We start from the raw sequence: 144,179 nt of genomic DNA, 5'->3' as shown, positions 1-144,179 counted from the left end.
CTGGTTCAAGATTAATGGCAATGTGGTATGCCAGAGCTAGTAGCCTCAATACCGATGGAGAAATATAGCCAAGGGTATTGCTAGTGCATCATCTTATTTTTATGGGAGTCCTGTCAAAAAATGAACATAGAATTTCAAGTCTAAAATGATGAGTGGGAGAGCTCAGAGAATCCTGTGACCCTTGTAAATCAATCAACTCAGGGAATGAGTGTATTGGCCAAGATGCCTACATGAAAAAATGACCATACCAGCATATAACATTGGAATATACCTTTCAACTCTTTTACTCAAGATTTCTGGACAAATCCAAAAATATTGGGGGAGGGGGTGAACAAATATTCCAAATAAGGGACATTTTTAGATTTTACTCTATTTCACTTAAAAATAATAGAACAATAGGTTTTGTATCAACATGCATTTTCTGAGCCATAGGTTTGAAATGTCTAACCTTATTGACTGACAGACTGTATTCCTGAGTGATCTACCAGCAAATCAAAAATTGTATGTGGACAGGACAATATATAAGGGGAAACTGGAGATGTTCTGTAAAATCAGGAACAGTTGAGTGGTATGTCCTGGAGTACCATGATACCTCTAATGGTGATAAGTTTTCCATTAAGCAGAAGCATAGCTAGGGTGGGGCAAGAGGGGCAATCATCCCAGATGAAAAGTGTTGGGGATGGTGTGATCGGCCATCCATCATCCTGTTTTTTTTTTTTTTTGCTTTTCGGGGGAGTGTGGATATGTGGATGTAACTGTAAAAATCCCATGGCTACAATGCAGCTACCAGGTTATTACAGTGAATTTTTTTTTTTTTTTTGCTTTTCAATGGAAGCATTAGCTAGGGGGCATAGGGGCATGGATGTAACTGTAAAATCTGATTACTAGAAAATAGTGACTGGGTTATTACAGGGGAAAGGCCTTTTGTTTTTTTGGCTCTTCATTTTTCAGCATGGTGGGGGTGCTGGTTTGTGGTATCAGCCCAGGGTGCTGATTGAGCTAACTACTCCTCTGCAGTAAGGACCACAGCTGATAGTTAAGGAAAAGTAAGAATAAGAATAAACAGTGAGTAAGTCAACAAATAACTGATAATTAGGAACGAAGAATTCTGCTGGAAACAACAGTGATGCTGACAAATCCAGGCTCTGTTTTAGGGTTTTGTGAAGTAATACCACCTTGGGATGTAAGATTCACACTTAGTAAAGGGAGAAGAGATAAAAATTTAGGCTGGAGCTTTGAATTTGGTACGGATACAGGGTTTATGATAATTGTTTGACTCATGTATATGTTGAGAGCAAAAATGTTGAAACCTGAATGTCGTTGACAGAAACGACAATGTATACAGTCAAAGGGGAAGCCTGCAGTGTGCGATCACAGTGCAGTTAGAGAATTGTCCTTTTCCCTGCTGCAGTACCATCTCATATCTAGTATGTATGTATGTATATATATATATATATATATATATATATATATATATATATATATATATATATATATATATATATAATTTTCAGGGGAGTGGGGGGCACAACCCCACATCACATGAGGAGTGTAGGGGGTAAGCCCCCTTTTCCTGCTTTTTGATTAAACATTCTGAATGTTGGTGCTATGACATATGACATTCAGAATGTTCAATCAAATTGCATGAATCCACTGATATGACGTAATATAATTAAGATAATCTGATACATATAAATAATAATTTATCTATTTATTTTGTATAATTTATTTTAGTTTATTTGTTCACTGAACACCTATGAAAAAACCTCAAAAGGAATGAATTAAACATGTTTCACAAGTTTTACAGTGTTTATGGGACAATTAGTATAGTTATTGCTAATTATATATTTAAGATATATGATGTATATTATATTTACTTATAAAGTAGCTAGTGCTTGCTGCTATAGAAGCTTTACCCCCAGCCCCCACACCACTTTAGTCATGTGTGCTAACCCTCACCAGAACCAGGCCATGGTCAAACAGAGCTCTAGGCAGAGTAAAGGAGTGGGGTCCCTCTCTCAGCCATATTAATACCCCATTAGCTGGCTGCCTGTCCCCAGTTGCTATAAAACATTGAATAAACATGTCAGTGTGCATATTATTTTTTCTTTGCATTTACAATGATCGCAGAGATTTGGATTTAATTTAAAACTTTTTATTTTAAAATTTTCATTTTTAGCCATTTGCTAGACAAAAGAAAAAAGAAAAAAACTGCCACACTGAAAATAGACTTACCAACAATAACAATAAAACTTCTTTTCATTTGAAACTCACATTTATTGAAAATGAATCTGGCAAGCCATTATACAAGAGTCATGTTGGGATTCATTGTCGGACAGGATATTCTGAAGTACTAATTTGCTGCTGGATGTAGGGATTCAAAGACAATGTGCAATACATTTTCTAATACCTTGAGATAGCCCAATGAACATAAGTGTCCCTTTTCAGAGACAGATCAGGAGTACTGCCTGATATAGTTACTTGGGCAGAGTCACACAGTAGACAAATGCATCCTGAGGGAATCAGGCACTGCAGTACAGAAGCAGCTCATTAACAGATGTTAACAAATGCAAGAGAAAGCCTGCTGTAGCCTAACACAGTGCATTTTACATATACATGCTTGCAAAAAGCAAGATAATTTAAAAGTGCATTCAGGGTTAAAATATTACTTGTTCACTTTATGTTAACCAGTTTATTTACGACCAAATGATAAGCGCAGTGTCAACCATCAGAAAACCAAGAAAATCAAAGGGCATTTAAACATGCCTCCAACATTCAAACCTTTCCTAGCTCCATCTGCCAGTTTATCACTCACTCCTTTTGACATGATCACAGCTGGTTAACTACATAAAGCCATCTGGTTTCCCATTCTGCAATGAGCCAATCTCCTTCTTGGCTCTCAGCTTTACAAGCTCCTCAGGGAGAAGTCCATCCGTGGGCCGCTAGGCTGGTAAGGCAAATTCCAACATACACTCTAGAATTCTTGCTCACTCCAGCGTGTTCTGCAAGTTCCATAACTAGACCCCATTGAACTTATCACTCTTTCTCCATTCTTGACCCCAAATTGTATGAATGGCCTCCCTACCCATTTCAAAGATATTTCTATGAACTCCTCCTTTCACCTGCAACTCAAGCATTATCCTAAAACCCAAGTTGAATGCAAGTGTTCACCTTCAGGAGACATTGCCTAATGTAGCCAGACTTCTCATACATCATGACACCTCAGTCTCCTTCTGTCCTATATATATTGCCCTAGATTAAGTCTGCAAACTCTAGCTTTTATAGGCTTCATATGTACTGATTGTCTATAGTTGACTTATGTGTGCTTTAATCCCCTTCTCCTCTACACCTTATTGTACTTAACTGTATTCCCCCTTCTGCATAATTAATATTGAACATAGTTGTACATTGTTTTTCATCATTGTCTCCTTTTCATTGTAATAAACACTGTTCATATTTAGCTATTTTGTTTTACTAGTTGTGTAATTCAGTTTTTGCATATCTATGCCGAGATTGAAATTCACGCACTGGAATCATTGCTGTCTTCCAGTTACTAAATCAAATAAGTAAGTAAGCAAGTAAATAAATAAATAAATACATACATAAATAAAAATAAAGAAAGAAAGACCATCCCCAGGATTCACGAAGCCTCCGTGTAAGAGTTATAACTCTTACACGGAGGCTGCAGTTAAACTGAGTGATGTCAGCATGCTCTGCATATTCATGAGAGCATGCTGAATCACACCTAAGTCGAACACGGCCGTGTAAGACAGTAGGGGGCGTGTCCGTAGGCTGAGCCCTGCAAGCGGACACGCCCCCAGAAGTTTAAAAGTGCCCAAAGTACACACCCACAACAGAGTCCACGGAAATGTGAATAAACACAACACAACACATGCCCCTACAGACTATTAAACATAAAAAGAAATATAAATGTACATGTCATATTTTTTAAATTGTAAAGATGTTTAACCGTGAGTGCTTCGTTTGCTGGGCGTGCCGTAGCGCAGCTACAGTTAGCAGTCAGTGGGAAAGCATATAAGAACTACATATGCAAAATAAGCCAAGAAGCAATAGCGAAGTGGTAGAGATGCCGGCTGCAGAGCAGGCATTCATGGTTCGAGCCCCCACAACACAAATTTTTTTTTTCCCAAAATAAGCAGGAAACAAGTCCCTGACACATATATGTACACATAAAACCAGAATATATGTAAAATGCAATGTAATAGCCTATTTATATTGAATAAATGTGAGCTAAGAAATGAATATAAACTGCCAGATATGCCCATAGCTGAGCTACAGTTCAACAGAGTGAGGTTATGTGCCCGTAGATAAGCATAGGTTTAACTGGTGCAAAATGAGTGCCTGTAGCCGAGCAGTGGTTTACCACGCTAAATATATGTGCCCCTAATTGCGCTAAGTGGCATATGCGTGCCAATAGCCAAATGAGTGTTAAACCGGCGTACCCCGTTTGCTTGGAGCTGCGCACCGCAAGCGAGCTAACCGATGGGCAACGGTGAGCAAGCCGTATCCAAAATGCCTTTACACAGACACAGCCCTCAACATGTCTAGACAGTCATGAAAAATAAAAAGCAGTGGCCAGGTTCGAACCCAGGATACTATACACCATAGTCAAGGTACAGAACCACTAAGCCATGACAGCAGTTCCTAGAAATGCAATATTAGCTCATATATAGGAATGAATACAAACTACAGCATGACAATGCAGGTTTACTGAAGTTGATACAATTCCAAACTGGCTAATCACAGATATGTGCGGGAAAATCGGACTATATAAGCCCCATAGGCGGAATACACAGCATAAGCGATTGTAGAACAGACCTGCAGTTAGAATGTCAGGTGTAGGTGAGGGTAGTCGCTTCGAGCGCAGAGGTGGGGTGTTGAGGAGTCCAGGTACATGGCCTGGCTCCTAGTCCACAACCATGAGGCCCAACTCATGCAGGGCCAGGTCCTTTGGGGGCGTGCAAGGCTGAGGCGTGGGACCAGTTGGCTCATGAACTCACCAGTGCCACAGGAATTCCTAGGACAGGTGAGCAGGTCCGTCACCACCATGCGGACCTGAAGAGTCGTAAGCAGGACCAACTGAACCGTTGGATCCAGGAGGCCCGGCAATCACCCAACGCCCCACCACTGAGTAAGTATAAATTAATTATGTTTGTAGAAAGTTAAACTACCTGAAATCATGGAGATGTGTATTCCAATATTACTTCATTTATATTACAGCTGCAGGTGTCCGTTCTGCGAACCGCAGAGCCTATGCTGATAGGCTGGTGCGGTTGCGCCACCAGGCAGGTCAGTAATCCACTACTAGTAACTGTAAAGATATATAAATGTATGACAGTCAGCATAAGAGTGCAGTGTAGCCAGGAAGGAATTAAATCTGCAACTCACAGAGTGTGAAAGTGTATGCAAGTATTGCCTGATTACAACAGTTCCCAGCCTGTAAGTTGAAACTAATCATGAGACTGTCCAACACATATTTTGAAATAAAACTGCCCTGCCTGTAAGAAAATAGTACACAACCTGCAGCAGGTAAAGTATAACTGCAGAAGAGGATGAAATCACATGTGTGAAATATATTCCTGTGGAAATACTGAAACATGACAGAAGTGAGAGTGCTGGAAAGAACTGTAATAATTTCTGTTAAAACATGTCAATAAAGCCTAGAAGTACCAGTCTGAATAGTAACATGAAAGCAAGTGAGAGAATGTGAGAAAGTGTCAGGAATACAGCACTACAGTAGTAATAACCCCTGAATAAACTATACTGCAGTCAGGACATAATTAAATGCATGTGAGACCCAGAACCAAACAGAAACATCTGTTCAAAGTGTTGCTGCATGTGGAATGTGTACACCAAAATTTGGATATGTTACTCCCAGTCTGAAATATGCAGATAGGATGACTGTCTGATATACCAAACATCCACACCTGTCTACAGTTATAGAAAGCACAGTTAACAGGATGATGTATCTGCACAAACTTCGATATGAATTGTGTATGAACAGCAATAAAATGTAGAGTTATGTTGCAGTAACAGTCCCATCTGCAAGGTTAAGTAGTTAACATATAGGACACTGTAGTTAGAACAGTAGTGTGTATATAACTGTAGCTATTAGAAATGTACAGCATATGTGGTTGTATTCGAAGGTGTTAATAATATGTCTGATTTACCCCACCCTCTAACCATCTATAATCCATTCCACAGGAAAATGGTATGTGCAATCACAATTACCACCCCTGGACATCTGTCCTGTTGGGTCATATATATTTGCATGTCTGTTGATGCATCCGCCCCATTCATACATCCACACCTGATGGCCTGTTGCCATCAATCAACCCTGCATGTTGTTGGACTGTGTATTACTGTTCAAATTATGCATGTGCTATGCACGCTGTTCAATGGTGTGAATAACTGGGTGTGTGGTTAATGGGAATACTAATGCATGCTGGTACAACTAACTGTGAATGGTATTTATATGTCACTAACCCAAACTGTCATGACATAATGCAAAACATAGAACGACAGGGAAGGCGGGTTCCGGCGGACCCACCTCTCCCCAGTCCGGACCCTCCTCCGGTGGCCCTGTGCCACCTGCGGGTGGAAGCGCTGCAGGGGATGGGGCTCTCTCCCCCTCTGCAAGTGTGGCCGGAGGAGATCCAACACTCACCCTCCATAGCGTCCGGACTGTGGTGCGTAGGGAGATTCGGGACTCTGTCCTTGAGCTCCTACACCAGCTTGAGGCACGGGTGGCGCAACTAACGGGCTTGCCCGTTGCCCCGCCTACACAGCCCCCAGCACAGCCCCGTCCTGGGCAGTGAAGGAACAGTGGCAACTGCCTATGGGTGGGGATATCAGTTCCACTGTTGCCATCTGTGGGCTCATGGGCTCTGGACATCCCAACCTCCGTCCCCGTCAATTGTGTAACCCCCACACGTGTCATACACGCCCCTGTATGCGTCTTGTTTGTCTTGTCTGTTAACCTACCCAACCTACCTCCCCAGCTGTACCGACTACCTTCACCTGACATACCACTCTCACCTGAAAAAAAGAAAAAAAAGGGCACTCTGTACCCACAAAAAATTACGCCCATACATAGCTGCCCATTCCGCACACATGTCTACTGGACATGGAACCCATCAATTCAATTGGCTGTACAACAGGTATTATTGTTGTCCTGACACCTCTCTCAGGGGTGGAAGGTTTCAAATGTCACACCAAATTACATACATATGCACAGCTGTTGCTGCTGAAGAAATGGGCAGCGATGGGCCTTACCTACATCCCTCCTGCACATCCCAAGCTTGTTTCCCTACTGTCTTACCCTCTTTGTGACCCCTTTTCACCACTTTCCTGTCTCCCGTTTTCTTTTCTTTCAAAGAAAATAAGCGGTGTGTGTAAGAGTAAGCACGTTTAGCGGTTGTAACCGGTGCGCTTGTGTGCGTGGAGCTAACGCCAGTGCGCATCGTGAGCTCCGCAAACCAGCGCTAACCGGTTACAACTGCTTAAAAGTGCCTTAGTCACTTTGATTGACAGGTCCCGTGCTCAGTTCAAAAGAAAAATAAAATCCCACTCTGAGTCCCGAACCCAGGACCTTGGCAACTATAGTCTACATGACTTACCACTAAGCCATGACTCTGATATCGAAACACTGTGCTAAAGTAAATATATCATTTAACAGTAGGAATGAATGTAAAGGGAATATAGATGTGGAGTACACAAAGCATGACATTTAGAATCACAAACAAAACTGGTGGACTTCCATAATAGTAGTGTGTGAACAGAAACAGCCATGCTAGTTGGAAGCTAGTAGGTAATAATGTCACCATAGCACCTTGCAAGACACACACATACTCATAGCAGGATAAGCACTGCCCATACCCCACAACCTCCTACAGGAACACATCCGGACCAAGTAATAAAATATGTGGAGCAAAGGCCCAATACCAGGGACACATTACAAACAAAGTTACAACAAATGCAGACAGTTCAGAAAGTAACAGGGTCTACACCTTGGGGATGTCTGGAAGGGTATGCAGTCTGGAACATGAATGTTTGTCACCATATTCTGACATGAGCCCAGACTGACATGCCAGATAAAGGTGTGCATGGGATAATGACCAAATTATGAGTCAGAAATGTGGACGGCCTGGAACTATCTGTACACATGACGGGTCCAACACCACCATATTTGAATAGTTAAGAACCTAGACATAGCAACAGTGAATGTCTTACAGGGATGCCCCACAGTCCCCATGTGACATGTACAAACAGTAGGCAGCAAGGTGTAACACATGCACTGGTACCAATGGAGTCTGGAAAGTATTCACCACTCGCATGGCAGACAAAGTGTAGCAATACCTATGCTCATGCTAACCCACAGTCACAACTGCAGCATACTAGACATATTAATGGGTGCACCCCACTGATATGTACCATTCCATGAGGCACATAACTGATGAACCTGAAAGCCTCTGGGGCCTGCTCAGCAGCATACCCACATATGCTAATAGATGTCAAGGCCCACACCATGGCCAGACCACACTGCATGCTGTAACACCCTAGCAGATATAGCAAGCATTCCAGGGTGTGAATGTACATGGGAAATAGGAAAGCTACAGCAGCACACTACAGTCAAGACATCTAGCAGGCACACCAGTACTGACAGTAAAGGGCAACTATTGAAGACGTAGCAACAGAGTGCAAGCAAAGGTGAAAGGAAAGCACACACACACATGCACACATCAACAATAGTAGTAGTTGTTAGTGTACATACACAGTCAGGACAGGAAACTGGAGAAATGAATGGAGGAATGTTAACCCACAACCCACCGAGTAAAATTAGAGATACCAAACTTTACACTCACAGAATGTTGTCCACAGCATAACAGCATGGTCCCTGCCATTAACATCTGAAAGGGCTACGCCTATTTCACACACCCTTTTATAGCACAGTTCTGAAATCACAGTGAGAACTGCAATCAGTACACAACAGGCTGTATGCAATTAGCAAATGCTGGCTAACAATTGGTGCAGAGGCCATCACATGGGCATATGCAGATACCTACAAAAGTATGCTGTATCCCATGTCCACGCATGCAATAATTACATTGCACCCGGAGAGAGAGAGAGACAGAGAGACAGAGGGAGAGAGAGAGAGAGAGAGAGAGGAGAACCACACCCAGAACTAGACTGCAACTAAGCAGACAGACAGGAATCCCCAGCAACAGCTACCTGGAAGCTGCAACTGTGAAGTGGAGCAGCAGGACAGAGAGCCAGACAGTAGCAGACGCAGCTGTGACAAACACAGGTACTGTAAAGTAATACTATCAAGGTGTACATACTGTGAACCCTCCATATGTGTTATTGGGCTGTATCCATATGTATATGAAGATGTGTAATGGGCAGGAGATATACAGCACCTATCAGTGAAGGCTGTACATACAGTTGTATGTGTGAGCATCTATGTGCACATATATATGTCGTTTGATCGTAGGTTGTACTGCCATGTACTAATTAGATTACACAGCTATGTATGTTTAGCAGTATGTTAGTGTGTGTATACAGTAAGGTAGACATATATGCTGACATACCTGTCCAACATATGGCTATGTAGTTATGTCAACATATGTATGTGTATATATCTTATATGTATATATATACATATGATATGCATATATGTATACATACATAGAGAGAGAGAGATGTAGGACTACATAGACAGATGCCGATAGAATATTGTAGCGACATATCTATGTAATGCACACATGCAGAGATAGATATATGTAGATACATATACATAGACAGACTGATCTGACCACCTACAGGTATGATTGTATATGATGACCTGCAACACAGCCTGCCCCCCCCTGTCGCCCACACCCCCTCTGCGCCCCCCCACATCTACAGCAGAATATGTACATCAATATATATATATGTGCAAATGTATACAGACATATGTACATATATATATAAATAGACATATAGACATATCTTAATACATATATATATATGTATAGAGAGAGAGAGAGAGATGTATACAGAGCTGGAGTGAGGCACATGTGTACAGATGTATTGCAACAGGTGCCTGGTGACAAAGGCACGGAGTGAACACCAGTGTCACATCCGGAGTATCATACCACAGTCCAGATCACCTACACAGGTAACCACCATATAAATGAGTGTCCGCCCACCACTGCATGTGTCAGGGGTGGTCAGGGTCAGACATGTGTACAATAGTGGCCCCAATGATAGTCACAGTGGCACACTATCCCTGGAATAGCTGCACATGGTATGTGTCCGCACACATGGTCAGTCAGGCATGGACATGTAGGTCGGTGTACCCCCCACAGCACGTAATGGATGCCATGGTATGGACCTCACACGACAGCAACAGATATGGAGAAGGACACAGTGACATGTACAACATGGTGACAATGCACCCAAACACAGTACCATTGCACAGTGACTGTCAACACCACAGAGTACACATATGCTGCCCACGTACAGGTTACCACCCCCAGGTGCACATATGGAGGTCACACCCATGACAGATGACCAACAGACATTGTACCACCGCCCACCATCCACAACCTACCTGTCTGCTGTGTGTCATCTGTGCCACTGCAATAGTGTGCACATGTGTAGGTACGGGTTCAAACTCACAGACAGGACACACCCTGCAACAAACCACACAGTGTTAAGATGCAAGACTCCCCATGTGTACATGTCACACATACCCCTGCTGCATGTTACTCAGATAGGTAATATGCCATATGTGTCACCCTGTGTAACTGTGTGACGGCAGCAGGTACCATCACACCACATGTGTCACAATGGTCAGGTTAGCAGAACAGTACGCTGCTGTAGACACGGGGGCATTAGCATATTGTATAGTATTGTATTACAATGTCATGTATTGTGTTGTATTGTATTGGTATGGTGAGGTGCCTCCTTCATGGAGTGGAACCACTGGTGCTGTGCGCCAGTGTACAGGTACATACCCTGTAGTCAAGGTAGTGTAACATAGCACCTCTATATGTGTTTTTAGCGCCTGTCAGAGGTTATGTAGCATGCAACTGGGGATACCAGCAGGTCCTGTCCATGTCGTGTATTCTGCTGACCTGCGGGTGTCTCTCACCTGGACATCTGTGATGACCTTGAGGTTAGGGTCAGCAGGGATAACCATGCCTTAATACAGGGGGAGGGCGGGGTGACACCTGCACTGACCCTGTCCGCCACAATGTCGTCTAGCTGTGGTGTCAGTGAAATATGTGTAGTGTACTACCCATGGGCATAGAGGATGGCTCCTGACCAGGTCGCTAACATAGGTCAGGTAGGCCTCCTGGTCATCTGCAGTATCACGCTTGACGTCCCACTCAACATTGCCCATGTAGTCAGTGTGATGGGAAATAGATCCTTACCAGTGCTGCTCAGACATACCCTCCCTTCAGAGACTGATGCTCTGTCTTGCAGTAGCTTACATCAACTGTAATACAATCAGTATATGGCTGGGGTCCGCCGGACAGGATGCTGTCCCTTTGTGGACAGTGTCCTGGCCATATATGGGAATGCATGAGCCATGCGGTCTTGGAGATGTCTGTAGAAAGCAATTGTGTAGGGGTCAGCATTGTGGGTTGTCTCTGCCACTGGCCCAGTGGGCTGTAAGGATACCATATCACTGTTACAAAGTGTAACGTCTGTATCTGTAATGTTGTGCACTGTAGCCATCTGTGCTGGTGGTGGAGGTGGGATATGTATATCCAGGGCAAGCAGGGTGTGGTCAGCCCACAGTAGTCGCCGATGTACGCCATACAGTACCTAGACACAAACCCCCAGAGTGAGGAGGGGCATCTCACCTGAATTGGTGTTCTGACTGCTGGTGTTCAGTAGTATGTATGCGTAGCCTGGCAGGTACTGTACAACAGTTGCTGGCCGAGCACTGATACCTGGCCATCTACATGTGTATCCACCAATAGACAGACAGATGCTACATATGTGGGATATGTGGTATCATGACAGTCAAGTAGCATGTGTAGTATGTGTGCCAAGGTCTGCCAACATAGATTGCTGATACCATGTTATCTTTTTTCCCAGGTACATGGCCCACCCAAGACATCCAACCTACTCCGTGGCTGAGGATGAGGAGATACACCAGAGCCTGGTGCGGGACTATGCAACACTCTTTTCCGGCACCAGCCATAATCAGCAGGTGAGGGCTGCACTGTGGCAGGACCTTGTCCGTCGGGTAAATGATATAGGCATGCATAATAGGACATATGAGCAGGTGCGACATCACTGCAGTGATTTGATTAGACATGTCCGTCAGCGTGCGTCAGATATCCACAGGCAACAGGTCGCCACAGGTGGTGGGGTGGCTACACATCCCCCACTCACCAGACTGGAGGGACTGCTCCTGAGTGTAGTGGCTCAGTCCACCTGCAACAACAACAGCAGCAGACATGCGTCATGATGGAGGCTGGAGCCGCAGCAGCAGGACAGTGAGCGTGCAGGTAATATGTCATATGTGTAGTTGACTGTTGTGTACACTGGTAGTTAATGCATGTGTGTGGTGTGTCCTTTGTTCGTAGCTGCCACCATAGTATATAATGTGCAAGCGTGATATCCACAATATTAGCTGCAGACCTTTGAAAGGCGACTGTTGTACTCCTGACCTATATCATACTCAGTAACATTGGCACAGTTGTGCCCACTAACATTAGTTTCCTCATGTCTGCAGGACCCTCCGGTATCACTGCATTGCAGCCTATCCATGCTGGTGAGTGTCTATTTACATTACCTGTAAAGTTGTTGATAGTAATAGTACCTTTTGGCACACTTAGTGGTGCCCCTTGTATGCATGTAGGTGTGTCTGTGTCTGTGTGTCAATATCATGCATACTGAGTACTGTTCAATTGTGTGAAACTGTGTGCATGTGTGCATGTGTGCATGTGTGCATGTGTGCACCTGTGCATGTGTGCATGTGTGCATGTGTGCATGTGTGCACCTGTGCACCTGTGCACCTGTGCATGTGTGCATGTGTGCATGTGTGCACCTGTGCATGTGTGCATGTGTGCATGTGTGCATGTGTGCACCTGTGCATGTGTGCATGTGTGCATGTGTGCATGTGTGCACCTGTGCATGTGTGCATGTGTGCACCTGTCCATGTGTGCATCGCTGGTAGTGTGTAGACATTGTAAACTGTGTTTCCTGTTTCCTTCCCACAGGTTCTGTTGCTGCTCTGGTGTTATCTAGCAGGGAACCTGAGTCAGGTGCCGTGGGTACTGCTACTGATGACATTGGTGTAATGGCACAGGATGGTATGCCAGGGTCCGCCATTGGTCAGCCAATTGACAGTACACAGCTGTCGACCCCATCCATGCGCACAGTTATCCTGCCAATACACCCCTTGTCACCACTGTCCCTAGGTGATGGACAGCATACAGTGGGCATTGACCAGGGTAATGTGGTATCTGCGGCACATGCTTCCCCACACAGCAGCCATGGGCATGGCCCAGAGATGGTACCACACAGACAGATGTCCAGGGGTTCTCGTGGGAGAATCCATGGGCGTACTGCCCCTGGCAGACGTGCCCACAGAGGTCTTACAACCTCAGCTATGTTTCGGACTGTCATGCAGGCACAGTCACGTATGGAACGGCACACCAGACAGGGTCTGAGGGAGCTGGCAGCATGTCGCACAGCCATGACCGACGGTATGCGTGAAATTGCGGCCGCCATCCGTGATTTCACTGACGTCGTAGACAGACGTTGTGGGGACATATTACACCGGCTCCACAACTACATGTCCATGAGCCAGGGTGATGGTGGGCGGTTGCGTCGTCGACGTGGCTGTATGCCAGCAACAGCAGCAGCTGGCAGTCGGCGTGGACGACAACAGGGCGCTGCCCCGTAGTGCCAGCAGCAGCCCCAGCAATGCTGGGTCTGTGCTGTCATCAGACCGCCCCAGGAGACCACGTGCGTGGCTCTGGCCAGGCCCGACAGGGCTCTGTGTCCAGTCAACGAACACCTGCTTCTGATGACAGTACCCAGTCTGGGTTGGTACCGGATACGGTCCGTAGCACCCCTGCAAGGCACAGGTATCGTGTCCGTGGCCAGAGACACTGATCTGTATGACCTGGCAGGTACAGTCTGTGGCTGTCCACAAACACCAGTATATGGCAGCCATGAGGTGGAACTGTGTGCATCCATACACACATGCAAAATAACAACACCTAGGGCTACCGCATACATGCACACACTGCATCAACACTGCCCCACCTTCTACTGCTGTCCCTCACCAACACACATACACATACATGTCAATTGGTGGTATGGGTGGCTTACCCAGGCATACCAAGTTCACACCCTGTGCATATGATGAAACTGTGCCACCTCCTGCATTCTGTAACAACTGTGCAGGTACAGGTTAACATGTTGCTGATGCACAGGGTGACCACATAGATGTGTAGTAATAGTATCATGTTGTTAACAGTACTGTACTGTGTGCTGAATTAATTGTGGGTATATCACAGCATGCCTGAAGCAGTATTTGTGTGATTGTCATGTCCTGTTGTCTACACCCATGGTAAGTACCATAGTGTATCATCTGCACATGTTGGCATACTGGTGGTAATGATGTCAACGGCAGGCGACATACATAGGTAGCACAGGGATGGGTAATGAATGTAGTAATCCACAATGATGGACATGTGAATTGCAAATGGCATGTTGCCCACACTAGACTCTGCAATGCAGATGTGTGGGGACGTTGATATGTGTGCAGAACTACACAACTGGTACAGGACACACAGGAGCACACTAGCACTGCATGCACACACCACATACCATGCTAGACAGCACCAACACATAACTGACTGTCACAGGGGGGAGAGTCCCCATATATGTCAGGGATACTGTGGTGGCAGGCCAGGGTGCATACATCATACTAGGTATGGCACCACTGACTGAAGGCTCGGTGTCTGTTAATTGGCATGTGTATTACTGCAGGTATGGCCACATGGGTTTCAATCCAGTTATTGTACATCCTGACAGTACATGCATGTTCTGTACACTTGTGTGCACTGCGACTGGACCCTAGACATCTGACCAGTGTATTTCCATGTACATGTGCATAGCGCCTGCATATTTGCAGTGTTACCTTATGGAACTGGTGCAGCTTGTATGTTGTACAATGGACTACATGTAGCCCTGTTCACTGTATCTGTTTTGCATGCATGTTTGCTTGCAATTACCCTTGCATACCGATCACACCTGCAATGCATGGTTATAGAGCTTCTGTGGACCCTAGTGCCATCTGCATAGCCTACTATATGTATGGCCATGTCCCACTTGACAGGTTGCCACTGTTTGACCTGTTCACATGTACATTGCCTGTGACACAGTGCATATGACCTGCCTGGCATGTGTCCACGTGAGCAGTCATATATGCTACTGCTAAGTAGTCACAGGCACTACACCTTCACACATTCATCTCCTGTTGAACTACCTGCTTTGCCAGGGACAGCCTGCACCTGTCACCCCTGGCCTATCAGGTATTGGCAAATCCTCTTGCTACCCCCATAGTGCCTATGTTAGGCAGGGCCCACATGACAAACCCACCTTCATAGGTACCACAAGGGATAAGACACTAAGAGCAATGCTACCCAATGCCAGATGTCTACACCTCCAGATGCATGCACCCGAAACACTCCTTGGCATGAGGGACATCGATATCTGTGCAGTAACAGATGCCTGGTTCAGGGCTACTGAGCGCACACTAGCACTACTGGGTGTAACCGGTTGATTCCATTGCTACAGTCACCAAGGCCATTGCCGAGGGACGGTGGTTCACACAGCCTACCTGGACCTTGCAAAGCATTTGCAACAATACCCCACTTGGGCATTCTAGGAAGCTCACCAGCTGAAATATATGCCCCTATGTCACTAGATGGAGTGCACAGTGGCTCAAGAACAGACCCACATGGTTAGCATTGCTGGAGCCATGCCAGACCCCATAACAGTTACAGGTTGTGTCCCAGAAGGCTCAGTCCTGGGACCCTCTTGTTTGGTACATATTTATTTGAGGTACAGGCCAACACGGATGAACTGTGGCTGTCCAATTATGCAGGTAACTGCAAACTGGACACCATAATCGCCTCCCCAGCTGACACAAGCATCTTCCAAATGGGCATCATAGCAACAGACAACTTGAGCCAGAGCCATGGCCGTCGGCTGAACGGTGTGTAGAAGGGGAATGTGCATCCTGTAGTCTGTTCACCTAGTTGCCAAAAGGGACATTGTCCTCACACACACTAACCCCCCTCAGCCAAAAATACACACTTGCCAATTGCAGGATACAAACCCCTATCTGACTGTTATGACCGTGAGGCGGGGCATTAGCAGAGCACGCTATTCGCATTACTGGGAGGTTTCTTTTCCCCTGCTGTACTTATAGGGTGCTGACATCATCAGTGTTTAGAAAGGGGGATGGGCATCCTGTAGTCTGTTCACCTAGTTTCCAAAAGGAACATTTCTCTCACACACTAACCCCCCTCACACATACACACACACTTGCCATTCACAGGATTCAAACCCCTACCTACCTATGTTATGACACTTGAGACGGACGCATTAGCAGAGCGTGCTATTCGCATTACTTGGAGGTTTCCTTTCCCCTGCTGTACTTATAGGGTGCTGATATCATCAGTGTCATTTCCCTCACACACTAACCCCCCTTACACATACACACACACTTGCCATTCACAGGATTTAAACCCCTACCTACCTATATTATGACACTTGAGACGGACGCATTAGCAGAGCGCGCTATTTGCATTACTGGGAGGTTTCCTTTCCCCTGCTGTACTTATAGGGTGCTGACATCATCAGTGTTTAGAAAGGGGGATGGGCATCCTGTAGTCTGTTCACCTAGTTTCCAAAAGGGACATTTCCCTCACACATACACACACACTTGCCATTCACAGGATTCAAACCCCTACCTACCTATATTATGACACTTGAGACGGACGCATTAGCAGAGCACGCTATTCGCATTACTGGGAGGTTTTCTTTCCCCTGCTGTACTTATAGGGTGCTGACATCATCAGTGTTTAGAAAGGGGGATGGGCATCCTGTAGTCTGTTCACCTAGTTTCCAAAAGGGGCATTTCCCTCACACACTAACCCCCCTCACACACTTGCCATTCACAGGATTCAAACCCATACCTACCTATGTTATGACACTTGAGACAGACGCATTAGCAGAGCACGCTATTCGCATTACTGGGAGGTTTCCTTTCCCCTGCTGTACTTATAGGGTGCTGACATCATCAGTGTTTAGAAAGGGGGATGGGCATCCTGTAGTCTGTTCACCTAGTTTCCAAAAGGGACATTTCCCTCACACACTAACCCCCCTCACACATACACACACACTTTCCATTCACAGGATTCAAACCCCTACCTACCTATGTTATGACACTTGAGACGGACGCATTAGCGGAGCGCGCTATTCGCATTACTGGGAGGTTTCCTTTCTCCTGCTGTACTTATAGGGTGCTGACATCATCAGTGTTTAGAAAGGGAATGTGCATCCTGTAGTGTCTTTTCCTATTTACCAAAAGGGGCATTTCCCTCCCACAGACTTACACACACACCAACCTCACACACACACACTGAGCACTTGCAGGACTTGAAACCCCTACCTATCTATGTACTGACACTTAAGACAGACGCATTAGCAGAGCGTGCTATTCAGATTACTGGGAAGTTTCATTTCTCCTGTTGTACATATGGGTGCTGACATCATCTGTGTTTGGGAAGGGGAATGTGCATCCTGTGGGGAGGCAAACACCAAGCACACTCTGGCTAAGCTGTCATTCCCTAGGGCAGACAGCCTAGTGTTGACCTCTACACCATTATGTTTAATTGCCAAATGCACATTATCTGTTGCTGATGGACTGTATGCATATCTTTATTGCCATAGCATTCCCTGTTGGTATGAACAACTACTGCATCTGTGGAAACTGTTTGCGTATGGGAGGGATCCACTATATCACGTATGTCTCTGTAGTGATTTAACTGTGTGCACTGGGCAGACTGCTGTAATGTGGTTGGTTCCTGGCATAACACATAACAATACCAGATATGTGTGTCCAACTGCTAAACCAAGATTTGGACTGAGTGTGTGAGCATGCCCAGTTCAGCCTTCCCATGGCATGTTGTCAAAGTGTGTGAGCATGCCCAGTGTGATTATTCCATATGTTGGACTCTGCAGCCCACCACATTTGTGGATGTGTGTGGACTTCACAAACTAAGTGTGTGAGCATGCCCAGTTCAGCCTTCCCATGGCATGTTGTCAAAGTGTGTGAGCATGCCCAGTGTGATTATTCCATATGTTGGACTCTGCAGGCCACCACATTTGTGGATGTGTGAATTTCACAAACTATCACCCGTTTATGGTTGTGGGTTGTGTGTCATGTTGTGTAGTTACTGTACAACTGCTTTGTGTGTGAACACAACAGGACTATACTGTGCCTGCAGTGTTTGCATGGGATACTTTTCATACAGTTGTCAACATCCTTTCACACTGACCTAACACTGTAGTACTGTATAGTGTACTGGTAGTACTTTGACTGTGGTGGACAGTAACCTGGGCTCTACTGCTATCACTGCTTTACATTTCGATAGTGGGCACAACAGCCTGGTTGGGGCCAATTGTGTACATCTGGCCATGTTGCATTCTGTTCAGATATGAACTACTTACACCAGGCTTGTCCAACATTGTTAGTGTATTACACAACATAGGTGTACAATTGCAAACACTAGCGATGTGCCCTAGTCCATGTCTAATGCAAGTTGGAGTGTGTTTGTCCATCCACACACATTGTAAGAGGTTTCGCCATGACATATGTCATGGTTAGTATACTGTGCATCTGTCTACCTGTGACATGGCAGTGATACCCAGGATAAAGCTACCATCTCCGTCCACCCATCAGGATTCCTATTGAGGGGGATTGATAAGTGACTCTATGGGTAGCCTGTGCTGAGGGTTCACTCATGGGTGGGAGTGGCTTCTGTGTTATGGATCACACAGTACAGCTTGTCCTATGTAAGTCAGTGCTGGGGTTCAGGTCTGTCATGTGCATAGCTCACTGCCATTCAGATTGTACTATGTGCAGCATGTTTATTGATGCCAGCAACACAGGCAACACATGGCATCTGTGTAGGCTGTTTGATACTCCTGATGAGGTACTGTTGGGGACTTTACAGTTGATGGGGTGTCAGCTGAGGTACATCCCACAGGGGCTATTGTAGTCGATTGTACCACTGATGCAGGAGGACTGCAGAGCCACAATGACCTCCCCTTATGTAGATCTGACAGCCGTCATGATTAGGTGGGTATATGGTATGTTTCTGTAACCACTACAGCACATGTTTGTCCAATGCAGGATATCTATCACCCTGTGTCCCCAGGTCTCTCATTACATGTTAACTACATAATGGGTTAACACCTATGTGGTGATTGGTGGGCACTTACTGTATATCCATGGGGGTTGACTATACACGTTTCTGCACTTAGCTTGCTGACATAGCTATGGCACCAGTTGTCTGTTTCTATGTGGCCCTTTTGTGGGATGCATGTGTCAGCTGGTGGATCATATGTGGTGAGCGGTTTGTAGTCCTCTGCAGACATGTTAGGACACAGTCCTTCCATGTTTGCCTGTACCTATGGGACATATATACCAGATGAGGGAGATACCAGGACAAAGCCTTGTGGGATGCCAGTTATATCTGGTTTGTAGTCTGACATGGCTGAAGCATGTCTGACCATGTCTGTTCTGTCCTTGGTCTGGTTTGCAACCCCTCTACTGACATGTGGGTTTATATTTACGCTGGTGAGCCTATCTATACTGACATGTAGGGTATTGTATAGAAGCCTTTGCAAGGTCCAGATACACTGTGTGGAGCACATTGCCCTCATCAATGACCTTAATGACTGTTTCAATTGGGTCAAACATGGTTAGGGGCAGGATCTGCACTTGAGAAGGCCACATTGGGTTGGGTCCGGTGTCAGTAGGTCCCCAACATCCTTATGTCTGTGGTACATGCTGATCCTTTCCATAGCTGTGCGATCTGGGCTTCTCAGGATTCTGGGGTAGTACTGTTCAGTATCCATTCAGGCAACACCTTTGTTGAGAAGGACCACTGTTGTTGTACACTGCTCTTTGGGTACATATTCTGTGGTGCGGCTGACATTGAGCAGTAGTGTGGTTTGGCATTCCATTCATCTTAGACTCCATGTTGCACTACGCCCTGGTCACCATCTCATACCATTGCTGCTGTGTGTTTTGCTTTGGAGATGTTGTCTGTTACCTCAGCATCTGCTATGTCAGGGGGCCAGCAGTCTGCTGGGATAGATATTCTGCATTCGTGGGGGTGGGGGGGTTTGCACTGCACCTGTCGGGATGTATGTTGGCAATATGTGTGTGTGTTTGTGGTATTTGTGTGATTCCGGGCATATCTGTGAATTCCGAACATGGCTCCTACCATCAGTTGTGTAAGCCTTGGGATTATCCTTCGTGTCCTGTACAATTTGTATCTACATAGGTTCATAGGTTCATACTAGGCTATCCACCCTGGGCATTTGTTAGCCTAGCCAGAGTGTGTGTGGCTTTTGAGACCCCTTGCTATGTGGATATTATGGCCATTTATGATTGGCTTTGCTGTGCCTCTGTCTGGGCATGACACAGTGAAGCCCCCCACTGTAACTCTACAATCATCCATCCACTTGGCAGGATTCCTGTTGAACAGTGTCAGTGAAGGGCTCTGCCTAACATGGAGTGGGTTTCTGGTTCAGGGTGTGGGAGCCTCTGGATTATGTATCTGTCCCACCGCACATCATATTTCATTATATGTTGAGGTTGACATCACTCACTCTCGCAGCTCAATGGATATGTGTTGTCGGGGTGGAGCATGTCCATTACTCCTGTGTTGGGCATGGCCTCCTACAACAGGCATGCAATGCCTCTGTGTGGCAGTCTGTGACTGGAGTCAGCTGGGGTGTCTACAGCCAGGCAGCATATGACATATATGTGTGACACTTTATCCTCTTGGTGAGGTACCTTTGCGGTCTTTTAACTGCTGCAGGTGTCTGGTAAGGTAGATCCCATATGAGGCATTGTACTGGATTATGGGTGTGATTGGGATAATGTATAGGGGCACAGTCACCTCTGTTGCCATAGATGTGACTCCTTTCCTGTTACAGTGTCACATGTAGACAGTCTTCCTAGCCACATTGGCATTGTGGGTGTCACATAACAGGTTACTGTTCACTTGTGTCCCTAGGTCCCTGGTTACTCCTTCCATACATAATGGTTTACCACCTATGTGGTATTCCGTGGTACCTTGTTTGGTATTTGGTGGGACATTCATACTGTCCAGTGTCTTCATGACGGTTGGGGGGGCGTTATTGTGTGTGGAGTGCAGTCTGTAGCATGCTACAGACTGCACAGCAGTCTTGCCTACATTTAGTTGCACATGGGTGAACTCCACTGCCTTGTGCATTGTCAGTTACCTGGACGTATGGGTGTCTGTGCTGCCTATGGATACTCACCTCCTTTTATGTAGTGTTCCAGGTTTTGGGGCCATGACACATGGTACGTGGTATAACCTGGTAGTGCTGGTGTGCTGTCGGAGCCTTGCAGCAGGTTTCTGTCACTGCACAGACATCGATGTTCTCTATTCTTGGGATGGCCTCAGGAGCATGCATATTGGGGTGTACACATCTGGCATTGGTCAGCATTTCCCTTATGTTTCTTCCCACTTATGTTTTCTCGGGTGGTGGGTCAGTCTTTTCAGCCTTGCCTACTACAGGCTGTATGGAGGTGGCAAAGGCCTTATCCACTATTCAGACGCCCAGAGGTAACAGGTGCAGGCCATCCCAAGGGCAGCTGCATGGCTTGTCATGCATGACATCCCAAGCAGACAGACATTGGATCCCCTTGGAATGACACCAGTAAGTGTGCTACTTGCTATGACTGATCATTCCGTGTTTGTACTGTGGCATTATTCCTGGTAAGGGTAGGTTGCTGAAAACGGTGGGTGTCATACCGGCCTGGACTACATAATCGGATAGCTCATCTGTGTCTCTTTACATGTAGTCTAGGGCAGTACATCTCAGGTCATTCACACCACCATGGACTATGACTGCATCATATTTCTATTTGCTTTGGCGTGACCTACATATTTCTGTTATGTGGCATATTGTGGCGGCCTACAGGCAGCTTACTGTACCCTTTCCCTTGTTCAGTCTGCTGTGCAGGACAGCAGTGTGTCTGACTATGGAGTCACCTAGTACAACTGTATCGAGCATGTTGTTTCTCCTTCTGGCCTGTGTCTGTTTGGCACACCAGCTTTGTGTGCTATGTGTTGCATGTGCTATGTATGGGGCCTGTTTCATTGGGTGTCTGCTTTAGTGGCCTCTGTTGGTGTGCTGTGTGTGTGATGTCTGCCTCCGGGAATGTATTTCTGTGTTTATGTGTTTGGTTTGCAGTTGTGATAGGTCTATGTGGGTATGTGTTTGTGGTGTGTATGGTTACCTTCTCCTACTGACTTGTTTTGGGTGTACTGAGTTGGGGGAGCTCTGCCTCCGGTTTGGATGGATGGTTGCATCTCTCACATATATTTGTATTCCTTGGGTGGAGTTGGTGGTTGTCTGTGTACTTGGGGCAGGTGTAACATTGCCTCAGGATTCACAGATTCCACTTGTTGTGCCTGGCCTTACTGGATTGCATGTGTGGACATATTATATTGCCATACTACTGATCAGTAATTACGTCATTGTTCATGCTTGCTCTATCATGTAGTAGCTTCCTCATTCTCTTGCATGTTTTGGTTATGGCTGGTGTCCACCATGCCAGATTTAGGCACTGTATCTTGATTTAATTTGGGACTGCATAATCCAAGCATTCCTGGCAGTGTTCATGGAATGGCTGTCTTACAGGTTCTGAGGCGTGGCCCATATTTTGCACCTGCACGGGACCTTTCATGGATTCCACATCAGTTTGGAGGTGTGCAAATAATGCTTAGCACATGTTTTCCACTGTTATTTTCCAGACAGGGACTGTGGTCAGGATTTGTATATCCAGTGTGATTACTTTATGGTCTGGTTTTACCAGTGAGCAATGCACTTCTCATCTTGACATCCATTACCCATGTTGCTAATTATCACATCCAGTATGCTTGCCCCTCTTGTGGGGGTGGTACATTGTTCCTGGGCCTTTTGGTTTGTGGATTCGATGGACGTTTGTCCTACACTGTTGCAGCTGGTATAGTGCTCCCAGTCTATGTGTCTGGGTATTTGCAGTTGCCGATATAATGTGGTTTGGAGGACTTGATATATTCATGTGTTCCAGCATGGGCTGGATGCAGTTCCTGGTGTTGGGCCAGTACTCTGTAGCAGGCTATACACTGGGGGGCAGTTTTAGCCACTGTTACTTGAGCATGGCTAGTCCATGCTGCTTTTGTGGTGGTACCAACATGGGGTGTTGTTATCCTTGACAATCCTTGATGGTCACCCTCCTTTTGTAGCTTGTTCCGAGTTTTGAGGATGTACAGCACAGTATGAGGTGTAACCTGGTAGTGTTACGGTGCTGTTGTGAGCCTTGACTCAGATTTATGTTACAGCACAGTTATCAACATTCTCCATACTGGGTGGGCTTAGACTGCATGCATCTTGCTGTTTGAACTTATCCCTTATCTTATCCTTATCCCTTCTGGTACCTATGGGGATAGGTTTGTGTTTTGAGACCTACCTATTCAGGGCACACTGTGCGTGACACCAGCCTTTGCCAGTATCCATACGGCCTGCACTGATAGGTGCACGCCAGTCCTAGCAGGTGGTGCATCATGTCATGCTCAGCATGTCATCCCAGACTGGCACACAGTGGGTCCCCTTTGCCTAACTGCATTACTTCAGCAATTGTTGCACTTCATCATCTCGTTGTCTTGTTGTGGCATGCTGCTTGTTGAGGGTAGGATGTTGGTCAGGGTCCTCAGGATTGCATATGGTACTTGGTGTTACATTACTTAACACATAGCATTCATGCCTCAGGTGGTGCTGCAGGGCTGCCTCTGTCGGATGCACATATTACACTTCCCTGTACATGTTTGTGAGCAGGTTGTGTCACGTTAGGCATCCCTGTTACTATATGAGTGAGTCGGAGGGGTATCATTCCCAAGGTTCCTACTGAGCCAATGTATGTGCTATGCGTTGCCTCTTTGCCAAGGCCAGGGCATACTGGGCACGCCTCCTTCTGCCTACTGGGGCAGGCTCAGGTTGTTCCTCCTCCGAGTCACGCTCTGCCTGTGGTGGCCTTGGCGATGGTGGGGGGCTGTTTGGCCCAGCCCTATGCTGGTCCTGCTGCAGCTGTTTTCGCAAGATCATATTATGTAGCATAGCACATACCATGACAATTTGGGTACATGTAGTTGGTGTGTACTGCAAGGCTCCACCAGATGTGTCCAGACACCGGAACCGTGACTTGAGCAGCCCAAACACACGCTCTATTACATTACGTGTTTGTGCGTGTGCCTCATTATGGCGTTCCTGTTCAGGTGTGTGTGCGTTTCTGATGGGTGTCATCAGCCACGGTTCCAGTGCATATCCTGCATCCCCCACTAGGTGTCCATGCAGGATGTCCCCATTGGCAAATGTCTGGTACAGCTGCGTCAAATGCCAGATGTGGGAATTGTGGTAACTCCCAGGACAGCCAGAACACACATTCATTATTATGACCTGGGCATCACACACGACCTGGCAGTTGATGGAGGGGAAGCCCTTGCGGTTTATGTAGGCCCTACCCCGCTCTCCTGCTGGTGCTTTGATGCGTATGTGCGTGCAGTCTATAGCACCCAGTACCTCAGGGTATTCCGCTATTTGCTGGAAGAGACGCATGTTGCTGGCCAATACCTCACGGGCATTGGGGAAGTATACATGATCACTGACATGTGCTGACATGGCATCCAGGAACTGGTGCAGTACCCTGGAAGCTGATGCCTGTGATATCCCCATCATATCGCCAGTTGGTCTCTGGAAGGTACCTGTTGCTAGTATTCTTAGGCCAACACATACCTTGGTTTCCACTGGGATGGGTTCCCCTCTGTTGGTTCTGTGTGTGAGGCGTGGCCTGCACAGCTCCACTATTTGCTGCAGGAGGTCTCTGTCCACTCTATAGCGCTCTACTATCTCCAGCTCATGTAACCCATGGTAGGTGACCCTGGGCCTGTACACTCTTCTCCGTCTCCTCACTGCGGGTTGTCTGGCACCATCTGCATTGTCACCACCCTCAGCAAGTCGCCTATGTCTCATTATGACACCTATGGCAGCCCCTAACATTTCTGCTCTGAGTTCAGCTTTTTCAGTTTTCACTTCTGTTAACTTAACTCCTGTCTTGCAGTGTCTCTTGGAAGAAACATTCTGCACTGCTGTTTGCAGAGTTTTAAGTGCTGGGCTGGCCTAGTATTCTGCCTGTGTAATTGCCTGCATCTAATTGTTTTCACCTGCTAGCTCCAGCAGTATTCCCTGCTAACTTCCTAGTACATCTGTTGCTTCCTTTTTCCTCTCTGTTTCCTCCGGGTGGAGCCGTGTGCAAACCAGCAGAAACACGCTCACAGTGGCTTGCAGCGCACACATACTTACACAGTTCAGAGTCTGCTTATTTGGTTTTAAACGCGTGCACACCGCAAGCGGTGTTAAACATCTCCCAACACGCTCCTACATGCTTAGTCTGCCTTACACGCGCACACTGCCTTGCACGCACACGCCTTACACGCCAGCACACTGTCTTACTCGGCAATGGCGCGCATGTCGCATACATCGTCCAGCAAGAAACTGTGGTGTAGGCAACAGTGTACACCTTCCATTTCTTGACTTTCTCATGTTTACTTAGAGGCACACCTCCTTCCTTGATATCTGTCTGACATCTGTCATGTAACTCTACCTTCCAATGACTTCCATCCCTTTCTGCCATTCCCCCCTGTGATGTCACCTATATCCTACTCTGTTCCTCCCCCTTCTGTAACTCTTACACTACTCAGACTGTGCTCATTTGCTATGTGACAGTGGAATTCAGTATCCTTACCCTCATTTGCATCAGATTGCCTACTAATGCTTAGTTACATCTCTTAGACTAGGCTTCCCCCCTTGGCAACCACTACACGGTGGCCATGTTGGTTTTCTATGCTGGTCCCTCCATTGACATTCCATGTATTGCATAAAACCTACATTTGTAGGTTTAAAACCTTCGTTTTCATGTTTTATGCAGCGCAGCCCGTTTGCATGGGGCTGCGCTGGGTTTATCGGCAATTGCGAAAAAAAATTATAATTTTAATATTTTGCATGGGGTTGCATTGCCAATGGCCACATATTTGGCCATTGGCATGCTGCCTATAACATATGCACCCTTTATTTGGAGCTGACATGGCTCCATTGCGTGTTGCAGAAAGCGTGCTCAGTTGTCAACTGAGTACATTTCTGCAACTAACACGGCTCTTACACGGGCTGTTCTTGGCTTCCTGGATCGCTAATCAGCCTCATTTGCATGCTATTCGGCTGCAAGTGGGCTGATTAGCTTAGCCACGCCCACTCCGTGTAAGAGCCGTGTTAGACTGACTCTTACACGGACTTTGGGCTGTTCCTGGATCGCGAAGGCTACATGGAGTCTTGCACTACTCTAAGACTCCGTGTAAGCCTTCGTGAATCCGGCCCCATGTCTCATATAATGATTTGCCTGTTTACTACAATCAATTCCTTCCATTATGCAATGACTACTCTGGGCTGCAGAACCAATCATACAAAATACAAACTACTGTGCACAAAATCTGTAGACTTGTACTTCTTGCAGAACCACAGACTCATCACTGCCAACTACTTGATTTCTTTAATTGGCTACCTGCTAACAAAAGAACAACCTAACTTCTGAGCTCACAGATCTGAAAATTATTAAATATGGGATATTGCTCCCTTCATTTCAAAACCACAGATCATACAGCTGAATTACACATTGAGCCATAATCACAAAGAACTCTTAACCTTTATTAAACCTCACTTCAAAACTACCGCAAGATAAACATTTTCCAAGTTGATCCCAGCAACTTAGAATTAACTCCCTATGGAAGTGAGACAAAAAAGACTCCTGAAGCCTTCAAAAGTAAACTAAAATAGCATCTCTTTTAAAGGCTCTAAATGCTTTTGCTTTTGTGATGATGACTAGTCTTTGAAGCCTGCACAGAAGTCATATTTTCATATGTAGAGCTATTGCTGATTTCATAGCTGATTAATTTGTTAAATGATTTTGTTGGCAATGTAAACAGGCTTAGCTAACATATTGCCAGTATTCTATAAGCATGCTTTGTCTTATGTACTCCTGTCATGTCTTGTAATGCACTATTGTGCCTGGGTCATGGCTGAAAATGGTCAACCAGTCCCCTTACCCATTTATCAAACTGTAATAAAATAAATCAGTGAAAAGCTATGGATATTGCAGTACAGTTTAGTGTACTGAGCTTGTAATGTGGTGTGGGGGGGGGGTGAAGAAATCTAAATGGTAGTTGGAAACTCAAATAATAAGTTGGCTGGGAAAAAGTGGAAATTTAAATAGAAGAGACCAGAGAAAAAGTTGTGCACCCTGTTTGAACTGGTTTCCATTTTGCTTTTGTTTTGAGGGTTTGCCAATGATGTTTCCTTTTTGAGGAGAGGGTCATGAACCTACAAATCATTTTCTTAGAAGTTACTGTCTATATTCCAGCTTGGAAAGGAGAATGTTCTTTTCAATATCATTTCTTTGTAAAATAGGAAGTGTTAACTTTATTTAGCCAAGAAAAAGAAGCTGTTGAGTTTTTATTTTAGTCATGTCTATATATGATGGAAATTTAAATGTAGGCCACATTAGATCCCTTAATATTTGATGCAAATGATCTATTGTGGTGCCGGTTACTGAGGGCAATTTAGTAGTTTGGGAGTACTATAGACAAATTCCTTTGGATAATAAAGATCATGACCTTAGATTTTTCATGGGCATTTGGAAGTAGATTCCTTTTTGTACCTAATTCAAATGAAGGCTGAAGGCATTTTCTGCTTCATTCCTGAATTTAATGTTTGAATGACTGGACCTACAGATCACCATATTATTTCTTTGGAAGGTATGGATGATTAGAGAAGCAATCTAATAAATATAGACTGAGAAAAGTAAATGTAATAGGACAGAACCCTGGAAGATCTCTTTAGATATAGTGGGTAAAATTTTGGAAGCTTTATAAACCATGAAACTTCTATTGTATAAATAGGTATTGAGTAAACCAAGGACTTTAAGAATGATTTCTGCTACCTGTGAGGTGAATCAAGTAGATAACTGAAGTCAGTCAAGACAAAGGCTTTTACTTCATCAGTGAAAATTTACCTAGAGAGGAATCCGATCTCCATAATAAGGAGATTGTTTTCTCTTTGAATGTACAGAGCAGTCATACCACTTATTTCAGGCCCAAGAGTATTTGGGTGTCCTGATAAAAATGGCTATTTCTGTGCATATTTGGCTAATTGTGCATATACTACTTTTTCAATAGTTTGCCAGGGGTGTAAAGGATGGATACAGATGTGAGATCACTGAAGAAGTTAATTTGGGAATTTCCATTAGTGGAGTAATAACACAGAGAAACATATGTATGTGAAACATGAGGTTTTTGCAGAAGCAGAAGTTACAGATGTGGTGAAGCGGGTGAGTTAGGTGTTCTTGCCACACTTTAATAAACCAATCTTTTATATTCACGGAGAAAAAGTAAAAGGAAGACATATGAAGTGGAGGTTCGATAGAAATGGAGAAGGAAGTATTGGAAATTTGAGGTGAACAGTGAATGAATTGAAGAAATCATGAGGAGGAATGGGTCTAGATGTGCTAATAGTTATATTCTAGTCTTTTTACTGTTCAAAGCTCAACCATTTATTTGATAAAACTGCTTCCCAAATTGTTTTAGACATCTGCACAGGAAAGTTTGTTGAGATTAAAGATGGATGGTGTTATATTTCTTAATGGTGTTTTAGTTTAATTTCTTAAGTTTAAGACTCCTCTCTGGTTTCTAGTTTGGGTGTTTACCTGTATTGCTGTTAGGCTGTGTCACTGATTCTGATTAGAACTTAACTCCTTTTTACCCAGGGGTTAGGCAGCTATGACATTGTACAGTTTAGGAAGGGGAGTAAAATGCTTTTATAGATTTGGTAATTTGTTTACAAGAGTTATGGGAGCTGCAAATTATTCTGTTATGTCCAAGATTGGGGACCAATAAGTTTTTACTAGTTCTGATTTGAGAGAGGCTGTAATTTTGGTCAAAATGAAATTACTTTTGTGGGTATTATGGTAAATGCTATGGGAGATGATCACTCAGGGTGGAGGGAAGGATTTCAAAAGAGGATATATTGCTTGGTGAGTTATTTAAGGGCAAGACAATTGTGCATACTTGCTTAAAACTGGTTCCCTTGGGACTGCTAAGAATGTGATTAATGTTTTGATGTGTGAGAAAACCACTTATGTTATATTGTAATGCACCTAAGAAAATAGTGTTAAATTCTCCTAACATAATTATACTTTCATTTGTTTGAGAAGCTTGAATAGCTTGCAGTTCAGATTTATAAATTTGTCGGGAAGCTTTGGTGGTGTAAAGACGGCTATGGCAAGGTAAAGTGGGGAGTAAAATGAAAGAGGATATTGACTATAAGCCATTTAAGGTTATGATCACTGGGGAGTAAACATAAGCTTTAAGTTATATCTGCAAATAATTTCTCTAGAATGGTATGGTATCCCCACCAGTTTGTTTGTTTGGAAGGGCATTCAAAGTAAAATTGTAGCTAAGGAAGTGATGTTGAGACTTACCTAAGACACTTGCCATTGCTATAAAGTATCTCATGGCCTTTTTCATTTTGAAGTGTTGTATTATTTATGCAATAAGCTAGAGCTAAGGGCTGCTTATCAAATACTGCAATGTTGCACTTTTTGACTCTAAGCTTAAGCCCATTTTTAATACACCAGCTACTGACAAATGTAAGTTCATGCTGGAGTGCATGTACGCCAGAAGGAGACTTAATGACAACTCCCAAATTATAATCATCCACAAATTTTGTTAACATAAATCCTCATTTGATAAGTGGAGATCTGAGAATTAGATGCAGAATAGTAGAGATCCAAGCATAAACCCTTGTCGAACTCCACTGGTCACCTTCATGCTCTCAGAGGATATATCCCCCCCTTACTGTGTGAACCCTGTCTCTAAGCCATTTATCTATCCACTTAACCTTATACGGTTCAGTTTGGTGTGTCTTCACCTTGATTATTATATTTTCATATGGTATTGAATGCCTTTGGTGAGGTCAAAGTACACTGTGTGGACAGCAAATCCACAGTCTACAGTCAGAGTAGCTCTGAAAGAAGTTTGCAAGATTCATCAGATAAGATCTATCTTTCACAAAGCCAAACATCTGAGGTCAAGTCTGATAAGAGTTTTGATATCAGAGTTAATTAGGTAAGTTGTGGTATGTCCCATGGTTTTGTATATAATAGTTGTTAGGCTGATGGGTCTGTAATTTCCAGGGTCTGTGGTTGGGCCACACTTGTGGAGTGGTATCACAACTGTGTGTCACTCCCATTGGACAAAGCCAGTTGTTAGGCACTGGTTGAAGAGGTTAAGGAGATGGTTCACTAATGCTCAGTTAGTGATATTAATTAGATGATAAGGTATGTTGTCAGACCTGTCAGGCCCCATGGATGGGGTAATCTTCATTTTGGAGATTACCTTCATTAAATAGTGTTTCATGGTGGTTGGCATTTTAATTTAATCTGAGATAAGTTGGTTAGGAATTGATATCTCTAGGGTGAAGTTGCCACTGGTTATTAGCTAGTATGTTGACAATACCTACCGGATTGGAGTAGTTAGTACCATTGTGAATAAGCTTGGAGCAATGCTGGATGTTATTTCTTATTCTTCTGATGCAAATGAAGAAGGATTTGTAGCTGTCTTTGACTTCTTTAGGTAGTCTGAGTTCATGATAAACATTTTCTTATGAACTTTTTAAGTTTCTTATCTAGCTATTTGATGTTCTTAATTTGGGGTCGTTTGTTCAACTATATAGGTTTAGGAGTGTCTTCCTTTTATTAAATAATTCATTAATGCTTGCAGACCACCACACTGGTTTCCATTTAGATTTTCCCATTTGCTCAGATCTAGTTGGGACTGCCAAGTTAATACATTAGTCCAGGTGTGAGTAGAACTTTTCCGTATAATTTTTTGCACTATCAACATTATGGGCAATACTGCTATACTCGAATTTAGAGTCTTCATCACTGAACTGTATGAGATTAGTACATTTGAAGTCTTTGAATTCAGTGATATTTGTTTCTTATAGTTTGTAGATTCTGATGGAGAAGGTTATTCATTTGTGGTTTGATCTGACCAGTGACTGGGACAACTTGGGAATGAGACATACAGATGCTAAGTTTGGTAAGACAATGACAATTATATTTTGTTCTCTAGTGGGTTCTTTTAAGAATCCATTACAGGGAGTTTTTGTTAATAAACTCTTAAGAATTTTGGGCATATCCTGTGTTCATGGTGTAGGTGCCTTAGGTAATCATTGAACTGTTACAATCGCCTGAGAAAACAACATTAATACTTATTGGGAGTTCATCCAGGATATTTAGGAGTGTTTTTTCTGAAGACATGAAGGGGGTTCTGTAGCATGCTATAAATTGATAGCCAATCTTATTTAGCATGTGTTAAATCTTTATAAGCACTACTTGTTTGTCTCTAGGTATTTATGTCATGGTACTATGGATACACTACCACAGTTTCCATCAGGCCTAAAGGAATGATAAGCACAAAATTCAGGCATTGAGGGAGTGTTGCCTGGGCACTCAAACCAGATTTTAGTAACAACACGTACACAAATGTGATCCAAATACAGGAGGGCCTTGAGGGCTATCAGTTTGTTGTTTAGACTTCTAACATTACATAGAGCCACCCTGATATGGCCCAGTGGTTGACTTGTTTTGTAATGGATGTACCTTTTTGAGTGAGAAAGTGAGAGGAAGATCCAGGAAAATTTAGGTAAAGGATATGGTGAATTTATATGCATATCACTAACCAGGTAGGATAATGCAGATTAGTAGAGCATGCATTTTGCAATGGGAAGGTAATTTGGTTGACTAGACACATTAATGTCATAAAACAGTGCTTTGTCCTTAACTGTTTTTACATATTTCTTCAGCTGTGTCACATAACTGTAGGAAATGACTGTGTAGTTCGGCTATGTTGCCTTCTTTCTGTTATTTTATTTTGTTAGCTATTGTTTACCTCTAGGCTTAGGCTGAAATTAATCCATTGAAATCCATGCTCTACCCTGGCAAGGTTTCACTTTATAATCTTGAAATACTGAAATATCAAATTTCAGTATTTCGAGACCATAAAGTCAAATCTTCTAAATACCGAAAACTTCATAACTGCAAATCCGGAAATGTCGAAGTCGCGGTTATGGTGTTCCTGTACGTGATGTGCTTTGTACTGTTTGCCTGATGTACTGTTTGGTGTGTGGATTTGGCTGGAGATTGAGGTAAGTGAATATTTTTTTAAGGGTTTTGAGTAGGTATTGGAGTGTATGTGAGTGTGTTTGGAAGTTTTAGGTGTGAGTTAGGGTAGGTAGGTGAAAGTATGAGTGTTTAGGTGTTGAAAGTGGTAGTGTTTGTATGTATGTGATGTGTGTGTATGAGAGGACTGTAGAGTGTGTAGTGGTGAGTTTACTGTCTTTTTCTGTTGCTGCAACCTTGGAGTTAGTATATATAAGTAGCGGGGGGTAGGTTTGGTTATTTGTGTTTTTGTGTTTGTGTGTGTTTTGTTTGTTTGTTGTAGTGTTGGAAGGATGGTGTATGTGTTGTGTGGAGTATGGTGTGTTTATGTTCGCGATTTTGAATTTTGCGCTTTTGGGGTTTTGGTATTTAGAAAATTCGGCTTTATAGTTTTGAGATACTGAAGTTCGATATTTCAGTATTATAGGTTCATAGGTAGATCCTAGGCTATCGGCCCTGGGGCCTATATAATCTTAGCCAAAAAGGTTCCCTGGCTTTCGCCACCCAAGAAAATTATTTTCTTGGGCCCCTGTCAAGCAGTGTCGCAGAAGTGATCCCCGGGGTGAATTTTTTATTTCCCATCCAGTCATCAAGATTTTTCTTAAAGAGGGCCAATGAAGAGCTTTGCTTGACATGAATGGGTAGTTTGTTCCGGAGTATGGGAAGTCTCTGGGACAGGAATCTATCCATCTAGCATGTTCTGTTTATTGTGGTGACAAGGTATTTCAAGATTATAAAGTGAAACTCCTGGCAAACACATTCAGGGAAATAAATAAATTAACAGATAAACAAGCAAATAAATAAATATATTTCCAAAAGCATTCTAAAAGCAATCAGTGAGTTCTTCTTCTTAGTGACCAGCTGCAAGGTAATTATATCAGCACAGTGTTGACAGAGTAGGTACATGAGTAGATATTGCTGAAGGAAATAGTACTGTTTGTATCCATCTACATTCTCTTGCATCTCTAGTCAGGCCTTTTTGGAGATTATGAAATGCTTGTAAATATTTAATTAGGGAAGAAGTATATAGGCTTTATATTGTTTACAAAGAAATTGGCTTGGAGGGTGATATAAAGAGGTGGAGAGAACAAGACTTGAAGTGTAGTTATTATTGATCCCAAATTGGAGAAAGCTGTGAGGGGAAACTATAAAATACAATTGCTTTATTAGAAGTTGGCTGATGGAAAACCTCATCTGGTGCATACTGCTAACCTGCTACTACACAGTTAAGCTCTTAAAGTATCTGTCACCATGAGATGAACAGGCTGTTTGCCATTAGACATTGCTGACCCTGTCAAGTTGCAGTTTGACGTTTATGTATGTAAAGGAATATCCTGTTTTTAGGTCTTTCCATGAACATCTTTTCTCATGGTAATCTGTGATAAAGCAAAATTTGTATCTGTATGAAGCTACTTTATCTAACAACAAAATTAGTCTTATTGTTTATATGATGTCCCTTGTTTGGGAAAATAATTATAGCTTTTTTAAAGGGGAATATTTCCAGCAAATGAGGAGAGCTGACATAGGATCAGCTTGTGCACTAGTGTTTGCAAATTTGGTTTTGCTAGCATGGGGAAAATCTATATGTATTTAATAGTAAGTTTTCCAAATAATATATGTTTATATTTAAGATTTTTGGGTGATGTTTTTGTATTATGGGATGGACACTCATGAGATATTCCTGGCTTTATTGAGTATCTGAAAAATTCTACTAATCTTCTGAGTTTTATCTATTCTTGTGATTCAGAGAAGATTAATTATTTGGATACTATAATTTCTCATACGACATCAGGATTTATATTCAATATATACAAAAAAACAACTTTTTTGCAATTCACATTTGCATTTCAGTAGTTGTCATCCAACGTAGTTATGTGTGGGGAGAGTTGTGGAAACTTAATAGGTTCATAGGTTCATAGGATGATACTAGGCTATTGGCCTGGTGGCCCTTTTAAGCCTAACCAAGAATTTCACCCATGTTCCCACAAAGTCAACACCTGTTTCCCCTATCCAGAAGGACAAAGTTGGGTTCCCAGGGGGTATATTTTCTGTTTCCCACCCAGTCGTCCAGGTTCCTCTTAAAAGGGACTAGTGAGGTACTCTGCTTAACATGGAGAGAGAGTCTATTCCACAGATGGGGGAGTCTTTGGGACACAAATCTATCCCGCCGACAAGTTCTGTTAATGTCACAGACCAAGTTGAGGCCTTGCGTGCAGGTTGCACAAGTGGAGTTTAACTTATGGATACTGTATGCAGCGACTCCATCAAGGCTGGGTCTGAGATGGGCTTATATGCCAGACACAGGTCACCTCTGAGCAGTCTGTATGAGAATGAGAAGAGGGACAGGGATTTTAGCCTATCTGTATAGGACAAGTGTTTGAGACCCTGGATTTTCCTGGTCAGGAACCTCTGTGGTCTCTCCAGCTGCTCCATGTGCTTGGCAAGGTACATGCCAAAGGGGGCATTGTACTCAATAATGGGTCTGATAAGGGAGGAGTACAGGGGTGTTATGATCTCCTTGTTCCTGGATGAAATGCCCTTACTTATGAGGTGGGCTATATATATATTTAGGCTAATGAGTCAGGATGTTAAGCCTCTGCTTCCACATTGTAAGGATGCCTGCAGGCTAAATTCCTCCAACCATGATTGTGCAATCATGAAAAATAGTTAATATTTATTTTCTGTGTAATCATGAAAAATAGTTAATGTTTATTTTCTGTCTCATTATTATAACTGCAACAATACATAGAGCAAATATGTAAGATCACCATTATTTGTTCAGTGTATATGTTTCAATATGAAACAAAAGGCTGTTTCATCTGTGCATCCCCTGTGATTGATATGCATGTTTGAGCAGCATAGGTTCATAGGTAGGTACTAGGCTATCGGCCCAAGGGCCTAAGTAAGCCTAGCCATCAAGATTCCCTGCCTTACGAGGAAAGCCACAGAAATGATCCCCGGGGTGTATTTTCTATTTCCCATCCACTCATCAAGATTTTTCTTGAAGAGTGCTAACGAGGAACTTTGCTTTGTATGCATGCTTTCTTTGTATTTGTACATTTGTTTCAGACATTACTGCATCCCAGACAAGAGACACTTGATAGCCTCTCTAAATAACTCATCACATTAATTCCCTATCTGTCAGGCTGCATGTGATGATGATTGCTGGTTCAGGCCTTTTTCTCAGTTCTATATTTTAACAGCTTTGATGAATTCATATGTTTTTTTTTGGTCTAGTAAGTATATTACATTTAACTGTATCATAGGTTCATAGGTTCATAGGTACTAGGCTAATGGCCCTAGGACCTATATAAGCCTAGCCAAAGAGGTACTGTGGTTTTCGCCACCCAAGAATTTTTTTCCTGTGCCCCTGACGAGCAGAGCCAAAGAAGTGATCACCAGGGTAAATTTCCTATTTCCCATCCAATCATCAAGATTTTTCTTGAAGAGTGCTAATGAGGAGCTTTGTTTGATATAGATAGGTAGTTTGTTCCAGAGTATGGGAAGTCTCTAAGACAGGAATCTATCCTTCCAGCATGTTCTGTTTACTGTCGTAACAAGGTTTAGATCCCTAGAGCATGTAGCTCAGAGGGATTGGGATTTCTTTAAGTGGTGCATGTCCAACAGCTCTGGGTTTGACATAGCTTTGGATGTTAGGCAGAGAATGCCTCCGAGTAGGCGATATGCAATGGAGTAAAGCTGGAGTTTTTTGAGACGGTTTGCGTAGGGCATCTGTTTGAGGCTGGTAATCCTCTTTGTGAGGTATTTCTGCGGCCTTTCCAGTTGTTATAGATGTCTTGTGAGGTACATACCAATAGGGGCATTGTACTCTATAATGGATCTAATGAGTGACAAGTAGAGGGGAACAATGACTTTTTTTTTCCTGGATGAGAAACCTCTTGTGATGAGGTGTACCATGTAAAAGGATTTCCTGACTACTGTGGCGATGTGATTACAAAGGAGAGACTACTGTCCACCTGTGTCCCAAGGTCTCTTATCATAATTTCAGTGTTAAGTAGACTACTGCCTATGTGGTAGTTCATGGGTACAGAGTTTTTACCAAAGGAGATGACAATGCATTTTTTGGCACTGAGCTTAAGGCCATGGCTTTGACACCAGTCATCTGTCTCAGTGAGGCCCTTTTGTAGGATGTCCACATCATTAGGAGTTTCAATTATGGCTCCTAGATTGCAGTCATCTGCAACTTCATTAGCCAAAGACCTTCTGTGTTAGCCTGTACTTCAGAGAAGTAGATACCAAACAGGAGAGGACCCAGGAATGAATCCTGTGGTACTCCACTTGTCACTGGTCTGAAGTCGGATTTGCAGTCTGCTACTTTTACAGTGTGGGTTCTGTCAGTGAGCCAGTTGGCAACCCATCTTGTGATATAGGGATTTATACCTAGTTTAGTGAGTTTATCTATAATTCTTGAGTGGGGGATGGTGTCAAAAGCCTTGGCGAGATCTAGATAGGCTGTGTGAACCACCTTACCCTTGTCTACGGCTTTGGTGACTACTTCAAAGAAGTCTATCTGGTTTAGGAGACATGATCTGGCTTTTACAAACCCAGACTGGGTGGGGTCCAGAGTTTGGAGATTACCAATGTCTTTGTTTATAAGTTCCATGATGATACGTTCCATGGCCTTGCAGATCAGGCTCATCAGGCTAATGGAGCGGTAGTTCCCGGGGTCTGTGGTGGCTCCTCCTTTGTGGCCTGTGATAACCATCACAGTGCACCATTCAGTGGGCACAAAACCTGAGGTGAGACTATGACTGAATGTGGTACTTAGGTGGGGTGCCAGTTCATTCTGTAGTTCATGTAGAACACAGCCTGGGATACTGTCAAGTCCCATGGATGCTGTGTTCTTGGCTTTGGAGAGTGTGTTTTTTACTGTGCAGCCATGATTACAGGAACTTTGCATTCTTTCGGTATAGAGATGGACCCTTTAGTGGGTGAGGGGGGTGTAAAGTTAGCACTGAACCTATCTGCCAGGATGTTGGCAATATCAGTTGGTTCTGTATATGTAGTGCCATTGTGCTGCAACTCAGAGCAGATCTGAGTGTTGCCATTGAGATTCTTGACATAGCTATAGAATGCTTTGTGGTTGTCTTTAGAATCAGTGGTAATTTTGTTTTTGTAACTAGCTTTGGAAAATTTTATGAGGGATCTCAGCTTCTTACTGAGTCTGACCAGGGAGTTCCTCCAATAATTATGGGATTTTATTCTTTTTTGCAACAGTTTCTTTCTTCTGTTGTAGAGTTTGTTTATGGTAGGGGACCACCAGATTGGCTTCCTTTTTTGGAGGATAGCATCTTGGTTCTGTTAGGGATAGCATGATCCATGCACTCGTGTAAGTGCTTATAAAGTGCATTTGTGTAGGATTCAACAGTCGTATCTCTATTGTCTGTCTGCATGGGTGTCGTGACGTTTGCCACTTTTTTTACGGTTGTTTCCCTAATGGGGGTCGGGGCGGGATGTGGATGTCTAGGGTGATTAGCTTGTGGCTGGAACTGACCAATGAGGAACTGACCTCTGGTGATGAACACCGGTCGCCCATGTTGGTAATTACCAGGTCTAGGATATTGCTGCCCCTGGTGGAGGTGTGGATAAGTTGATCCAAGGCATTGGAATTTATGAATTTCAGAAAATGTTGAGCAAAAGAATTGGTACATGAGTAGTTTTCCCAGTTAATGGTGGGGTAGTTGAAATCATCCACTATTAGGGTGTTGGGTTGTACCCTAATATTTTCCAATGTATCAAGAAATGCAGAGTGGGAACCCTGGGGGATGGTGGGGGGTCTGTAGCAAGCTACAATTTGGATTGCGGTCTTGCCCAGAGTTAGTTGCACTCAGATAATCTCATTTTCAACATAGTAAGCACTACAGTTGTATGTTGTATTTGTTCACCCCACCCCCTTGTTGCTATCCTCTATCTTACATACAGTTGCTTTTTTAATATTTTGTTTCTGTCCATTTATTTTGCTTTTATTTACAGAAGTACAATGACCTGCACTCATCCCATCTGCACAGACTTTTTGCTTCCAAATGTGTCAGTAGAAATGCCACCACTACCAAAAGCACTTGGCACATTTGGGTCCCAGCCTGCCCCACAGTTGCCTCCATACCTCCTGCCTTACATGCAACACCTGCTCCAGGCAGACCTGCACTGGATACTGGCATAATTGTACCCACTGGTAGCAGTGCAAGTGGAGATGACACCTTTGCCATTCATTGGCAACTGGTACACATTTTGAGGTATATTCTAGACAGGAGGTTGGATGCCTAATTTGGCCAAATGGAGAACTTTCTCTTTTGACTCAGTCTACCACTGGCTCCACCATTTGACCCAAGACCCAGTGGTGATTCTCCTCATGGTGGTCAATAATATCCAACTGGATCTCAGCTGGCAGAGACTGCAGATTTGTATACACATCCTATCTCCCATCCAGGTGATCCCCTATCTTTTGTGACCATGCCCACCCTGTTGGTTACCCAAACCTCCCCTCACCATCATCTTCCGTTTTTTTTTTTTCTAATATCTCCTTCACCATTGTGTCTTCCCACTATCAGTGTGTTATCACACACTGTGTCAGTCATATCTGTCTTTCCTTGCTACATAAACCTCTTAACTTCCTCTTACTACCCTTACTTCCTATAAGTATAAAATGGGCACCTGTCCTATAAAAAAAAGGGTTCCCACGTTTCTCACCTCCAGTTTCTTATACGCTGATCTTCTGTTCTGCCCTCTGCTTGTTTCCCATTGTCATTTCTTTCTTATTCTCTTATCTTCAACATTTAGTCTGGTCAGAAAATAGATAAATATACCATATGTATGCCCGTTTAGGTCTTCCAAATCAATATGTTTTGTGATCATTCTGTGTGTAATGGGTCGCAATGAGTAACGTTGATGTCCAAGTAAAACCGACAAGGAATGGTGCTGCTTATTCTTTAGCAAGGACAAAGTCCAGTCATTGGCCTTGGTTGCCAGCAGTCGTACAGGTGAGCTGAGTGTCATTTTGTGCCTGTGTACAAATATGATATTGGGTAAAGCTCACAACTTTAGGCTGTTTGCTTTCATGGCTCAGCGCATAAATGAACTGATTTGTAGAATGCAAATGAAGAGGGTTGAATATTCGATACCCCTCACAGCTGAATGTTTTTTTGTGGGGGTGGGGTTTATGCTTCTGTTTAACAAATATGTAACAATCTCCTGTTATGTGCATCACCTACACCTTCTGTCTGAGTGATTCTGTAGCTCAGTTTGCAAATTAGCTGATCTGCAGAGTGCAAATAAAGGAGGCTAAAGGTTCAATATCCATCAGGGTTTTTCTCTGACCTTTACTTTTCAAGTCTGCAGATGTTTAAAAATCACCTGCAATGTGCTTCACTGAAACTATAGCTTACCTTGTAAATGAAGTTCTTCGGAGAATGTAAATGAAGACAGCTGAGGGTTCAAACATCCCCAGACCTGTATGGGGGATTTTTTAATGACATTTACATTGTAGTACTGGTGCAGTGATCAGACTCTGTTGATATCCTAACTGGTTTGGATTGATAAATCATATGACTTTTTTGTACCCCTCCTATACTGTCTGTTTTTTACATTTCTTAATGCTACTTGAGATTACTTGTGTGCATGTTTCATGATCCCTTCTCCATTGTCCTCTGCACCCCTGATTGTGTCACTAACTCCCACTGCTGTCTTACCTGCATTGTATGTCTGTTTCTGTGACCCTACTACCTCTTTTACCCTCCTACCATAAGCATACTTCCCTTACTACCTTCTATAAGAATCTTTCCTGAATCTGTATCTGTATCTATATCTGTATCTATGCCTATATGTATACCCATATCTATATATAGATAGAGATATATCTTTGGGTTAAACCATTAGAACAGCACTTATGTATTATGATCAACTGACTGCATGAGTGCATGAGTTTGTGATGACTACCCTCAAGGCTTATTCTCACTGAATGAGTAGCATGTCTACTTGTACTTCACTGTGGCTACAACTTGGTCCAATACAATTCTCCCATAAGTCCATAAGGTGTCAGTGATGAGGAGCAGCTCATTGTATACACTTTTATGGCATTGCTAATGAGCCTAAGGGTCATTGCTCACGTATGTTAAATTGTATTAACTTGGCCATGATCGCAGATGCAACATTCCTGATTCCCTTGGGCAGCGTCTAGTTCATATGTTCTCCTTTTGGTTGTACAACTTTTGATTATTAAGTTTCACCACTGTTTATGCTAATGTTAATTGTAATAATTGTTCTAACAGTTTTATATTACCATTTGCACATAACTAAAATACAAGTGATTCATTCATGTTTTATTTCATTACAGAAATTATTTTATAATTTATATTGCCCGTAATAGTGTTTCAGCTAAAATGCTCACGTCTGCATTTTAACATGGTTCTATTATGGCCTTATTTGCCTTTGCTTGGATGTTTTTTCAGTGATATGTGCACAAATCACAAATGTAAATCACATCAATAAAAAGAACAGTACAGTGGTGACAACAATAAATGCTCCACTCAGTTTAGAAAACATTCTCCATAATCTGTGGAGCACATTATATGATGTAGAATTTGATCAGCAGGATGCATTTTCTGTATTCCTTGGAAGCTGTATAAGATCACTTTTGCAGCTGTCAGTTTATTTTCATTTCTGCAGCACAAGAAGAATTAATCTCTTCTTTGTAAAGGGCATGTAGGAAAAGAATTATAGCACTTCTGGTTTCTTTTAATAGAGTGGTGACAGGAACTTCAAAAGATGGTATTCCATTAGATCAAGTTGTAGAACATTTAAATCATGGCTCTGAGATGGTGCTTCAGGACCCCGTTATCTTTTTTATTCATAGATGGCTATTGTAAACAACAGCACCGATACTAAAATGTAAAAATGAACACAACAGTGTCAATGAGTTATACATCTAACAGGAAGAAGCATTAAATTAATTTCAAGCATAACTAAAAGTAGAACACAGTTACCTCTAATCAGTAACAAACTGATCTGCTGATGATGGGTTAATGTGACTAGTTAATATACACTTTTCAACTCTCTTAGCCACAGATACAATAATGTTACTGCATCTGTCTCTCTCTCTCTCTCTCTCTCTCCCTCAATGTCTTTCTTTCACTTCTTTTTTTTTGCTTAGAGTGAGTGTTATTAAATAAAAAAGGCAATCAAGATAAAGAACAAATATTTTAAATAATGCATGCATTTTTATTTATTTACTTGGAATTTGTTTACAGAACAGAACATTGATCACAAGTGACAAATTTTAGCCGTAGACTGGGAATACTAAGAAAATCAGAATTACACTTCGTGAGAGACAGTCAGGGTATAATGAAAATATTCATTTATAAAATGCCATTTTCAGCTAAGCTAACAAAAACGTAAAGATTATTTACAGTTGTAATACACTATTTACATTGGTTACAATAAATCAACTCAACCCTCGTGTAGAAGGGGAGATGATTGTGTGATAATTACAGCTGTGTGTTTTCTATGAGGGAATGATAGGATAAGTTAAGTGGAGTGAAAAATGCTAGAATTTGTGAGTAGTTGGAAGGATGATTTATACTAAGCAAAATATTGTGTGAAGTGTAGATTGGTGCAATGGAACTTCCATGTGATGGACAGTAAGAATGTCTCTGTAAGAAAAGATAGAGTGATGTAGCTGAAATTAGGTAATATGGCTAGATGAGAGGCAATGACACTTGGCCGATGAAAGGAGGCGAGCATTTAGATGGGTTGTAAATTTTGAAAAGATGAGGTGTCTTTTGTTTCTCAAGGAATATTTTTTCAGAGTTTTGGACCTATTATAGAGAAGCAATGATTTATACAACGGAGTTTAGTTTTGGGAGTTGCAGTGTGTGGACAGAGCAGTTATGTTTTCTGTGGCTGTAAGAGGAAGGTTGACTAATTAGTTTAGCTACCAGATGAGAGAAGGTCTTGTTGACTAGCCATTTGAATTGGTGGGATCCTAGGAGAAAATCAACCATTTGTTGAACAGGGAGTAGTTTTTCTTTTTTTCAGTGTTTTAAATTAGTGTTTATTTTTAGGAGATTGGGTAATATATCTGAAAATGTTATTGGTTATTGTTACAGTGTTTGAGGAGTTTGTTTTTGATACCGTGGCTATGACATGCTGGCTGTATTCAGGTTGGGAGAGTAGAATACCTTTACCTATGACCATTCTGAAGGTCTTAAGATAGAAAGAGATTTTATTGGCCCAAATGAGAGACCAGTAACCCTTTTCCTTGTTTTGTTGAGGTGGAGGCAGATGTTAAGTGAAGTGTTAAGCCAAATTCCGATGGGGTATTGTGGTCATACATATGCAGATAATTTTTTTTCATTTCTGTTTGGTGCCACAAATCATAGTTTTGATTTTGTTGGAGCTGAAAAGAAAGTTTTTGTTGGAGACTCAGTGGATTAGGATTAGGAAATCTGCTTGTACCTGTCATTGGAGGTTGGCTACTAAGTTGTTTTTGTGAAATATTACCATGTCATCTGTATAGAGAAGGAGGGGAGGGGGATGAGGCAGGTCAGGGGGTAGATTATTTATAAAGATGGAAAATGATGGCAGAGCAAGAAGTGAACCTTACAGTACTCCATTATGAAAGCTGACTGATATGAAAATCGAGATATGAATTTCAACTGAGAAGTGATGATTGCTGAGGCACTTTTGAAATTTGATTTTGGGACTTAGGCCTATTTGTAGTAGGTGATGGAGGAGGATGTTTTACTCAACTAGGTCAAAGGCTTTTGTAAGTTTCATAACAGTAGTGCCAGTAAGCTAGTCTCTGTCTAAAGCTAGTTGTATTTCATTGGTCAGATCCAGAAGGCTGTGAGTATCCTATGACCAGAACATAACCTGTGTTGTTTATGGAAGAGGAGGTTGTAGGTAATGATATACTGGTGAGATGAACACAGATAAATTCTTTAAGGAGTTTGTGTAGAAAGTATAGAGATTGGTCTGTACTGGGAAGTTTTGATGGGGTTAGATTGCTTTGGGATTAGGCTGATAATGGATATTTCTATATGTTTGTCATGATATTTTGTGTTTGACAGATATTGAAGATGTGTTGTAGGGGGTTGTGAGGAAGTTCTTCTGGTAATATAGGATCCAGGGATAGAGGCTCTCTGAACCTGGTGGGTTGTCACTTTTTATTTATTGCAGAAGAGGTTCTAAGTCTCTAGTTTTGACTTGTTTAAAGTTATTAATTTCTCTGATGTGAAGCAAATGATTACCAGCATGTGAAATGTATCCTATATGTTTTGCATCTGACAAATAACATAACTCTTGATTTGATCAAAAAATGTTGAGCCTCCTCCAGCCCTGTAGCAAAAAGGGGCAAAGTCCTGACAGCCCTACAGATGATCAGTGTTCTATTACTGGCACAAATGCTAGAGGATCTGGGAGATGTGAGGGAACAGCCAGTGTTGACTTGACCATCCTGGGGGAAGAAAGTTAGAAAAAAGTGTGCTGCTTGGTTGGGAGTTTGCAAGTGTAACTCCAGAAGACATCTATAGTGGAGCTCACACGGCTGCCTCCTGGTGATGGGTGTAGGTTGCAGAGTACTAAAAATGATGTCCACTGTTGCCTGATTGAGGTTATGCAAGTAAAACCGTGGAACCATGGCTCTTCATGTTTGCAGCCCTAAGACCATGACAGACATGATAAATATAGTCTACTTCTAATTACCAAAAATTAGCCGAATCTCACTAGATCGAGACGACAACACCGAACTTTCACTTAAATGAACATTCACATCACTGGAATTTTAAACAAGAAAATGAGGCACTTGGCCAACATTCAACAACAAAACACATGGAAGTATGTCAAACCCATGCAGATAGGAAGCTTTGCACCCCACACCCCCAATGTGGAGGGCTGCACTCCCCACCCCCCCTAACTATATATACCAACTCTGAGATCACACTGTAGCAGGGATAAAGGCAAACTTCCCCATGTTAGCCAACTGGCTCCTTTCCCTATTTAAAATTCTGGTGATATGAACATTTGTTTAACTGAACGTTAGGTGCTGTTGTCTCGATCTAGTGAGATTCACATAAGTGGTATTTTGGTAATTAGAAATAGACCCAATAAATCACACCACACCATCACAGGCATAAGATATCTTTGAGCATGTGTTCAGATGATGAAGGCCCATTTCCTTAGTACAAACACATTTAGTGGTGTGCTGTACTATAATGCAAGCTATCTTTGATCTGCACCATGCTACCTAACATGCCACTATGTAAACAATGAAAGGCTGGGGACACCATCAGACTACTAGACAGAAGAGGCCAGCAGTGGAGGAGGCACCTGATGAGGAACCTGCAGCTGATCCAGCTCACAGCTTTCAGTAGGTGCACTGGGCACTGTGCAATACATGGCAGCACTAAGCAACAGCACAATTATGATTTGAGATCAGGACCATTAGAGACAGAGAAGATAAAACTGATGCATTCCATAATAATACACTATAATAAAGTGATAGCATTGATTGGCCATACTGTCAGTCCGCCATACTGTACACATACACATTTAGTGGGCATAGCATGCATATGGTTAAAGCATTTGGGCATCCAGGTTGGGTGGCAATGCTAACAAGGGTGGAAGAGATAAGGGTAGCAGTTCCAGTAGCCAGGCACAAAGCTAGCAGGACATGTAAGTCAAGGATCAAATGCACTAGGGATGGGGTGGAGCGTCTAGGAGTTGAATAGTGACTGGGTGTTCTGGGTGGCTGTGCATTACTAGGATGGAAGGCCCTCCTATCAAATAGCAGGCATAGGATCATGTATTGAAACCTTGCTGGGAACCACATGTGGAGAGGTAGTAGCCTGTTGATATTCATGACCACGTGGATGGCCACATTGCAGTTTATGCATCAACTAAGGGAGTGGATTATGTGGAACTGAGGGATAAAGAACAGCTATTCTTGTAGGGTTCATCTATATTGCAGATGGAAGTCTGTTAGTCCTGGCTGTGGGATTGCCAGTGTTTAGTGTTTTAGAAAGCTATGGACACTGGGGACAGAGATCTAGTCCCTAGAAAATGTGTGACAGCTGTATAGACATAGCCTCTGATTGTGCATCACATATCTTGTGGCTGACATGACCACAGAGGTCATTAACCAGTATTCTCATGGATGCACAAGAGGTTGTCAACTGGATCACTATTTCTCTCAGCAAGTATGTCTGTTCCATGTCCCTATTTGCCATGTCACTGCACTGGCACTACAGGTTATCATGAAGCCCCTCATGCATGCTGTGCAGCAAGTTGTCTTTGACATGCTGTGACTGACACCTGACTATGACTGGATTACTGACTTGCACATTCCTTAATTAATGTCAAGGGGTGACACCCAGGTCAGAGAATATCCGGAAGTCATGCTGGTAATAGTCACCGACAACCCTCTCCCCTGTGCTATGTGTTTGCACTTCAGAAGAAGCACTTCTGTCTGCTACCAAGTGTGTGGGTGTTGTATGTGTACTTTGTGTTGGGCTTACATGTACAGACCAGCTTTTACTAAACACAGGGGGATGATGAGAGTGCATCCAGCCACATCACCATCATGTCATCAGTGGTGAATTAGAGGGTGGCATCCATGATTAGCATTGCTGACAGTGTTATCGAATCATAGGACATTGTGCCATCATCTTTAGCCAGTGAAGACTTGCAGATATCAGGCAAGTTCTGTCCTATTGTACTAGATCCTTCAATAATGGAACTTATGAATGCAGACAGAAAACATACTTCTAGCTATTGTAGAAAATAGGTGGAAATCTCACCATCATGTGGTATACAAGACACACACACACACACACACACACACACACACACACACACACACACACACACACACACACACACACACACACGCACACACACACACACACACACACACACACACACACACACACATGCACACACACATGCACACACACACACACACACACACACACATGCACACACACGCCACACACACACACACTCACACACACACACACACACACACACACACACACACACACACACACACACACACACACACACACTACCACATGCCAATTGTATACATATCCTGAGGGCACACACACACTTTCTGGTACAGGTTGTCACTGTTGCAGCCCTGATATAGCTGGACGACAGGTACATGGACATTGTCATATAGGTACAACAATAACATCAGAGAGACAGTGCCCTATGGTACTAGCACATGTGGCTACTAATCTGGTGTGTCCTCTTGTGTAGTCACTGCCAGCCCAGCTCCCACATCCAGTCCATTTCCAGGTATAAGGATTCTGTCACTTTCCTCAGACATACCAGGAATTCCTCCATTTCATCTCCATTGGAGTCCTCAGTGTCGGTGCTATCCAGTGAGATCATTGCCACTAGATGGGGCTTGCTGTGCAAATATCCAATGGCATCATGCTACTACGAATGAGTGGCCATACACTTGGTTAAAGTCAAACATTAAAGATGAAGATATTCTTTTGCCATGGTATAATATAATCAGGACTGATGGAATAAAGAAAAAGGGTGGTAGTGCTGCTGTTATCTATTACAACTCCCTAGAGGTTACACACTACCCTCATACATTCCCATACTTTAACAGTGCTTAGCTCCTCACCACATTCTTCAAACTTAATAAATGCAAAAGCCCATGCATAATTGCACTCTAATACCTGAGCTGCACGGAATGTAATATTGAAGCAAATGTTTAATGACACTAACAGCATTCAAGCACCTCATGTATTGAAGCAACCTAGCACTTTTTCACCCACTTTAAATCCTACACTGTTGTTGTTTGTTAAATCATGTGAACATGGAATTGAACAGTATCTACAGAATACACATAGATCTATGTATTTTAACTTAGACCAACCACATAGAAAAGCACTGCAAGAGCTAAAGAATAATACCAACATAGTTATAAAATCTGCTGATAAGGGAGGTGCTGTTGCACTTAGCAAGGAGTTTTATAACACACAAATAGATCTGCTGCTAGCTGACAGACTGACTTTTCTTCAGCTGTCACCACTAATGGTGAATTCTTATATACAAAAATTGCACAAATCTTTATTTAACATTGAAAAAAAATTGTTTGATAGACCATGAGCTGCTGACATTTTTATATATACAACATCCTACTATCCCAGTCTTTAAAGCCTTACCAAAAATTCATAAGGATCTCAAAACACTCCCAATGAGACCCATAGTATCGGGTAGGGGTTGGGTAACAGAAAATATTTCTATCTGGTTGGAATGTACTCTCAGACTAATGTTACAAACCTTCCCTAGAATTCTGAAAGATACTGCTACATTTCTGGAATAATTGGGTGTTTACTTACAAGAGAACAAAGACATTTCCTACATGTTTGTTACCCTAGATGTAAAGAATATTTTCACTGTCATAGAAAATCAGTATGGCATTACTGCCATAGAAAAAAATACTGAACAAAAAGGTGAATATACATATAGATGAAAATATACGGTTATGTTCCTTATTAAGGCTAGTATTAGAAAACAATGTTTTTTCTTTGTCAAACAAAATATTATTGCCAGAGACAAGGTATAGCTATGGGTACACATATGCTAACCTAGTCCTGGCATACCGGGAAGATATGGTGGTAGCTGAGGCAGCACATGATTGGAAAGGCAAACTTTTGTTTTACAATAGATTTGTGGACGATGTTTTCTTTTTGTTGGGGGGCACCACATTAAAATAAATATCCTTTAAGTATTTAGAGTCCACTACCAGCTTCTTCAGATTCTCATTGATTATTCCAGTTCAGTTATTGAATTCCTGGATGTTAGTATTACTAAGAAAGAAAATGGGGAGGTAGAGACCCCACTATACAGGAAACCTTGTTGGACCAACAGCATGCTTAGATATGATAGCATGCACCCTAGACATGTATTCCAATGGATCTAGGACGTATGCAAGAATGTGCAAAGTCCCGAATCCATAATCACCGAACATATATTAACGAAAGCGCTTTCACCAAAAAAGCGCTTTTGTTAATATATGTTAAAAAAAAAGAAAGAAATGTACATTTATGTCCCCTGCACCCTCCCACTTTAATATTCTCACTCCGAGACCGCACTACAGTGAGGAAAAGGGAATGTTCCCTTATCCACACCATAGTGCGGTCCCGCAAACAGGCATACTTACGCCAAAGTGCTTTGTCTGTGAAAAGCACTTTCGCGCAAGTATGCAAAACCAAAATTAGTTTTGGTGATTTTGTCTTCAGAGATCTGTACGGATCCCATTTCAACACATGGTCAAGGGGCAAGTCTGTAGAATATCCAGACTTTGACATCATCATCATCTTCTTTCGGCTGTTCACATTAGGGGACGCCACACTGGATCATCTGTTTCCATTTCTTTCTGTCCTCTGCATATTGCTCTGTCACACCAACCACTTGCATGTTCTCTCTCACCACATCCATAAACCTTATCTTAGGCCTTCCTCTTTTCCTGTTACCTGGTAGATTCATCTTTAGCATCTTTTTCCCAATATTCTCAGCATCCCTCCTCAGCACATGTCCAAACCAACATAATCTTGCCTCTCTGGCTTTGCCTCCAAACCTTCCAACCTGGGCTGACCCTCTAATATACTTATTCATAATCCTGTCCACCCTCGTCACACCAGTGCAAATCTTAACATCTTTAACTCTGCCACATCCAGCTCAAACTCCTGCCTTTTTGTCAATGCCACTGTCTCCAACCCATATAACATAGCTGGTCTCATTACCCTCTTGTAGACCTTCCCTTTCACTCTTACTGGTACTCGTCTGTCACAAATCACTCCTGACACTCTTCTGTATCCACTCCATCCTGCCTGTACTCACTTCTTCACCTCTCTTCCACACTCACCATTACTCTGAACTACTGATCCCAAGTATTTAAACTCATCCACCTTCGCCACCTCTACTCCTTGCATCCTCACCATTCCTCTATCCTCCCTTTCATTCAGACACATATATTCTGTCTTAGTCCTGCTGGCCTTCATTCCTCTTCTCTCTAGAGCATATCTCCATCTCTCCAGGGTCTCCTCCACCTGTTCCCTACTCTCACTACAGATCACAATGTCATCTGCAAACATCATAGTCCACGGGGACTCCTGTCTAATCTCGTCTGTCAACCTGTCCATCACCACTGCAAATAAGAAAGGGCTCAGAGCTGATCCTTGATGTAATCCCACCTCCACCTTAAATGCATCCATCACTCCCACTGCAGACCTCACCACTGTCACACTACCCTTGTACATATCCTGTACCACTCTTACATACTTCTCTGACACTCCCGACTTTTTCATACAATACTACAACTCCTCTCAAGGCACCCTGTCATATGCTTTATCTAAGTCTACAAAAACACAATGCAACTCCTTCTGACCTTCTCTGTATTCTCCATCAACACTCTCAGAGCAAACATCTCATCTGTAGTGCTCCAGACTTTGTACAAACGAAAATTCCTTTATACAGGAATTGGACTCTTTGAAGAATAATTTTCAAGCATGAAGTTATAGCAGAAATCTACTGAAAAAGGAAATGGACAACAGCAGTCTCTATAGAGTGCAATACCATGATTACAGAGAGGTAAAAAATGGCATAATAAAGTAGATGCACAGGTTCAAAAAGCTAATGAAGGTTTGAAAATAAGTTTAACATACAGTAATGATATAGATGGTATATGTAATATAATTAGAGACAACTGGAGAATTCTTTTAACAGATGAGAATATAACTAGAGTTGCAGGGACACAACCTAGATTTATTTTTAAAAGAAATAAAAACTTGAAAGATATTGTATGTCAAGAACCTATGTATTTTAAAAATCCAGGCTTCAAGAAGAAGGGAATCTTTGCATGCCTACATTGTAAAGCCTGTAAGCACATTTTACAAGGAAACTGTTTTATACACCCCAGGACCATCAAGAAGTACTTTTTGAATATGACTACAATACGCAAAATGTTGTCTATATTGCAAACTGTCAACAGTGTACTGCATATTATGTAGGAAAAACAAATTGCAGACTAAAAGATAGATTTTTTAAGCATCTATCAGACATAAGGTTAAGAAAATAACATAATGCACTGTACAACCATATAGAATTACATAGTGATCATGTATTTGCCTTTATGATTATATGTGTTGTAAATAGAAGTCAAAGAATGGGTGACTTGTATAATGAAACTGAATACAAAGAGATGCAATGGGTTCTTAGACTAGGAGCTGACAAAGCCCCAGGATTAAATGATGTTGTCCCTTTAAAACCAGCTCTAGAAAAAAAGAGGGTAAACTATTGATTTTCATTGGCTGTGCTGTACTATATTAGATACTATGTTTTTACTAGAGTTTTATCACCTGATGAAGGGATTTACCCAAAATCGCTTATGATACTGATTTTATTGTTTTAATAAAGTGAAGTTGCTTCATACACAACGTGGTAGTACTTGCCTTACTTTTGGATTTACTATTTGGATTTTTTGGCAGTACTTTTAGTGGAAGAGTCCATTACTTTTGTTTTTTTACAATGCTTAGCTCCTCACCACATTCCTCAAACTTAATAAATGCAAAAGTCCATGCATAATTGATCTCTGCATCCTTTCTGGGAAAAATACAACCACAGCTGAAAAGATATCTTATCTTTGGCATCGACTGCCATCCCCCATGAAACTGTTATTTAAGGTAATCTAAATACTGATTGACAACCTTTCAATGCTGCATTCCCAGAATGCACTACAATGTTCTATGGCTTTATTCAACTCATTAACACTGTAAGATATCATGCTAAGCAAATCATCCAAAGAACTCATGCACCACAAGTAGTAGTATAACTCAATCGTAGTCCATGTTGGAGTAAATGACTTGAGACAAACCCCAATGGACTACATGAAGAGAGACGCTATGGAGCTCTTGTACCATGTGAACAAGGCTGATGTGACCCTAGCACTGAGCAGCATTCTACCTTCACCATTAATGATGCCACTATATGAACAGAAGATTGACTTTAATAATTGGCTTAGCTTCTGGTGTCCTTCAAAGGGGTACAATATTTGTCATCATGGGAGGATAAAGTCAAAAGGCCATATTACTTTGCCAAGGATGGTCTGCTCATGCCTCCTCTAGGCTTTTGAATATTGGCTAAAACATTGTCCTTCCCCATAGTGCCTTGTTTAGGCAATGCCAAATTGACAAAACTTCCAATTTAGTAAAATCAACTCAAGAGAATCTAAAGGTGTTACTGCCCAATGCAAGGAGAAACTCCACTGCCTCCAAGCTTTCCTCACTTTGGAAAGTTCAGACATCTTTACAGTTACCAAGACATGGTTTAAAGCTGTGGAGAGCACCCTGGCAGTGGAGAGATACAATGCCTTCCACACATTTAGACCAGCTACAGGATTAAAGGTGGAGAACGATCTACCCCCCCCCCACCGTGTAGTTAGGTCAGTCCTTAGCGCTGTCTCCCTTGAAATAAAAATCAATGGTGTGGCCCCTGCTACCACTATATGAACAGAAGATGATTGAGTTCTAAGGCAAGCTACCTATTATTAAACAATTTCCTGAGAAAATTTCAAACGCCTCCAAACCTGAAGAAAACAGCTGCTTCTGCAAAATTGTACACAGCTTTAAACCATGTCTTGGTAACTGTAAAGATGCCTGAATTTTCCAAAGTGAGGAAAGCTTGGAGGCAGTGGAGTTTCTCCTTGCATTGGGAAGTAACAGCTTTAGACATTTAGATTCTCTTGGTAGATTCCAAAGATAAACAGATTGTACAAGAGGAAAAAAAGTTATAGCTAAAATTAGGAAGTGCGATACCCAGCATGATAAAAAAAACTCTAGCATCAGGCTAAACAAGCAATGGAGAGGTCAAATTAAGCCTACCAAAGTAAATGCTGCAGAAAAATAGCCTCCCAGGCTAAGAACAACCACAAAACTTTCTTTAGCTATGTCCAAAATCTCAAAGGACGTGCACAGCAGTGTACAGAACTGATTGATAATGGAGCCACTTACACAGAGCCAAAAGATATAGCAAATCTGCTGGTCAACAAATTCAGGTCTGATTTTAGCCCCCCCAACTAATGCCATCAAACATAACCCCTCATTTATCACTCTGGAGCAGGTCCTAAATGTGCTCTCTATGGTTAAGAACACCAAATCAGTGGGACTGCAATGGTCAGCCCTTTACATAAGGATGGTCCATCAATGGACCCTGGGATGTTCAGATCCATATGTCCGACTAGTATTATATACAAAGCCAGGGAAAGAATTATCATGGATATGATTAATAATGATATAAGAATTCTGAAGAAAACAGCTGCATCTGCAACTCAGTTTGGTTTTATCAGGGCCAGATTGTGCCTGTTCAGCCTGGTGGACTTCTTTGAAAGGGACAATATAAATCAAGTAATGGAATTACGCATTAAATCCTGTGTTATGCACTGGTTAACCAGATGGCTCTCAGACTGCACCCAAAAAGTTAGGATAGGGGAGGCCATCTCTACAAAGAGCCTGGTCACTAGCCGAGTCCTTCAGGGCTCTATGCTGGGCCTGTTTATTTTTGGCATTTACCTACTGGAAGTCAACACCAATGTCAAAGGTCTCTGGCTTACCCAGTTTACAGAAGTCTGCAAACTAGGAGCAGTCATAGAATCCCCCTCCCCCAAAAAAACACTAAGATTTTACAGGAAGGACAAACAGGCAAATGACCAAAGATATGGCTTAAAACTCATTGCCAATAAGTGAATAATAGCACCATTTGGGAAGTCAGCCACCCTATGAAACTGCTTCATTGATAGCACACCGCTTTGAGTGGACCCAGTAGTCAGGGATTTAAGGACTTAGGACTTATGTGGATAGTATCCTGGTTTTTGCCAATATGTGTTTTAAAGAAGTAAGAAAATAAGTCTGCATTACTCAACTTACAAGCAAAGACATGGCATCTAGGCCCAAGGAGGTCATTGTTCCTCTGTATGTGGCCCTTATCAGACTCATCATTGAGTATAACACCCCCTTCAGTATGTACCTGACCAGGTACATGCAGAAACTGCAATGCCCACAGAGGTCCCTCAGATAAAGAATACAGGTTGTAAACAACATGTCCTCTACAGATCACCTTAAAAACTTATCTCTATACTCATTTTCCTACTGACTGGTGAGATGCAATCAGTGCCTAACATACATGGCATCTTTAGATCCTACTTTGATGGACCTTTTGCACATACACCAATTACTAGACCAGCATGATAAAATGTGTGAAATATGTAAGTATCTACAGAAGCTGACAGGTCTCATTTTGTTCTCCTTCCTTGTGTGCCACTCCTAGTTCTCTGTTTGTCATCCTATCCTTCCCAACACCTGTTATCCAACCTTTGTCAGTCCATGTCAATCACCTGTTGCCCACCCGTATATGTTATTACTTCCCCTGTCACTCTTTGTCTTATATATTTGTCTGCCCTGCCACCTCCACTACACTTTCCTTCCTTCAGGACTACCATGACCCTCTACCCTTCTTAAAAAAATGGGTACCGGCTGCCCCAAAAAAGTTCACCCTTTTTCCCACCTATACCTATCTAGTCTTCATATTAGCCTTCTATGTGTTTCTCTGCTTGCTTTTTCCCATTTCTGCCTTGCATGTCCCCGATTCCTCCCCAATTATATAAAGAAATTCCTTGGCACCATACTCTGGTGCCCTGCTATGGGCTGCAGACAGTGTGAGTGTTACAGCTACAAGATGCTTTGTTGCATGTGTTAACAAACGTAGCATCAGGCACATGATATTCAAGCCACTTTTCCTTTGTGTCATGTAAACTGCATAGTTATCTGTGCAGCAGCACCGTTACTAATGCTAGAGTGACTCTGATTCTCTTCCTTCCAGCTCTGCCCACCGTGTAATGGTGCAGTGGCTACCCTCGTGTATTGTTAATAAGTACTGAGTGGTAGCATCCTGTATAATAGGTATTATTTATTACTTCTCAGTAATATTTTTCTCCTCTGGTATTAATATTTGCTTATTGTTTCTATTGTCTGCTGGACTCTATAATTTCTGTGATTACTCTGTGTTTCATTAGTTCAGTTGTGTTTGTTTTGTGAATTTCTTCACCCAGGTTATGCCTGCAAATGCTCTGTTGTGATCAGTGCGCTATCCTGGTGAACTCAATAAAATAAAAAAAATAAATAAACTACAGTAAAATGTTATGAATCTGGCTGATGTCTCTTTTATTATTTTAATGGCTGTCTCATTTGTCTGATTATAACATTTGCTAAAATATTTGTAGATAAAAAGACTGCATTGTACACTTGTCCACATCCTACCTTGTTTTGTTACTTAATGATTCCAGGGTGATGATTTCAACTTGAAGGAAACTTGTGTTTTTAGAGTACTTTCTGTTACTGGATGGGAGCTAAGTTCTTGAACTGGGATATACTCCATCTTTATGTTCTAATGTCATGCAACCCAACAATTGTTTTACACCAGATGCACCTTGCAAATGGTAATTTTTAACTTAATAAAATCTCTTTATAGATAAAGATATGTTTATGTTTTCTTTAATCTTTTTGATTTAAGCTACTTACTCTGCATAATGGTTGGAAGTTGGCAAAGGATTGTAATTGTTGCTGGAATATGTATTTTGCATACAAAATATAAAAGTTAGATAATCGAATAATCTGTTTCAACACGAGTTCCGTTTAGAACAGGGATGTCCAACCTTTTGGCTTGCTGGGGCCGCATTGAGTGAACAGAAATGGTCTTGGGGCCGCATATAAAATATATCATATAGTTAACTCTTTTGTTGCTCTGGAAGACCACAGTCGACCTCCTGGCTGTACTGTAAGTGCATTTGAACAATGAATAAATGTAATAAATGCCTAATATTTGCCTTAAAATTCTAATTCTCATTCTAATTCTAATTCTCTAATCTAATAGTTAGCTCTAACATCTTAGTTAATATATATATATATATATATATATATATATATATATATATATATATATATATATATTTTTTTTTACAAATAAACAGATATTCACTACAGCACTAGCATTTCTCACTGGGAAAACCATTCCAGCAGTCCAGCTATGTAAAATGTCAACATCAGCAGTCCTGCAATACTATAATCCACAAAAATAACCCAACAAATTTTCAATAAAGTAAAGAATTCACATTACTGACTTAATAAAACAATTCTAAATAAGCTACAAGAGGGTCTCACCCAAACAAATAACTTGTGCCAGAAATATGGCCTCAAGCTAAATGCCAAAAAAATGCATCATCATCCCCTTCGAGGAGAGTGATGTCCCCACAAATTATCACATTAATAACAATGTTGTAAGCACGCAATAAGTTGTATGGTACTTGGGCACCCAGGTTGATAGAAACCTGACTTTTGACCACCACGTTGTCTCCATTGTAAAGAAAGCTTTTTACATGGCCCACTTCATTAGTAAGGGTATCTCATCCAGGGACAAGGAGGTCATAACATCCCTGTATTCTTCCTTTACAAGAGACATTATTGAGTGCAATGCCCCTTTTGGCATGTGCCTCAGCAAAACACCCTGCCAAAAGAAAGACTGCAACCATTTCTGACAAAAAAGGTCAAAGGACTAAGTTCACTTAGTTATCCAAACAGACTAAAAAGCTTCTTACTTTCCTCTGTCTCTCACTGGCCCCTATAAAATTCATCATTGGCTTGCTTTCCAGGCTAAGAAAGATCCTGCCTTAATAGACGTCCTCTACCTCAGAAATTCTGGTTATACTTAAAACGCTCACTACAAAGACCACAGCCTTCACTGCAACATAAACAAGCCACTTTTTATGGACAGGTTCTTGACACAAAAACCTTCAACTTCTGTAAAAAGCTCCTCTCATTATCAAACAATATAGTTCAGCAACACGATGGCTGGATGGATAGCCATAAATCTAATCCTTGGGTAAGTAGCATAGCCTTCATCAAACCAGATGGAAAATCCACATACTAACCTTTCCCATCTGGATGGCTAAGATCTAATATTGGTTACTCAAGTTTAGTTGCCCAAGAAGAGGGGCATGCTTAACTAAGAATTCCATTTGCAAAATTATATTCAGTATACATATTAAATCTCTCTCTCTCTTAAACACACACACACACACACACACACACACACACACACACACACACACAAGCCCCTACTTGTAAAATAGGCAACCTCAGTAATCACATGACACCAACTCACTGAATGAAATTGTCTGGAAGTCAAAATATCTGAAAAAAAAATCATAATAGAGATGGATTCATCCATGTAATTTCCAACCACCAGAAGGACCATCAATAAATCAACAACTGCTCGGCAAAAAGTAACTCAATAAGAAAACCATAAACTATAATGCTAGATACTGGTGTAACCATATAACTTGTGTCAATCCCCAGGTTAATCCATACCAAAAGATTGTTTCAGAGCTTCAGCTATGTACAAACAGCTTTCTCCTAAAAACTTAACTGATTGATATTTGCCTTGCTGTAATTATAACTGTAAAAAAAATGGTTTTAAGTTTATTCTGTACTTCAATGATTCTCACTGTTACGAGATGTAATCTCTGCCATATTGTATGAGTACTACATCCATAATTTGCTGTCTCTCTCTCATGTATCGTATTATATTGTTTTGTGTTATTTTTGGAGCTTTTCTCCCCGGGCCTCTGCTGAAAATGGACCTGTGTCCAGTCGGACTTTCCCGGTAAACAAATGTAAAATGAAATAAAATAAATAAAAATAAACTTCCCTCCAATCTAAAGCCATTTGACATTCAGACATTTTAATTTGTGCAGAAGTTACTCACAGACTGACAGTTTACTGAGCTGTAATGCTGACCTTCGCTTTTGAAAAAAAAAAACAAATTCCCAGACTTTGTCAATAGCTCAAAGTGTAGAGAGGATTATTTATTTATTATATATTTATTTATTTTTGGAAAACATCTTTAAAACTTTTAAATTGATTACACACCCAGAAACACAGAAAAGTTATTGTGATTATGTAAACCACAGACTGCTTCAAGAAATCAAAGTCACATTAGCACTCTGTGCTTATGTCTGAACAGATGAATCATACATGTCAATTCCAAAAGAAGTAAAGTAGCTTAATAAGAAGGTTATTTGCAATGTTACATGGCAGTTTATATTGTAAATAAGCAGAGATATTAAAAAGGCTCTGTTTTTCATAATTATGCCGAAAAGTCTTCCAAGGTAAATACAACTTCTGATTTAGTATGGAACCATACCTCTCAACCTTAGAGCAAGAAATCTGGACAAAGCGAAAAATAAAAGTGGGATACAGGCCCAAAAATAGTTATGCATCACAGACACCATTGAAACAACTGTAGCTGCAAACATTATACATCACTTATAATCTTTCTATCCCATCATTGCCAGTTAAACATTATATGGCTCATTCAGTCCTGCCTTCTTTTGCATCAAAGAAAACCATGCTTTGAAATGACAAATGCATTAAAAATAATAAATAAAACACATTCCATCAACATCCTGCAACTTCCTATCTGCAAGCAACCACAGAGCTTTCAATGAATCTAGGGCTGCTTGTTTCCCCAGAATGACAGCTCTCCCTAATTAAGTCTAATGGTATACAATCTACCAGTATCTGGACTACCTGAAATAAATTAAGTTATGGCCTGTAAAGTGAAAGTACACTTTGTTTAATTAAACTATAGTTCTAAGCCTACTTACTATATTTTTTCAGTAACATCCCAGTATATCCATTTCCAGGTCACTTTACAAGACATTGGCAGTGGTAGACTTGGCATCCTTCAGTACCCCACAGGCCCACGCTAACACATTGTCCATTAAATGTAAATATCCATCCACTGTAAATGGCAAGAAGCTATGGGCAGGATTCATGAAGGCTTGCACGGAGTGTAAAAGACGTGCAACACTCCATGCAAGCCTCGCGATCCAGGAACAGCCCAAAACTCCGTGTAAGAGACCAGCTAAAACGTCTCTTACACGGACTGGGCGTGGATATGCTAAATACCTCACTTGCAGCTGAAAGGTGTGCAAATGAGGTATATTAGCGATTCACGAAGCAGAAACCAGCCCGTGTAAGAGACGTTTTAGCTGCAGAAATGTACTCAGTTGACAACTGAGTAAGTTTCTGCAAAAATCACAACGGAGCCATGTTAGCTCCAAATAAAGGGTGCATATGTGTCAGGCAGCATGCCAATGGCCACATATTTGGCCATTGGCAAGGTAACTCGATGCAAATATTAAAAAAATATATTTTTTTTTTTGGCGAGCGCCGATGGTTAAACGCAGCGCTGCCCCGCGCAAACAAGCTGCGCTATATAAAACATAAAAATGAAGGTTATAAACCCACAAATGTGGGTTTTATGCAATACATGGAATGACAATGCAGGGACCAGTAGACCAAAAACAACATGGCCACCATGTAGTGGTTGCTAAGGGGGGAAGCTGAGTCTAAGACATGTAACTAAGCATTAGTAGGCAATCTCATGTAAATGAGGGTTAGGATACTGAATCCCACAGTTACATAGCAAATGAGCACAGTCTGAGTAGTGTAAGAGATACATAAGGGGGAGGAATAGAGTAGGAGATAGGTGACATCACAGGGGGGAATGGTAGAAAGAAATGCAGTTCATTGGAGGTCAGTGTAACATTACAGACACAGATCAGGGAAAGAGGAGTTCCACAAGATAAGCATGGGAAAGTCAAGAAATGGAAGGTGTACACTGTTACTTACACCAAAGTTTTTTTGCTGGGCGTGCATGCGCACGTGTGCGCGCCATGAAGCGCGAGTAGGGCAGTGTGCGCACGTGTAAGGCAGACTGAGCATGTGGGAGCCTGTTGGCAGACTTGTAAGACTGTTTGCGCTGGTGTGCGCGCGTTTTAACTCGAATAGGCAGATCCTGAACCATGTAAGCATGTGTGCGCGCGTGTAAGCCACTGTGGGCACGTTTCTGCTGGTATGCACGCTGCTCCCCCCTGAGGAAACAGAAAGGAAAAAGGAAGCAACAGAATTAGTAGGAAGCTAGCAGGGAATACTGCTGGAGCTACCAGGTGAAAACAATTAGAAGCAGGAAATTACACAGGCAGAATAGTAGCCCAGCCCAGCACTTAAAACTCTGCAAACAGCAGTGCAGGATGTTTCTCTCAAGAGACACTGCAAGACAGGAGTAAGCTCTTAGAAGTGAAAACTGAAAAAGCTGAACTCAGAGCAGAAATGTTAGTGGCTGCCATAGCTGTCATAATGAGACATAGGCGACTTGCTGAGGGTGGTGACAATGCAGATGGTGCCAGACAACCCACAGTGAGGAGACGGAGAAGAGTGTACAGGCCCAGGTTCACCTACCACGGGTTACATGAGCTGGAGATAGTAGAGCACTATAGAGTGGACAGAGAGCTCCTGCAGCAAATAGTTGAGCTGTGCAGGCCAAGCTTCACACACAGAACCAACAGAGGGGAACCCATCCCAGTGGAAACCAAGGTATGTGTTGGCCTAAGAATGCTAGCAACAGGTACCTTCCAGAGATCAACTGGTGATATGATGGGGATATCACAGGCATCAGCCTCCAGGGTACTGCACCAGTTCCTGGATGCCATGTCAGCACATGTCGGTGATCATGTATATTTCCCCAATGCCCGTGAGGTATTGGCCAGCAATATGCGTCTCTTCCAGCAAATAGCGGAATACCCTGAGATAGTGGGTGCAATAGACTGGACGCACATACGCATCAAAGCACCAGCTGGTGAGCGGGGTAGGGCCTACATTAATCGCAAGGGCTTCCCCTCCATCAACTGCCAGGTCGTGTGTGATGCCCAGGGCATAATAATGAATGTGTGTGCTGGCTGCCCTGGGAGCTACCATGATTCCCACATCTGGCATTTGACGCAGCTGTACCAGCCATTTGCCAATGGGGACATCCCACACGGACACCTAGTGGGGGATGCAGGTTATGCACTGGAGCCGTGGCTGATGACACCCATCAGAAATGCACACACACCTGAACAGGAATGCCATAATGAGGCACATGCACAAACACGTAATGTAATAGAGCGTGTGTTTGGGCTGCTCAAGTCACGGTTCCAGTGTCTGGACACATCTGGAGGAGCCTTGCAGTACTCACCAACTACATGTACCCAAATTGTCATGGTATGTGCTATGCTACATAATATGATCTTGTGAAAACAGCTGCAGCAGGACCAGCATAGGGCTGGGCCAAACAGCTCCCCACCATTGCCAAGGCCATCACAGGCAGAGCGTGACTCGGAGGAGGAACAACCTGAGCCTGCCCCAGTAGGCAGAAGGAGGCATGCCCAGTATGCCCTGGCCTTGGCAAAGAGGCAATGCATAGCACATACACTGGCTCAGTAGGAACCCTGGGAATGATACCCCCTCTGACTCACTCAAATAATAACAGGGATGCCTAAAATGACATGACCTGCTCACAAACGTACAGGGAGTGTAATATGTGCATCCGACAGAGGCAGCCCTGCAGCACCACCTGAGGCATGAATGCCATGTGTTAAGTAATGTAACACCATGTACTATATGCACACCTGAGGACCCTGACTAACATCCACCCTCACCAAGCATGAAGCCACAAAATGAAGATGGGATGATCAATTGCAATAATTGGCTGAAGTAATGCAGTTAGTCAAAGGGGAGCCAATGTGTTTCAGCCTGGGAAGACATGCTGAGCATGACATGATGCACCACCTGCTAGGGGTGGCGTGCACCTATCAGTCCAGGCCCCATGGATACTGGGAAAGGCTGTCAGTACCCACAGCATGCCCTGAATAGGTAAGTCTCAAAACACAAACCCACCTTCATAGGTACCACAAGGGATAGGAACCTAGATGTAATGCTACCCAATGCCAGAAGTCTAAACAGCAAGATGCATGCAGTGTAAACGCACACAGTATGGAGAATGTTGATATCAGTCCTGTAATAGAAAACTGGGTCAAGGCTCACATCAGCACCCTAACACTACCAGGTTACACCTCATACTGTGCTGTACAGCCGCAAAACATGGAACAAGCTACAAAAGGAGGGTGACTAGCAATAAATGTCAAGGATAACCACACCCCCATGTTGGTACCACAACAAGAAGCAGCATGGATTAGCCATGGTCAAATACCAATGGCTAAAACCGCCTCTCAGTATATAGCCTGCTGCAGACTACTGTCCTAATACCAGGAACTGCACCTGGCCTATGTTGGAATACATGAATATATCAAGCCCCCCAAACCACATTATATTGCTTGACTGAAAATACCCAGACATACACTGGGAGCATTATACTAGCACCAACACAGTAGGAGAAAAGTTCCCAGAATCCATAAACCAAAATGCCCAGGAACAACGTACCACTCCCACAAGAGGGTAAGCATACTGGATGTGATAATCAGCAACATGTGTACTGGATGGCAAGATGAGAAGTGTATCCCTCACTGGTAAGACCAGACCATAGAGTAATCACACTGGATATACACATCCTGACCACAGTCCCTGGCCAGAAAACAACAGTGAAAAACATGTGTAAAGCATAGGTTGCACCCCTCCAAACTGATGTGGAATCCACGAAAGGCCCTGTGCAAGTGCAGAATATGGGACACACCGCAGAACATGTTATACAGGCATTCCATGAACATAGCCAGGAATGCTTGGATTATGCAATCACAAATAACAACAAGACACAATGCCATACACGCAGGCATCTGGCATGCTGGACTCCAGCCATTACCAAACCATGCAAGAGAATGAGGAAGCTACTACATGATAGAGCAAACATAAAAAGGGAAGTAATCACTGATCAGTAGTATGGCAATAAAATATGTCCACACATACAATCCACTAAGGCCAGCCACAACAAGTAGAATCTGTGAATCCAGAGGCAATGTGACACCTGCCCCAAGTACACAGACAACCCACAACTCCCCCCAATAAATACAAATATATGTGAGAGATGCAACCATTTATCCAAACCGGAGGCTGAGCTCCCCCAACTCAGTACTGTCAAAACTAGTCAGGAGGAGAAGGTAACCACATACACCACAAACCCAGTCCCACATTGACCTATCACAACTGTAAACCAAACACATAAACACAGAAAAACATTCCCGGAGGCCCTAATTACAAACACACCACACCAACAGAGGCCTCCAAAGCAGATCCCAAGCAACCACAACCTCCAAACATAGCACATGCAACACATAGTACACAAAGCTGGTGTGCCAAACAGTTACAGGCCAGAAGGAGAAACAACATGCCTGATACAGTTGTAATAGGTGTCTGTATAGGCAGACACACTGCTGTCCCACTCACCAGACTGAACAAGGGAAAGGGTACAGTAAGCTGCCTGTAGGCTGCCACAATATGCCACATAACACAAGCATGCAGGTCACCCCAAAGCAAGCAGAAATATGATGCACTCATTGTCCATGCTGGTGTGAATGACCTGAGATGTACCTCCCTGGACTACATGAAAAGAGACATGGATGAGCTCTCTGGGTATGTACTCCAGGCCGGTATGACACTGGCCGTTTGCAGCATCCAACCCTCACCAAGAATGATGCCACAGTGCAAACACAGAATGATCAGCTTTAACAGGTGGCACAGTTACAGCTGTCAGTCCAAGAGGGTCTAATGTCTGTCTGCTTGAGATGTCATGCATGGCAAGCCATGCTGCTGTTCCAGGGATGGCTTGCACCTGTTACCCCTGGGCATCTGGATACTGGATAAGGCCTTTGCCACCTCCATAGAGCCATACATAGGCAAGGCCAAAAAGACTAACCCACCATCCTAGAAAACATAAGTGGTAAGAAACATAAGGGTAATGCTGACCAATGCCAGATGTGTAAACTGCAATATGCATGCACCTGAGGCACTTCCCAGTATGGAGAACATCGATGTCTGTGCAGTGACAGAAGCCTGCTGCAAGCCTACTGATAGCACACCAGCACTACCAGGTTATACCACATATCATGCGTTATGGCCCCAACACCTGGACCAAAACATCCAAGGAGGGGGAGTATCTATATGCAGCACAGACATCCATATGGCCAGGTAACTGACAATGCACGAAGCAGCGGAGACCACCCATGTGCACCTAAGTGTAGTCAAAACTGCTGTACAGTCTGTAGCATGCGACAGACCACACTCTTACACACAGGAACCCCACCCAGACATCCTGAAGACACTGGACAGTATGAATGTCCCACCAAATACCAGACAAGGTACTCACAGACTACCACATAGGTGGTAAACCATTATGTATGCAAGGAGTAATCAGGGACCTAGGGACACAAGTCGACAGTAACCTGTCATGTGACACTCACAATGCCAATGTGGCTAGGAAGACTGTCTATATTGGACACCGTATCATGAAATGATTCACATCTACATCAACAGAGGTCACTGTGCCCCTGTACTGTTCCCTTATCAGACCCATAATCTAGTACAATGACTCATATGGGATGTACCATACCTGACACCTGCAGCGGTTAGGAAAACCTCAAAGGTACCCCACCAAGAGGATAAAGGGTGTTAAATATATGTCATATGCTGCCTGGCTGTAGACACCCCAGCTGAATGCAGTCACAGACTGCCTACACAGAGGCATTGTATGTCTGTTGTACAAGGCCATGTCAAACACAGGAGTAATGGACATGCTCCACCACAGGAAATCAAAGCCATTGGAGCTGTGAGAGTGACAGATGTCAGCCTCAACACATAATAAAATAGGATGTGCTGGAGGGACAGATACATAACCCAGAGGCTCCCCACACCCAGAAACAGGATCCCAATCCATGTTAGGCAGAGCCCCTCACTGACACCCCTCAACAGGAATATTGCCAAGTGGATGGATGATCGTACATGTACACTGGGGGTCTTCACTGTGTCACGTCCAGACACAGGCACAGTAAAGAAAATCATAAATGGCCATAATAGTCACATAGCAAGGGGTGGTGAAAGACACACACACTCTTGCTAGGCTTACTAATGCCCTAGGGTGGATAGCCTAGTATGAACCTATGAACCTATGAAGATACAAATTGTACAGGACACTAAGGATAATCACAAGGCTTACTTAACTGATGGTAGGAACCATGTTGGGAATTCACAGATATGCTCCGAATCACACAGATATTACAAACAACATACCAAACACACACACATATTGCCAACATACAACCTGACAGGTTCAGTGCAACCAACCCCCCCCCCCCAGAATGCAAAATATCTATCCCAGCTGACTGCTGGTCCCCTGACATTGCAGATGCTGAGGTAACAGCCATCATCTGCAAAGCAAAACACACAGCAGCAAAGGTATGTGATGGTGTCCTGGGCTGAGGCCAACATGGACTCCAAGAATAATGGAATGCCAAATCACACTACTGCCCAATGTCAGCCTTACCACAGGATATGTACCCAAAGAGCAGTGTACAACAACAGTGGTCCTTCACAACAAAGGTGTTGCCTGAATGGATACTGCAAACTACCATCCCAGGATCCTGACAAGCTTGGTCTGCACAGCTATGGAAAGGATCAGTGTGTACCGCAGACATAAAGCTATCGTGGACCTACTGACACTGGACCCTACCCAGTGTGGCTGTCATAACTGCAGATCCTGCCCCTAAACATGTTTGACCCATTTGAAACAGTCATTAAGGTCATTGATGAGGGCAATGTGGTCCACACAGCGTAGCTAGACCGTGCATATGCTTCCAGACAATACCCTACTAGTTCAGTATGGATATGTTCACCAGCTTAAATATAAACCCCTATGTTAGTTGAGGGGTTGCAAACCAGACCAAGGACAGAACTGACATGGTCAGACATGCTGCATCCATGTCAGACTACAAAGCAGATATAAGTGGCATCCCACAAGGCTTGGTCCTGGGACCTCCCCCGTTCCGTATATATGTCCCATAGGTACAGGCCAACATGGAAGGACTGTGACTGAACATGTATGCAGAGGAGTACAAACTGCCCACCATATCCGACCCCCAGCTGGCACAAGCAACCCACAAAAGGGCCACATAGAAACAGACAACTGGAGCCATAGCCATGTCAACAAGCTAATTGCAGAACTGTGTATAGACAACCACCATGGATATACAGTAAGTGCCCACAAATTACCACACAGGTGTTAACCCATTACGTACCTAACATGTAATGAGAGACCTGGGGACACAAGGTGATAGATATCCTGCATTGGACAAACATGTGGCTGTAGTGTTCGCAGAAACATACCATATACCCACCCAATCATGAAGGTTGTCAGATGTAGATAAGGGGAGGTCACTGTGGCTCTGCAGTCATCCTTCATCAGCGTCACAATTGACTACAATAGCCCCTGTGGAATATACCTCAGCAGACACCTCCATCAAATGTAAAGTCCACAACAGTACCATACCAGGAGTAGCAAAGAGCATGAACAGATGCCATGTGTTGTCTGAGTAAACAAACTGCAGCTCCACACACTGCCATACTGCCCACCCAGAGGCAAGCTGTGCCTGATGTATGAAGCCATGTACAAGCTGGAATCAATGAACATGCTGCACCTTGTACAATCTGAATGGCAGTGACCTATGCACATGAGAGACCTGAACCCCAGCACTGACATACATAGGACAAGCTGTACAGAATGATCCATAACACAGAAGCTACCCCCACTCTTGAGTAATCTCCCAGTACAGGTTAGCCAGAGAGTCACCTATCGACACCCCTCAAGAGGAATCCTGATGAGTGGATGGGAGATGGTAGGTTAACCCTGGGTATCACTGTTATGTCAGAGGTAGACGGAGGCACAGTATACTAACCATGACATATGTCATGGCAATCTTCAGTTACAATATGTGTTGAAGGACAAACACACTCTGTGACTAGCATCAGAAATGGCCTAGGGAACATCGCTAGTGTTTGCCAATGTCCACCTATGTTGTGGAATACACTACCAATGTTGGACAAGCCTGGTGTAGGTAGTCCATATCTGAACATAATGCAACATGGTCATATGCGCACAACTGGCTCCCACACAGTCTGTTGTGCTCACTATGAAGATGTCAAGCAGTGATAGGACTAAAGCCCAGGATACTGTCCACCACAGTGAAAGTACTGAACCAGTACACTATACGGTACTACAGTGTTAGGTCATTATGAAAGGATGTTGACAACTGTATGCAAAGTATCCCATGCAATCCCTGCAGGCGCAGTATAATCCCTGTTGTGGCAGACACGAAGCAGTTGGCCAGTTAGTACACAACATGACACCCAACACACAACCATAAATGTGAGATATTGTTGAAGTTCACACACACCCAAATATGTGGTGGACTTCAGAGTTCAACATATGGAAAGCTCACACTGGGCATGCTCGCACACTTTGATAAATGAGGCATATGTCAGACAACATGCCATGGGAAGGCTGAACTGGGCATGCTCACACACTTAGGCCATATCTCCGTTTAGCAGTTGGCCACACATATCTGGTATTTGTATGTGTCATTCCAGGAACCAACCACAACACAGCAATCTGCCCAGTGCACACAGTAAATGACTACAGAGACATAAGTGATATAGCAGATCGCCCTCATATTCAAACATCTTTCACAGATACACAAGTTGTTCATAGGAAGAGAGAATGCTATGGCAATAAAGACCTGCAAACAGTTGAACAGCACAACAAATATTGTGCATCTGACAATTGAACATATGGGTGTAGAGGTCAATACTAGGCTTGTTGCCCTAGGGAATGACAGCTTAGCCAGAGTGTGCTTGGCATCTGCATCCCCAGTACAGTAGGCTACTGTGCCACTGTAAAGTAGGTCACATATGGCAACGTGTGAGGCTAGTGAGCTGTGCCTCTGTCAAGCAGGGGCACAGTGGAGATCCCAGGGTTTGAATGTGCTAAGCCACAGCCATGTTGTTGGTGTGTGCTGGAAGAGGGTTGCTGAGGACCTCTAACAGTAAGTGGGCGTCAATAACAGACTGAGGGGCGCCCTATCTGTATTTTCTGGACAATTCCACTGTCAACACTGTGTTGTGATGATTTTGTGGGAATGAAGTGTCATGCCGGTGCTGTTCACAGATGTCCTCCCTCTGTGGGCTACAGCTCTGCAATGTATTAGCTCACTCTGTCTGTTGGACGGCTCATATATGGCTGGTGTACACCTGACAGGTGTCTTGTTGTGGAGCAGTCATGGGTATATGTGGGATAGCATGATCAATGCAAACCTTACACATGCTCATAGAATGCAATTGTCAAGGATTATGCAGAGTGGCCAGTATAGTCCCCCAGCATGGGTCCTTTGAAGTCGTCCACCCCAGTCTTCACAAGTGTAGAGTCTGCTTGTGGTAAATACAGTTTGTTTGCAGTGACAACCTTGCCTGGGGGTGGGGATGGGATATGGATGTCCAGGGAAAGGTGGGTATGGTCAGATATCAACAATGGTGGGCTACCTCTGGTGTGGAACAGTGAGTACCCATGTTGCAGATGGACAGGTGCAATATGTATTCCCCCATGTGGCTGTGGTGAGTGGTTCTGCCATAGCACATGGACCCACAAATTGTAGTGGCTGTAGGGTAAAGTGTTAGAGGCCTGAGTAGTTCCCACACACAATATGCCTGTACCTGATGTTAACAACTGGAATGGTGTATGTGAACACCTGCATATCCCGGCACTGTTCCCAGGGAAGCAAAGTGTGTGCCCTGGATGTGGGAGTGGTGTTCTGGACTGGTTGTGTTGTGTGTTACAGGTCCTGTGGTCATGAAGCATGGTATAGAACATAACCTGCCAGTGCGATGTGCATATATGACCCTGACGTAGGTGGCTGCAAATGCATATATATGCTATCCCCCACTTGACAGGTAGTACTAGATGTACATACCTCTGTAGAAATAAAGATGTCAGCACCCTATAAATACTGCAGGTGCAGACCAGATGCCCAGTAATTCGGTTAGCGTGCTCTGCTAATGCGTCTCCCTCAAGTGTCATAATATAGGTAGGTAGGAGTTTGAACCATGCAAATGCTCAGTGTGTGTGTGTGTGTGTGTGTGTGTGTGTGTGTGTGTGTGTGTGTGGGTGGGTGAGCGGGGTTGATGTGTGTGCAAGTCTGTGTGAGGAAGATGTCCCTTTTGGCAACTGTGAAAGCACTCTACAGGATGCACATTCCCCTATGTAAGCACGGATGATGTCAGCACCCTATAAGTAAAGCAGGAGAAAAGAACCCTTCCAGTAATGCGAATAGCGCGCTTCGCTAATGCATCTGTCATGAGTGTCATAACATAATTAGGTAGGGGGTTTGAATCCTGCAACTGCCCAGTGTGTGTGGAGGGGAGTTAGTGTGTGTGTAAGGGACATGTCCCTTTTGGCAACTGTGAAAACACTCTACAGGATGCACATTCCCCTGTCTAAGCACTGATGATGTCAGCACCCTATAAGTACAGCAGGAGAAGGGAACCCTCCCAGTAATACAAATAGTGCGCTCCGCTAATTTGTCTGTCACGAGTGTCATAACATAATTAGGTAGGGGTTTGAATCCTGCAACTGCCCAGTGTGTGTGGAGGGGGGTTAGTGTGTGTGCAAGTCTGTGTGAGGGACATGTCCCTTTTGGCAACTGTGAAAACACTCTACAGGATGCACATTCCCCTATCTAAGCACGGATGATGTCAGCACCCTATAAGTACAGCAGGAGAAAAGAACCCTCCCAGTAATGCGAATAGCGCGCTTCGCTAATGCGTCTGTCATGAGTGTCATAACATAATTAGGTAGAGGCTTGAATCCTGCAACTGTCCAGTGTGTGTGCAAGTCTGAGTGAAGAAAATGTCCCTTTTGGCAACTGTGAAAGCACTCTACAGGATGCACATTCCCCTATCTAAGCACTGATGATGTCAGCACCCTATAAGTACAGCAGGAGAAGAAAACCTTTCCAGTAATGCGAATAGCGCGCTTTGCTAATGCGTCTATCATGCGTGTCATAACATAGTTAGGTAGGGGTTTGAATCCTACAACTGCCCAGTGTGTGTGGAGGGGTGTCAGTGTGTGTGCAAGTTTGTGTGAGAGCGATGTCCTTTTTGGCAACTGTGAAAGCACTCTACAGGATGCACATTCCCCTATCTAAGCACTGATGATGTCAGCACCCTATAAGTACAGCAGGAGAAAAGAACCCTCCCAGTAATGCAAATAGCACGCTCTGCTAATGCGTCTGTCATGCGTGTCATAGCATAGTTAAGTAGGGGTTTGAATCCTGCAACTGCCCAGTGAATGAGGTGGGGGTTAGTGTGTGTGCAAGTCTGTGTGAGGGAGGTTTCCCTTTTGGCAACTGTGAAAGCACTCTACAGGATGCACATTCCCCTATCTAAGCACGGATGATGTCAGCACCCTATAAGTACAGCAGGAGAAGGCAAACCTCCCAGTAATTCGAATAGTGCACTCTGCTAATGCGTCTCTCTTAAGTGTCGTAACATAACTAGGTAGGAGTTTGAAACCTGCAAATGGCAAGCATGTGTGTTTGGATGTGGGGAGTTTGTGTGTGTGCAATTCTATATGTAAAACATGTGCTTTTTGGTAATCAGGAGATCACACTATATGATGCACATTACCCTTTCCAAACACTGATGATGTCAGCACCCTATAAGTACAGCCGGAGAAGAGGAACCTCCTAGTAATCTGAAGAGTGTGCTTCACTAATGCGTCTCTCTCACGTGTCGTGACATAGTTAGGTAGGAGTATGAATCCTGCAAGTGTGTGTGTGTGTGGGGGTAGTAGGATGTGTGTAATTGCAAGTGTGAGAGAACAGATCATTTTGGCAAATACTACAATACACCAGATGCTGCATATTCCCCCAGTAAACACAGGGGATGTCACTACACTATCAATACAGCCAAACAGGGCTACTTGGCCAGTAATGCCAATAGTGCGCTCCGCTACTGGGTCTATTTCCATTGTCAAAGCACAGATAGGTATGTTTTGGAAACCCACAACTGCCACGTGTGGTTGTGTCACACAATATGACCTTGTGTGGGTCTTTGTGCATAACAATGCATGCCATTGCCTAAACCAACAATGGCAATGCACACATGATGTATGTGTGTGACACATACACATAAATACCTGTGACCTGCAGTAGTTACCATGTCTGACATGTGCCTTGAGTGGATAAATGGTATTCGCAATGCATAACAATATGACTGTGTCTTACTGTGCAGGGGCCGCATGCGGTATGTGTCTATACAGTGTGGATTGTATATGGTAAAATACCTACAGCAGGGGATACACATCTGGTCTGGGCCATATATTCTACATGTAGTCGATGAACAGGTGCTGCATGTTCCCACCTGTTGTGGGAGTGGTAACATGTTATTCCACTGCAATTCAGTGACCACATGCTGGGAACCTTTCAGCTAGTGTGTTGTAGCTACAGTAATGCTCACGCACAATGTTTGGCTGGATGCAGTCCAGCCATATAAAGACATTTCTTGAGACTGTCATATTGCCAGTGTTGTTATGGAGGATAGGTGGGTTTCCTGTGTATGGGAGGGTTGTGTGTGCCAGGCTATGAACCAGAAGGCAGTCCAACACACTGTTAGCTGCTCATGAATAGGCCCTGATGCTTTGTGCTATGCCAACAAGCTGGAGTTGTGTGTATCTGTGGTGCCTTGGGATACCACCCCCCTGTCCATGTGTGTTACATGTGTAGGGGACGACAGGCATGGTATGAGGTATAACCTGGCAGTGATGGGTTGCACCTGTGAGCCGTGAATCAGGACACTGGTACTGCATAGACATTGCAGTTCACAGTGCTGAGGACAGTGTCCAGTGCATGCATCTTGCGGTGTACACTGCTGGTGTTGTGTAGCATCACTGTTAGTGTCCTATCCTGTGTGATACCTGTGGAGGTGGCTATGTAATCCGTGTCCTGCAGCAAAAGGCACTATGTGTGTATCAAGGGGCTTCGCCAATATACAATGGCCCATGGGTGTCACGTGCAAGCTGCCCCTTGCAAATCATTGTGGCTTCCCTAGCATGTAAGCACACGTTGACAGCCAGTGGATACCCTATGAATGACATTGGAGATTGAGCAGAATGTAGACATAGAACACCCTTCCTACATATAGTGGTAGCATACCTGGTGAGGGTATGATGGCAACCAAGATCAGGCTCATACTGGCCCATGCCACATGCTGAGAGATCCCTTCTATGTTCCCTATCATGTAGTCCAGGGAGGTATGTCTCAGGTCATCCATAGTGGCATGGTCAATGACTGAGTCATATGTGTCCATGCCTCTGACTGACCTGTATGCATGCGTTTTGTGGTGGACTATAGTGCCCCACAGACATATCACTGTGACCTTCACCATGTACAGCCTGTTGAGCGGGACCCCACTGCAGCGGCCAAGAGAGGTACCTGACACATCTGTAGCAGGTGTGTTGTGTAGCCCTACAGGCTGTGAGTGTGTGGCACACGGGATGTGTGTGCCATGTGTGGCATGTGCTCTGTTCCGACATAACGTATCCCTGTGTGCCAGCTGCGGAGGTGTGTGATGCTCAGGCAGGATGCTATTCTGAGTCTCCAAGTATGCCCCAGTGTGTTCAGATTGCTGTCAGTGTGGGTCTATGTCAGACTGGTATTGTAGTCACTGTAGTATGTCATGCCACCTGACAGGGTATGGCATTACTGGGTTCAGAGTGCTCAGTCCCCAGATTGGCTATGTGGTGGCATCCCACACATGTGTTGTAGGTTCCTGGCCAGGGGTGAGGGTTGACTGCATACATGTGACAGCTGTGACATTGCCACATGACTCACATAAACCACAACTGGACCATAGAGGTGATTCACAGGTTACCTTTGCACATGCTACCATAGTAGTGTGATTGCCATGGTGATTACCAACACATAGAGCCAATGGGGAACAACATACTGAAGGTGTGTATGTGTGGGTGTACTGCTACTGATTTCATAGCACTGGCATATATGACTGCACACGTGGGTAAATGCCAGGTAAGTCATGTGCAATGTGTCACCGGCAACGTACATGCGAACAGGACAGACAGTGACGTTCTGTCATGTGTAAACTTGACATACGTATAGTACGCTATGCAGATGTCACTAGGAGTACACAGAAGCACTGTAACTCTGCATTGCAGGTGGAAGCAGTGTTCCAGGGAACCCCAAGCGAACATGCATGCAAACAAAGCTACAGTAAGCAGGGCTGGAAGTAGTCCATTGTACAACAAAGAAGGGGTAACACTAACAGTAGGTAACAGTGCAAATATGTAGGCACTATCAACATGTACCCAGGAATGCACAGCTCAGATGTCCATGGTAGAACTGATATTATGTCATAGTTGATTGTGATTTGGATTACATTAGTACTGCACACATATCAACATGCGCAAACATCCACATTGCATAGTTGTTGCGGGCAACTTGCCACCATTACTGTACATGTCCATCGTTGCATATCACTACTTGCATTAGCTTCCCCCCCTGTGTTACCCATGTATGTGGCTATCTGTTGACATCCTTACCACCGGTATGCAATAATGTGAAGCTGTTACACTTTGGTACGTACTATGGGTGTAGATAACAATTCAGGGCAGTCATACGGTTACTGCATCAGGCATGCTGGGATATACACACAGTCATATCAGCACACTGTACTGTTACCAACATGATACTACTAATACACTTCTATGTAGTCACCCCTGTGCATCAGCAACGTGTTTACCTGTTCCTGCACTGATGTTGGAGATTGCAGGAGGTGGCACATTTTCATCATATGCACAGGGTGTGAATTAGGTATGCCTGAGTCTGCCATTGATACCACCAATTGACATGTGTGTGTATGTGTGTTGGTGAGGGACAGCAGTACAAGGTGGGGCACTGTTGGTGCAGTGTGTGCATGTATGTGGTAGCCCTAGGTGTTAACATTTCGCATGTGTGTATGCACGCACACAGTTCCACCTTATGGCTGCCATAAACAGGAGTTTGTGGACAGCTACAGACTGCACCTGGCAGGACATACAGATCAGTGTCTGTGGGCATGGACACGGTACCTGTGCCTGGCAGGGGTGCTACGAACCATATCCGGTATTAAGCCAGACTGGGTACTGTCAACAGAAGCAGGAGTGTGTTGACTGGACACAGGTCCCTGTTAGGACTGCCCAGAGCCACGTGCACGTGGTCTCCTGGGGCGTTCCGATGACAGCACAGACCCAGCATTGCTGGGGCTGCTACTGGCACTATGGGGGCATCCGCAGGCCTGTTGTCATCCGCGTTGACTGCCAGCTGCTGCTGTTGCTGGCATACGGCCACGTCGACGCCGCAACTGCCCACCATTGCCCTGGCTCATGGACATGTGGTTGTGGAACTGCTGTAATATGTCCCCACAACGTCTGTCTATGACATCGGTGAAATTACGGATAGCATCCGCGATGCCACGCATACTGTCAGTCATGGCTGTGCGACATGCTCTCAGCTCCCTCAGACCCTGTCTGGTGTACCTTTCCAAATGCGACTGTGCTTGCATGACAGCTCGAAACATAGCTGAGGTTGACAGACCTCTTTGGGCACGTCTGCAAGAGGCAGTATGCCCATGAATGCTCCCATGAGAACCCATGGGCAACTGTCTGTGTGGTACCATCGCAGGGCCCTGCCCATGGCTGCTGTGTGGGGAAGCATGTGCCACAGATACCACATTACCCTGGTCAATGCCCACTGTATCCTGTCCATCACATAGGGACAATGGTGACATAGGATGTACTGGCAGGATGACTGTGCACAATGATGGGGTTGACAGCTGTGTACTGTCAATTGGCTGACCAATGACGGACCCTGACATGCCTTCCTGTGCCATTAAACAGATATCATCATTATCAGTACCTGTGGCACCAGATTCAGGTTCCCTGCTGCAGGACACCAGAGCAGCACCAGAACCTGTGGGAGGAAGAAAGTAAACACAGTTTACAATGTCTACACAATGTTACCAGTAATGCACTTATGCACATATGCACACATGTACACGTGGACACATGCACACATGCACACATGGACACAGGCACACATGCACACATGCACACATGCGCACGTGCACACATGCACACTTGCACACGTGGACACAGGCACACATGCACACATGGACACAGGCACACATGCACACATGCACACATGCACATGTGGACACGTGTACACATGCACACATGCACATATGGACACATGCACACATGCACACATGCACACGTGGACACAGGCACACATGCACACATGCACACATGCACACATGCACACATGGACACAGGCACACATGCACACATGCACACCCTGCAGTATACACACAGAGCACTACTGAGTTACACTAGTATTACTAGCACTATCAGGACTATTATAGGTATTGTTAAAACACACTCACCAGCATGGATGGGCTGCCTTGCTGTAACACTGGAGGGACCTGCAGAAATGAGGAGATTAATGTCAGTGGGCACAACTGTGCCATTGATACTGCAATATGATACAGTGCAGTAGTACACCAGTTGCCTTTCACACGTCAGCTGCTGATATTGGCAATATCACACCTGCACAATTACATACTATATTGACAGCTACATACCACAGCCACACCTTACACATGCATAAACTAACAGTGTACAGAACAGTCAAGTGTACATATGGCATATTACCTGCACGCTCCATGTCGTGCTGCTGTGTGGATCCAGCCTCCATCATGATGCAGGTGTATTGCTGTTGATGTTCCGGGGCTGGATCCACAACACTTAGGAGTAGCCCCTCCAGTCTGGTGAGGGGGGATGTGTGGCCACCCCACCTCCTGTGGCAACCTGTTGCCTGTGGATATCCGACACATGCTGATGGACATTTCTGATTAAATCACTGCAGTGATGTCGTACCTGCTCATATGTCCTATTATGCGTGCCAATGTCATTTACCCTACGGACAAGGTCTTGACACAGTGCAGCCCTCTCCTGCTGATTCTGGCTGGTGCGGGAAAACAGTATGTCATAATCCCGCACCAGGCTCTGGTGTATCTCCTCATCTTCTGCTGCAGAGTAGGTAGGATTACGCTGACGCGCCATGTCCCTGGAAGAGAACACAAACAGGATATCAGCAGGCTATGTCAGCAATATATGGCACACATACTATACATGAAACTCAACTATAGTGATATACTACTACTCCCATATGTAGCATGCGTGTGTCTCTTGGTGGATACACAAGTTCATGGCCAGATATCAGTGCTCAGCCAACACCTGTGCAACAATACCTGCCACATTCCATACAACATAGTAGCATGCCCCATCGGCCAGCACACTGCGATGGGTCCAATGCACAACCTCACTCTGGGGGTTCATACCAAGGTACTGTATGTGGAACACCATCCACTAGTGTGATCTGGACACAAGTTACTCGGCCTGGATATACATATCCCACCACCACCACCACCAGCACAGTAGACTACTTTGATATGTATGTGATTGTGATTAGACAGTTATTCACTTGTTAGGACTGAGATGGTATCCATGCAGCCCACTGGGCCAGTGGAAGCCATAACCCACACTGCTGACCCCTTTGCGAATGCTTCCCATGGACATCCCAAAGATTGCATGGAACATGCACACACATTTCTAACCCAGACCCTATGCACAAAGGTTAGGCATCCTGTCCGGTGGACCCCAGCCAAAGGCAGATTGTATAACGATAGAAGGAGGCTACTGCAGGACAGAGCAGATTCACATTAAGGGAAGGCATCTGTGGTCAGCACTGGTAATAAGCTACGGTCTCTCATAACAACATCCACGGCCTACTCTGGGAGGGAAATGGCCACGAACACTATAGATAACCACAAGGCCTTCTTCAGTTATGTTACACATATGGAAAACCAAATGTAAGTCACACAAAACCAGGAAGAGACTCCAAGACCGTCAAATGAAGACAATAATTCGATAAAAAGGCAATTCCTTTATTCGACTGTTAGATGATAAAATCCAAAGGTTAACAAAGTGAGAAACAGCAGTATAAGACAAGCGCTTTCGCTTGGGTAATACCAAGCTTTATCAAGTCAAAAACAGTTTCTTTCAAAAGAAGCTACTGTTTAAATAAAGTCTTAGTTGATCACATGCTTAATTACAGCTGGGTCTCATTAAAGAAATTAGAGGTGTCATGAGCAAATAAATAAGCAACTCAATCAAGTGAGCATAAAAAATGTTTGAAATCCACACTGCTTGTGACATGATGCGTAACTAATGTACCATGTTGGTACCTTTATAAAATTACATACATGAGTTATTCAATAAAAAGAAAAAGAAAAAGAAAAAAGCAGTGTTGAAAATGTAAGTAAAAGTAGGAATAAAAATAAAAATAAAAATAGGGATTGTATACAAACCAAATGGATTTAAAATCAGCAATATAGAATAGGCTAAAATGTGCATATTACATTCTTGTTGATCATGTAGGAATGATAGCATAATACAAATAAATGGCATAATTGATAGGTTGTAAGATGTATATAAAATGTGTGTAAAGTGAGGTATGAGGTGGTAATGTTGTAGAAAAACATGTTACAGCCTGGCTCTTCTGAGCTTCAACACTGAGCCTATGCTAAGTGTAGCATTTAGCCCGGAGGCCTACCTGCATCTAACCTGAGCTGCCAAATCAGCTCCCTGTATTCCAGGGTAGATTCCCAATCACCTCCTCTAGTACTGGGGTTCACTTGCTCAAGAATCATGAAAGAGAGTTTGTAATTATGACATGTGAGTGAATGTTTGAAAAGGCATTACTTTCCTTTTTCTTTTCAATGTCATAAATATGCTCGTACAACCTTTTCCTGAATTCTCTCTCTGTTTTACCTATGTAAAAGGCACCACAGGTGATGCAGAGCCCAATGTAGACCACTCCTTTAGTTGCACATGAAAATGGCCAGGAGATCTGATGTGAATGTGTCTAGATTTTAGGTAAATGTGAGATTTGTTTATGATAAGAGGACACTGCTTGCAGGCACCACATTTAAAGGTGCCTTTGTTTTGTTGTAGGTTGTGAGTAGTTGTTGTAAGTTTCTTCTCAAAGATTTCTTTGAGGTTTTGCCCTCTTCCTAACAAAATTGGGCTTGGCTGGAATAATGTTCCTGAAGTCATCATTACCGCCAGCACAAACCAATATTTGGAAACAATGGTTTCAATTTGTTCGGAGTTGTCAGAAAAGGTGTAGATGAAGTTGCCATCCTTCTCTTTGTTTTGTTGTTGTGTGAGGTTGGGAATCTGCACTTGTGCGTCAAACAGTGGAGGGTATAAAGTGTCTCTTTTGGTTAGAATTTCATCCGTTAGAGAATTGAGCAAGTTGACAGGGTAACCTCTTTCAATGAACATACGGTGTAGATTCTGGATCTCCTCTAGAAGTCAAGGTCTGCTACACATTCTTGATGCTCTTATAAGTTGTCCCTTTATTATACCTTTCTTTTGATGAGCGGGTGCTGACTCTCATAGTGTAGTAGAGAGTTGGAGAAAGTGGGTTTCCTGTAAACCTTGGAATATAATTCCAAAGATTGAGGGTCCCTGTGAATAGTGACGTCAAGATAGTGCAATTCTTCATGGCTAATATTGTGTGTGAAGGTCAAGAACTCCGTAGTGTTATTGATGTGTTGCAGGAAAGCCGATAACTGGTCCTCAGTGCCTTTCCAAATGAGGCAGATGTCATCAAGGTATCTGCAGTAAAGGTGAGAAACTGTGCCCAAGTCGTGCCAAATATGTACTCTTGCTCCCATCTGTGTAGTACCACGTTGGCATAATTGGTAGCGCAAGAGGCACCCATCGGCACTCCTTTTAACTGCTTAAATAGTTCCCCATTGAAAAAAATATAGTTGTTGTTTAAAACCATGTTCATCATGTCAATGATTAAATTGATGAAGTTGTTGCCCAAGTTGGTTTCTTTGGTGAAAAAATCAGCAAACCATTCTAACCCTGTCGAGTGGGGAATGCTTGAAAAAAGGTCTTTAATGTCAATGGTGACCAAAAGAGAGGAGGGGGGGCAGTTGGTAACAGGGAAAAGCTTTAAGAATTCCCATGAGTCTTTGCACACATGAGTAAGTGCATGAATGTGTTGTTTAGTAACATAGTCAATAAACTTGGCAATGGGTTCAGTCGCACCACCTGCACCCGAGACAATAGGTCTAAAAATCAACGGGTTGATACCCTTGTGTGTCTTTGGGATTCCAAAGATGACCGGAATAGTTGGTTTATTAACAATCAAAAATTGTAAAGTTTTCATTTATAAATCCCTGCAATAAGTTGTCATATAAGGAGGATTTGATTTTTGCAAGTGCGATATTGTATTCGTTCCGAGAAATGAAACAATACTGGGTATCATCATGTAAAACATGATGCATACTGGCTTCATAAGCGGACTCGTACATGAGAACCACACCACCACCTTTTATCAGGTTTCATGATTCTGATGTGTTCTTCAAACAATTTGTTGATGTATTCAAAATGTTCAGTATTCAAGTTGGTTAGGTGCGGTCTCGGGGGGTTACCATACATGTTTCGCAAATCCTGTTCAATTAGTTCCTCATACAATCTGAGAAGTGGATGCGTGGGGGGATTGAAAATGCTTTTCCTACACAATCCTGTAGGTTGCCAAATTTGTCCTTTAAAAAAGTGTTTGAGGTTAAGTCCTCTGATAAATAACTTGAGGTCAACTAATAACTGAGCCAAGTTTGCTCTGTTGGTGGGGACAAAATGAAATCCTTTGGTGAAAAGATTGAAAGCTGTGTCATTGACTACAAGGTCTGTGTAGTTGTAAATGGTGAAATCATTTCTCCTAAAGATAGTGCAGTTGGCATGTTCGGTTGCAGTGATATTGGTGCTGAGCGGGACAGCAGGGTACATAAATTCAATGCTGGGGCAGATTTGATCGGAGGAATTTGCAACATCTTGAGAAATATTCTCTAATATTGTTTGTTCATCCACCTCCACCCTGTTCTCTGTGGTTTGGGACCCCATGCCCCGGGCCTCCCGGGGTGTATGGGAAAATCCTGCTCACGTTGCCTTTTGTCTTTTTCAGCCAAACGCTCACTTCTCGTGGAGCATGGTGGGTGTCTGGCTGAAAACATCATCTCCATCATTGCCAGGGGTACTAGTTAATCTAGCAGTTTTAGAAAATTTGTTATGACAGGGATATGCTAAATCATTCCTATATTCATGTAAATCCCTCTCAAGCTTTCTTATTTTTCGATTCATAATTTTATTACAAAATGAATCAACATCATCAAACACCTTATCATATTCGTGTTTGACCGTGGAGAAGTGGTTGTCAGAAACAACCAACTGATGTAAAGCATTCAGTTCAGTGTTTAGCATGTTAGCTTTACTTTCATATTCTGCAATCATTAGCTTCATAATTTCAATCCCTGCCTTGTCAAATATGTCACACATTTGTCTGTATTGTGCAGTGCCATGTTTAACGTAATTTGGAAATTTAAAAAACCGTAAACCCTTCGGAATACGTTTAACATTAACACATTCATACAAGTAGTCTATTTCCATTTGGTTGCTTCTCAACCCATACAATTTGTTTTTAAAGTCATCAAAATCCCCTTCAATTGAGGTAGAATTATTGGAACGAACAGTACCTTTTTGGAAATTGAAGGGTTTGTTAGCCCAGTCAGTGAAATTAAAATCCTTGGGTTTCTCCTTCCCTCGTTTTGAACGAGTAGAGTTGGTGGACTTGGTGCTGGAGGCGTTGTTGTGGGCATCCGCGTCTACATGCGTGGTGGTATCCAAAATCGTTCTTTTGCCATGCAAGTCCAATGAGTGCGTTTTGTTGGCCTGGGTATCAGCCAAGGATGCAGAGTTGTTGGCATTAGTGTTGGCGTTTTGTTGTGCATGCAGCAGCCCTTTTAGTTCAGCTAGCATGTTTAGAACCTCGTTGAATTGATGCGTGAAACCGGAAGTTGATTGCCTACGTCCTGAAGCAAATGCGGTGTGACCGCAGGATCGAACGTCTCCACTGCAGCGGTCATGGTGTAGAGCAAAGCCACGGAAAACCAAATGTAAGTCACACAAAACCAGGAAGAGACTCCAAGACCGTCAAATGAAGACAATAATTCGATAAAAAGGCAATTCCTTTATTCGACTGTTAGATGATAAAATCCAAAGGTTAACAAAGTGAGAAACAGCAGTATAAGACAAAGCGCTTTGCTTGGGTAATACCAAGCTTTATCAAGTCAAAAACAGTTTCTTTCAAAAGAAGCTACTGTTTAAATAAAAGTCTTAGTTGATCACATGCTTAATTACAGCTGGGTCTCATTAAAGAAATTAGAGGTGTCATGAGCAAATAAATAAGCAACTCAATCAAGTGGGCATAAAAAATGTTTGAAATCCACACTGCTTGTGACATGATGCGTAACTAATGTACCATGTTGGTACCTTTATAAAATTACATACATGAATTATTCAATAAAAAGAAAAAGAAAAAGAAAAAAAGCAGTGTTGAAAATGTAAGTAAAAGTAGGAATAAAAATAAAAATAAAAATAGGGATTGTATACAAACCAAATGGATTTAAAATCAGCAATATAGAATAGGCTAAAAATGTGTATATTACATTCTTGTTGATCATGTAGGAATGATAGCATAATACAAATAAATGGCACGCAATTGATAGGTTGTAAGATGTATATAAAATGTGTGTAAAGTGAGGTATGAGGTGGTAATGTTGTAGAAAAACATGTTACAGCCTGGCTCTTCTGAGCTTCAACACTGAGCCTATGCTAAGTGTACCATTTAGCCCCGGAGGCCTACCTGCATCTAACCTGAGCTGCCAAATCAGCTCCCTGTATTCCAGGGTAGATTCCCAATCACCTCCTCTAGTACTGGGGTTCACTTGCTCAAGAATCATGAAAGAGAGTTTGTAATTATGACATGTGAGTGAATGTTTGAAAAAAGGCATTACTTTCCTTTTTCTTTTCAATGTCATAAATATGCTCGTACAACCTTTTCCTGAATTCTCTCTCTGTTTTACCTATGTAAAGGCACCACAGGTGATGCAGAGCCCAATGTAGACCACTCCTTTAGTTGCACATGAAAAATGGCCAGGAGATCTGATGTGAATGTGTCTAGATTTTAGGTAAATGTGAGATTTGTTTATGATAAGAGGACACTGCTTGCAGGCACCACATTTAAAGGTGCCTTTGTTTTGTTGTAGGTTGTGAGTAGTTGTTGTAAGTTTCTTCTCAAAGATTTCTTTGAGGTTTTGCCCCCTCTTCCTAACAAAATTGGGCTTGGCTGGAATAATGTTCCTGAAGTCATCATTACCGGCCAGCACAAACCAATATTGGAAACAATGGTTTCAATTTGTTGGAGTTGTCAGAAAAGGTGTAGATGAAGTTGCCATCCTTCTCTTTGTTTTGTTGTTGTGTGAGGTTGGGAATCTGCACTTGTGCGTCCAAACAGTGGAGGGTATAAAGTGTCTCTTTTGGTTAGAATTTCATCCGTTAGAGAATTGAGCAAGTTGACAGGGTAACCTCTTTCAATGAACATACGGTGTAGATTCTGGATCTCCTCTAAGAAGTCCGAAGGTCTGCTACACATTCTTGATGCTCTTATAAGTTGTCCCTTTATTATACCTTTCTTTTGATGAAGCGGTGCTGACTCTCATAGTGTAGTAGAGAGTTGGAGAAAGTGGGTTTCCTGTAAACCTTGGAATATAATTCCAAAGATTGAGGTCCCTGTGAATAGTGACGTCAAGATAGTGCAATTCTTCATGGCTAATATTGTGTGTGAAGGTCAAGAACTCCGTAGTGTTATTGATGTGTTGCAGGAAAGCCGATAACTGGTCCTCAGTGCCTTTCCAAATGAGGCAGATGTCATCAAGGTATCTGCAGTAAAAGGTGAGAAACTGTGCCCAAGTCGTGCCAAATATGTACTCTTGCTCCCATCTGTGTAGTACCACGTTGGCATAATTGGTAGCGCAAGAGGCACCCATCGCCACTCCTTTTAACTGCTTAAATAGTTCCCCATTGAAAAAAATATAGTTGTTGTTTAAAACCATGTTCATCATGTCAATGATTAAATTGATGAAGTTGTTGCCCAAGTTACACATATGGACCAAATGCCTCAGATATGATCTGAGTTACTACACACCTACTTAACATTCACCGAACACACAGATATTGGCAACATTCTTGCAGACAGGTTCGGTGCATGTATACACCCTCCTTCTCCCCCATACTTAGAAATACTTATCACAGCTGAATGTAACCTCCCTATCATCTCACATGTCCAGGTGAGGGCCGCCCTCAGCAAAGCAGAACACACAGCATCAATGTGACCTGATGGTATCCCTGGATGTGTGCTACGTGAACTGCAAGAGGACATACAACCGCATATAAGACTGATATTTAACCTTGGCCATACTACGGGATATGTACCTGAACACTGGCATACAACAACAGTGGTCCCACTCCACTAAGGAGGCACCTCTACTGACCCTGGGAACTACCGCACCATAAGCTTAACCAGCCTGGTCTGCAAAGTTATGGAATGATTCAGTATGGGACGCATATACAGTGATATTGGGTACCTGCAGACACTTGTTCCCATCCAGTTTGCCTTTGTGATGGGCTGATCCTGCCTTTTGAACCTGGTTGACCTTTTAAAACAGTCACTACAGCCATTGATGAGGGCAACGCAATCCATACAGCTTACCTGGACTTGCCTAAGGCCTTCAACACAGTACTGCACTCAGGCATCATAGACAAGCTCATTAGCTTACATGTTACTACATATGTCACATGATGGGTTGCACACTGGTTGACATACAGAATCCATAATATCGATATTGAAGGAGCCATGTCAGACTCAATGCCAGTCACATGTGGTATCCCACAGGCCTCTGTCCTAGGACCCCTCTTGTTTGGCATTTATTTCTCAGATGTAAAAGCAAACATGTGCGGGTTGTGGATGACAAAGTTCCCAGATGACTGCTAACTAAGCACCATAGTCGTTACACCAGCTGACACACACATCCTACAGACAGGCCTCACTGCAACGGAAAACTGGTGCCAGGATCATGGCCTAACACTGAATGACATGTAATGTATAGTCATCCCCTTTGGGTGGAACTACGTGCACACAACATATCACATGGACATACCTATAGATACAGACCTATGACACATATGGAGGGTTCACAGTATGCAGACTATTAACCTGTTACTTTACATTACATTACCTGTGTCTGTTGCAGCTGGTTGCGTTACCGCTACTACAGCTTCCTGCTGCTGCTGGCATGGCTTGGTACTGTCACTGCTGACAGCTTCAACTCAGTTTGTGTACCTTGTGTTGTTGTTTGTGTTCTTATTATTTTTTTTTCTTTCTCTCTCTCTCTCTCTGTCTCTCTCTCTTGCTCTCTCTCTCTCTGTCTGCCTCCAGACAGTGCAATGAACGTATTGCATGTGTGGAGAGTGAGTACAGGATGCTTTTGTAGGTATCTGCATCAGTCCATGTGATGGCCTCTGCACCAATTGTAAGCCAGCATTTGCTAATTGCATGCAGCCAGTTGTGTACTGATTGCAGTTCTCACTGTGATTTCAGGACAGTGCTATAAAAGGGTATGTGAGGTAGGCATTGCCCTTTCAGATTGTAAGGGCGGGGACCATGCTGGTATGCTGTGGACACTGTTCTGTGAGTGTAAAGGTTAGTATCTCTCTCATGATTCAGGCTGTGTTGTAGATTCACATTTCTCCATTCCTCTCTCCTGTTTCCTGTAGTAAGTGTGTATGCACACTGACACCTACAACTCTATATATATATATATATATATATATATATATATATATATGTAAATATACATACATTTATATATGTACATTAACTGACATTATTACCTTCTAGCTACCAACTAGCATGGCTGTTTCTGTTCACACACTACTATTATGGAAATCCACTAGTTTTGACAGTAAGTATAAATGAAATGCTTTGTGTACCTCACATCCTATATTCCCTTTACATTCATTCCTACTATTACATGATATATTTATTTTAGCACAATGCTCTTGTATAAGAGTCATGGCTTAGTGGTAGGTCATACAGACTACTGTTTCCTGGGTTCGGGACTGACAGTGGGAATTTATTTTGCTTTTGAACTGACTACAGAACCTGTCAATCAGAGTGACTAAGGCACTTTTAAGCAGTTGTAACCGGGTTAGCGCTGGTTTGCGTGGAGCTCACGCATGCGCACTGGCATTCAGCTCTGCGCACACCCGTTTACAACCGCTTAACAGTGCTTACTCTGGCGCACACCCGCGCTATTTTCTTTGAAAGAAATGAAAATGGGGAGACAGGAAAGTGGTGAAAAAGGGGTCACAAAGAGGGTAAGACAGTAGGGAAACAAGCTTGGGTTTTGCAGGAGGGATGTAGGTAAGGCCCATAGCTGCCCATTTCTACATCAGCAACAGCTGTGCATATGTTTGTAATTTGGTGTGACATTTGAAACCTTCCACTCCTGAGAGAGGTGTCAGGACAACAATAATACTTGTTGTACAGCCAATTGTAATTGATAGTTTCCATGTCCAGCAGACATGTGTGTGGAATGGGCAGCTATGTATGGGGCGTAATATTTTTGTGGGTACAGAGTGTCCTTTTTTTTTTTTTTCAGGTGAGAGTGGTATGTCAGGTAAAGGAAGTTGGTATAGCTGGGGAGGTAGGCTGGGTAGGTCAACTGACAAGACAAACAAGACGCATACAGGGGCGGTGTATGACACGTGTGGGGGGGTTACACAATTGACGGGGATGGATGTTTGGATATCCAGAGCCCATGAGCCCACAGATAGCTGCAGATATATACACACTACTGTTCTAACTACAGTTTCCTATATGATAACTACTTCAATTTGGTGATAGGACTGTTACTGCTACATCAATACATTTTATTGTTCTTCATACACGTTCATATCTGGCTTTGTTCAGCTACATCATCCTGCTACATTTGCTTTATATAGCTATAGACAACTGTGGATGTTTGGTATTTCAGACAATCATACTATCTGCATATTGCAGACTGAGAGCAACATATCCAGATTTTGGGATACACATTCCAGCTGCAGCAACACTTTGAACACATTTTGCAGTTTGGTTCTACTTGTCACATTAATTTCTTTCTGTACTGACTGCAGTATACTTTATTCAGGGGTTATTACTACTTTATTGGTGGATTCATAACTCTTTCTCACACTCTCTCACTTGTTTTCATTTTACTATTCAGGATGGTACTTACTTCTCAGCTTTATTGACATGTTTTACCTGTAGTTATTACAATCCTTTCCAGCAGTCTCACTTCTGTCATGTTTCAGTATTTCAACAGGGATATATTTCACACATGTAATTTGCTCATCTTCTGCAGCTGTACTTTTCAGCCTGCTGCAGGTTGTGTACTATTATATTACAGGTGGGTCATCTTTATTTCAGACTTTATTTCAGACATTTTCATTTTTCTGTTTGGATTACAGACTGCAACACACTTTTGTAATCAAGCAATACTTGCACTTACACTGTTACTTGCACATTTTATTACTTAGTGACTACACTGCACTCTTTTGCTAACTGTCATACTTTTATATTTCTTTACAGTTACTGGGAGTGGATTACTGACCTGCCTGGTGGCGCAACCGCACCAGCCTATCGCCATAGGCTCTGCGGTTCGCAGAATGGACACCTACAGCTGTAATATAAATGAAGTAATATTGGAATACACATCTCCATAATATCAGCTAGTTTAATTTTTTCATACATAATTAAATGTAGTGGGGCGTTGGGCATTTGCCGGGCCTCCTGGATCCAAAGGTTCGATTGGTCCTGCTTCCGTCTCTTCAGGTCCGCATGGTGGTGACGGACCTGCTCACCAGTCCTTGGAATCCCTGTGGCACTGGTGAGATCATGAGCCAACCGGTCCCACGCCTCAGCCCTATATGCTCCCCACAGGACCTGGCCCTGCATGAGTTGGGCCTCATGATTGTGGACTAGGAGCCAGACCATGTATCTGGACTCCTCAATGCCCCACCTCTGTGCTTGAAAGCAACTACCCTCACCTACTCCTGACATTCTGGCTGCAAGTTAGTTCTACAATCGTTTATGCTGTGTATTCCCGCTTATGGGGCTTATATATGCCATTTTTCCCGCACTTATATGTGATTGGCCATTTTGTAATTGTATCAACTTCACAAAACCTGCTTTGTCATGCTCCACTTTGTATTCATTCTTATATATGTGCTATTACTGCACGTCTAGGTACTGCTGTCATGGCTTAGTGGTTCAGTACCTTGACTATGGTGCATGGTATCCTGGGTTCGAACCTGGCCACTGGTTTTTATATTTTATGACTGTCTAGACAGGCTAGGGGGTATGTCTGTGTAAAGGCAGTTTTGATACAGCTTGCTCAACGTTGCCTGTCGGTTAGCTTGTTGGTGTGGTGCGCAGCTCCGCGCAAACGGGGTACGCTGGTTTATGCTTCATTTGGCTGTTAGCACGCATATTACACTCAGCTCAGCTAGGGGCACACAGTTTCAGCATGTTAAACCACTGCTCATCTACGGGCACTCATTTTACACCTGGTAAACCACTGCTCACTTACGGGCAGATGCACTCACCTTGTTAAACTGTAGCTCAGCTATAGGCACATCTCGCATTTTTTATTGTTTTGTTATCTCACATTTCTTCAAAATAAATTGACTATTTCATTACATTTTACATAAAATATAATTTTATATGTGTACATATTTGTGAGGGACTTGTTTCGTGCTTATTTTACTAAAAATAAAAATTGATATTGTGGGGGATCGAACCATGACTGCCTGCTCTTCAGCCGACGTCTCTACTGCTACGCTATTGCTTCTTGGCTTACTTTGCATATTTAGTTCTTATATGCTTTTCCACTGACTGCTAACTGTGGCTAAGCTATGGGCACGCCGTCGCAAACGAGCGCACTCATGGGCAAACATCTTTACGATTTAATAAAAATATATAACATGTTCATTTATATATTTTATGTTCATATTCTGTGGGGGCATGTGTTGTGTTGTGTTTATTCACATTTCCATGGCCTCTGTCGTGGGTGTTTACTTTGGGCACTTTTACTCTTCTGGGGGCGTGTCCGCTTGCAGGGCTTGGCCTACGGACACGCCCCCTACTGTCTTCCACAGACCGTGTTAGCCTTAGGTGTGATTCAGCATGCCCTCATGCATATGCATGACATGCTGATGTCACATCGTTTAACTGCAGCCTCCGTGTAAGCCTTGTATCTCTTACACGGAGGCTTTGTGAATCCTGCCCTATGTCTTAAAAAATCTACTTCTGGCATGCGTACTGAAGTATTAGGTTTTGAAACAAAGAAACATATTCTCCACAGTCCATAAGTCTCTGTCTTTAATAATCGTCTACTGTTGCAGCACTCCCAACACATAAGCACACACATACACACTAAAATCCCCAACATTTAAAAAATGACATTGTGCTCACTTGATTTGCCAGTATTGATGATCCGCCAAAACTATGCTTACTGTTGTCCAATCTACCACTGCTTAGAACCCACCAATGAAAAAACAGTACTAGGTGCTTTTTTGTTTGTCTGAAAAAACAATACAACTTTATATACTGCAGTCCTACATAGTCAGTCCACTACTGACCCATTAACCCTAGGCTGCTGTCTCATTCTTACTCCCTGGAACTGCATTACCTTGGATGACTACTTTTATTTCCTAAGCAAAAGACACAAATTGGAAGATGAGGCAAAAATCCAGACATTCTTTGAAAATCCATACAGTTAAGAGGTATGAGTTCATGTTCAATACAACACTCTCCCTGTCAGGAAAGCTGCAATGTAATGAAAGTGTACTCAATGTATGATGTATTTGTGAGCTAACTTGTTTGTGTTCAGCAGGTAGACTGATCATTGTTAGCCTCTTTGTGCATGCATCTCGCTCTGTCATGCACACATATACACACATACACACACACATACACACACACACACACACACACACACACACACACACACACACACACACACACTCTTCTTCTACTTTCACGCACAGAATTCTGCTTTCATGCATGCACTCACTCACTCCGTACTTACCTATTAACACAGGGAATTGCTGTCCCTTTCAAAGGCAACAACAGTAAATCCATACATGAGTCCCTCTTGAGTGAGAACACATACACACACACTGATTGTTTGGTGCAAAATAATGGCGTAAACACACTGACCCTTTTTTGGCTCAAAAACAAAACTAGAAGGGTGCTTTGGTGCATGCACACACCGACATTAGCATTACAGGTCACGGGAGCGAAAAACACAAAACAAAAAAACATGTTTTGGGGCATGCATATGTCGATGTTGCAGTTAGAGGTTGAGGGCCGCATGGAAGAGCTCTGAGGGCCGCAGGTTGGACTCATCTAGTTTAGAAGCTCGAAATACTGAAATCTCGAATTTCAGTATTTCGAGCCCAAGAAGCCGAATCCACACAATAGCAAAAGTTTAGAAACGCGAAATTCAAAACCTTGAATACCGGAGGTTTTCAATTTCACACTTCTAAAGTTCCACTATGGTTACATATTCAGGTAAGTGTGTGTGTGTGTGTGTGTGTGTGTGTGTGTGTGTGTGTGTGTGTGTGTGTGTGTGTGTGTGTGTGTGTGTTAAGGGGTTTGGGTAGGGGCTGTGGTGTGTGTCAGTATGTTTTGTTGCTGTGATGTGTGTGTGGAAAGAGAAAGTAGCTTGTGTGGTGGCGTTTTGTGTGTGTTTGTATGTAGTGTGACCTCGGAGTGAGAATATTTAAGTAGGGGATGTGTGGGGGTGCAGCCCCCCACATGGGAGGTGCAGGGGTGCTTGCCCCACTGCTTTCATGTAGTAGAGTGATTGTGTGTGTTTGTGTGGTGGATGGTGTGAGTGTGTGTGTGTGTGTGTGTGTGTGTGTGTGTGTGTGTGTGCGTGTGTGTGTGTGTGTGTGTGTGTGTGTGTGTAGTAAAACCGCAAAATTCAAAACTTCCAGTATTCAAGGTTTTGAATTTCGCGATTTTTAGTTTTCGTTGTTTTGTGGATTCCACTTCTTGGGCTCGAGATACTGAAATTCGAGATTGCAGTATTTCGAGTTTCTGAAGTGAATCCGTTTCAACATATATTATTGAAAAAAATGAAAAAACTTGCATGTGATAAAAATGATTTTCAAAATTTTTTTATTGTGGAAGAATAACAACACTGAACATGCTGAATAAAATGCCTAGTCCACAGCCACACCCACACCCATTCACATCTCTCCCTAGTACCTCCAATGAATCCAACATATCCTCTGAAAATGTTATTTCTGAAACTATGTTGAACAATGAGGTATTTTTTTCCACAACTTCTGGAAATGATCAGAAATTATCCAATCCCAACAGATATGATACAAGGAAAGGGGAAGAAGAAGAAGTGAAACAAGGGAAAATTGTGTAAATAATCAAGCTCAAGCATAGGTTCATAGAAGGTTACTAGGATAACAACCGTAGAGGCTTTACAAGCCTAGCCGTATTTATCCTGAGTTGCCCCAATTGTCTGTGGTTAGGGGAGTGAAGTTCGCAGTGGTAAGGGTCTGTGGTAGTTAATAATGACTTCCTCTGCCCGGGATGGACATAGGCACCACCCCATGAGTGAATTTGCCATTACCCATCTATTCATCTAAGTTGCATTTGAAGAGGGTCAGGGAAGTACTCTGTTTCATGTGAATTGGAAGCTTGTTCCACAGAAGTGGTAGTCTCTAGAAGATGTACCTATCTCTCCAGCAAGAATTCTTCATGTCAGAGGCTAGGCCAAGATGCCTGGAGTGTGTGACCCTTGTGCAGTTTGATTTATGAATGTGTAGCATTTCTATCAGGACCAGGTCAGAGACTGCCCTGTAAGCCAGTCACAGGTCACCCCTTAGCAATCTGTAGGAGACAGTATACAGTGACAGGGCTTTCGGTCTTTCTGTGTAACATTTGTTTTTTTGGAGACAACAACAACAGTATTGGAGGTGATGAATGATACCAATGAAAGGGTTGGGATGTATGAATGTACCATTGTGAAGAATCTTGAGCATGATTTCAGCATTTACAATTATAGTAGGACAACTGTGAGTACTGATTGGGCAGAACTGTTCTCAAAAGGGCTCAACTTTGTGCCAACAACTGGTAGTGACATTGTCAATACTATTTTGGAGTTTAAATTATTCACTAGGAAGTTACATTTGCAACTCTTTTTTCACAGGAGGGGGCTGGGCAATGCATGTTGCAGGGGAATCTAGGCTGATTAAATAGACCAAGTACTTTCATTCCCCCTATGCAGCCGACAGTACAAATGTATAAGACCCTTTGTGAAAATGAATTCAGAAGAGTGGTTGCCAAAAATAACAAAAACCTTCTTTATAATAATGGGGCCAATAATTTAACTAGGCAAGAAATTACATTGCTCCATGATATTTTAGAGAATGATGAAATCAGGATTATGAAACCGGATAAGGGGGGAGGAATTGTTATCATGGATGTGTGTGATTACAATAGTAAAATGACTGACTTACTGTGCATTGACACATACACAGAGGTTTCCAAAAATTAGTTGTATATATCCTATAGGCGTATAGATTTAGACATTGAACAACTTTTACTCAATGAGCAAATTATTGTAGAAACTTCTAGATTTTTGGAAACTAAGCATCCTAGGATTCCTACCATTTCTGGAATCCCTAAATTACATGAGTATCTCTGACCCCCTTACGACCGATTGTTGATGCAAAAGCTTCTAAAACCTTCAGTTTGACTAAATATATTGACAACGCTGTTAAGCACACCCTCGATAACAGAGACCTGGTGATCAAGGACTCCTGGGACTTTCTGTCCAAAGTTAAAAACAGTATGTACCATGAGGACTTGATCTTGGTCACCATTGACATCTGTGACCTCTTCTCAGTAATACCCCATGATGTTGGACTAGAATGGTTCTATGACTATTTATGCTTAAACAGTTCATTGAACCATGACACTATCCTTACTATCAGGTCCTGTATGGAAATGGTTCTGGACAACAATTTTATCACTTTTGAGGGGCATTTATTCAAGCAGGTGCAGGGGGTGGCAATGGGCGCATGTTGTGCACCGTCATTTGCTAACATTGTATTAGCACAGTGGGAAGACCTCTATGTAGTGAACTCTGAATTCAAGGACATGTGGATACTATATGGGCGGTACCCGGATGATATGGTCTTATTTTGGCATGGGAGCGAAGACGACCTGAATAAGTTCTTTGTTTACATCAACAACACTACCAACATTTTGAAATTTACCATGACCAAGGACCTTGACACCTTGAATTATCTGGATGTTACTATTAAGAAAGATCACTTTAAGGATAGGTTCACTTCACACCTTTATAGAAAACCTACCTATTCTAACTCTTTTTTGAATTTTGAGAGTTGCCACCCTCTGCATCAGAAAAAATCCCTTGTCAAGGGTCAATATGTGAGATTGGCCAGAATGGTGTCTGACCAGGACGATTTTGTTAAAGAATTTGATGTCTTAATGGGGGTGTTGCAGAAAAGAAGTTACCTCTTTAACTTTGTCAATGACATAGCTGAAGAAGTCAAATTAAAAAAGAGCTGGGTGTATTTATTCTACACTCTTGGAGAAGTCTGAAGGTTTGAATAGAACCTCTGGTTTGGTGAAAACTGGCAGTTTCACTAGGGCATGTGTCCTGCCCTTCACTAGGGATTTTTTAAACATTAGAAGCATCATTTATGATTTTTGAATGATTTTTTTTGGATGAGAAGATCAACAAAAGGTTGGGGGAAAAACCTCTTGTGGTTTACAAAAAGGGTACCTCCTTGAAAGGCCTGGTAGAGAGGAAAAATTTAAAGGCAGGCCTAGTGGAACTTTTAAATGTGGGAGGTGTGGACAATGCCCCTATATATTGGACACTGATTCCATTAGAGTCAGGAACTATGGTAGAATTACTACTAATCAGAAGTGTCACTGTTACACCAAGGGAGTGGTATATATTGCAACCTGTATGCTATATGAGGGGTACTATGTGGGGAAGACAATCAGAGCCCTCGGACAAAGAATATATCAACACAACTATGATTTACTAAAAAATAAAGAAACCAATGCTTTATTAAAGCATATAAAGGTACACCCGACACATCATTTTAAATTTTTTGTACTTGAACAAGTAGACCTGGGACCATGAGGAGGGCCCGACGATGACTTCCTTGAATATTTAGAGCTCAAGTGGCAGAGGCATGTCAACCACCTGGGCTCAATGACAAGTTCATAGGTTCATAAGTTGGTACTAGGCTATCGGCCATAGGGCCTATACAAGCCTAGCCATAACAATTCCCTGGATATTTCTTCCCTCAATATTTACTTCTCTGGACCCCTGTATAGCAGGGTGACTGACATGATCCCCGGGGTGAATTTCCTATCTCCCATCCAATCATCAAGGTTACTTTTGAAGAGGGCCAATGAGGCACTCTGCTTGACATGTATGGGCAGTCTATGCCAGAGTATGGGGAATCTCTGGGTCAGGAACCTATCCCTCCAGCATGTTTTGTTCATTGTGATGACAAGGTTTCGATCCCTGGAGCGTGTGACTCTGAGAGATTGGGATTTCCTTAAGTGGAGCATGTCCAACAGCTCAGGGTTTGACATGGCCTTGTATGTTAAGCAGAGATCGCCTCTAAGTAGATGACATACCACAGAGTATACATGGAGTTTTTTTAGACGGTCAGCATATGGCATCTGCTTTAGGCCTGTGATTCTTTTAGTGAGGTATTTCTGTGGCCTTTCCAGTTATCCATTAGTTCTGTATTAAAACTAAAATCAGCTTTTTTATGTGATTTTAATCAAGATCTGTGTTTTAAATCCTACTTCAACACATAATATATTAATGTCTATGTGGTTGGTAGGTGGCAACTAGTGTGTTGTTGTGGGCAGTTACTGTGATTATGTGCTACTTCCTTTTTAAACTGCTTAATTATTTTACAGGAAATGATGTTTGCTTTGTCAACCAATAGCTGTAAGGGTTAGGGTATTTAAATATGGCATTTTTTGTATGTTCTTGTTCTGATGAAGTCTTGTGATTTTGATGAAAACGCTTAACTTTTTTCAATAAATTTTCTGGATTTAGTGCTGCAGTGTTCCTTTGGTGATCCTCTTCATATATTTTTTACTTGGTTTTGGTGTTCGTTATTTCTAAAATTTGTTTTGTATACCCTTTAATTTCTTGGTGATAAATGTCTGTGGTCTCTCCAATTGTTGCAGGTGTCTGGTAAGGTACATGTAAAAGGGAGCATTGTACTTAATTTTTGTTCTGATGAGGACCAAGTATAATGGAATTATAACATCCTTAGTTCTATATGTGATGCCTTTATGTATAAGATGCAAGGATGTCAGCTTTTCCAAAGGTAATAATGCATATGTTTGCATTTAGCTTTAATCCTTGGCTTTGACACCAATCATTTGTCTGTGTTAACCCTGTCTGCAGTATAGGGGACACAGTGATCGCTCCCAATTTGCAATCATCCATGAACATAGTCAACCACAGGCCATCCAAGTTTTCCTGGACTTTTGAGAAATAAATTCTGAATAGTAAGGGGCCCAGCACAGAATGCTGTAGATGCCACTGGTGACTGCTGTTTTGATGGAGGTGATGTGCCCTGTTGGTGAGCCAGTTGGCTACCCATCTGGAAATGTAGGAGTTAATTCCCAAATGGGAGAGTTTCTGTATAACACCTGAGTGAGGGGTTGTGTCAAATACCTTGGCTAGGTCAAGATAGGTGGTATGCACTTTCTTTCTCTCATCCAGGGCTTTGGTGACTTTCTCGAAGAAGTCAACCATGTTTAACAGGCATGAGCTACCTTTAACAAATCTGAACTGGGTTGAGTCCAGAGTTTGGAGTTACTCATGTCCTTGTTAATAAGGTCCATAGTGATTCTTTCCATGGGGTTTCAGATGAGGCAAGTCAAGCTTTTGGACCTATGATTCCCAGGGTCTGTTGATGATGCCTCTTTATGCAAAGGATTACTGTTGCAGTCCTCCATTCTGCTGGAACATAATAAATCCACAGAATGTGGTTAAGCAGGGATCCAAGTGGGTCTGCTAGGTCATGTTTTAAGTTATTTAAAAGACAACATGAAATGTTGTGTGGCCCACTGATGCTATGTTTTTGACCATGTAGAGTGCCAAGTTGACCTGCTGTCTTGAGATAATAAGCTGAGGAATGGTAGCAGGTATACTTGGGGGATGACTGGAGGGAACAAGAGGGTAAAGTGTGCTCCAAATATGTCAGCTAGCAGGTTCACTATTACCTCCAGTTAAGTATGATGGTGCCATCCACTACCAGTTCAGGGCATAGCTGGGTATTCCATTTTAGATTTCAGATGTAGTTAAACAATACCTTGTGATTATCCTTAGCTAGAAGGCTATTGTTCTTTTGCAATTAACTTTGGAGGACCTGACAAATTCTGTAATTTCTTTGTTTAAGCTATAGAGGGACTTCTTCCGCTGCTGAACCAGTTCCCTCTTGTTCTTGGACATTAGTTTCTTTCTCTTGCTGTATAGTCTGTTTATACTAGGTGTCTAGTTGTTTTGGCATGAGTTGGTTTTAATCTGGTCAGATACAGCCAATTCTATACAGCTGCATTGGTGTACACCTCTGCAGAGGAGTCCATGTTATCTACATTCAAGGGGGCTTTGAAACTTCTTATACCATTACTTAGTAGAAGGTAGTTTGTCTTCGAAAAATTATTAAGTGTTTTTGAGCTTGATGGGATATTTGGTCTTTTAATTACATAGAACAAGACTGATTTATGGTCTGATCTTACCAGGGAGGACATCACACGGGGTGGAGTGCAATGCTGTCCCATGTTAGTGACTGCGATGTCTTGGACTATTGAGCTTCTTGTGGGTGTGCTGACTAGCTGTTCCAGAGTATTTGCATTGACAAAGACCATGATCCTCTGAGCCAGTATGTTTATATCCATGTATGTTTCCCAGTTACTGATAGGATTATTAAAATCACCCATGAGTAAGGTGTTGGGCTGTATAGCAAGTGACTCCAGTAAGTCCAGGTATGCTGTGTGGTTTTCCTGTTGCATAGTGGAGGACCTATAGCTAGCTATGATGTGGTAGGTAACTTTGCCTATAGTTAATTGGACATCGAGAAGTAGCTCAAGAGTGACATACTGTTGACCAGTTTTGAGGTGTACTTATCCTTACTGAAGATGGATACAGTTTGGTTTGGGAACAGTACAATCGCAGGAAGAAAGAATCTACCGAGAGTAGGTCAAGTTGCTGAAAAAATCATGGGCACCAACTTACCATCAATCCAGGATCTCTTTGCAACAAGAAGCATTACATATGCATCCAAAATAATTTGTGACCCCTATCACCCTGCATATGGCTGGTTTACACAACTGTCTTTGGCAAGAGATATCAGTGTATCCGCTGCAGGACCACCATATACTTACATAACTTCTACCCAACAGTGTTGAGACTTATAAACTCTGATACCAGGCACCAATTATTTAGTCAGTAATCATCCACAATACATAGTTCAGCTGAAAAGTGTGCAATATCTTTTTTTATTCTTTGATGTAGCAATATACTTTCTTATTCATGTGCAATTGCTTGTCTGATGCAGATGAGCAAAGGAGGATAATCTTAACATGTGTAGTCCTACTCTGTCATGCTGCTATGTATGGTATTCTTCTTATGACTCTCTGGGGGGGCTTGTGTGTTTTTGCTGTTATTATTGGTTTAGTTGTCCTTCTGTTGGTCTTGTATTGAATATCTTTTTTTTTAATTGAAATGTTATACTGTTGTTCTTGTTATCCTTGCTTCCTATGCACTCTCTGGTGAGTTGATAGATGGAATTTTGTTTTAGCTGCACTTGTGTAGTCCTAAATGACAATAAAGTTTACTTTGACTTTGACCTGACAGGCAGCTAACCATAACTCACTGCTTATCCAGCCTGGTAAGGAGAACATCTGTGTGTCTCACAATGGAGTCATCTATGACCGATACATTAGGTTTTGTGGAGTTATGCCTTATGGGCTTATTTGTTGAGACATTGTTGTGAGTGTTATTATGTTCTTTGGTTGTTTTTTGCATTATTATGTGTGTAAGTGGTTTCCATTTGGTAGGCCTCTGATTTTGTGGGATGCTACTAGTGAGTACCTCCACATATGTGGGTTTATGTGTCATGTCCTTAGTTAGTGTGGAAATGTGTGTGTGTGCTGACACCCTATTTAGCATTTGATTTGTCCTTATGTGAGACTCTTGCTTCCAATTTCATGTGCAAGTACATCTCGGACATAAAGTATTTGTTTCTGGAGTAAGTGGTTGTCAGTATACATTAGACAATCACTACATTGCCACAGGATGCCCATGTCTATCAGGCTGGCCAGAGAGATGAAGGGAAACTGTACATGCATGATAGCAAGCATATTTTATTAGGCAAGAGAATGGGTTAATTTGACAGGACTGCTCTAGTAGTACCAAAACTAGAAGAGGGACCTATACTTTGTGAAGGCTGAGTTTGATCAGTAAGGCAACGCTGCTGAGTGGACAACTGAGTTGCCCCTAGAGTAGCAGAAAAGCTTGGAAGGGTTTCACTGTCAGCTGTTTAGGGGAAAACTGAGCTTCTATGCTTTTATGTCTGTTAACTGCCACTGTGCAAAGAGCAGCACCGTGTAAATGTGAGGCTTAAAATCAAGCAAAGAAAAACAAGTTTTAAGCTAACTACCAATCAGGAAAGCATGTGATAAGACTTTAATCAGCAATTCCCAACTCAGACACTTTAGGTCAGCACACTTCTGCCACAAGAGTGTGGAAAAAACACCTTCTTAATGTAGAATAACTGGTTTGGAGTCCAGGTGTAACAAGAACACAAAAACTACCTACAACAGCTCTACAACTAACAGATACAAGGTAGTACAGTGCAATTAACTATTTAAATCAGCAATAGACAGCACATATTTTTATATAAAGTGCAAAAATAGTAAAAAGTTTAAGAAACTGCTAAAGTACAGTTGCAGTATGTAAAAGAAGCGCATAAAATACTTATTTTTGTCTTTTCAGTAGTGGATTGATCCAGGTTAAAGCAGATTCTCAGGAATCAGTAGCAAAGTTGCCAAACAATGACCAGCGCTATGTATCTATGCCAAAGTCCACTCTAATGTAAAGCTTAAATACAAGCAAAGAGAAACAAGTTTTAATCTAACTATGAACCAGGAAAGCACAGAATAAGCCTTGTACCAGCAATCCCCAAGTCAGACAAGTTAGATCAGCACACTTCTGCCACAAGGTTGCAGAAAAACACCTTCTGAATGTAGAATAGCTGGTTTGGAATTCAAGTGTAACAAGACCACACAAACTGCCTGCAACAGCTTTGCAACTAACAGATACAATGTAATACAATGCAATTAACAGGGGGTACAGTCATAGTATATAAGATGAATGCAAAAAACACTGTGAGCCCTTTTGCGTGTTTCCAAGCTCAGATAGACCAGGTAAACACCTACTGCCACTAGATGAATAATCCCAGTCCTCCTAATGTAAAAGCAAAGTAAAGGAGTGTCTGGAGTGAAATGCTACTTAAAAGATACAAAGTGCTACCACAAACAAACTTAAAGACATGGATACAGCAGTGTACATTAAATAGCTTATAAAAGTGTGATTAGTCAATAAAAATACTTCACTTTGTATTAGTGAGCCAAGACACACCCAACTGAACAAAATTTGTAAAGGCATTATAACATGATAACTGATTAATAAGCCCTCCAGCCAATGAAAACTACATGCAGAAATATCAGGTGTTTCCCCAACCTAAACATACTAGGCTACCTTCCAGTGCACTAGATGAAAAATCCACTGACCTCTTGATGTAAAAACAAGTGCTTGCTAGAGTGTAAAAATATACTACTTTATCCAACAGCTAGCAAGATAATGAATTCAGAACAAGTAAATCAGTAGAATGGGAGTCAAAATGCACTTTTCCAATATAAGCACAAGGAAAGGCAAATAAATAATCCAATGTATCAAAAGCAGTGTAGAAAGGGAGGAGCTTATTAATCTCAAGTTACAATAGGGTGGTCAGCTTAAAATCACTAGGTTTAAAAAGCAGATCAACAATGGAAAGGGCGAGTGGGAAAAGCTAGCAGGGAATCATCAGCAGTGCTTTAGTTTATGTAGGCTTGAAATCTTTTTAGCAAATGACAAAGGCCAAGAAATTCAATGTTTATTTAAGTATCACTCAAGAGACAATTGACTAATGGAAAAAAAATATGTGAAATGTGCAGTCTATATAATTTAAGTGTCTGTCTCTCACATAGAACAAACACACCAGGCCAAGCAGATTTCTTAAAACAGAAAACAAAATGGAGCAAGTAATACAGAAAGCAGCTCTATCAGTCTCAGATTAAAAAAAAAAAAATATATATATATATATATATATATATATATATATATAATATATATACTGTGTTGTATATAGTACTGTATATATATATATATATATATATATATATATATATATATATATATATATATATATATATATATATATATATATATATATATATATATATATATATACATATATATACATACTGTGTTGTATATAGTACTGTATATGTACTATGTTCTTCATCTGTAAATATGTTGTAAGTAATTGCTATGTAAACTGTTAATCGCTATATAATTCAATGTAACTATGTTTATTTTAACTGTGGAGCTTTTCTTCCCGGGCCTCCGTTGAAAATGGACCTACGTCCAGTCGGACTCTCCCGGTCAACATAAATAAAAATAAATGTATTATATATATATATATATATATATATATATATGTATATATATATATATATATATATATATATATTGCTTTACTTTCCTCACCAAGCAGGGAATCACCAGTAGTGTTTTAGTTTATGCAGGCTTGAAATCTTTTCAGCAAAAGACAAAGGCCCAGAAATTCAATGACGCTATGTAAGTATCACTAAAGAGACAATTAACCAATGAAAAAACATGTGCAATGTGCAGCTTAGATATTTTAAGTGTCTGTGTCTCACAAAGAGCAAAAACACCAGTGCAAGCAGATTTCTTAAAACAGAAAATAAAATGGAGCAGTTAAATAGAAGGCAGCTTTATCGGTCACAGACATAGGCGATAGTCACATATAGAAAATGATGACAATGCAGATAATAAAGAGTGCATCCAGTGTTTAATTTGTCGAGCTATATTTTTACCCCTGCCACAGAAAGATTACTATTTAAAGGACAAATCTGCTTCTTAATAAATAAATAAATAATAATAATAATAATAATAATAATAATAATAATAATAATAATAATAATAACAATAACAATAATAATAATATAGTCAACATTTTTATTGAGTTCCACTTGTTTGTCAATTAATTTTTTTGCTCTTTTTGTCTCCACTGTCAATCAGTCATTAGCCCAATTCTGTCTAATGTTCTTATTCATTTTTCATAACCAGAGTGTTGGTCAGCTGGGAGGTGCCATTATTTAGAGAGCTATCAAAGGGGGTTTGAGTTTTTTTTCTGTTTATGGCATTATTCCTGACACACACTTGATTTAGCACTGAGGCTGCATGTACAATGATGGTCCTCTCATTTCTCAATGGGCATTATTTGCAAGCAACCCTGCCCCTCCACCTAAAACACCAGTGGAAATTTCTCAGCATTCACCAAGGAAATTCGCAACTTTGTGTGTCCATTAGTACATGCAACCTTTTCCTTCCTCTAGGAGATGAAAACAAGACACATCTCTTCCCTTATCCCTGTCTCACTCCTCCAGTACCCAGTTCCCTAATCAAACCGCTTGAGACTCAGTTAGTGCTCTATCCCTCTGTGCAATGAGTCAGGCTACTTATTTGTCAATGAGTTACATTTGCAACTGCTATTTCCAACAGGCAGTTGTTGTAAAAGGTTTGTAGAAACCTAATTCTTGTGTATGTAGTGTTTCTCTCGGCTACTTTAAGTTGAGATGATCTACTCCTATTTGTACCACTTGAACTATCAAAGTCACTGCAAAATAAGGCCAATAACAACTGAGATAAGTATTTTTACAAGTTTTGAGTAAGTTTATGCAAATTTAAATGCTACTTTATCATTTGCTAATTCAGCCCGAACTCTAGAAACTAGTTTTACTCTGGTAAGAAAAGAGCAAACTGCCTTTTATTTTGAGTGTCTTATTGCTAGAGACCACTTAATAGAGCTTGTTGTAAATTGCCAGTGTGCTCTTTTGTGCTATATTGAGCTTTTCTGGGTTGCTTTAAGTTAAGCTGCTCTCTATAACCAAGTCCATAACAACTGGGATAAGCAGCACTATATGTTAATGACATTGTGAGGGAACACTATGTGGTAGCAAGTAGTTTGTTTTCTGTTTCTTCTCTTTCTGGTTTTCTTTTAGTCTTGCACATTTACTAGAGAAGGTACTATGTAGCCCAGTACTGAACTTTTGCTGCACAGTCTTGTTGTATTTTGGGTGCATATAACAGATGCTTACAGTACGTAGTTGCTGCTATGAGAGTATCGCCATCTGACTTTCTTGCTGTATTGTTGCAGTCTTATCAGTTTTTGTTTAACCAGTTTAAGTTGCAGTTTTCTAAATCACATTTTATCTGTTGTTTCCTAACCACCTACACCTGCTTATGCTGAGGTTGTTAAGCATCCTAGAAACAGGCCTCAGCTTCAAAACAATACAACACCAGAGCTCTCACTCAACAAACATTAAATAAAGTCATTTATGCAAGGGGTCATGAGAATGAAGACTCTAAACTATGTACTTCCACTAAGTCTAAACATTTAAATAAAAATGACTTAGTAATTGCTGTCTCTTAGAAAGTTGGATAAGAATATGGTGGCAGTCTGTTGTTTTTCCAGTGTCAGATTCTGTGATGCCACAGGGGCTCTAAAATTCTCACAAAAAAGAGACAAATATGATTACAAACTGGTAGTAGCTTATGTGTGTGTGTGTGTGTGTGTGTGTGTGTGTGTGTGTGTGTGTGTGTGTGTGTGTGTGTGTGTGTGAGTGCGTGTGTGTAAGTGTATAAGTGTGTTCGCACGTGCAGGGAAGATTTCATATATTCAACACAGACAGAAATACAAGGAGATGTGATGGATATCATTATGCAATTGTCCAAGGCAGACAAGTCTCTGATTCTGAGTGGAATTCTACCATTTTGACACCCAGATTAAAAGAAAAGATAATTGCCTTCAATAATTCCCTAAGTAGCTGGTATCATTCTAGGGAGTCCAGCATGTGTCAGATTGGAATGAGATGATTGACACCCCAACATAATTTTTTTTATGAAAAATCCATATTCTGAAAAAAAAAAAAACTTACCAAATCCCAATACTGATCATAACAGGGATGCTATACTCAATTTTAGAAATCTAACAGCCTAAATAATAAGCTGCGTGATTTCAAGGCTGTCCTTCAACTTGGAAGCATCCCTCCCTATTCATGTAGTCACAAAGACATGGTTTCAGTGCAAAGATTACAAGGGTTCAACATCTATTGCATCTTCAGTCTCATGGGTAACTGCATGGGAGCATCAGTATTTGTCAGATACACTCATCTCCAGAAAGATTTCTCATGACCTTCACAAATAACTTACTGAAGTCCACATCACTCTAGACAAGATAAACTGATAATTCATAGTGCGTTGTGTATCATCTTTCCTAATGGCCATTAAAAGTTTCTGAATGCTAAACTGCATATAAAGTATAAGACTTTTAAGAGGGGGAATTTCAATTATCCAGGTATTAAGTGGAAGACATACATCACTATTGTTAATGATGCCCATTGGTTCCTTGAATGCAAACTGCTAGGAAAAAATAGTCAACTTGCCCACCTGGGTCCAGTATTCTAGATATTGTCCTGGCAAGCATAGCCCTCCCCATGTGCTCCACTGATTCTATCTACATCCTCAGTTAAATCCAGTCAGAAAGTAGTGTCCTTCTCTGCCAAAACCACAAATACTTTCTTAACAGATTTATCTAAGTTTAAGGATTTAAAAAAAAGAAGACCCTGTTAAAACTTTCTGATGAGCTTTTGAAATTCTGTTGTATTATAATTTTCCCATATAGCCACAGCTTTCAGTTGTAGATGTACAGAACCCACAGTCCCTTACCAGGCCAAACATAATAAGAAACTTAAACCATCTTAGTGATCTGCTCCCATAAACAAAGTGTATACTAAAACAAAACAAATATTAAAATGCCTACAACAAATCACAATCCACTCACATAAACCACTTACTTAAGAATATCAGTAAATATCTATAAATCACCATTAAGAAGGTCAAAGTCAAACATGAACTGAATATGGAAACAAAACACAATGATAACATCAAACTGTCAACAATGCCAGGAAACTAAAAAAAAAAATAACATGCAAAATGCTCTGAGCTAATCAAAAACAACAATACTCACTTTGGTCCAGAGTATATTACCATCATACTAACAGATATGCGGTGGTGGTGCTGCGGTAGCATTGCCGCCTCACAGTAAGACGTTGTCTAGTTCGATTCTCAGCTAGAGCGTCTTCTGTGTGGAGACATGTGTGAATGGGCGTACCTTAGTTGAAGGTTGTGCATCAGGGCCGGCAACTCAGCACGTAAAAATCTACTGCCAATCATTAGCGGACCGGAGTTCCGCCGTGGCGACCCCTAACTGGGAAAATCCGAAAGACACAACAACTAACAGATATATTTAGTGCTAATTTCCCACCAGCTACAATCATAGAAATTCCAGAAGTCCCAGAATCCCAACTACCTCCAATGATTTTCGTGGGTCAAAGCATAATCATCTTCTCCTAAACCAAAACTACTAAGTATATGGGCTCCAATAAAATTACTGAATGCCTAATCACTGATGTCAGATATGCTCTATCTGATCTTCTACAAAACATTTTCCACCAAAGCCTCTCCATTTTGAATTTCCTAGTGTGAAGATAATAGCCATTGAGATCACCCTGTCTTTAACTCTGGCTTCTACAGACAGATTAGCCTAAATAATCATATAACATATTGCAGCTATGGAACACACCATATCAAACTTTATACACTAAGATATTTAAAACTTTATAGCTATTGATCCTCCCTAACTCAGTTTAGTTATGAGTATTTTATGCCTATGTAATATAGTAAACTTATTCAAAAGAGTCATATATGGTAGCCATTTAGTTGACACAATGTACCTAATTCTGGCTAAAGCCTTTTCTCAGAATTCCTCATGCTGGCATTGTCAACAAACCTAAAGAAATATTCAAAAACCCTTAAATTCTGAGATGGATAACAAACTGATTGTAAAATAAAACATACATAGATAAAGTAACAGGAGCACCTCAGAAAATAGAAACGTGACCAGTGGTGTCCCTTGTGGTTCTATGCTGGATGCCCTTAGATTTGATACCTACTTCTCCAATCTTCATACCAATAAATGTGACCTATGGTTAGCTAAATTTGCTGATGACTACAAGCTAGGTGTTGTTTCTGATACCACTTCACTGCAGCTTGGTCCAGACTTTGGAAATTAATGGTGAAGAAAATGGGCTTAAATTAATGATAAAAATAAATTAAGTATGGAAAACAAAGCTGTTCCATGACCTATATCACACACAGCACCTCCTTCTAAATTCAGTCATCAGAGAGCTCAGCATCTTCATTGAGAATTCATTGTTCTTTGATAGCTATTTGACACTAGTAGTCAGATAATTCTTCTGTCTAGCCCAATTAATGCTTGCAATCATCTGATCTAGGCCAAAACACACTATCATCTGTCAATACTCTTTCATTATCAGGCCAGTTATTGAGTACAGTGCTGACTTTGGCATGTTTGTCTAACACATTAAACAACTTGAAGAACCCCAGAAATTCCTAACTAAAAATTTCATAGGTCTGAAGACACTTAGCTATGAAAAAAGACTTGAATCCCTATCCCTGTGTTATGTGTTTTTTAGATTCCTCCGTGTTGGTTTATGTTTAGCATTTATGGCTATGAAGCATTTACGACCAGCATTTTGGGCATGGAGGGCCCTTCCATCCTTGACCTTCTACGCAATCACTAAACTTAGTGCCACAAACACCATATTAAAGATTTAAATATTCACCCACAAATAAAAAGGTTATGCTGGCATGACAGATTCATGCTCCAATGCAAACCTATATTTCTGTAATAAACTGCCTAGCCATTTATAACAGAATGAAAGCATCACCATCTTTAATGTGAACCTTAGTAACTGAACGGGTAGCAGGAGGTTCCATATGAGGTGAGTGCTAGCAAGGCTTTAGTGGTCCTCGGACTGATCCTCCATTATAACCTATCACCTTATGAGTGATCCTTTGTGTTTGGCAGAAATCTTTTATTTGCTGCATATCTTAATGCATGTGAACAAGACATTTATAATTTAAATAATGAGCAAAGAAGGATTTTATTATAATCTAAGATGAGATGAATGTAAAGTCTTGTGTGAACTGAATGAAAATATTGTAATCAACCCAGCAGACAGAGTAGCTGGAGTTGTCATAACGATTAGAGGAGATTATGTAGATGGTATGTTGAACATTATACATATTTTAACAAGAGGGAGGAGCATAGGGTGACATACAAGAGTGGAGGGAGATGCACACAGGTGAATTATATCTTATGTAGAAGGACCAGTCTGAAGGAGATCGGAGACTGTAAAGTGGTGGCAGGGGAAAGTTTAGTTAGGCAGCATAGGATGGTGGTCTGTAGGATGACATCGGTGATCAAGAAGAGGAGGAGAAATGTGAGGGCAGCACCAAGGATCAAATGGTGGAAACTGAAAAATGGTAATTGTGAGGTGGAGTTCAGGGAAGAGTTAAGACAGGCACTGGGTGGCAATGAAGAGTTACCGAATAGCTGGTTAACTACAGCAAAGCGACTAAGGGAGACGGCTAGAAAGGTACTTGGTGTGACATTTGGAAAGAAGAAGTAGGACAAGGATGGAGGACAAGGAGACCTGGTGGTGGATGGAGGAAGTACAGGACAGTATACAGAGAAAGAGGTTAGGGAAGAAGTGGGATAGTCAAAGAGATGAAGAAAGTAGACAGGAGTATAAGGAGATGAGGTGCATGGCAAAGAGAGAGGTGGTGAAGGCTAAGGATAAGGCGTATGAAGAGTTGTATGAAAGGTTGGACAGTAAGGAGGGAGAAAAGTACCTGTGCCGATTGGCTAGACAGAGGCACCGAGCTAGTAAAGATGTGCAGCAGGTAAGGGTGATAAAGGATAATGAGGGAAACTTACTCACAAGTGAGGAGAGTGTGTTGAGCAGATGGAAATAGTACTTTGAGGGGCTGATGAATGAAGAGAATGAGAGGGAAAGAAGGTTGAATGATGTGTGGACAGTGAATCATGAAGTGCAGTAGATTAGCAAGGAGGAAGTAAGGATAGCTATGCAGAGGATGAAGAATGGAAAGGCTGTTGGTCCAGATGACATACCTGTGGAAGCATGGAGGTGTTTAGGTGAAATGGCAGTGGAGTTTTTAACTAGATCACTTAATGAAATCTTGGAAAGTGAAATGATGCCTGAGGAATGGAGAAAAAGTGTTTTGGTACCAATTTTTAAGAATAAGGGTGATGTGCAGAGCTGTAGTAACTACAGAGGGATTAAATTGATCAGTCAGAGCACAAAGTTATGGGAAAGAGTAGTGGAAGGTAGGTTAAGAAGGGAGGTGATGATTAGTGATCAGCAGTATGGTTTCATGCCAGAAAAGAGCAATACAGATGCAATGTTTGCTTTGAGAGGGTTGATGGAGAAGTACAGAGAAGGTCAGAAGGAGTTGCATTGTGCCTTTGTGGGCTTAGAAAAAGCATATGACAGGGTGTCTAGAGAGGAGTCGTGGTATTGTATGAGGAAGTTGGTAGTGTCAGAGAAGTATGTAAGAGTGGTACAGGATATGTACGAGGGTAGCGTGACAGCAGTGAGGTCTGCAGTGGGAGTGACGGATGCATTTAAGGTGGAGGTGGGATTACATCAAGGATCAGCTCTGAGCACTTTCTTATTTGCAATAGTGATGGACAGGTTGACAGACGAGATCAGACAGGAGTCCCCATCGACTATGATGTTTGCAGATGACATTGTGATCTGTAGTGAGAGTAGAGAACAGGTGGAGGAGACCCTGGAGAGATGGAGATATGCTCTAGAGAGAAGAAGAATGAAGGTCAGCAGGACTAAGACAGAGTATGTGTGTGTGAATGAGAGGGAGGATAGAGGAATGGTGAGGATGCAGGGAGTAGAGGTGGGGAAGGTGGATGAGTTTAAATACTTGGGATCAACAGTTCAGAGTAATGGTGAGTGTGGAAGAGAGGTGAAGAAGAGAGTATAGGCAGGATGGAGTTGGTAGAGAAGAGTGCCAGGAGTGATTTCTGAGAGGTGAGTACCAGTAAGAGTGAAAGGGAATGTCTACAAGAGGGTAGTGAGAGTATATTAGAGGGTCAGCCCAGGTTGGAAGGTTTGGAGACAAAGTCAGAGAGGCAAGATTACATTGGTTTGGACATGTGCTGAGGAGGGATGCAGAGTATATTGGGAAAAAGATGTTATGGATGAAGCTGCCAGGTAACAGGAAAAGAAGAAGGCCTAAGATAAGGTTTATGGATGTGGTGAGAGAGGACATGCAGGTGGTTGGTGTGACAGAGCAAGATGCAGAGGACAGGAAGAAATAAAAACAGATGATCCGCTGTGGCAACCCCGTAATGGGAGCAGCCGAAATAAGTATGTGGAACATTTTAGTAATGAACATCTTTTAATGAAACTAATTGTTCTGATATGAGACAAATAATTAGCAATATGAAATACATCCTGCATTATTTGCACTTGACCAATACCTCAACTTTTGATTTGATCAAAATTTTCCATGTCTCAAACCCTGTTGTCTCCATTACTTATGGACTTCCAAAAATCCACAGAACTTTAGTTAATAAAACCCCAACTGAGGCTGATGATAGTATGTTGGAGGTTTGGTAACAGAACAAATGCCAGTATTGTTATATACAAAACCAAATGGACTGTATTATAAAATTAAAAGCTTGGCTACATGATGTAAATACACGATGTACAATTTTCACTATGGCTATTCATACTTAGCTGTAATCTCCTATAGTTATGGAAAAGGAACTATACACACACTTCCATTTAAGAAGAATAGTTTTACCCACAGCTTTAATGATCTTATTTGCACATTGTTAGAAACTGCTTTAGACTATTGAAGATTTTTATACAATGATAAGTTTTATCAGAAGCATGCAGATATTGCTATGCACACTTCTGTGGCAGCAACTAATGCAAACTATATTTTCAATGATGCATTATATATAAAATACAAATATTTTTGTGTGTGTTTTGTGGAGCATATTTGCATTCTCTGGAACAGTGACCCACAAACTCACCTGCAGTATTTTGTTTCTAAAATCTGAGATTCATTCTTCTATCAAACATTTTATTGACAATAACTTACTTTATAATGGGAAAGGCATATTGCCACAGCTGCTGCCATCTTTTCCCTTGCCGATCAAATTTACTCTAATATGAACCAGGGTAAAACTATTGTCCCTATCCTTTTCAGTCTCAGTAAAGCCTTCAGTACTGTTGCTCATAACTTCCTGTTTCACAAACTCAGACAAGTTTCTCTAATGATGTCCTACAGTGGTACAAAAAATAATTCTCGAATCACACTTTTACTCTTTTTGGACCTAATAACACAAATATCTCAGGTTTTTCCAACAAAGATGTCTCTTCAGGTTCTGTTGTTCTCTCTCCCACACATTTCAGGACAAAGACATGTAGGCCTTCTTCCTGCCCAGCATCTGTCATTTCATAAACATGCTGAATCCTACAAAAAAGTATTGGTGCAACATAAGGTTTCTTAAAGGATTTCTCATCTCCTAACTAGAGGTGCTTGATGAGCCACAGCCAGAAATGTTCATCTGCCTAGAATTTTATATGAATTACCCATCATAGCCCTGGGGTCATCACCCAATGCCACCCAGCTACAAAATGCTGAAAATCAAATCCTCAGATTTATTAACCTCTTCAGAAGAGTTGAACACAATTGCACTACTCTTGCCAGAAGGAAAGGCTACCAATAGGTGACAGGGCTATGTTTCTCCTTAATGCATTCACTTATAAACTTCTTCTTATGGATAATGTCCTTGTCTGATCAACAAATCATGTATCAAAACCTCCAACTACTCTCTTCAAAATTCCAAATCTCTTCTTGTCAGACCTTCCTTTACTCTTGTTATCTGCAAAGCTTAGAAACTTCTCTCTCTGTCTCTCTCGGTCTCTCTCTCTCAGTTTATCCCCATACTCTCTATTTTACATGCTGGAGGTGTGAGGGATAAGACAACTTTTAAAAAATATAGATTATGAAAAGAAGGTTCTTGACTATACGCATATTTATTTTATAATTCACATTATTATGATCCATGATTGTTGTGTGCTTATCACATGCAATGATAAAACAATCTTTATAGATCGTATTACTGCATATTATGATTTGCACTATTATCATCTAAATGTTAAGTTTTGTACTTGTAAATGCCTGCCTTTTGTATTGCACTTGTTTCTTCAATGTATTTGATACTTGATGTTTATGTTTTTTGTACGTACCTTCAGGGTAATGCTACAGTGGAGCAAACTGGGGCATGCTGGGTGGTGCAGTGGCACAGCAGTTAACAAGAGGTTCTCTGGTTTGATTCTTGGCTGGGATGCCTTCTGTTTGGAGTCTGCATGACCTCTCTACATTCATCACCCAAAGACTCCCTATGCTGTGGAACAAAATCCCAGTTTATGTGAGGCAGAGCACCTCGCTGGCCTTGTTCAAGAGGAATCTTGACCAATGGGATGGGAGATCGAAGATACACGGTTACCTCAGTGTCACAGCTTGACAGAGGCACAGCAAAATAATAGGCATAGTTTCTCCAAACTAAAGTGGTGTGGTATGGAAACTAAAACTGCTAGCTAGGCTTGTAAATGCCCTCGGGCAGATAGCCTAGTATGAACCTATGAACCTACGTGGTTTCCTCCGGGCACTACAGTTTCCCCCCACATTCTAAAGACATGTCTGGAGCATTTCTCCCTAGGCCTCCACTGAAAATAGGATCTGTTCTAGTCGGACTTTTCTGGTCAACAAATGTTAAATAAATAAAATAAATAATAAATGTGCCCCAGCTGTAACGGATTCGTGTCATAATCTCAAAATACTGAAATCTCGAATTTCAGTTTTTCGAGACCATGAAATCGAATCCACACAACACCGAAACAGCAAAACTGTGAAGCCCAAAACTGCGAAATTCAAAACACCTAAAACACAGCACATACTGGACCATACATATACCACAACACCAATATAAACAAAACAACACACATCCACAAACCTACAACACAAATAAGCAGGGGGGAAACCCCCCCCTGTACCCCCCATGTGGGGGTGCTGCACCGCCCACACTTATAGACACTAACTCCGAGATTGCACAAACAGTAAACAAAAGCAAATGCACACACACACACACACACACACACACACACACATGCACACATTCTACAGTCCCTTACACATGCATCACACATATCAGCACACTCACATACACTCAAACTCCCACCCAAAACCTTTACAAAACACTCACTTAACTGACATAACACCTAAATCCACACATGGCACCACACACCATCCACATACAATCCCGGACATTACATAGCGTAAAGCCATAACTGCGAATTTGAGATGTTCAAGTTCACAATTATGCACTTTCGCTATTTTCAAACTTCGACTTTATAGTCTCGAGATACTGAAATTCGACAGTTCAGTATTTCAGTTTTTTTTTTTTTTTGTATTTGCTTGCTGGCAATCTGCTTTTGTGTTTTTTTTCAGCAGCCAACACTAGGACACCATGGAACTGATGAAGTATTACAGTAACTGATTCCTGCCTTCTGACTGCCATAAATCGAGTGGTTTGCTATAAGCCTGGCAATTCCTTTTTAATTGGCTCTGTGGTGTATTACACGGTACAGAGTTCATACTGGCTTCATTGAACAAAGCAACACCAAGGTGGGCAAATGAAGTAATGAAGCAGAATCAAGCTTTTACCAGGATTTACCAGGGGAAAATGAAATGATACGGACATGTTAAGTATGGTATGCATATATGTGTGTGGATATTGAACCATTTTGTACCTCTGAGTTGGTATGCCATCATACCTAAAATATGGTAGGTCATGCAAGCATGCCGAAAATATACAGTTCCCCCCCTTTTTTCCTGTTTTGCCTCTCCATATTTATTTTCTTTAAACTCAACACAGAATCTCTAACTGGTTAGATGAGTTGCTCAAAGTCACACAGTAAGCAAATGGAGCTATAAAGACTCAACCCTGAGCTCCTGACTCCAGGAAGCTGCTCATCAACAGCTTTCAGCCTCGATTTTCTGTACTAACTGCCAGGCATTGGTTAACTTTTTACAGTCGGCCAATAAAACCAGTCATTAGAGTTTCATAGTTGTTGCTCAGAAAGTGTATGCAGATGCAAAATCGATTTTGTTAACCTTTCATGCAAAGTATATTAGTCTGCCTCTTATCTGTCTTTAGTTTTGCAGAACATCTCAGATTTTACCTGATATTTATACCCTGATCCTCACTAACTTCTTTTTTTGCGAATCAGTAAGGATTACAGTCAGTTAATAATTTCATTCAATAGAGTTCTGTAGTTCTAATTGTTCAGAAATGTGTGTCCATGCAACACATGTCGTTTTGTTAACTTTTTAAGTGAATTCACGTTGTCTGGCATTTACGGCTTTGAAGTTTTAACAAACTGCTTCCTGCAGTCAAAAGTACAGGACATGAATCCTTTCACCTCTATTTGCCTAATGTGTGACGTTGAAACTTTGAGCAAGTCACTTAAATAGAAAATGCCACATGAAGAAATAATTTCTCCACTAGGCTTTCCTTGTTAACAAACAGATAAAAATAAAATAATATTTAAAATTTGTCCCCCCATTATTTTTGTCTTTGTTTATAATTCTTGAGCAAAGAAGTTGTTAGGTATTTTATTTATTCCTTTTAAAACTTGTGGTATTCTGACAAGTTGTTGTGGATTGCAGTTTCTAAATAATGACTGATCTCTTAATTTTAGACTTTCTATCCTTTGTAAAATACTTGATAATGCAAAGTTTGTTATTCTAAAGAATATCAAAGTATATGAGAACTCCAAATATGAAAAGCCACAAATACCATGAGATGAGTGCTCTACCTAAAAGAGAAGCAATTCCAAACAGACAAAAATAGAGCAATATGATGCCAGGGCCAGGTCTGTAAAAACAGCTTATTCAAAGTACAAAAACATAAACTAAAACAGCTTATTCAAAGTGCAAAAACGTAATGTTTTTGTACTTTGAATAAACTGTTTTACCGGACCTGGCATCGTATTGCTCTGATTATTTTTTATATATAAGAGAAATATTTAAAATATGTTCTCTGTCTTTGTTTCTTGAGCTTACAAGTTGAGAGGGAGTTCCAGTGGGTTACACTGTATGGCACTAATGGCATTTAGCTGAGATATATTTCTGAGCCATTATTTATTCATGTATTCATTCACTTGATCTTAAGCATACATCCAAGATGTACAGTCATACAAGTGGCTGTAACTAATGATTGTGTGTGTGTGTGTGTGTGTGTGTGTGTGTGTGTGTGTGTGTGTGTGTGTGTGTGTGTGTGTTCAGAGGACATATCTCTCAACTGCCTTGATTTTTCCCTCATATGTATGGTCTCTCTCTTGTAAAATGTGTGGCTTTCTGGTAAAGTGTTTTGGACTGCAGCCATAATGACAATATACAAGTTTTAGACTTCATGCTATTCATAAAATGTTTGCTAATGCAAAACCTATCATACTAGCAACTTTCTAAGTACATAAGACCAATATGTAAAATCTGTTCCTGATTTGGGGCCTTTGTTTCCCATTATGTTTTGGCTTTGTCCATGATTCTTGAGTTTATAAATTGGGAGTTGAGGGAGGATTTCCCTGTAAATCAGCACCTTCAGCAGTAAAGCAGTGACTTCAAATGCATTGCTTTGTTTACTTTTAACTAATTATGGAGATGGTACCAAGAGATGGCTATCTCTTTGAGAATGTGGAGGCAGCATATCTCTCAACTGCACCTTAGCAGATCAGTGTTCTTCACTTTGTGTTGGAGTGTTAAAACTTCCATGTTCCCTAATGTTCCACATTGAAAGAGTGTGCCCCATATTCATTGCTATAATTTTATTTAACAACTAGCAATGATACATAATACAGAATCACATTAGTTCATTAAAATAACTTTTTGTAAGTATGTGGAAACAGTTATTTTTGGCAACCATTTGAAATGTCAGTTCCAAGACTGAATGGCCAAAAGATCATACTTACATATATTAAGTCCAAGATGCCATTTCTCTGAATATCCCCTTTTCTCCAGAGTATGGTAATCTTGGAGTTGGTATGTATAAGTTCTGGAGATGTGGGGTCTTGCCCCCCCAGCAAAAATAAGTTTTAAGGAGAAGAGAGATTTTCAAGATTCCCTCTTCTCTGTGGTTTTTTTTTGGCACTCTGCATTTTGAGTGCCAATTTTTCAATAGGGAGCTGTTATTTTATTTACCATGTTGTGAGCTTCCTAGGTGAAGTTATTAGTAATGCTATATATTTTGCCTTTTGTTCCTTATTGTATGAGGTTGTGTTGTCTTTCATATTTGGTGATAAAAGATTGAAAACTATTGAATTCATTTGGTGAAAGAAAGCAAATGGAAGGTTGAGGCTGGTCATGCTAAATGACGTGGTGGAAGGTGTGGACTGAGCTTAGTGTCTGAAAGTTCTAGATTATAGGAAATTGCTGTCATTGGTTATTCTTTCACTTTTCCCTGGCAGAAAACCAGATATATCTGTGGGCAATGGTAGTAAAACACACTGCCCACAGGACAAATACACTTTGCATTTTTTTCTTTTTAATCTTTATGGCAGTTGGCATTGGGTGGAGTACTGTTTTTCATTTTCTTCTCAATGAGGTAACTAAACTGTAGAGAATGGGATATTATGTTCATAGCAGGTGATGTGTGAAAGCAAATTGTTATTTATTTTATTTAACAGGAAAATCCAACTTGGAACAAAGCCAATTTTCAGCAGAGGCCCGATGAGAAATGTTCTAGATGCATGTCTTTGTAATGTGGGAGGAAACCAGAGTACCCAGAGAAAACCCACACAAATGCAGGGAGGATATGAAGACTCCACACATAAGGCACTCCAGTTGAGAATCAAACCAGAGAACCTCTTACTGTGTGGCAACAATGCTACCGCTGTACCACTGCGCTGTCCAAATGACAGCTACACGATCACTTCTGAATGACTATTGCTATGGTTAGTTGGCTGGGTGCAATATCTGTTTAACAGTAGCATAGCCATTATATTTATGTGATTCCTACACAGCCAGAGGTAGTATATTGTATCAAAAGAGACTCATTCCACTTGGTCACAATGTATGTGTTTCGCACCCAAATCATCATTGTCATCATCGTCGTCAAACCCCCTTTTCCCATTTTCTACATAGAGTCAGTGTGTCAACTATTGTCATCTTTCTTGATTCATTGCTATTCTCCCACCTTCTTCAGTGGTTATGGCTAATTATGGCAGGTCTTTTCTCTTGCAATCCATCCATCTTTCCCCCTGTGTCTTCCAAACCTTCTTTACCTGATTGCCTTCTGCTTTTCTGCACATGTGCCCAAACTATTGTAATCAATTCTCTTTGAAATTCTATGCACTTGTAGGTACTTTGGATTCTACTATGATGTTTTCATTTCTTCATCTGTTCCACAGTGTGCATCCTACCACCAGTCTTAAGGTATTTCATTTCCATCTCCTGTAGATTTTTCAATTGCTCTGCCATCACTGCCCAAGTTTCTGTATTATTCAGTAGTACTGGTCACACAACTGTTTTATACACCTTACCTTTCATGTTCTTTGACATTCTTCTGTCAAAGAATATGCGCTGGTTGGCTGTAGCCCCTCTGATTCTAACTTTGGACTACTCATTTACACTTCCCTTTTCTTCAGCCAATCCCTCACAGGTATTTGAAGTTGTTATCTTGCTCCACTATTTTAAATTCTATATCAATTTTCAGATACTCCTGATTTCTCCCATTTGCTGTCATAACAAGTGATACGCAGTTTCACCCCATGTGCTTTCAGTCTTTCATCCCATTCTCTTTTCATTTGTTGACATTTTGTTTTCAGAAACTGGTTGTAATAGCACATTGTCTGCATTCAGCAGCATTATTGACCTGCCCCCTTCTTCCCATTTGCTGGTGTAGTCTATCACTCATATGAGGAGCAGTGGGCTGTGGGTTGAACACTGATATATGCCCACTCCCACTGGGAACTCCCTGTGAGTCTCAACACTCTTCATACTTCTTGTTGGATCCGTGTACATAGCCTGCACTAATTCTACAAATGTTTCCCGGACTATGAACCATCACAGGACTGCCCAAATCTTCTGTCTTGGGACCTTGCTATATGGTATTTCCAAGTCCAGGAATGCCCAGATTGATTCTTTACTCATCTATAGCTTCTTCTCAAGTGTTTCTCTTCAAATCTCAGATTGGTTGGGCTGCATTCTAATTTGAATCCAAACTGCTCATCTGCCATCTTACTTTCTACTACTCAGTGTATTCATTTATCAATCATACTTTCATGTAGTGTGACAGGAGTATGATACCTCTGTACTGCCCACAGTTATGAATATCCTCTTTGTTCTTAACCCAATACTAAAATGCTTACGCTTCAGTCATCTGGAATAAGCCTTGCTCTCCATACTGCTACGAGTACCCTCTGGAGTCATTTCTCCCCATCCAAGCCTTGTGGTTTCCCTGACATCAATGCCCTTATCATTGTTTATACGTCTCTTAGAGTGAGCTCTTCCTCTTCTTTCACTGTCATCTGTGCCTCTGGTAGTACAGCTTTTGTAGAGTTTTCTTCAATCAGAAGCTGCTGGAAGTACTCCTTTCACATGCTTTTGATGTCATGTGGCTGGTGAGAAGTTTTTGCTGGTAGGCCTTTATCAAAGGTGTCTCATAACTGTCTTCTTTCTCTTTCTGTCTTTGGCTTGCAACTGGCTAACATTTGTTTGTGCCAGCTGCTAAGCCACATTTCAGAATTTGGAAGAGTGCCTCTAATGCCTTGCTCTTTTCTATTGTGACTGCTCATTGTTAGCCAAACCATATTCCTTCTTAGTCTGGTCCATCTTTTTTATCTTCCACTTTTTCCTGTACTCCTTCTTTCTTTCTTTTGATAGCGTCTTGGATTTCTACATTTCACCACCAGCTTTTCTTATGTATCTTATTTCTGAAGTCATGCTATTTTGAGAAGCTGCCATTCTTCTTCAACTCTACTTATTTCCTCTTCTTTCTAAAGCGATAGATTACTGAGTACTTCTTTGACCTCTTGTGTCTTTGTTCACTTTACGCTTTCTATGATCACTTCCTGCAGCTGATTGTGGCCATTAGTGCTTTAGGCTGTGGGTCTACTGTTTCACTGGGGATGACTTTGCAATCTTTAAATCTACCTCAGTACTCTTTCCATACTTTGAGGAAGTCAACCTGAGTTGAATGTTGGCCACTCTAGAAGAAGACCATGTGATTGTCTCTCTTGCTGGACCATGTAGTTGCCACCAGCAAGCCATTCCTGTTGCCCCACCCATGTAGGTGAAGGCAGTCTTCATATCCTTTTCTGTCTGTCTCAGTATGAGCATTCTGGTCCCTTTATCAAAACCAGTTCATGTTGTCTTGCTTTATCTAGTAGGTCTTATTTATCTAATAGGTCCTACAACTGCCTGCCTGAATTCCTCCTTTTCCTTGCTATCACAACACTGTTTTGGCCATTGGCAGAGATTATAAATACTGTCCTAGCTTTATACTGGAGTCTGAATGCCATGAGTCTATTAGTAATTCTGATGACATTTTTTAATAACTTCTGAAAACTCTCCCTCACCACAATTCCCTTACCATTTCTCATCTGTCTTCCCTCGGAGTAGTAAACTCTGTATTCTAAACCAAGTGCCTTTGCTGCACTGCCCTTCCATCTTGTCTCATGAATATACAGGATGTCCAAACTCCTCCTTATCATCATGTCATCAGCTTCTAAACTATGTCCTGTCAGTGAATGTATAATGAGTTTAGCAAGCCATACTTATTTCATGTTTAGCAGTTTGAATGGTTTTATGTTCAGCTTTTGCTCAACAGAACTATCTCAGGTAACCCAAGATGAGCAACAGGACACTGGCCCATCAGTAGCTTATTGACATAAAGTGATGCACTTTATGGCAGGTGCAAACTGACTGATATAGGTATGTAGACACCTCACTCCATTAGAGTAGGTTGGAATAAGCCAAGTCCTCAACCGATTTATTACTGGCAAACACCTATGCCCATGTTTAGTGACATTAGTCGATGTGACCAAATTGCCTAGAGACAATTTTTACACACTTGGGTTGCTAGCCTGACATGGCATTCAAGTATCTTATTAGAAGTCCCTGAATTTTTGTATTCTAAACTGCCTGCAGGGACCTGACATATGCCCTCTTATTAACAGTTAACATATCCAGCATTACAATGGGCCTTTGAAGACACAGTCTGGCAGTATGCTGCTTTCCACTGGGAGGTTATTTATCCTCTTACATCCAGAATATATGTATACTATGTTCTCATTATGTCAGAAGCACTTGAATGATTTGCAATGAAATCTCAAAGAACAGCAAATATATAACATTTCAATGAAGGGCCTCAGTGTCTTTAGTCCATGTGCCTTTCCTTAAAGGCTCATATGTTCATAAGTACTTACTAGGCTATTGATCTGTGGAGATCTTAAGAAGCCTAACCTTAAATTCCCCTGGTAGTTTTTAGCCCTTATATATTGTGTACAAACAATCCAGAGGCAGGCAGAACAAGGATATGTTGGCACATTTATTTGTTGCCCCTATCCATGAAGGACATGGGTGTTAAATCAGGGGTGAATTTGCTGTTTCAAATGCATCCATTCAACCAAATAGAATAGAGTAAGAAAAGCACTTTAAGTGGCATGGAATATGGTTTCATCAAAGAAGTATTATCTGTGATGCATGCCTTTCTCTACGATATGTTCTGTTTATGTGCAAAAGTGATTGAGATCCCTTCATCAGGTATTCTCACTACCATTGGACTTCAAAATGTATAATAGGTTTCACAGGAAAGGGTATGTTGAGGGTCTATAAGTAAGGCAGGGATCATCTCTTTGTAGCCTGTATGACACTGAGAAGAGCAAAAGGCGTTGAGATTGTCTGCATAATTTATGTGATTTAAGCCCTTGATTTCTTTAATGGGAAAGTGATGAGGTCATTCTAGTTATTGCAAGTGTTTTAGATAGGTCCATACTGAATGGGGCATTATATTCAATGATCGACCTGATAAAAGCTGAGAAAAGTGGAATGATTGCATCCTTGGAACTGTATGCCATCCACTTAGATAAGCTGCCACAGTCTGACATTTTTCATTACACTTTGATTATGTTAGGAATGCTGTGAGGTTTTGCTCAGTGCTTTGAATACAGTAATTGCCTTAGTGCTACTTTTCTGAACTGTGATTACATCAAAATTAAAAGTCCAATTTATCTTGCTTGAATAAAGTTTTTTTGTCACTGCACTTATGACAACTTCACCCCAGTATAGACCCATGGCAGCAAACTGCACTCAAAAAGATAATGCTATGTATATGCGCGCATGTGTGTGTGTGTGTGTGTGTGTGTGTGTGTGTGTGTGTGTGTGTGTGTGTGTGTGTGTGTGTGTGTGTCTTACAGCTGGAAAAAAACAGCTAAATGCATTTTGTTTTGAGCATCATGACATATTGACATATTATTATAAGACATTTGCTATAATACATTGTGCAGTTACAGAGAAATGTATTGCAAAGTAACACCAGTAGTCTTACTGAACCATTTGGATGCTCTGGTTTTCACATTCATTTCATAATAATAAAATATAAATAATGTATTTGTTTCCAAGATGACAAACTCAGTATGCATCAAAATCATATTATTTGTGTGTCATTATGAAATGTGAACCATAAATGCTCTTTTCTAAGAAAAAGTATCATTTTCTGTCATTTTATATACTATAACAAAAGAAGCATAGCATATTTTACATGCTCTGAGGAGCATGCTGTATTTGAGATTCTCTTGTCTACTTTCCTTAAAAGATATTAAGCTGTTCAAAAGAATATGAATGAGAGGTTATCAGAGGGTCTTATTCTGAAATGTAATAATAATAATATGTTGAAGCAGTGCAGGGATATTGCATTTGAAGTTAGGGTGGAATTCAGGTCAGTATGACCTTTGCAAATTGATGTAGTGTTGCCATGTTTAATAATGTTACAAGGTAAGGTGACTATGTTTTAGATACTGACATATTCAATACAGTTTCAGGCATATATGCTGTCACGTTTTTGACACTTGGCATTTTGACTCTGGTTTTTCAACATTTGGTCTACTGGCATCTGAGATGTAACAGCGCTCTCTTTAAACTAACGTACATTGAATAAAACATGCATTATACTCTCCGTTATGTTCATTGTGTACTCTGTTTCTCAGCTGCACTTTGTATAGCAATGTTTTATGTGTATATTTTATTGATTACATTAACTATTTGTCTGTAACTCCATTTGCATTGTGGCCCAAGTCCAAACATAGAAAGGGTCAGTTTGGTGTGGTCTACCTGTAAGGTTAATAAACACTAAATAAGTAAATAAAATACATCTAGATTATGGTAGAACCCTAGTCAGAATGACATCCATATGTTTTTTGATGGTGGTATAAATGCCAGCATGCAGCTGTCAAATAGGAATTTTGCACTCCATAACCCAGTCCCTTTATGCACTACAGCTCTAAATTATGAATGCAGCTTCAAAGTACCATGCAAGCCTAGATTAATAACCATATTCATATCTTCTGCAAATGCTTTTTTCACCCTGGAACATCTCTGTTTTTACAACCTCCAGTCTTCCTAGCTTATTTTGCTGGAGTAAATGGTAAAAGATTAAGAAATGAATGTCCACTTCTTATTAAATTCTTCTCCATGAAAATATATGCTGGATATCCTGGAAAGTGATGGACCATTTCTAAAGAAGGACAGGTAATCTGAATATAAAATAGTTTTACATTGGCATTAAGAAATTTCTTATTGCGTGAATGGAAGTTAATATACAGTGTGAACTGTAAGAGTCCAAGGCCCCAGCCTTCAGAAGCACCTACTAGTTGTTTATTTCTGTAGAGGTTACCCAGTGAATTTTGACTGCAATGGTTCTGTTTAGATAATTTGTTACCTTGCAACAGGCTAAAATGGGGATGCCAAATAAGTGAACCTGGTTTATGAGTAGTAAGTGATTTTAAGTCAAGGACCCTTTTAAGGTAAGCGAAATTTGTACCTGTTAGCTTGCCTTTGTCTGGTAGTAATGGAAAGATTTATTATGATTATCAATAGCCTGAGTGTAAAAGGAGAGTTTTAGAAGTTCTTTGGATGAAGGTTATTTCCATGAATAGATCTAAATCATGAAATGCCAAGTATAAGGTTCTGAAAAACTTCCAAAATGAGAAACGGAGAGTATAAACCACTTCTTAAGCCAAAGTTTATTCAAATCACGTTCCACGCAATAAATGTTATCTCTCTGTATAACACTCTATGTTAAAACATAAACGCTATTGAATAGCGTTTTAACATAGAGTGTTATACAGAGAGATAACATTTATTGTGTGGAACGTGATTTGAATAAACTTTGGCTTAAGAAGTGGTTTATAATCTCAGTTTCTCATTTTAGACTTTTTCTGGTTTGGAGTATTGCACCACTGCTTTTATTTGGTTCTGAAAAACTTGCTGAACAGCCCAGTAAGGTCAAGTATATGAAACAGTATGCATGGAATTACTGTCTGAGTGATTTCTGTGTCAGCTGAGGGTTAAAATGTTGAAAAAGTTACTCTAAAGCAGGGCTTTACAACCTTTTTGGCTCAGGGTACAGTTCAGGGGCCTCTTACCATACTTGGCAAAGTTTGAGGGACCACATTACCATGTCCAATATGTATCTGCCCATTCAAAAGAGTTTGTTGCAGAACATACCAAGGGTCAGGTAAAATATTTTGGTGGGCCAGATTGTTGCCCTAGGGCTACCTGTTTGACAGCCCTACTATGTTAAGCATTTGCTTAGAGGACTTTAGAGGGCTACTTTTCTGCCAAGAAAGGCAGACTTAGTCAGTATAGAAGTGAAAAGCAGATGTACATTTTTGAACACATTCTGTGTTTTTTCCTTCCAGCTAGCTACTGTACCCATATTGTGCCCTGGCAAGAAAAAAAAAAAAACAAAGAACTGCCACTGTGTATATGCTTTTCACCACCTTGGCTGAAGTCATGGCTGAAAATAGTCCTTGGACCAGTCCACTTACCCAGTTATCAAATGTTAAATAAATCAATTAACAATCAAACAAACAAATACATATGTCTGTATGACTATTTAAATTCCTATAATGTGCACAGAACTTGGCAATTCCATTTTTTCACACCAGCATTACTAGCAGGTCCCAGGGATTGTTGGAATCCTGGACAACCCACATATATTGCATATTATGTAGTTCTCCCCACATGGTTTTCTTAGCATGCTCAGGCACCCTGAAAGGAAACTGACTGGCCATTGCATCTCCTTGTGCACTTGGTGTACTTAGATTCCCCCAGACACATCAGTGAGAATATCTTCAAGTTCCTGTAGTACTGGTACTGCACCAATTTCCTGAACCTGCATAAGTGAAAGCTGCTTTTTGTCATCCAATGAATTATCAGAGGGGCCTCGGTATAGCACAAGACCCCAAATGTTTCCTCCTCTAGCCTACTGCACATATTGGATTGCATGTCTCTTTATCATGGTAGGGCTTAATGATGTTAGCATGAGATAGTTTGTGTTTCTGCTTCTGCCTATCAATTCTGTCATATAATCAGCATTGCTTACCTTTCTCAGAGTAGTGCATAACTATCCACTGCTGCCTGAAGGCTATTCTCTAGACCAAAGATGACTGCAGTTATCTTTTATCCAATTCTATGTTCTCAGGCTTTAGCTATCTGACCAAACCAGAGCTTGCATTACTGCTGTACTTAAGCTAGGTGCTCTTGTACCATTTCCCTGAGCTCTATAAGCACGATCCTTGTGAGGATCACATTCACCTTTCATAATTATATCTAGGCATCTGTCAGCTTGTGACCATAAAGTGACCCAGATCATGAAAATCCTGTGGTCTTTAAAGGTTTTTATTGATCATTATGAAAACTTGAATATGTTAGAACAAAATTACTGGATAATATATTGAGGTATCTCAGAATTTCCAGGAAATGGGGCTCCCTAGTTTAATGGATTGACAAAAGAACCTGTTGAGGGCTTCTATCATTAAAGAGAGGGTGCAGATTGTTTTAAAGGCCCTGAAGAAGGGAAAGTCTCCAGGCTTGAATGCTTAGCAAACTGAACCTTACCAGATAATAGTTAAGTCTGTCATCATGGAGTTTGTATTCTTGGTCAAAAAAGTAGTCCAGGGTTGGGTGACTGCCCTAATTTTTGTAATACTGACAACAGGTAAAGACCCAAGTCAGCTTTTTTCTTATTACTAAATTTTGGTGTTTAATTCAGACTATAAGTTGTTCATGTTAATTTTAGCCCATAGGATAGCCCCCAGCTTCCTACTCTTATGCATAATGTTCAGCTAAGATTTAGCCAAGGAGGGCAGAATTATCATAACACTTGTATGACATTTTACGTTTTTATTATTACATCATTGTTGATAGGGGATGTGCCATATAAAAAACAACAGTGTTAATTCACAGCTTTGATAATTTGATGAACTTTGAGTGGAATGAATGGGGACATATGCTTAGAGTACTGAAAGAGTTTGATTCTCCTTAGGTTTTATAGAATTGCAGGTAGAAGTCGAAAATAGTTCACTGCAGAGAGTTCCTATATCTCTCTCACCCACATGTATGTATATATCTATCTATATATATATATATACACATATATATATATATATATATATATATATATATATATATATATATATATATATATACATACATATATATGCCTCACACAAAACATCATGCTACATATTTGGAAAACTGCTCTAATTAAACCCCTCCCAAAGCAAACCAACCAAAAAGATACCTCTTACTTGACTTTTCTCCAATATCCAGCTGCCAAACTCTACGCAAACTTCTAGGAAAAAATAGTCTACATTCAGCTTTCTCACCACATCCAGTATGAGCACCCACTGAGCTCCAAACAGCACAGATTCTCGCCTGTACAAAGTACTTTGACAGCACTTTGGTGCTAAGCGATGACATCCTATAAAACACTGATAAAGAACTCCTTATAGTGCCCTTTTTGTAGCACTGACAAAAGGTATTAAACCTCATTAACCGCTATCTTTTACTAAACAAACTAAATGAAATTGATTTCAGCCCAGACAGCACTCACTGGTTTAAAAACTTCTTCAGTGACAGACACTTCAGAATGAAAAACAGAAACTCAAAATATGAACCGGAGCACCTTCTGTGTTGAGTCTGCATGTCCTCGCCACGGTCGAGTGACGCTTAAAGACATGCAGGTAGGTGCGTGCATGAATGGGTGTGCCTTCTTTGAAGGTTGGGCGTCGGGCTGGCAACTCGGCACTGTATAAAAACATCCACTGCCAATCATTAGTGGACTGGAGTTTCGCTGTGGCAACCTCTAACCAGGAAAAGCTGAAAGACATTAGTATCGAACGTATACCATGTGGATCCAATCTTGCCCCTCTTTCACCATCTCCATATTCATTAACATACTTCCTTGTGACCTTCCCTATGTACAACTTATTCTCTAAGGGATGACATGGCCAGTTACTAATCACATCACTCTCATACCAACATTCAAACCCAACTCCAGTCATACTTAAGTGAGCTTCACCAATTTCTCTTATACCACAAACTACTTCTGAATTCCTCCAAGGCCAAAACTATGATTTTTGAAATTCCACAGAAAATTCACCAAGCACCTCACTCTTTAAGTATCTTTGATTTACACAACTGTATTATGGAAACAGCCTCCACCTTCAAATACCTAGGATTATGACTTGATCAATTTCTAAACTTCAATTTCTACATAGACAGTGTGAGCACAAAAATATACTCCCTGCTCTTCTGGTCTGAAAAAATCTCCCCTTTTCTATTTCAGCCAGCCTAGAGCAGCCATGAGCAAAGGAGTTTATTTGTTATTTGTTTATTTGACATTTGTTAACTGGGTTAGTCCAACTGAGCCAAAGGCCGATTTTCAGTGGAGACACAAGGAGAAAAGGTCCAATTGACAAATTGATGTACAAAAATACAATAAAAATACAATAGCATAATAGTACAGAGTACAATTCCCAAACCCGAGGAGATAAGTTACAGTCTACATACAAATGCACAATGCCTTAAATGTTACATGGAAAATTCCCATTACAATAATATACAATGTAATAAAAGGTAAAATAAGTTATATAACAAAAGTATCACCAGGAAAAAGACATAACAGTGGTATAACTGTAGTAAAGGTATAATTTAGAAGTTAAAGGTTCCATCCATATGATGCCAGACGTGTAAAAACACCATTACATGTCAGATAGTAAAACAGAGAAATGAGGAGTAAGTGAAACAGAAGGAAATAAGTCAATAGATTTGAAGAGGAGTGAGACAGATGGAGGGGAAGTAGAGACTACAGAGATGTCAAGTGGGAGCTTAGCATGGACAGGACCAACAATTTAGGAGATAGAATTTTAACTATCTTTTTTAAACTGGTGTTGTTGAGAGGTATTTCTTATGTTGGGGGGATGTGTTCCAAACATGTGCTACAGGGGACTTGTAAAGGGACTTTCCAATGTTCTTTTTGGGATTATGGATGTCAAGAAGATGTCTGTCAGTTGAGCGGAGATGTCGGAGGGGGATGTAGTCAGATACAAGGTTGGAGAGGGAAGGGCAGGAAGAGTGATTGTAGAGAACACAATGTGTGATCTGTAGTTGAAGTAGCAGTTGATGAGAGAATTCATGCTATTGAAGCTTCTTTAGAGTGAGACAGTGGTGAGAGTTGTAAGGAAGATTTGTGGCAAATTTGGGTATTTTATTATATGTTTGGTCAAGTCTAGACAAAAGAATAGATTGTTAGTAAGGATAGGGGCAGCATAGAGTAAACAAGGTAAAAGGAGTTATTCATCTAGAATATGGACTAATATTTTCACACCCACCTAAAAGATAAACAGTACTATAATCCAGGTGATCTCCGATAGCATCTGCTGACTCATATCACACTCACCCTTCCATGAGCATCACTGTATCACCCTAAAGAAGGCCATATGTCTACCCATAAAACAAAGATCTACTGTTAGGATCTCAGAGCCATTTGTCTTCCTTGCAGCAAAACACCATGAGAAAACTTCACTCTTATAACCTGCGACACTATTCACAAGCTACACCAACTCTCATTCCCCCAAGAACCAAACTCCACAACACTGCATATAAAGTCTTTTCTCAGGCACCTGTTCTTTGGCAAGCTCTTCCCATCGACTTAAAAGAAACCAACACTTAATCCAGATTCAGAATATAACTCAAAAAGCATCTCTTCATTCAAGTCAAATGTTCATGTTTTAACATATGACATACCACCCAGCATACTATCCCTGTCTCCTTTCCACTTCTCCTCTCCACTCACAAAATTACTGAAGGCTTACCCACTTTAGAAACTAATGTAAATATTGTACACCACACTCTGCTTGGTTACTATAAAGTATGTATATGCATATTACACTCTGTTTACTGCATACAATTTTTCTAGCTAACTAATTTAAAGTACTTTGTTATTGCTTACATTTCTGCTTTTTTGTTTATTAAATGTTTTGGATTTCACCCAGGCTGCACCTGAAATTTGTCAGTCTTAATCAGTGCACTACCCCAGTAAACAAACAAATGAATAAATAAATAATATGGGAACAAAGCAAGAGGACCTCCTGTTTCTGATGTCATTTCCTGTTTACCCTGAACCCGTAGCCTGTAAATGAAGCTCTCTTGAGGGAGGAGGATATGTCTATGGAAAGGAAAGGTATGTTATATCAATGATCTTTTGGTTTATGTAGAAGATCTGGCACAGCAGTTAGCTTTGAATGGAGAATTTTGAAAACCGTTTGTGCTATGCCAGATACCAATTAAAATAAAGATGTCACTTGTAATAAATTATCAGCATTCAAACATCATAAAGCAGAAGATTTCACATTTATAAAACTAAAATGGACAAAATATCCCTGACCAAACCATGGACATAAGCAACACTATGTCCTTCACCTATGGTCATTTGGCTAGTATGAAATGTTATTTACCCTTTGAAAAGGGTCTTATTTTGAACTTCCAGCAGTATGTAGCAAAGACTAGATTCAGACCTGCTGAATCTAGTTCTGTTTGTATAATGTGAGCACTAAACCAGGCCATCTTTTATTGGAGAAGGTCCCCCTGTACCCTATTGGAAAGAGTGTGCAGTTAGAATTCATCTGATTGAAGTTTGCAGGACCATGCCTCAGTTTTGAGCTTTTTTATTGGTTAATTTGTTTAAATAAGTTTGCTCTCATTTGCTACATAAGCATTTGCAAGGGTTTGCGCATGTTTTATCAAAGCTCCACAGAGTCTGTTGATCAGCTACTGCTCTGCTGTATTTAACTGATTAATCCAAGGCATCTGCTGGTCTCTGCAACATTTAAGTAGAATTTCTCACTGTATATTGCACTTTTGAACTGCATTTTTACAATATCACATCTTATTTGAACCGTTTTTTTCTGAAGTTGTTGCACTTAGTTTGCTGTAGCATAGACTAGATTCAGACTTGCTGAATCTAGTTCTGCTTGTATAACTTGAGCACTAAACTAGGCCATCTTTTGTTGGAGAGGGTTCCCCTGCACCCTAGTAACACCACATTTGTGCAGGTTTGCGTTTGTTTGCTCATTGTTCTTCATTGTTGCTGAGCAGAAGTGGGGACCATTGGCGGTTATAGATGCAAACACTTCTGCCTGCAAATTTTCCCTTAGTATTCTGCTGGTGGTCCATTGGTGAGTTCTCGTGATTGTCCCTCACTGACAGGTGATGCATTCAGTGAAGCACCTAAGGTAACAACACAGATCCTATCCACTAGCACTTTATATTTTTTGTCCACTTATCCTGTCCTCTACTTTACCTGGTCATTCCTGTCCTCATACTGTTTTCTGACCACATCAACTTACCTAGCATTATAGGTTCATAGGTTCATAGGTAGGTACTAGGCTATCTGTCCGAGGGCATTTATAAGCCTAGCTAGAGTTTGTCGGCTTTCACCACCCCATTGATTAATTAACTGATCCTCTGTCAAGCAGAGCCAATGAAGTGATCCCAGGGGTGTATTTTCTGTTACCCATCCACTCGTCAAGGTTTCTCTTGAAGAGTCTTAGTGAGGGGCTCTGCCTGATGTAATTTGGAATTTTGTTCCAAAGCATGGGGAGTCTCTGTGACAGGAATCTATCCCTCCAGCATGTTCTATTTATTGTTGTGGTGAGGTTTAGCTCACTAGAGCGCGTGGCTCGCAGTGACTTGGATTTCTTTAGGTGGAGCATGTCCATCAGTTCTGAGTTGGACATGGTTTTGTAAGTCAGGCAGAGATCACCTTTGAGTAAGTGATATGCCACTGAATACAGCTGGAGTTTTTTTCAGTCAGGCTGCATAGGACATATGTTTGAGGCTAGTAATCCTCTTGGTGAGGTACTTTTGTGGTCTTTCCAGCTGTTGGAAGTGTCTTGTGAGGTACATCCCAAATGGGGCATTGTACTCTATGATGGGTCTAATGAGTGACGAGTAGAGGGGCACTATAACCTCTTTATTTCTAGATGTGAACCCTTTAGTAATTAGATGGGCCACATAGAAGGATTTCCTAACTATTTTGGCAATATGATTGTCAAAGGAGAGATTACTATCTACCTGGGTCCCGAGATCTCTTATTACCTCTTCTGTATTAAGGGGGCTGCCACCTATGTGGTAATTTGTGGGTGTTTTGTTTTTCCCAAATGGGATGACTATGCATTTTTTGGCATTTAGCTTGAGGCCATGACTTTGACACCAGGTGTCCATCTCAGTAAGGCCCTTTTGGAGGATGTCCATGTCAGCCGGAGAATTAATTTTGGCTCCCAGTTTGCAGTCATCGGCGAACTTGGTTAGCCATAATCCTCCTGTGTTTGCCTGTACTTCTGAGAAATATATGCTGAACAGTAGGGATCCCAGGACCGAGCCTTGTGGGACACCACTTGTGACTTGTTTATAGTCAGACCTGGAGCCCGCTAGTCTTATCGTGTGAGTTCTATCTGTAAGCCAGTTAGCAACCCATCTCATGACATAGGGGTTTATGTTCAGGCTGGTGAGTTTTTATGCAATATCCAAGTGGGGAATGGTGTCAAAAGCCTTGGCGAGGTCAAGGTAGGCTGTGTGAATCACCTTTCACTCATCTATGGCCTTGGTGACTGTCTCGAAGAAGTCAACCAGGTTTAGCAGGCAGGATCTGCCCTTAACAAAGCCGAACTGGATCGGGTCAAGTGTTTAGAGGTTCCCAATGTCTTTGTTAATGAGTTCCATGATGATGCACTCCATAGCCTTGCAGACCAGGCTAGTCAGGCTTATGGGGCAATAGTTACCAGAGTCATTTGTGGCCCCTCCTTTGTGGAGAGGAATAACCATTGCTGTGCACCATTCTCTGGGCATGTAGCCTGTAGAGAGGCTGAGGATGAATAGCGCGTTTAGGTGGGGGGTTAGTTTGTTTTGTAGTTCGTGCAAGGCGCAGCCTGGGACACCATCTGGTCCCATTGACGCTGTGTTTTTGGCTTTTGAAAGGGCTGTTTTCACCTGTGCATCTGTGATTTTTGGGGCACTACACTTTCCCAGTATTGTTGTGGGTCCTTTTGGAGGTGAGAGGGGGGGTGAAGTTTGCACTGAATTTATCTGCCAGGATGTTGGCAATATCAGTAGGTTCAGTATATTTTGTGCTATTTTGCACAAGTTCAGTGCATATCTGTGAGTTGCCACTTAGATTCTTAACATAGCTAAAGAAGGCTTTGTGGTTATCTGTTGAATCCTTGGCTATTTTTCTTTCAAAGTTAGCCTTAGATGATTTCATGAGGGACCTTAGTTTCTTACTGATACTGATCAGGGATGTCTTTCCTTCTTAGGATTTGCTTTTTTCTGAACTAGTTTCTCCTTCTATTGTATAGCCTGTTTATTGCAGGGGTCCACCAAGCTGGTTTCCTTCTCTTAGAGGAGTGAGTCTTGGTTTTGCTAGGGATGGTGCTATCCATGAATCCTTGTAGGTGCTCATAGAGTGCATTTGTAAAGGTTTCTGCATCTTGGGCAGCATTATCCTTTAGCGTGGGGGCTGTGAAACTTATCACCTCTGTCTTAAGTAAGGTGAAGTTTGCTTTAGAAAAGTTTTTTACTGTGGTTTCCTTAGTTGGGGGTGGTGGTGTGTGGACATCCAGAGTGATTCGTTTATGGTCTGATCTAACCAGTGACGGGTTGACCTCTGGTGTGGAACACCTGTTGCCCATGTTGGTGATGACCAGGTCCAATATGTTTTCATCTCTGGTAGGGGAGTTTACCAGCTGATCCAGGGCATTTGAATTGATGAATTCCAGGAAGCGCTGGGCCTGGGAATTTGTACTCGAGTAGTTTTCCCAGTGAATGGTAGGGTAATTGAAATCACCCAATATCGGGGTGCTCGGTAGGACCTTCATGTTTCCCAGTGTCTCCAGAAAGGTGAAGTGGTGGTCCTGAGTCATGGAGGGTGATCTGTAGCAGGCCACAATTTGCATTGCAGATTTGCCCGATGTTAGTTGCACATGGATGATCTCAGAGGTATCATGCTGTACCGCTAACCTGGAGGTGTAGGCATCCTTGATGAATATGGATACATCCCCTCCTTTTGGGTTTCGGTCCGTGTTCTGTGGCCGAAATGTGTGGTATGAGTTGTAGCCCAGTAGTGCTGGGGTGCTCTCTGGAGCCTTGAACCAGGTTTCAGTTACTGCACAGATGTCAATGTTCTCCATACTGAGGAGTGCTTCGAGCGCGTGTATTTGTACCAAACCAAGACCAAAACGCTAAAGGTGCTGGAGTGTCCATATTCACCAAGGATATTCACACCTCCAGGCTAGTTGCCAAACACAATGCATCTGAAATTCTCCAGGTGCAACTAACACTAGCTAAGACTACAATCCAAATTGTAGCTTGTTACAGATCCCTCACCATGCCCAAGATTCTCATTACACTTTTCTAAACATACTGGAAAATATTAAGATACAACCAAACACCCTAATACTGGGTGATTTCAACTACCCTGCCATTAACTGGGAAAACTACTCGGATACCAACATCTTTTCCCAACGGTAATTGGAATTCATAAATTCCAATGCCCTGGATCAACTAATCCATTATACCACCAGGGGCTCCAACATCCTAGACCTGGTCATTACCAACATGGGAGATAGATGCTCCACACCAGTGGTCACCTCCCCATTGGTCAGGTCTGACCATAAGCTAATCACCCTTGACATCCACATCTCACCCCCCCCCCCCCCAGTAAGAAAACCTCTGTAAAAAACTTCTCCAAATCCAACTTCATGCTACTCAAGTCAGAAGTGACAAACTTCATGACACCCATGCAGATGGGAGCTGAAAGTTCGACTGCTGAATCATACACTAAGGCACTGTACGAGCACATCCACTTGTGCATGAATCATGCCATCCCAAATGGAACCAAGACGCTCTCCTCCAAAAAAAGAAGCCAATTTGATGGTCCCCTGCCATAAACAACTATACAACAGAAGGAAGAAACTGTTGCATAAAAGAGAAAAATCCCAGGATGCAAAAAACTACCTTCCCAGCTTCAGTAAGAAGCTGAGATCCCCCATAATATCCTCCAAAACAAGTTATGAAAATAAAATTGCTAAAGATTCCAAAGACAACCACAAGGCATTCTATAGTTATGTCAAGAATCTAAATGGCAATGCTCAGATCTGCTCTGAGCTACAACAGAATGGCATTAAATATACTGATCCCAAGGATATTGCCAACATCCTGGCAGATCGATTTAGTGCCAATGTCACCTCCCTCTCACCCCCTAAAGGGCCCATCTCAATACCAAAAGATTGCCAAATTCCAGTAATCATGGCCACACAGGTAGAAACAGCACTCTTCAAAGCTAAGAATACAGCATCCATGGGACCAAATGACATCCTGGGCTGTGTACTACATGAACTACAAAATGAACTGGCACCTCACCTAAGTGTCATGTTTAATTATAGCCTCACCTCAGGCTTCATGCCCACTGAGTGGTGCACAGCTACAGTTACCCCACTCCACAAAGGGGGAATCCACCTTGGATCCCGGGAACTACCGTCCCATCAGTCTGATGAGACTGTTCTGCAAGGGCATGGAATGCATTATCATGGAACTTATAAACAAAGACATTGGCAACCTTCAAACACTGGACCCCACCCAATTTGGGTTCGAAGGGCCGATCTTGTCTCCTGAACCTGATTGACTGCTTTGAATCAGTCTCCAGAGCTGTGGACGAGGGTAAGGAGGTCCACACAGCCTATCTGGACCTCGCCAAGGCCTTTGACACCATCCCCCACTCTGGAATCATAGATAAACTTATGAAGCTGGGCATAAATCCCTACGTCACTCGATGGGTTGCCAACTGGCTTACTGAACCCAGACTGTAAAAGTAGCCGACTCCAAATCCAGCTCCAGACAGGTGACAAGTGGAGTACCTCAGGGTTCAGTCCTGGGGCCACTCCTGTTTAGCATCTACTTCTCTGAAGTACAGGCCAACACTAAGGGACTGGTTAACAAAGTTCACAGATGACTGCAAACTGGGAGCCATTATTGTATCTCCAAATGATGTGGATATTCTACAAAAGGGCCTTACAGAAACATATGCTTGGTGCCAGAGCCATGGGCTCAAGCTTAATGCCAAGAAATGTATAGTTATCCCCTTTGGGAAAAAACATGTACCCACGAATTACCACATAAGTGGCAGTACACTAAACACCGAAAGTGTGATGAGAGACTTAGGGACACAGGTCGACAGTGGTCTCACCTTCTTTAACCACATCACCACAACAGTCAGGAAATCCTTCTATGTGGCACATTTCATCACTAAGGGCTTTTCATCCAGAAAAAAGGAGGTCATTGTCCCACTGTACTCATCCCTCATTAGACCCATTATAGAGTACAATGCCCCATTTGGTATATACCTCACAAGATATCTGCAACAGCTGGAAAGGCCACAGAAATACCTTATTAAAAGAATCACAGGTTAAAGCAGATGCCCTATACTGACTGTCTAAAAAAACTCCAGCTATACTCTGTGGCATATCGTCTACTCAGAGGTAATCTCTGCTTAACATACAAGGCCATGTCAAACCCTGAGCTGTTGGACATGCTCCACTTAAAGAAATCCCAATCCCTCAGAGCCACACACTCAAGGGATTTAAACCTTGTCATCACAATGAACAAAACATGCTGGAGGGATAGGTTCCTGATCCAGAGACTCCCCATACTCTGGAGTAGACTTCCCATACATGTCAAGCAGAGGGCCTCCTTGGCCCTCTTCAAAAGGAACCTTGACAATTGGATGGGAGATAGGAAATTCACCTCGGGAATCACGTCAGTCACCCTGCTACACAGGGGGCCAGTGAAGTGAATATTGTGGGAAGAAATATCCAGGGAATTGTTATGGCAAGGCTTGTACAGGCCCTAGGGCTGATAGTCTAGTGCCAACCTATGAGAAAGAAATTGCTGTCTAAGAGCAGGAAGGAATGGTTTCAAAACTGGAAACACTCCCTCCTCAACTTAAACAAATAAGACTCCTAGGAAGTCCTCCAAAGCTAACTACAAATCCAGATTAGCTTCCCTAACTAAGGATAACTACAAAGTGTTCTTCAGTTACATCTAGAACCTCAAAGGTAAGGCCCAGATTTGCGCTGAACTTGTAGTTAATGGTACTACATATACAGAACCTGTGGATATAGCACACCTGCTGGCTGACAGGTTCAGTGAAAGCTTCACTCCCCTGTCCCCATCACATATACCCCAAAGCATGCCTAACACCTGTCCCCCACCTAGTATCTCCGAGGAGTAGTTCTTAAACACCCTCTCCAAGGCCAAAACTTATGTCCTGACTGTCAGTTGTATATATCGTGTGTTATGCAAAACTGTACAAGTTTATGTATAGATCTCTGAATTGTGTAACTGCTTTTTGTTTTCTAAACTTTTAATACTTTACTTGCTTGTATATAACTTTTTTATAGTTTACTTGCTTGTATATAACTATTTTATAATTTTTGGAGCTTTTCTTCCCGGGCTTCCACTGAAAATGGACGTGAATCCAGTCAGACTATCCCGGTCAACAAATGTAAACTAAATAAATAATAAATAAAAATATAGCCTGTATGGGACCAGACAAGATCCTGGGCTGTGTTCTGCATGGGTTAAAACAGGAATTAGCATCAGCATTGGGCATACTTTTCAATCACAGCTACCATCATCCCTTTGCACAAAGGGGGTGCATCCACAGACCACAGGAACTACAGACCCATTAGCCTGACCAGCCTTATCTGCAAGGCATTGGAATGGATCATCATGGGCCTTATTAACAAAGACATAGGAAATCTACAAATGCTTGACTCCACCCAATTTGGCTTTGTCAAGGGAATATCATGCCTGTTAAGCCTGGTGGACTTCTTTAAGACAGTCACCAAATATGTGCATACAGCCTACCTAGATTTAGCCAAGGCCTATGACACAATCCCCCCAACTCAGGCATCATTGAAAAACTCACCCAGCTGGATATTAACCCATATATTGTCAGGTGGGTTGCAAACTAGCTCAGTGATAAAACTCATATGGTCAAAATAGGGATTCCACCTCCTCTAGCAGACCCATAACCAGTGGTGTTCCACAGGGATCAGTTCTGGGACCCCTACTGTTCAGAATCTACTTTGCCAAAGTACAGACTAAAGATAAGGACTGTGGCTGAAAAAGTTTGATGATAACTGCAAAATGGGAGCAATCATTGAAACCTCTAGCGAGGTCAACATCCTTCAAGATGGTCTTACATAGACTAATGACTGGTGCCAAAGTAATGGTCTTAAAATTAATTTAAAAAATTTGGAAAGGGTGATGTTCCTGCAAACTACCACATCAATATCAATACCCTAAGCACCCAGTCATTGGTGAGAGATCTGGGCAAACAGGTCATTAACTTCGATCACCATGTCTCCACAGTGGTAAGAAGGGCATTTTATTTTGCTCATCTTATAAGTAAGGGTATTGCCTTCAAAAAAAAAAAAAGAGGTTATAACACCCGTACACTTCCCTCATCAGACTAATAATAGTGTACAATGCTCCCTTTGGTATGTTACTTTCCAAACACCTGCAGAAATTGGAGAGACCACAAAGATTCTTTACAAAGAAAATTCAGGGTCTTCAAGATCTGTCTTATGTGGGCAGACTGAAATCATTGACACTTTACTCTGTGTCATACAGACTGCTCAGAGATGACCTATGCCTTGTATATAGAGCAATATCTGACCCAGCTTTAATGGAAATGCTGCATTCACAGGTCAAATGGCACATGGGTCACTCAGTCAAAGGACCTTAACCTGGTATGTGACATCAGCAGAACTTGCTTGAGAGACAGATTTGTCTCACAGAGGTTGCCCCACCGTTGGAACAAGCTTCCTGTTTATGTTAAACAATTGGATGGGTAACCGGAAATTCACTCTGGGCGTTCCATCTAGGTTCCTCTTGTTCAAGGGCAATAGGTGCTGATTTTTAGTGTCTGCTTGACCCAGACACCCTTGGGAACACAGGTTGAACTTGGTAGTCTTGTAAGGGCTTTGGGCCTATGATCCCATGATTCTGAGTTCAAGTTAATTAAATGCTCATTTTTACCACATATATTATGTTTCTCAGGTAATCACAGATCTCCTGACAGATTAATCAGACAAATCCAGGAAAACAAAGCAACAGGAACCACTAGAACCTCTAAAAGTCTTATTAGGTCATATTTATTCAAGATTCAGAGAATGCTGAATCCTGAATAAATAAGACTTGATAAGTCTTTTAGAGGCTCCAGTGGTTCCAGTTGCTTTGTTTTCTTTGATTTTTGTTATTTTAAGCTTATTGGATTTATCACTGCTCACAGTTGTTTTTCTGGATTAATAAAACAAATAAGGGATTATATTTGAAAAAGAAAGCCACACCATATCGTCTTTAAAGGGGATTTTTATGAGTGAGCAAGCCTGGGGGCTTCAGACCACCAAATGTACAATATGCCCTCCATCCTGAAATGTTTCTGTAATCTGACAGAATAGATTATGAAGAAGGATACAAGATCATTCTTTTTGATCAGTTCAAAAGATTAGATGGCCTAAATTATCTTGTTTTTGATCAAAGAGCTGGATCTCACTGAAACACATCTCAGATAGGGAAGTACATTCTAAAGGTTAGCTATATGATGCTAACAAAATATTGAGTTTTAGACTACAAAAAGGAAATTCAACCTATTTCCTTGCTTACCTTTTTGTAAAGAATGAAATAAAACATAGCATCTTAGTTAAAAGAATGGAAATCTCTGAGATTCTTGGAAAAAATAGTCATTGGCTGATTTATCCCATAGCCCTTTCACATCCAGGTTTGCAGGTCACGTGTTTATAAGTGTATGCAAAGCTAATGATCGCAATTGGCCTTTTTAGGTCTAACCATGCATCCCAAATATATCTGACAGGTTTATGGACCTTAAGATTATTCTAAGGGGTATATGTAGGCTAGATCTTGGGTGGGCAAACATTTACAGGCTGCCACTGTCCATTAGGGCACAGGAGTCAGACCAGGGGTGAACTTCTGAACCCCATCCACTGATACAAATTACACTTGAATTGGGTAAGGAAAGAACTCTGCTTCATGAGGATGGGAAGCCTGTTCCAGAGAAGGGAAATTCTCTGAGACATCTACCAGTCTCTCCAACATGTTGTATTTATGTTGTAAACAAGGCATAAGCTCTTAGATAAGGTACTCCTGGTGCTATTTGTTTTGCAGATATGAGGAAGGTCCAGTAAAGTGGGATCCAAGGATGCCTTGTATGCCAGACATAGATCCCCCCTCCCCCAAAGAGTCTGTAGAAGACTGAATACAGGGGTAGGGCTTGGAGGTGATCTACGTAGGACACGTAGTTTATGCCATTTATCCTTTTTATGAGGGATCTCTGTGAATGTTCCAGTTGTTGCATGTGTATTATCAAGTACATACTGAAGAGAGCTTTGTGCTCAATAACTGGTATGATTAGGGCTGAATACAATGGAGCGATAATTTGCTTGGACCTAGATGCCATGCCTTTGCTTATAACTTGTGCAGCATGGAATCATTTCATTACTACCATGGACACATGATGGTTGAAGGCCAGGTTACTGTCTACATGCATCCACAAATTGCTGACTACTATGTCTACTCTTAGGGGTGTGTTATCAATGAGGTAGTTTTCAGGGGTGGCTGACTTCCCAAAGGATAGTATTATGCATTTCTTGGCACTGAGTTTCAGACCATAGCTCTGACACTATTTATCTGAGTCAGCCCTTTTTGGAGAATATGTGTATCTTAGGATTTATGAGTGCACCTAGTTTGCAATCATCAGAAAACTTAATCAGACAAAGGCCCTTGACATTGGCCTTGACTTCAGAGAAGTAGATGCCAAAAAGGACTGGACCCAGGACAGAGTTCTTAGGGATTCAGCTAGTGACTGGCCTATTTGTGGAGTTGGACTCCCCTATCCTAACTTTGTAGGTCCTGTCTGAGAACCTCCTAGCTATTCATTGTGTGACATAGGTGTTATACTTAATTCCATGAGTTTGACTACATTGCCTGAGAAGGGTATTCTATCAAATGCCTTAGCCAGGTCAACATAGACAATGTGCACCATTTTGCCCTCATCCATTATCTTGGTGACCTTCTTGAAGAAGTCCACCAGGATGAGCAGAGATGATCTGCCCTTGATGAAACCAAACTGGTTAGGATTCAGTGTCTGAAGATTTCCTATGTCATTGTTAATCATTTCCATAGAAATTCTTTCCATGGCTTTGCATATGAGACTAGCTGGGTTTATGGGTTTGTAGATTGCCCAGACTTGTGCACATGGATGACCATTGAAGTTCTCCATTCATGTGGCATGAAACCTTTCTGGAGGCTAGGGTTAAACTGTAATTCTAGTGGTCCTGATAGTTCATGTTGCATGCTATTTACAAAGCATCATGGGATATTATCAGGGCCCACTGCTGCAGTATTTTTGGTCTTGGAGACCTTGTCAGTGACCTACTATCTAGTGTTAGTTGGGGGGTATGATAGATGCTATTTACAAAGGAGTGGCTGGGGAGAGATGGGTAAAACTGGAGTTGAAATTGTTAACCAATAAATTTGTTATATCCTTTTGTCTCAGTGATGGGTGGCTTCATTTACAATTAATTCTGTACATTGTTGCTTACCACCTTTGAGGTTGTGGACATAGCTAGAGAAAGCCTTATGGTTGTTCTTCTCCCGAGAATCTATTTTACCTCAAATGTGGCTTTGGTAGACTTGATTTGTCCTCTGAATTGCTTGTTTAGAAGATGAGAGATTTTTATCATGTTGAGCATTGTGCTTCCTTATTTTTGGCATGACTTTCTTCCTTTTGCTGTGCAACCTGTTTGTACTGGGATTTTACTAAGGTGGTTTGTTTTTTGTGTTTGTTTTGTGTTTATTCTTGGTAGACACAGCTGTGTCTATGCATCTATCTACATGATTATACAGGATCTCTGTGAATAATTCCACGTAGGCAGTAATGTTCTAAGGGCTTGATGGGGGCTTGTAATTTTGCCTGGTTATTACTTAATAGTAAGAAATTTGCCTTAGAATAGATCCTAAGTGTTCCAGGGTTGACAGGGCCCTAGGTTTTGTTTTGAATTCAAAGAAGATAGATCTATGGTCCAATGTCACTGGTGAGGACATTACATTAGGGTGATGTAGTGTTCTCCAGTGTTAGTAAGGACTAAATCTAGTATGTTGTTGATTTTATTGGGCATATAACTATCTGGTCCAGGGTGCTTGTGTTGAATCTCTGGGCATGCATATTTAGGGTTGTGTATGATTTTCAGTTTATAGTGAGGTAGTTGATGTTACCTATGAATATGGTGTTGGGTTGAAGGGTGAGTGGCTCCAGTAAGTTTATGCATGTTTTATGGCTATCTTTTGTTATGGAGGGGAACCTGTAAGTTGTAGAGATATGGTATGGGACTTTGCCTATGGTGACTTGGATGTGGAGAAGCTCAAGCATGTCATCCAGCTTGACTAGCTTTCAGGTATGATTGTTTTTGGATGTAAATTGCGACATGTCCGCCCTTAGTCCCTTTCCATATAGTAGCTGGTCTAAGTATGTGGAAGGCATTGTAGCCCTGCACTGCCTTTTGCTCTCCTCTACTTTAAACCCTGTCTCAGTAATTGGACAGACATCTACATTCACCAAGGTGAAGAGACCTTGGAGGGAGTGGAGTTTCTTGTTTAGGCTCCTGGTATTGAGCAGAAAAGAAACTTTAGATTTTCCAGAGCTACTTTTGCTATGCCAGACATTTTGTCAGTTTGGTCTTGTCTTAAAAAAGACACAACTGGAGAGGGCAATGTTTTAGCCAATATTTGAAAGTCTTATCTGGGACATGTGCAGACCATCCCTATCAAACCAGTGTTTGCCCCATGCTGACAAATATTGTACCACCCACCAATTATTAAAGTCCATCATCTTTTATTCTTATTGTGACACAACCCTTGAAGAAAATACAATGCTGTTCAGTGCTAGGCTCGTAGCTGTCTAGAACACATAGTCTGAGAGATACACTATGTCTCACTTCATATAGTCCAGGGAGGTACATCTCAGGTCATTTACACCAACATCGACTATGACAGAGTCACACTGATATGTGTGACCATGTGTGACCCAATGTCCTAAGTGCATGTGTGACTTGGAAGATTCTGGTCCCTGATAGATAGATGACCATGACTCTCTTCTTACTTAGTCTGGTGAGTGTGACATCTGTATATCTTACAATGGAATCTAATATGACCAAAATATTGGGTGGTGAAGTGGTATGCCTTACGGGCTTAGACGTTGAGACACAGTGGGATGTGGCTGTATGCATCTTGTTTGGTGCTGTTTTTGCTGAGTGGTCTTGTAGGTCTTTGTGGTTTTGGAAGATTACATTTAAAACCCTCAACATATGAGGATCTATGTGTCCAGTCCTATGTAAGGTGGGTGTAGTATGTGTATTGTCGACCTCTTTGGTATTATAGGTGTATGTATATGAGAGCCTTGTTTTCAATGACAATGCATAACTACATCTCTCACATACCATATCTGTTTGCTGGCAAATTAGATAGTTGTCAGTATACATGAAGCAATTGCTGCATTCCCTCAAGACACCTATATCTATCAAGCTGCAGAGATACCAGGGAACTGCATGTCCATGGCTATGGATCCTTATTACAAGTTCAATAAGGGGATGGTGCTGGAGAGGTTTACAGCTGGCTAGCTTGGTTGCTCTAGGAGTGTAGATTCCTATGAAAACTGCCTAACACCAAGCTTGAGAGGTGGGAGCATCTCAGTATGCAGACTAGCTGCTCTTTGCACAACTAAGTACTGAGGAATATTCAGGGGTAGTTTATTAATTAAAATTTAAATTCTAGGTGCCTGTGTCTACTCAGGGCACTACTAACTGCTGCATCATGCAAGCGTGGCAAATATATAAAGGCACATAAAGTCTCGTAACAAACAGCCTAGACCTCAGCTAATCACTACAACACTGTTTGGGTTTCAAAAAGTGAATCACAGCTCAGAAGAAACATTGTTATCCTCTCCTGCTACAAAAGAGCAGACCAAAGGCTCCTTAATGTAAAACCACTGCCTGGGTGGCTAAAAATCTGAAACTAGCTAACTTGAAACTATTAAATCAAACAGACATGCAGGAACGAACAACAGCTAAAGCACTAGAATGAAACAAGAACAACTGTGAATAAGCAGATATCAGAACAGCACAATTAATGAACAACATAAACAACTTAAAGCACAATTAAGAATTATGAACTTGGTGAAAGCGTTTAGTCTGAACAACCATTTGTATTAATTTTGTTTTAGTGTTATTAATAAATAGGAGTGCAAGCCACAGAGAAGGAAAACCTCCATTGGATCAACACAGCTTTAATGTTCACGAACTACACACCAAAAACACACTGTCATTAACGCTCTTTTTAGAAAATACATGCGTTTTCGTCCTAACCACTGGACTTCATCAGATGTTATCTAAACATAATTAAATCACTTTCATACATCAATTAAAAACACAAGCCAATAAAAAACTCCAATTAATTTTGAATGCACTAATCAACATAGACCTTTGGGCTCATTAATATTCAAAAGTATTGTGTCATTTCCATTAAAATTTTTACCTTTTAATAAAAAATAAATGAATATAAATTAATACATGCTTATAAATACCCATTTCATGAATAAATATATAACCTTATAAGAATAAATATGTATAAATTCATATCTATATACATTATATAAAAGGACATTTTAAATAAATCATTACTGGAGAAACTTCTTATTATTTAAAAGGAAAAAAACTTTATAACCAAGCAGCACCACCTAATGGTGAATTTATATATTGCACTAACCCTCATAATTTAGCTGCCTTTAATTTTAAAAGAGGTAATATGGGGAGTTCAAAATGGCCACTGTTCTGTGAGCACTGCTATCACCTAGGTCTCGATATACCCTGGATTAAAACAAACTCAGAAGGCAACGCAGAATTAATAATACAGAAATAACTGTAGATATTTACTGCTAATATCATCCAGCAAACAAAAGAGGAAGAAAAAGTGACAGATTCAGCTCAGAAACAGCATGATTAACTAAGATTTCTGAATAACAGCTTAAGCAATGTGCTACTAAGGCCCTGCATCTGACTGCAAGATTGGTAAAACAATATACAGCAAGATGTCAAAAGAGGAAAATAATATGGAAACAACAACAACTAAGACCAAATTCTCAGTACTAGCCTCACCTGAGAAAGACACAACTTCAAAAAGACAAAAGACAACTAAACAAACTGACAACTCTAAAAATACAAATAAATCCAAGACAGACCAGCCAGCTAATCTAGAAGACATAAAATCTGCCTTATTACCTATCCAGCAAGCATTAAAGGACTTATCATTACAATTTCAAACCTTTGGTGACTCATTCAGCCAAATAATATCCAGAATGGAAAAATCTGAGTCCAAAATAATAGAAAATGAAATAAAATAGACTCTATTTCTCAAAAACTGATGCCCATGACAAAGAAATACAAAACTTACAAGCAAAATTAACAGACCTGGAAGCAAGATCTCGAAGGAACAATATCATCATCAGAGGAATACCTGAAACTGTACTTCATAACAATCTAATACCAACAATCAAGCAAATAATAAATTCCCTCCTAGAGGAATCTGAAGAAATGCAGCAAATAACAATACAGAGAGCCCACAGAGCCCTGAGGGAAATGCAAACATCACTGAAACCAAGACCTGTCTATATTAAAATATTAAACTACCAAGATGTAAATAAAATCATACTGGCAGCAAAGAAAAAAGACACACTCACCTGGAATAATAATAAAATCTCCTTTGCTCAAGACCTCCCAATACAAATAAGACAAGCAAGACAACTACTATCTCCATACTGCAGGTTCCTAATAGAAAAAAAAAATCAAATTCCAGATGAAATATCCAAATCAGTTAATCTTCTACATCAAAGAGGTTAAATACATGGTTGCTAACCCCAAAGAGGCAAAAGAGACATTCCTGGCTGTTTTCAAGCAAATTCCACCTTCAGAAGTGAAATAAATCCACAAAAAAGATAAAGGTCCCTTGGATGAAAAAACTACCCCATTCACGAGCACTCTAGCTGGGATCCAACTCTGAAATCTTCCCCTTGCTGACTAGGCCCTTGGGTCATTGATGTGAGCCATGAGGAACACAGGAAAGGGAAGTACAGCCTGGGTGGGAACCAAAAATGAACTGCTGTTTCCGATGCACGAATATAGGAAGGAAGTTCCCATCTCGGATATTGGCTTGCAAATTCAGTCCCCCTAGGCTTTTGAAGAACAGTCAGACAAAATGGATCTCAGCAAGCTCCAAAGGATTTTACTGCCTGAAAAATGAAAATTGATCTGCACCAGCTAAAAGAAGAAAGCTGTACCATAGATGTCAACCAACCTGCAAGCAAAACCTTGAAGAAATAAGGTACTGTTGAACTGAACCATTCACTAAAACAGTACACCCAGTACTGTGTATGTGAATGAAACTCCAGCCTTAAATAATAGGCAAGAAATAAACTGTCAGAATTATGCTAGCTCATAGATTAATATTGGGAAAAAAATGGAAAAAATTGTTAAATGTTTTATGTAAATACTAGAAATGTGTTAAAAGATCCTGGAGAGAAGTAATCTCAGGAAATTAGTAAAATAACCTAACAATCCTGGGATAATGTAAATATAGCCTTAATATGTCAACTATAGCAGAAGGACTGTTTGGCTAAGCTGTTTTCTTTTTTTTTTTTTTTTTTGTCTCTATACTTCCTACTTCTGTTAAATAGGTGCCAAGTATATATTTTATAACCCACACAGATTGATGTGGAAAAACATCACTATAGGCACCAAAGAAGGCCGAAACCTGAATAAGTAAAGGGGAGGAAAAAGAAGTCAAATGAGAGAAAAATGTAAAAATGACAAGATTGATTGTTTAACAATATTACTATGGTACACATATTGCTTTAATTTACTGAGGAATGTATATTAATATGCTGTTTTAAAAATACTATTAGAAAGAATTAGTCGCAAGACAAAAACAATACACGCTGTACCTTAAATGCAATACCATCACTGTATAAATAATATGTTGGAAGAGGCTAGGGATATTAAGTAGCAGTGTTTGTTGAGGGAACTAGTTTGTTCAGCTTTGTCCACATTGTTTATAGTAACACAGGGGGGATAATATGGAGTAAATCTATATCTAAAAAGAAAACACATTCCAAGATTAGACGTAAAGGTAAACCATATAATGAACCTTCATCCTCCTCCCCGATTATTACTGGTCCAGGGATATAGTGGTTAGGCACAGTGTAGGGACGGGGATAAATAGATGATTTCCTAAACCATCACACAGTAACACATACAAAACTAACAAAACAAAACTAATATACATGGCATATCTAAGGAATACACCTAATAAATAAATGTGGGAAATAGAATCATGGAATGTTAAAGGGCTCCAAAACAAGAAGAAAAGAAAACTATTCTTACACCTTACATTGAAAACCACAGCCAACCTCATACTAATACAAGAAACGCACTTGACTGCAGATCAATGGGCAGAAATTAGCAGAAAGAAATGGATAAGTCAAATCATAGCTTCAGAGGGAAACAAACAGTGCTGGGGCTGCCATAATAATTAAAAACCAATTTAAGGAAAAAATACTTAAAACCAAAGCTGACAAGGAGGGAAGATGGTGCTATGTAACATTTAATAGTCCTACAATACCAAAACCTATAATGGTACTTAATGTTTACGCACCCTGTAATAACCAACAACACTTTTTATGTCATTATACCCAACCTTAAACCAATTTAAAGATCACTACCTAGTGATTGGAGGTGACTGGAATACATATCAAAACCCAGAAAAGGATAAATCTAATCTGACCAAATCACATAATAAACAAGCCACATTAGCCCTTAATGAACTCAAACAAGATTTCAAACTATATGACCCTTTTAAACATGGGAACAGTGCAGATAAAACAGGGAAATTCACATTCTATTCGCAATGCCACAAAATGTGGTCAAGGATAGACTTCTTCTTAATCTCTGACATATTCATTAACATGGACCCAACAATAACTATACATACCAGTTTCTTTTCAGATCACTCCAAAATCACACTGAACATTAACTGGGACAAAAAGATATATTTAGAGAATAGGGGTCATAATTGGTTATTAAACCCTAATTTACTTTCCAAAATGGATGTAATAAAAGAAACAGAAGCAATACTAAAAATAGCTCTTACAAATATCACTAACTCCCAAGTAT

The sequence above is a fragment of the Protopterus annectens genome, chromosome 8.part0 (assembly GCF_019279795.1).
Source record: "Protopterus annectens isolate FY-2018-M chromosome 8.part0, PAN1.0, whole genome shotgun sequence".
Taxonomy (NCBI): domain Eukaryota; kingdom Metazoa; phylum Chordata; order Ceratodontiformes; family Protopteridae; genus Protopterus; species Protopterus annectens.
The sequence above is the reverse complement of the archived record's forward strand: the minus strand, read 5'-3'. Positions refer to the sequence as shown.